The 144179-nt window shown below is 42.3% G+C and overlaps 2 protein-coding genes across 2 annotated transcripts; one reads left to right on the forward strand and one right to left on the reverse strand.

Moving 5' to 3' along the window:
* The first annotated feature begins 12947 nt into the window (after positions 1–12947).
* On the forward strand, positions 12948–64254 carry CDHR2 (cadherin related family member 2). The gene is made up of 32 exons (XM_081938355.1): positions 12948–12991; positions 21399–21463; positions 21941–22012; positions 22647–22786; positions 30320–30373; positions 30949–31038; positions 33530–33619; positions 35172–35297; positions 37813–37956; positions 42263–42338; positions 43376–43482; positions 43652–43882; positions 45535–45690; positions 46480–46647; positions 47223–47284; positions 47403–47646; positions 50189–50428; positions 50633–50702; positions 51744–52358; positions 52954–53025; positions 54818–54867; positions 55009–55160; positions 56180–56282; positions 56373–56461; positions 57797–57877; positions 58292–58369; positions 58933–58993; positions 59968–60092; positions 60346–60459; positions 61544–61624; positions 61924–61987; positions 63728–64254. Exons 2-32 carry the CDS (start codon positions 21418–21420, stop codon positions 63773–63775), a joined length of 3849 nt encoding a protein of 1282 aa, XP_081794481.1. The 5' UTR covers positions 12948–12991; positions 21399–21417; the 3' UTR covers positions 63776–64254.
* A 4615-nt stretch (positions 64255–68869) lies between these two features.
* Positions 68870–71744, reverse strand: GPRIN1 (G protein regulated inducer of neurite outgrowth 1). Its single transcript, XM_081937420.1, has one exon. The coding sequence runs from the start codon at positions 71698–71700 to the stop codon at positions 69931–69933; it is 1770 nt and encodes a 589-aa protein (XP_081793546.1). The 5' UTR covers positions 71701–71744; the 3' UTR covers positions 68870–69930.
* Positions 71745–144179: the final 72435 nt, after the last annotated feature.

The following is a 144179-nucleotide window of genomic DNA, read 5'->3' on the forward strand; positions in this document are numbered from 1 at the left end:
GTTCAACACTGGCTGTTCCAGCAGACTTCGGTTAAGCAGGAACCTCAGCTAATTTCAACTTCTGATTTTCTTTTGGTTCCCCAATGGACTTTACTTCCAGGAAAGAAGGTGCAATTGTGTGAGCTTGGGATGCTGCAAAGGGCAGAAATCCAGGACAGTTGCCAAATGCCTGGATGACAACCATGTGACTAAAGGAACACTGCAATGGTCAGAACCTCAAAAACTGGTCATAAGTGCCATTTATGCTAAGGTGACCAACCGTCCTCCTTTAGGGAGGACAGTCCTTCTTTTGTAAGTTCTGTCCTCCCTCGAAAAGTGTCCTCCTACATGTCCTCCTTTTCGATATTTGAAGACTAATCTGTTGCGCGTTATGTGATGTATTTGTATTTGACATGACAACTCGTCAAGACTCGGTATAGTGCGGTATAAGAAGTGATTATGAGACGCATGTGCTCCGCACGGGAGACCTTGAGAGAGAGCGCCACATGCAAGTGGCTTTGTTTACTTCTTACCGAAACACAACACGGCACATACGCACGCAGTAGACCCACGGCACGTCGGCAATTGAATGACTCACGGTAATTATTTCTTTCTCAGTGAATATTCAATTATACAGAGGTAAGTACAATTCACGTTTTATTAAACAGTTTTTAATGGTTTTTTTTTTTTACTTCATCGCCTCCCATCAGCTGCATTCCCAGTTCGTTCCTCACGTTCCTCATACTTTTTCCAAATGTGCCCACCAGGCTACCGAGCATTTCACCAGCCCTGGGCCCAGGGAAGGGGCGGCGGGGTGGCAGCAATTATTCGGGAGGACTTAGAGCCGAGGGAGTCTACTGTGCCACAGACGTCCGGGTGTGAATCCCTTGTTGTGAAATGGGGCCCTGGGAGACAGTTGGGCCTGCTGATAGTATACCTGGCTCCTCGCTATACATCAGCGGCCCTGCCCGAACTCCTCGAGCTGATCGCATCGGTGGCGGTTGAGACCCCCAAACTTTTAGTGATGGGGGATTTTAACCTGCCATCGATGGGAGAAGCATCAGAGGGGGTTCGGGAGTTCATGGCTTCCATGACAGCCATGGACCTGACTCAAATGATTCAGGGCCCGACACACGAGGGAGGACACACTCTGGACCTTGTTTTTGTCTCTGGCCAGTGGCTGAGTGATATGGGAGGAGGGGACTTAACCATCACTCCCCTGTCATGGTCAGATCACACTCCTTCGTCTTGACTTCCCTGGTGCTACCTCCTGCTGCGGGGAGGCGGAACCGGAAAGTACCAGATGGTTCCGCCCCAGGCGCCTGATGGAACCTGATAGGTTCCAGACGGAGCTTGGGCCACCTCCTGTAACCTTGACCCGCCCCCGGGTAGAGGACCTGGTGGTCGCGTGGAATAATGCGACTACCGGGGCCTTGAACCGGGTGGCGCCTTTGCGGCCTCTCCGGCGGCAACGATCCACCCTGGCCCCTTGGTTTACCGAGGAGCTAAGGGTGATGAAATGCCGCAAGAGACGTCTAGAGAGTCGTTGGAGATCCTCTCGCTCCGAATTTGATTGAACACAGGCACGAGCCCATTTAAGGACGTACCTTGTGGCATTGAGAGTGGCCAAACGCCAATATTGTGCCACTCTCATTGCATCCGCGGAGAACCGCCCTGCTGCCCTGTTTCGGGTGTCCCGCTCCCTCTTGTTTCAGAGGCCACGGGAGGCCCCTCTACAGGGCAGGGCAGAGGAATTTGGTAAATATCTGCAGGATAAAATCGCTCAAATCCGGAGGGATTGGGTCCCTGTCAGTGGTCCAATGGAGACGTCCATGGCGAGTCTTGAGGAATCGATCTGGGAGGAGTTTGACTTGGTTGCCATCGAGGATTTGGACAGAATGCGTGGACGACTGCGACCCACCACATGTTTATTGGACCCGTGCCCCTCCTGGCTTGTACTGGCATCCTGGGAGGTTACACGAGACTGGCTCCTGGGCCTAGTGAATGCTTCGTTGAGCGAGGGGTCTCTCCCGGCCGCCTTGAAAGAGGCGGTGGTGAGACCCTTGCTCAAGAAGCCTTCCCTGGACCCTTTGGAGCTGGCCAATTATCGTCCTGTCTCCAACCTTCCCTTTTTGGCGAAGGTTGTAGAGAGTGTGGTGGCCTACCAGTTTCCACGACATCTGGAGGAAAATGATTATCTAGACCCGCGCCAGTCCGGCTTCCGCCCCGGTCACAGCACGGAGACGGCCTTGGTCGCGTTGGTGGATGATCTCTGGAGGGCCAGAGATAGAGGTTGTTCCTCTATCCTGGTCTTATTAGACCTCTCGGCGGCTTTTGATACCATCGACCATGGTATCCTGCTGCGCCGGCTGGAGGGGTTGGGGGTCCGGGGCACTGTTTTGCGGTGGTTCGGCTCCTACCTTTCTGGCCGGACGCAGCGTGTGTTGGCAGGAGAAGAGAGGTCGACCCTACGCCCCCTTACTTGGGTACCACAGGGGTCGGTCCTCTCGCCACTCCTGTTCAACACATATATGAAGCCGCTGGGTGAGATCATCCGTGGTTTCGGGGTGGGATACCATCTGTACGCTGATGATACTCAGCTGTACTTTTCCACCCCGAACCACCCCAACGAGGCCATCGAAGTGATGTCCCGGTGTGTGGAAGCCGTACGGATCTGGATGGATGACAACCGACTCAAGCTCAAACCCTCCAAGACGGAGTGGCTGTGGGTACCAGCTCCCCGGTTCAGCCAATTAATTCCATCATTGGCCATTGGGGGCATTCAACTTGCCCCCGTGGAGCGGGCGCGCAATTTGGGCGTCCTCCTGGATGCCCGGCTGTCCATGGATGACCATGTGACAGCCGTGGCAAGGGGGGCGTTCCACCAGGTTCGCCTGGTGCGCCAATTGCGCCCCCTACTGGACCGGGACGCCTTACGCACAGTCACTCATGCGCTGGTGACGTCTCGCTTGGACTACTGTAACGCTCTCTACATGGGGCTTCCCTTGAAATGCACCCGGAGGCTACAGTTGGTCCAGAACGCAGCCGCGCGGGTAATTATGGGGAGTACTAGGTACTCCCATGTGACACCGTTCCTGCGCGAGCTGCACTGGCTTCCTGTGGTCTATCGGGTGCGTTTCAAGGTTTTGATAACAATCTTTAAAGCGCTCCATGGCTCAGGACCTAGTTACTTGCGGGATCGTATTCTGCCCCATACATCCCTGCGACCAATCCGCTCGCACAGAGAGGGCCTCCTCCAGGTGCCGTCCACTAGACAGTGTCGGGGGGCAGCGCCTAGGAGTAGAGCCTTCTCTGTGGCGGGCCCAGCCCTGTGGAATGACCTCCCTCCGGATATTAGGAATACCTCTGACCTCCGCTCCTTTCGTATTAAGCTTAAGACCCACCTATTCCAAGTAGCTGGCCTGGCTCAACTTTGATCTAACTATATCGCTCCTGATGGGTTTTTATTTGGGTATTTTAATTATATTTAATTATTTAGGGGTTTTTAAACACTGTATTCTAATTGTTTTTTATTCATTAGCCAACCTCCTCCTTGTACATGTCTCGGTATATGTCTCTGTTATATGTTTGTCTTGTCTACATATTTATTTCATATGTTTTATTGTACGCCGCCCCGAGTCCTTCAGGAGAGGGTGCGGCTAAGAAATAAATATTTTTTATTATTATTATTATTATTATTATTATTATTATTATTATTGAACAGATATTAAATCGTGTGTTGAATTTTTATCTAAAGAAATGCTAGACATTAAAATAGACGACAATTGTCTCTTTGAAGAAATTATAAGACTGAATGTATGTTTAAATTCTGAAAAATTAATACAATGGGAAAATCAACATGTTGAAATTGATAAAAGATGGGTGGATATTTTCAGCCATTTCAAAAATGAACATATTCCATGTGAACATTTATTTATACTTGTTCAATTTATGTTATGCTGCCCTGGAACTAATGCAGCAGTTGAAAGAGTTTTTTTTCAATTGCCAATGATTTTTCGACAAGTGAGAAATCGAGATTGAATGTTGATACTCTAGCTGCAGCATTTGCCGTAAAATTCAATATGAAGGATAATTCTTATTCAGATATTTCCAATATATTGTTAGAAGATGATACATTGACAAAAAATATTAATTCAATGGAAAAGTACTCATTTAAATAATAATTAACAGGCATGTAAGCCTAATTACAATATAAAATGTTGCAAATGTTTTTATTATGCATATATCATATTTTAGTGTATTATTGTTGCAATGAATAAAAAATTTCTTTTATTTACGATATATTTTTTCCAATTTATTTGTCCTCCTTTTCATTGTAAAAAAGTTGGTCACCTTATTTATGCAGCACTGTCACAAGTTTAAACCGGGGTGGGTTCCAGCTGCTGCTACTGCTGGTTTGCTAAGAGATGCGTTGCGCGCAGGTGTTTGATATGCACAATGAGTGCATGCGCAGTACCAGAAATTGCTTCTACACATGCACAGAAGCAAAAAACAAGATGGCCACCGTGAGAACCAGTTCGGTGGCGTGGCAGGCTGAGTTTCTACCTACTTGGCCGAACCGGTCTGAACTGGTAGGAACCCACCTCTGGTTTAAACAATCACTGAACAAATGGTTGTTAAATAAAGATCACCTGCACTTATTTTTTCATCATTTATAAGGGGCAATCATTGCACTCCATTTTCCTGGTCAAACAGTTTTCTTATTCTTTGAAATATTTAGTTTCAAATCTAATCAACATTTTCTGCAAATTATTTGGGTTCTCAATGACAAAACATTATCTACATTTAAGAGCACCTGCCCATGCATACTTCCAACAACAATGTATTTAACATCACTCTCTGCATTCATTGAAAAAATATATTAAATAATCATAGGAATATGGCATATTCTTTTTAAATGTTTTCTATGTGTTGGATCATTTGCAAAATATTTCATTTATTCTTGTGCACGTTTGACTTTCACCATAGGCTGTCCATCAAATTCAGCCTTCAACTTTATATTCACTCAAATGCTCCTTAATTCAATCCTATTCACTTACTCATACTCTTTAAATAAATAAAAAACATACAAAACTCATTTTTTCTAACATGTCTTATGACATTGAAGAGCAAAAATTTGGACTGCACACCACCTGCCTGATATGCACTGCATTGCACTTCCTTTTCACTTCTTGTACACTCTCCATCATATTCTGAGGAACTTAACAAAACTTCCCATGTAGTTTTTGTATTTACTGTTATCCTTTTTTCTCCTACTTAAGGGAATACTAATGACATTTTTTCAATCATCAGGCACAAATGGTAGTCTTTGCACATATGTGTGATATGATGCACCTTCTCTAAAAAAACACAACAAAACAAAAATATTTTAGCATTTTTCCAGTTGTAGTACACATGCAGCGAACATTTATACAGTATTTAATTCTACGTTTTCATCATTAAGATGCTAATATTCATTGTTTCTATTCCATTCCTTTCATTCATGTACAAGTATTTAAAACTCTCCTTCCAGGACTTTCTACCTTCAGTCACACCCCTTCCTACCTTCAATCACATCATTGCTTTTATCTTTCATTCCATTCACCCCAGGGGTGAAATCCAGCAGGTTCTGACAGGTTCTGGGGAACTGGTAGTGGAAATTTTGAGTAGTTCGGAGAACCAGCAAATACCACCTCTGACTGGCCTCAGAGTGGGGTGGGAATGGAGATTTTGCAAAATCCTTCCCCTGCCATGCCCATCAAGCCACGTCTACAGAACCGGTAGTAAAAAAATGAATTTCACCACTGATTCAACCTGTTGAGGGCTCCTTGTTTAGTCCAATTCACCCACTTTCAAAACAGTTTTTCACTTCATCACCTGATTTTTCACTCTCTCCAAGGGAATGGGCACTGCAGAAGGACAAATCCAAGAAAGTCACTTAATCAACCTCAGAGAAATAATGGGGAAAAAACATGGCCTTTGGCAGCCAGGCTGCTCTATAGAGGTGTACCTTGTTAATTATGTACCCTCATGGTTGCCTTTGGATCTCTCGGCTCCTCTGGAATTCTGGAGCTCTTTCACTCTTGTGAATGCTTTGGTCTCCTTTCTCATCCTTAAGAATACTTAAAAGGTGTCTTAAAAGCTATCCTCACCTTTCAAAGTTGAAAAAAATCTGCCTTTCCAGCTGAAAGAACACTGATTTAACACCCTTGGTAACTTGTCAGAGCAAACACAGGTGTTTCTTTTTTCTTTGCAGATTTTTAAAGAGCAGTCTTCCCAACTGTGCTGCAGCAAAGCTGTGCATGAAGTGTGCCAAAATAAATAAATGGTCAATCTTCCAAGCCTGAGTGATAACAGTGAGGGCAATTTCCTATTTCCAGCCAGCGAGCTATACCCCATCAAAGGTGAAGATGAAAGGTTCATCAGGAGGAAGAACAGTGAATAACTTTCCCATCTCACATTCTTTCCCACAATGAGAGAATAAGATGCAAAAACATCACAAAACAGCTAAGAGGGAAATAATAAAGATGCTATTCGTTCAGGTTGGCAATTGTGTCACATAAACTTAGCCATTATGACAAATGTCTTCTGGATGATGTTAGCTTCTGCCAACATTTTGTGGTCAGGGAAAAGAAGGGTTTAGGCCTACAATAGCTGGAAGATGGGAAGCTTTTCTTTCCCACTTGGATTAAGAAATGGAAGAAAATAGCCCTTTGGTATTTAAAACGAAACCAAAATATAAAAAAAACCTGTCTTATTAATTAATTACACTTAAGTGTCAAACTGGCTTTGCTCACTCCTCATCTTAAAGTAACTAGCAGGGCAGTCCAGTAGTCATGTCACTCAAAATCAGGCTTGTTTAATGGAGCTTCCACCTACATAAGCAGACAAAGCACTGCAGCTTAAAGCCCATTTTTACTTTTGCCATTATAAATTTAGCAGTTTGATTTCATGATGATTTACTTCTTCACTTTCTAAAACTTTTCAGCTTCCATGGTAAGGCCATGTTATATTCTGTTGTCTGTATTGTATTCTTCATTCTTGGGGCTTTGCAAAAGGAAACCCCGACTTCTAAGGAATCTTATTTGGGTTAATATGTGGCTAATAACATGCTAGAATATTAGTGATTAGAAGGTAGGAAGATACATTCACCAATCCTCTCATTTGCTCAGGCCTCCCTCAATTTATGCCTGAATGGAAACTGCACAATCTGCATTTGTTCCTGAAAGTAGGTCACTGGGGAAGCTTTGCTACCCTCCCCCCCACCGCACAACAGGACGAGACCCCGCCTGACAAATCCTCTTGCTTGTCAGTTACTTCAGTGTGTAGTCAAAAGCATAATAAGCCAGCAAATTGAAGAAATCTGCCTTGCCGCTTTGCTGGTGTTTCTGACCTTGGCAGGGCTCAGCGTTCAAGGCCGACGGGTGAGAAGCACCATGAGGCAGAAACACAGGAATCTGGCCTAAGGTAGTCATTTTCCCACAGAAAATTCCACAGCTAGGGATGTCACACTGACATCATTTGACCCGTGCTGTGACAAGAGAAACTGTTTGGGTGCTAGCTGTAGATGCTCTTACAAGGAAAACAGGAGTTATTGAAAGTCTTTTGCAACACAACTGTAGGAAAGGACAATGGAGATGGAGGAGGGAGAAAGAATATCAAAATGTTTAAAGGCCATCTTTAATTTCTACAGACATATTACAGAATTTAAATGAGGGCTTAAGAGCACAGTGGAGGAAGGGGAGACAGCAAGTGATTAAAGGCAGAATGTGCTGCCCCTGCAGAGAAGGCTACTATTTGGGATGGGTTAGTGGAGGGAGACCATTAATAGCAGTCAGAGAAAGGGGGCAGCTGCCAAAGGGCATGAGGAAAGCTACAGAGCCACAGTGGTCCAGTGGTTAGAGTGCAGTACTGCAGGCTACTTCGGGCAGTTCGAATCTCACCAAGCTCAAGGTTGACTCGGCCTTCCATCCTTCCGAGGTTAGTAAAATGAGGACCCAGATTGTTGGGGGCAATATGCTGACTCTGTAAACTGCTTAGAGAGGGCTGTAAAGCACTGTGAAGCGGTACATAATTTTAAATGCTATTGCTATAGAAAGGAGGACAAAAGGATGGGAAGACTTGAAAATAGAGTTGGTTTTGCCCATCAATCGCAACCTGCACTGCATTTCAGCTGGAAAGGCAACCCTGTGAAATATACTGCTCTTTAGGTGCTTATGGCTGAAATAACCACACAAGCCAGGGATTCATCAGCTGCTTGAGAGCTCATGCGCAATAAAAAGAAAGAAAGGGGAAGTGGGATGGGCAGAAAAAAGACTTGGTGACCCAGAGAAATTTGAGTCTGTGGAAGGCAGCCTTTTGTCATCCGTAATCTCCTGAAAGCTGCATCCCATGGCAGTGGTGAAGGTAGCAGGCAATAAAGGGGAGGTCAGAACCAAGACAGCATGAAGCTACATATTCTTTATATTTTGGAGCATCAGGTCTTCTTTCTGATACCCTCTTCTCTTTCTCTCCACACCCTCACACCAGGGAATGGGCAGACTGCAGTCCCTGGGGATCTGTACTGATTCCTTGCCATGGCCCTTGGAATTAGACTAACTGTGATCTTGCCTTCCAAAGTATTTTTCTGGAGGCTTCTCACTTAGGCTGGTGAAAAGTGCATGCACCTTCTCCTCCTCCTCTATTCCTTGAAAGTGGGACACCCTTTTGGATGATTCACCCCCTGCATTCACTGATCTTGGCAGATTTGTCATTCCCTCCTTCCCATTGAAAACAGGATGACGCAAAGCATCCAGCAAAGAAGATCCTCTAATGCAGTGGTTCCCAAAGTGGGCGGTACCGCCCTCTAGCAGGCGGTGGGATGACTTAGGGGGGTGCTAAGAGGCAAGGGAGGCAGCAGGGGGGCGCTAAGAGGCAGGGGGGATGGCAGGGGGGCGCTAAGAGGGCGAGGAAAAAAAGATCATGTATTGTGTTGGCTGCAGAGGGCATCGCCCCTAGGTTGGTAGCTTCCCCTTAGCTAATTCTCGGATGGAAAGGAGAAACTTGCCAAGCAGAAGATGGACTGTTTAAAGCCCATTGGCACAGGCAGAAGAACAAAATTACCCAAACAAACCTGGAAATAGTTGCGGCTTTCCCTTTAAGCAACATCACCACCCTCCCCTCCAATCACTGCCTTCCTTCCAGGAGAGGGGCACGTGCCGCTTCAATCGCCTGCCCCCCAACACCGCCGGTGTCTTAACCGACCGGCTTGGCTTGTGAAAAGGTTTTTTTTTTTAAACTGTTGGTGGGTGGGGAGATCGTGCACGGTGTTGTTAGGGGGGGGGAAGCCCACCAATTGAATTCTAGTTGAGCTTGCGAGAGAGCTCTTTGCCACTGGTTTAAAAAACGGTCACATATTTCGTGCCATCCTTTTCCTTTGCATGGAGACGCTGCTGGGTAATAGTAACTGGGGGGAGGGGGTGATGAGCAGAAGTGCTCCCTTTTGGTGGTGTGGATTTTGGTTAGGGAGTTTTGGATTAGCAGCAGGAGGGAGCTCGCATTGCAATCTTCTGTTCCTAGCCTTGGAAATACAGGTGTTTTTAAACTCACGGGAGCCTTCTTTGATATAGGTATAGTATACTATATGTATATACTACTATAGTATTGGTCAGGAGTCCCCAAACTTGGCAACTTTAAGACTTGTGGACTTCAACTCCCACAATTCTCCAGCCAGCATAGCTGGGAGTTGAAGTCCATCACTGTCTGGAGAATTCTGGGAGTTGAAGTCCACAAGTCTTAAAGTTGCCAAGTTTGGGGACCTCTGGTATAGGTTGTCCTGCTTGAGCAGGGGGCTGGACCAGAAGACCTCCAAGGTCCCTTCCAGCTCATTTATTCTAAGTTTATAAAAGCTCCACTCAATGCTGGTCGCGGGTGGATTTTCTTTTAGGATATGTGTTTAGTTTTTGAAATATTCTCATTCCCATCCTCTCTCCTTGCAGAATTACTGGTTTTGAATAGTTGGTTCGGTGAGCAGAAGTTTAGCCATTGAAACCATGTAAGCAATTAAAGGCAGAATGTTTGTGTTGTGCAAAATAATTGGCAATCTGAAGGAGATAAGATTAGATTGTATGCCTTTGTATGCGTGGATATGTGCACACATAAATTTTGCAGCAGGGTTAACAATGACCAGAGCACCTCTTGGTTAGCATAGCCAATAAGAAACTTGGCCATTAATATTAAGGCAAGTATGATCAATTATCTGTCCATGGTTGCTTAAAAAATGACACCAGAGTTTCTTGCCATTTTTGGATGGGGACTGGATGAAAACAGTAATACAAATCTTAAAATTGAGATTTTTTTTTTTAAAGGAGAAATAGATAGTACTTCAGTTTTGCTTAGATGTGTGATGTGAGTCAACCGTTTTTGATATTTAGACCACCAAATCTTAAAGACTATGCAGATGGTTTGGAAGGGGTTAGTAGCAAAACTAGATATTGTGGAAATTAATGAAACTGAAAATTACAATGATGTTATTGAAGGAATGTAACTATCCAGCTAAAGTTGTTTCTCTGACATTCTAAGACTTAGATGTCTGAGTGATATCAGGATCTTCTTTTGATGGAAATTCCAGATTGGGTGATAAATCCATTTTCAGATACTGAGGAAGATGGGGTAGTGGAGGAACAACTCATAGAACTGCAAAATGACATTGAGCTGAAGCCAAAGTTTAAGAAATCGTACCAAGAGTTTTGGTTACAGAAAGAAATTTCTGATCGCTATCCTGCACTATGGACAGTGGTTAAGAAGCTCTTTGTTGCATTCCCAACATCATATTTGGTGGAACGTGGCTTCAGTGTGGTCATCCAACTTCTCTTCAAACAAAGAAATCGACTCCAGACAGGGCCGGATTTAGATGAAAAGAGGCCCTAGGCTATTCCACTTATGGGGCCCTTTCACCTCCCATTTTTAAGTTTGTAAATTACATGAGAGATAATAAAATACATCATTACTGTGATATATATATCAATATATTAAATGAAACGTTGTAATTGGTACTAACCTTTATAAAAAATGTGGCACGGATAATAAATAAAAATAAAAGGCCCCTCTTGATCTTGAGGCCCTAGGCTGAAGCCTAGTTAGCCTATAGGAAAATCCGGCCCTGACTCCAGATTACTGAACGTGGTGATTTAAGACTCCTGCTAAGTGACTTAAAACCAGACATTGGGAAACTGGTATCACTACATCAAACCCATCCATCACATTAAGAATTTACTGAGTTTACTAAGTTACTAGTTACTAAGGTTCTTGATAAATGACTATCAGACTATGAACACCTGGTATCACTGGATTATGTTCAACAATTTTGTTGAATTAACATTAACTAAAAAGGTTTTTAAATTGGATTTTGAATAAATGTGCAATTAATTGTTGAGTTTTGAATTTTACTGTTACTATCTTCCTTCCATCATGCAAACCGCCCAGTCACATGACCCCCCCGCCATGCCCACCAAGCCACGCCCACAGAATCAGTAGTAAAAAAAAAATGAATTCCACCACTGGGTGGGGGGGCACTGAGGATCAGCTTGTAGCACCAAGGGGGCGGTGGACTGAAAAAAGTTTGGGAACCACTGCTCTAATGGCTGATCTGTCACTCAACAGAGGCAGGGCCCATAAAATGTAAACTGTGCCTGATATAGAAGTTGGCTGTGGTTCAGAAAAGCTTCTGGGTGATAGGAAAGGAAAGGGCCTAGTGAGAGTCATGCAAAACCGAGCTGATGGGGGCATGAAATAACATCTTTATTTTTCTGCTCCCACAGCTTAAGGAAAGGTGGATCATATATAGGTAGTCCATTACTTATGACCACAATTGAGCCAAACATTTACATTGTTAAGGAAGACAGTTGTTAAGTGATTTGTGACCCATTTTACAACCTTTTTTTGCCATAGTTGTTAAGCAAATCACTGTAGCTATTAAGTGAATCATGTGGTCGTTAAGTAAATCTAGCTTTCCCCATATACTTGTCAGAAGCCGGCTGGGAAGGTTATAAATCAGGGGTGTCCAAACTTGGCAACTTTAAGACTTGTGGACTTCAACTCCCAGAATCCCCCAGGGGAATTCTGGGAGTTGAAGTCCACAAGTCTTAAAGTTGCCAAGTTTTGACACCCCTGTTATTATTGTTGTTATTATTATTATTATTATTATTATTATTATTATTATTATTATTATTATTATTATTATTATTATTATTATTATTATTATTTCTTAGATTTTTAGACCGCCCCTCTCCCAGAAAGGGACTATAAATGATGATCACATGAACCCAGGACAGTTCAACTGTCATAAACACATACCAGTTGCCAAGTGCACGAATTTTTGTCACATGTTCACGCTACAACTGTCATACAACTGTCATAAATGTGAAAAACAAGCATAAGTCACTTTTTTCATTTCTAACTTCAAATGGTTACTAAACAAATAGTTGTAACTACATGTATACCCTTCTGATGGCACTTCTATATATCCTTTACTACAACTACTCAGGGCCAGAACCTGGACAGCTGTTAAGGAATGCGTAGTACGTAGTTGTCTAAAGTGCAGAGGTCTGTGAGTTCAATTCCAAGTAGAGGGTCTGAACCTCAAATAAGAGACCCAATAAAAGATGAAAACGAGCACTCAGTGTCTCCTGGTGGTCAGACTAACCGGAAAGGAGAACATAGGACATACACTGTGTAAAAATAGAGAAATCGCCACCACAGGAATAGGTGTGGAAGTCATGTAAAGCCTCAGGAGTTTCAAGCTTCCCTTCCCAATCATAAAGGACAATTTAAGGCATAAATAAGACTTCAGCACTGACGACAGTCTGAAAAGGAAGATTTTTCAAGGAAGGAGATTTGAACTCTTCTATCTGCTCTTTTCAGTTAATGATTGATGAGCTAATTTATAACAGGAGCCAAAGTCTGCATTAGGCATTCAGACCTCCATCACCTGCGACAGAAGTGAGCAATGCCCCAGGAGCCTGCATGATTCAAGGTAAGACTTGAGAGCTGTTGGTTATCCCTCAGAGCTGTCCCTGGAGAAAGCGGGACGAGAATGACACCAGGCAGCCCTACAGTACTACAACATGGGCCTTGGCTCCTCACCCCTCTAAGGAAAGTGCTCGCCATAAAGAGCAAGTGCTAAACTGGCAAAATCCTTCAGGGTCAATGGGATGGTATGCAATGTATGAGGGGTCTGTGGTGGTAGGCCTGCCTGAGTTACTGTAGGTCTTGTATGGATTCTTGCTTGCAAAAGAGCTGAGCTGCTTAAGGTGCACTTGTAACCTAAATGTATCGGCAGCAAGTATAGTAGCCATACAATCAATAGGGTTGCTTTATCAGGAAGATTAGAAACATATATTCCAATCAATTAATATTAGCATACAGTATTTTTTTTAATTTCTGATGCTGATTTAATCCAAAATATTTTTTTTTCAAAGTAAGCTCTCTGCATCATTTTAAAACCATATTTATCCTTAGTCGTAGAGATCCAAATCAGCCTTCCCTAATTCTGTGTCTCTTTTCCAACAGAATAGCTAATATTTCTATGGCTTAGATTATATTACCCAGCACAGGTGTAGAAGGTGCCAGGTTGTATCTCTCTTCTCCATCCCCACATCCCACCTTATAGCATTTGATCTTTATGTATTTTAATAATTATGTACTTGAAGGGAATTCACTTTGGGAAAATTCAGTATTTTCTAAACACAATAATTTGTTATGAAACAAAAAATATGATGGCTACCAGCTTAAGTGATTGTTTTAAAATACCGAAGCTTCTTTGTAGAAGATAAGCCTATGGACAAATGAAGCTGCCTTGATCTCAGGTAATTTATATCCGTGATCAATAAATGTTGAAGGTAAACAACAAGAAGTGACAATTATATCATCTCCCATTTATTCTTAGGGAAATTGATCCCATCTGAAAATAGTACTAGAGACCCTTAGCCTGTTCCAATGGCATTCTTACACCATTTGTTTTCTATTCCTATTTATATATTTCTATTATTGTTTTGATGCTTGGACTTGTTCTGATTCATTTGATTATTGTTTGATTTATGGTCCCTAGGCAAATTAACCCTTCAGTCTTCATATTACCTTCCTAGGAGCTAAACAATCCTTAAGTTTGTCTAAGTGTAGAGAAGGCGAAATAGCGAGCTCTGTTTCAGGAAAGACACAGGTCAGGGATGAAGTGTAGTTTCACAACAGAATTGTGGACTTCTTGGATCTGAAACTCTCCAGTTTCCCCAGGCTCTCTCCCACACTGTTGAGAATAAGGCAGATGGCCTTGGCAGAAATATGCAGGATCCTTTGCGTAGGCAAAAGGGGCTAAAGTGTTTTTAAAATTCAGAATAAGGTAACGTTTGGAAGCAACAGAGACTGATGCCTCCCTGATTCACTGAACTATAAGGAAGAGGAATTCCAGCACAATCAGACTCAGAACATTCTGTTATTTCAGATACTTTAGTTAAAACAGAATTTTAGTTTCCTTGTGGAATTGATTTCCTGTCTGGTCTACCTGGTGGGGCTGACACAAACTAGTAATCTGTTAATCTGTCATTCTAGTAGTTGTTACAGGTTTAAGACCTATTTTTGTGAATTTAGATTTCACCATTTCTTTCCAGGAAACAAATATGCAGGGAATAATTATAATATAGCATGTTAATTATTTTTTAAAAATCGAATTTCCTGTTCTGTTTGACTAAATATTTTGTAGTGTACATGACTCACTCTTTTGTTTCCATTTATTTATTGATTTCTCACTTTAGTATATTGTGAGAAAACTATTTTCCCATGACAGCTATTATAATTGACATTAAATTAACACTAACTTATTGTACCCAATCTCAAGCCACTATTTTTCCCAATCCATATTTGAAGTTTGCTTGCTTCTTTTTAACAACAAAATGTTAATTAAGAAGAATAAGAAATAGCATGCTGTTCAGGGTTTATAGAAAGATGAAGTGTAAAATAGTGTGTAGGATTGTTATTCTCGGTTGAGGAACTGTCTCACAGATTCTAAGAGGTGTACTTCTCCTTTGAATCTTTTACACCGTAAGTAAAATTTTGCACCTCCTCCCTTTTCGTTAGTTAGCCACATAAGGAACTAGCTTCCAGCATAGATCAGAGTTAGCATCTCCACCTATCAGCCACATCAGTCTTTTCTATGTGACTATAAATAAATGTCCATAATAGTTTTATAGCAGGCCAGAGTCCATGCCTAGCTGGGATATCGACCTTTTCCTCCTCCTGCCTAGGAGTTCCTAGGCTTGACAAGGGATGTAGATTCATCAACCGTTTGAAAAGATCCTATCGGTGCCAGCACCAAGGGTATGTGACCATACCAGTGGTGGGTTCCTAACCAGTTTACTACCAATTTGCTTGTGCTCGCGCACACACAACACCTCTGCACGTGCGCAGAAGCATCTGGGCAGGTGGGTGGAGCCTGCCGCCGCCGCCACTGCCAGTTCAGCTGAACCTGGAGCAACCCACCTCTAGACCATACCAGATCCTCTGTTTGTTTTGCTCCAGTTCTGCAAAATTGTATCTTTCAGTATGCAGGACAACAAAGCATTACTAGTTAATTTCTTTGGAATTGTGGGCTGACATGCGTGTCAAGGATAGCAAGATGCAAAAAGGTCTGAATTCCTGTCCCTTTTGTCCCTTATGTAGCAATGGCATTTCAACAAGTAGGTTTACTTAGCAAACTGTTCTGTGTTCTCCTCTCTTGTACCCAGCTATTAAAGATGCAGAAGCTCAATCAGTTTTTGCGCTAGGTTACCTTTCCCAAAGGCTGGATCAAGGAAGCATGAACTAATTCTGGGTACAATGACTCTGTGCTTGCATTTCATTCACAGTTTTGTTGGATGGCCTTGCAATCACTCTGAAGCTCCAGGATGATACCCAAATCCTTAAGGCTTTCCTTGAGAAATGGGAGGACCCAGGAGCTGAATGGCCGTTCAGGAACCTTCCAAGCTCCTTTACATTAATAAGAGTAACTGTTATCTCTAGTCTTCCTGGAAACCTAAGAAACCGGTAACCAATATTCCAGCACTGAGTTAAATTTTTGACTCCAAATTTCCACTGCTTCAGATGCATTTCATTAATGCTTTATTTTTCTAGAAGTTATTTCTTGAATATATTTCAACAAACAAAATTTCCTCTCTCTGTGTGCTGTTTTTATATTGAGTTTTTCCCTTTACCATCCCATTTCTTCTGGGTCTATGTGGATAAATTTGTAAATTAGTCTTGTTAGATATTTGCATAAACTGCTGTAGTCTCCACTCAGGTCCGCCACTAGGGCGGGAACAAGGGGTTGTTCTGATTGGACGGGAGGTCTGCCAGCTCCCTATAAAAGGGGAGCTGCACGACCCCATAGCAAGCTGGATCACTACTACATAATAAATAAAGAGCTGTTTGTCACTATCGTCTGAAGTCTGTTCTCTCGTTGCCCGAATCTAACATTGGCGACGAAGGTGGGATCGAGAGGCAGATAGGACGAGAATCTACCACCAGAATCTAAGGATCCGATCCAGCCCCGGAATTCGGCGGAAATTCCGGCAGCCATCTCAGCGTGGCAAATTCGAACGCAGGACAAGATGGCGATGCACGCTCCACCGACTCCATACAACCCAATCACCGAACATTGGGAATCCTACATGCTGAGATTCGAATGCTTCCTCGAGGCAAACGATCTCATGGGAGTACCGGACTCCCGGAAAAAGAATATGTTCCTGAGCTACTGCGGTCGAGAAGTCTTCGAAACGGCCAGGGATCTCTCGGAGTCAACCCCCATCCAGGCGGTAACATGGACGGCGCTACAGCAGACACTGCAGACTCATTTCGCGCCAAAACCTTCCCGCCACGTTCGCCGCCAGGAATTCAACATGCGGAACCAGAAGGCGGACGAATCCATCAATCAGTACGTTGCAGCACTTCGAAAGGCAGCAACGCATTGCGAGTTCAGGGACCTGGACGAGCAGATCCTAGCACGCCTCATATGCGGGTTAAAGGACATTTCGTTACAAAAACGGTTGTTGGCCAAATCCAATTTAAACCTGCAGATTGCGCTAGATGAGGCAAGAGCTTCGGAATCAGCGGACAGATCTACAGAAACGCTACAACGTGGGTACAACGCAACCCAGTCCAGAGCCAGACAAACCCGGGTGCATCACGAGGCCACCGATCAAGAAACAGAGGACAGCGAGTGCGAAGACAGCCATCGCATGCGCAGCAGCCACACAAAACCGGCACGAAAATTCGAATTCCGTTTGCCGCCCTGCGCAAGCTGCGGAGGGAATCATCCCCGGTCTACCTGCCGTTTCAGGAACGTTGTTTGCTCGCATTGCGACAAACTTGGGCACATTGCAAGGGTGTGTCGGAGCGAAGTCCCTGCCACACAATGGCAGCCACCAACGTATCGCCGACAGAAGCCCACCCCAGGGGCTTGGCGAAAAAACAAAGGGCGCCCAGAGAGAGACCCAAGGGAGTCAGCCGAGAGAGAGCATTCCCAGAGAGAACCACTGAGAACCTATCTCACAACGATAGGGCAAGTCCGCACAAAGCGGCCTAAAAAGCTGAAACTCACTGTCCTCCTGGAGGACTCCCCTTGCGAGCTTGAAGTCGACACGGGATCATCCCTGACGATCATCTCGTGGTCAGCAATGAAAAAGGCAATTCCGAGCCTAAAGAAGCGCCAACTACGAACACCAGACATCCTGCTTCGAGACTACCAGGGGAACAGGGTCCCCATCGTGGGTCAGGGCACGTTTCGAGTCCAGTTCAAAAACATCACAGCCCAGCTGCCCGTGACCGTCGCCAGCGCACCATTACAGAGCCTCCTGGGATTGGATTGGTTCGAAGCCCTGGGGCTAGAATTTACCGGAATCAACGCCGTGGGTAACAGCAGCGCTGAAGGGATTTTTAAGGAGTTCGAGGATGTGTTCAGCCCCGGCCTTGGTAAGTATGTGGGAAAGCCAATTTCATTCAATTTGGATCCAAATGTGGCGCCAATCCGGCTCAAACCTAGAAGAGTGCCTTTTGCGCTCCGTCCCAAAATTGATAAGGAAATCGATAAGCTTGTAGAGCAAGGGATCTTTGAACCGGTGGATCACGCTCGCTGGGAAACCCCAATCGTGACCCCTGTTAAGCCGGACAGGTCAGTCCGTATCTGCGCGGACTATAAATGCACAATTAATGTCGCCCTACAGCAAAGCGCATATCCTGTGCCCGTGGTTCAACACCTATTGCACTCGTTGGGGCCAGGCAAAATTTTTGCAAAATTAGACATGGCACAAGCGTATCAGCAGCTGCCAGTGGATAGCGCCATGGCGGAGGCCCAAACTATAGTGACGCACAGGGGTGCTTTTAAATGCAACCAGTTACCATTCGGTGTAAGGATCGCTCTGGGATTGTTCCAAAGCGTCATGGAACGGCTTTTGCAGGGCATACCAGGAGTCGTCCCTTATTTCGACGACATCTTGCTGTCGGCTGCAAACGAGGAGCAATTATTGAAACGTGTTAGGACTGTTTTGGCTAGAATTCGAGAAAAGGGTCTCCGCCTAAAAATGGAAAAATGCCAAATTAACGTGCCCAGCGTAGAATTCCTGGGTTACAGAATTGATGGTCTGGGAACACACCCGACATCGAAGAAAATTAAGGCCATCCAGGACACCCCCACACCACGAAATCAGACCGAGTTGCAGGCCTTCCTCGGACTTCTTAACTTCTACAGCGTCTTTCTCAGACAGAAAGCCATCGTCGCTGAGCCGTTACACCAACTTCTAGCCAAGAACGCGAAATGGACCTGGGGACGTTCCGAGGCGTCCGCCTTCGCCACAGTCAAGCGCCTGCTGACGACCGACTCTCTACTCATCCAGTACAGCCAAACCCTACCACTGGTATTGACCTGTGATGCATCACCCTTCGGCGTCGGCGCAGTACTCAGCCACAGAATGCCAGACGGGAACGAAGCCCCCATCGCGTTCTACTCAAGAACTTTGTCCTCGGCGGAACGCAACTACAGCCAACTGGACAGGGAAGCGTTAGCCGCTGTGGCTGGAGTCAAGCGTTTCCACGAATACCTCTACGGCCGCGATTTCGAACTTATCACGGACCACAAACCATTGCTGGGTCTACTGGCAGGAAACCGCCCCACACCGGTCTCCCTCTCCCCGCTCATGACCAGGTGGACTGTTTTCCTGGCTGCGTATTCCTACAAACTGGTACATCGACCGGGCTCCACATTGGGGCATGCAGACGCGCTCAGCCGCTGCCCGCTACTGGAACTGTTAACCGACCCCACTCCAGAAATACCAGTCCTTTTGATTGACTGTTTGGACACAGGGCCAGTTTCTTCTGTGGACGTTGCCAGGTTTTCGGCTAAGGACAACGTAATCAGACAAGTGCAAACTTGGGTATGGAGGGGGTGGCCCAAAGGGATTGTGGGACCCGAATTCAAACTGTTTTGGTCTAAGCGTGATGAACTGTCGGTTTTAAAAGGTTGTTTATTGTGGGGGGATCGAGTTGTTGTACCGTACAAACTGCGGAGAAATGTATTAGAGGCTTTGCATGTTGGGCATCCAGGGATCGTAAGGATGAAAGCATTAGCTAGGAGTTACGTTTGGTGGCCTAACATGGACAAAGAGATAGAGGAATGGGTAGCCACTTGCAATCCGTGCCAAGAGTCCAGACCAGCCCCCCCTGAAGCGCCCGCTATGGAGTGGGACAAACCGAAAGCACCCTGGTCGCGAATACACATAGATTTCGCAGGGCCAGTGCAAGGACAAAGGTTCTTAATAGTTGTGGACGCATACTCCAAATGATTAGAAGTAGTCCTGATGACATCGATCACGGCAGAGGCGGTCATCAAGGTACTACGGCGACTTTTCACCACGCACGGCTTGCCCGACCTCCTGGTCTCCGATAACGGGCCCCAGTTCACGGCCATGCAATTCGAAGCATACTTAGCAAGTCAGGGAATTCGGCATGCCCTCGTCGCGCCATTCCATCCGGCATCAAATGGACAGGCGGAAAGAATGGTGAGCTCTGCAAAAGAGGCCCTCGCTAGGATGGGCCCGGGTGATTGGCAAACACGGATCGATCATTATCTTTTAATCCAACACATTACCCCTAGTGCCACGACGGGAAGGAGCCCCGCTGAACTCCTCATGGGTCGCTGGTTAAGGTCTCACCTAGACCGACTACACCCAAATTACTCTGCCACATCGCCCCCAGATTCCACAAGCAAAATTCGGAACTTTAGCATAGGGGATTCAGTATACGCCCACAACTATGCAGGGGGGGACACTGTGGATTCTGGCAAAGGTAATAGGTATCACTGGTCCTCGCTCCTACTTGTTAGAATTGGAAGACGGCAGGAATTGGAAAAGACACATCGACCAACTCCGAGGTCGCCTAACGCACTCCAACCTACGATCATCGAATGAAGAACTCATCCCATCAGAAAGACAACCGATGCAACAACACGAAGCTCCCAGCACAGACGACTACGACACCGCAGAGCCTGGAGTGGAACCTGAGACCAACGAAAGAGCGGAGCAGCCTCCCAGCGAGGGGAACCTACCATCCCCAGCCAGGGCAACAGAACAAAAAGGACACTCCGATCTCACGCCCGCTCTGGCACAACCCAAACTTCGCAGATCCACCCGAGCAAGGCAGAAACCGGCATACTTACAGGACTTTGTCACTAACTGGAACACTCCATCTAAGAGGGGAGGGGTGTTAGATATTTGCATAAACTGCTGTAGTCTCCACTCAGGTCCGCCACTAGGGCGGGAACAAGGGGTTGTTCTGATTGGACTGGAGGTCTGCCAGCTCCCTATAAAAGGGGAGCTGCACGACCCCATAGCAAGCTGGATCACTACTACATAATAAATAAAGAGCTGTTTGTCACTATCGTCTGAAGTCTGTTCTCTCGTTGCCCGAATCTAACAAGTCTTCTCTCTTCGGCTTGCATAATATGCTCCTTATGTCATACATTTTTCCTGGTTATGTTGGGCAGTTTGATAAGAGAGCATATTGAAATTCTGTGATAAACATAGACTCCCAGCTCGTAATGCCATAAAATATTGTTTGAGATAGGAAGTTTTTGTTGCTAATGCAATTTAGCATCTATCTAGCCACTACACCCAGAGAACACATATATTTTATATAATACTTGAGAGGCATAATAAAACCATAAAACATGAATAGGAGTAAATCTACATAGCACACAATTGTTGCCTTTTCATTGTGATAAATTTTTTAAAGGAACACGATTTCTGCTTTCCAAAGACAACATTCTCAGCAACGAATGTGATCTTACAAACAACCAGGCCCTGCACAGGGTGAGCAGTTTTATTTTCAAGACAGTTAATCCTTCCTTTCTGTTGTATTTGCAGATCTCCTTGGCTCAGCAGGATGCTGTGGCTTTCATGGGTAATTTCCCCTCTATTTCTGACATTAGGTAAGATTTTCTGTAGAAAAATTCCTCCCACACCTCTATGCCTGTTCATGTCTGCTGAGACATTACTGAGGCTTGGCGTTGTATGGGAGAACATCCCCAAGTGAGAATTACAACCAGCACTACAATTGCTCATGGAGAAATATGGGATTTACATTGAAATAAACATACAATAAATCAGGAAAGCATCTTGGTATTCAACTTCTTTTGAAGAAAGTGAAGGGAGGTCGATGGAACTGTACATTTTCCACGGTCTTACTTGCTAAGACTAGACCATGATTGTTCTGGACCTCTGATTACAGGTAGCATTAAGTCCATTAGACTTAGTTCATAGAGTGTTGGGAAATATGAAGAACTATGGCAGGAGATATTATGAGGAAATTCAGATCAAGGAAGAATTAGAAGATTGGGTGGTATGAGCGGGTGGGGATTGTCTTTTGTTCATAAAATCATAATTTCAGCTGACTCTCTTTCATGCAGCATCCGCGAACCAAGCCCCAGTGTTCAACATGAACAGCAGTACCTTTATGTTGCCAGAGGACACACCTATAGGTTAGTGATGGAGAAAGCTTTGTTTGGAATGCAAAAAATGAAAGCCAGTATTTCTATATTTGTCAATAGTATTTTTCATAGCCTTCCTCGGCTAAGATCTATAAATGAGACAGTGACTCCCATCATGTCAGCCAGTGGTTGTGATGATGGAGAAGCTATAAGCCTATGCATACTGAGGACATGTTAAGAGGATTATGGTAAGAGGACATGGTAAGGGGCTTCCAAAGTCTATCCAGACCTGGGTACCCCAGGGGATGGGTGAAGTAATGAGAAGACTCTGTGATTATTAATATCCCTACATCTATTATTCATTATTTTGGTTCTTTTTTTATAGTTTTTAATATTTTAAAAAAATAGTTTAATGATAAAGGTTTTAACTATTGTTTTAGTTTTGCTGTACTCCACTTAGAGTCACTATTTTATGAGATGGCTGGCTATATTGCTTAAATAAATAAAATAAAATAGGAATCCAGAAACCATTCAGGTTTGTTTCAAAAGATGTGGCTTTAGCAAGATGACTGGAGTGTGTGTGAGTTTGTGAAGTCTGTGGTCATAAGGATTCTTTTAAAACTGGGTATCTCTCTGGTTCTTTCCTCCCACCTTAACTGCTTCTGGCCCTCATTTTTCGTTTCAGGGACCTTGGTTCTTCAGTTGGTGGCAAAGGATCCTGAAAATGATCCCTTATACTATAGCATTGAGGGTGAAAATGCTTACTACTTCTCACTTGATAGTAGAACAGGCAACGTGACACTGAAGCAACCTGTGGATTATGAGGTAAAGATATGACGGGACATAACTAGGGATGGGCAAAGTGTGATGGCAACTCTGGCAGCCCCCTGCTAAACAAGAGGTAGACCTCATCCAGTGACCACAATTGAGAGTGCCAACTCAGTCATTAAGTAAAATTATTGATAAATGAATTTGCGACTATTTAATATCTTACTTCAGCTTTCTTTTCCTTAATGGACCTGCAAGGATCATAAGTGAAAGGATTGGTCATAAAGTTACTTTTTTTATCACTGTCGTAATTGCAAACAAGTCGCAAAGTAAGGACTACTTGAATGGCAAATGTGGCTTTCTCAATCTTTCCGTTGTATCTGTGTAAATCAGAAACATGAGCGTTGTGTTAAAGATCTTGCATTATTTCTAGCATTGCTATGCTTTTTGTTATTGTTGTTGCTTCTTAACTATCCCTGTAATGTAATGCAAGGGTAGGAAAGACGTCACTGTTCTCATTAAATATATAGATCCGTAAGCACATAGGCAGGCAAACTGAATCTGCCATGGATGACATTTTAATAAACATATATATTCAGTGTGTAAAGCCCATTTTGATAACTGAATAAAGTAAGGGATGGTGAATGGGTGGACGTTGGCGTGTGAAAAGCTCCATGCCTTTAAAAAAAACCTACTTACTCTATTCCTCATATACAGTAGCAATTCCTCAGGAGATGCCATTGACAGGATCTCTTTAGCTGTCCCCTCAGAGGAAAGAAGGGACTTGGGGTGATTCTGCCATGACTGCAGAGAATGAATCAATCAATTTGTAAAAAGGAGATCAAAGGGGAACTAATAAGGGCAGAGGGACACTGAGATTGTGACAAGAGTGGATAGAGAAAAAAGGCTAATGTTCAGCATGTTAAGACTGGTATTTCCTATACTAAGATGTGGCTATATGCAAGTCATTTATTTTTAATATTTAAGTCTTTGTAAATAATGGAATGGTCATAATATATTACATATGTTTTATTGCATTGACATCTGCATTGAAAGAACACATTGTACCAAGATTTATAACATTGCAATAAAAGAATTAAAAGAAAAACAAATCTGAAGTATATGGACAAGACCTTTTTAGCTCTCCCAAAAGTTGGCCACAAATTAAGTGGAAGGCGAATATAGGTGTCCCAGGATAATGCTGCAGGTTCCAATCTGGGTCAGTTTATAGAAGTTGAAAACTACAGGATGGGAAACAAATAGGGTTTCCCACCCTGTAGCTCTCAAATCCTATAAACATATTTGCTTTCTTATTTTTAGGGACCCCTCTTTCGTTCTTCTCCTTGGTGTTGTGCTTCGTACTTCTGAATTTTCCACAACTGTACTTCAGGGGCTGCCACAAAGAAGAGGGAGTCAAGCTATTCTCCAAAGCACCTGAGGGCAGGACAAGAAGCAGTGGGTGGAAACTAATCAAGGAGAGAAGCAACCTAGAAGTAAGGAGAAACTTCCTGACAATTAGAACAATTAATCAGTGGAACAGCTTGCCTCCAGAAGTTGTGAATGTCCCAACACTGGAAGTCTTTAAGAAGATGTTGGATAGCCATTTGTCTGAAACGGTATAGGGTTTCCTGCCTAGGCAGGGGGTTGGACTAGAAGGCCTCCAAGGTCCCTTCCAACTCTCTTATTCTATTGGTAAATGTGCATTTGCTTTTAACTGCTCCTGAATTAGATATTAACTCATGTTAACCTGAAAGACTTCAATAGATCTGTCCTTCATGAATTTATCCAACCCCTTTAAAGCTATCAGAATTAATACCAGATAATGTAGGAATGAATTCCACAAATTAACTACAGTGTAATTTCTTTTGTTCTAAAATACATTCCATCCAGATGAGCCCTGATCCTAATGTTCTGAGAGGAGAGGAGAGAAAAATGTCCATTGTTTTTCTCCAGGCCATGCATGAAGTCACTTACTTTAATCATATCCAAGTCATCCTTTCTAAGCTAAAACGCTTCAAATGTTCTTTTTTTTTCTTGCAAGAAAAACATTCAGGCTCCCTGATCATTTCAGCTGCCCTTTTTGTAGCTCTGTTACTGTATATCCTTTTTCAAATTGTGCCAGTATTATATACAAGTATCCCATATATTTATTCGAGGAAATTATTCTCTTTGCAGTTTTTATTTACAACCCCTTTCTAATTATACCCAACATGGAATTTGTCCCTTTCACAACTGCCTTTGTTGAATTCTTGGTTGTGACCCTAAGAACATTTCCCTTGTTATTTTCAGACAGCTCAGATACCACCAGTGCATTTGTGTAATTAAGAGTTTGCTCCACTGTGCGCTTCTTTTGTCTCATTTAAATTAAAATGCATTGGATATTTGATTAATATTCATCTTTTTTTCTTGGATTACCATTGTAATTTGCTCAAAAGAGACATTAAAATGATCTGGCTTAAATTACTTATCTCCCACATGTGTCCTTCTTTCTTTTTCTTTTTTTAAAAAAAAGGTGTCTTCACCAGATCTTCTTTGAATAGGAAGTAATCAGATTGACCCAAAATCAATCAAGATCCAAAGTACTGGAAATTTAGACTGTTGGTTGTTGGTTGCTTTTTTGAATCCTTCTTCAATGATTGGTGGAGACTTGTTTTAGAAAAGAAGGAAAGATTGCCAAAAAAGAGAGAAAGGAATAGTAAATTATAAATGCCTTCAACTTGTTCAGAAATTAATACTTTACTAATAAAAGATGGCATTTCTATTGGCTTTTTGTCTACACTGTACTTTAAATTTTACTATGTCTTTATATTTTTCTAGTCTCAGTCTTCAATATATTTCTTTATTATTGATTTATTTATTTTATCTTAAGCCCTATATCTCCCTATGGCCACTCTCTGTAGAGATATATTCAGAATTCAAAGTATTTTTAATCAGTTGTTATCTTTGGTTCTGCTTTCCATTTCTTCTCTGTCAGAGTCTTGGCTGTTTCTTCGCTGCTTCTGCTTATGTATTCCCAGCTGGGCTTCTTGACTCTTTTTCTCTTACAAAACTTGACTCCAGCTGAGGAAACAGTAGAAGAACGTTTCCTTAGAGCCAGCTCTGATGGAAGGAAAAACCAGTTTGCACGCTCCAGTTTTCGTTTGTCTCTTTACTTTGACTCCTGGGCTTGGAGTTTGCCTATTCAGTCTATTCTTCTTCGTGAGGTCTATGGCTGCAGAGAGCTCCAGATAGACATCTTGTTCCCTCCTCCTCCTCCTCCTCCTTCTCCCCCACCTGTCCAATGAGGCTCTTTGATTGGCAGCTGGATCATCCTGATGCTGTGGTATGTGCGTTTGTGTGTGTCTGCTTTACAATCAGCTCTGTCCATCTGTTCTTCCACAATGCCACATTGGTTACTTGTCAGACCTTTGGCACTTTAAAGGACAAGTTACATCTTTGACATTTACATTCTCAATTAGATACCAGGGAGAAAACTGGTGTTCTATTTTTTTCCAGTAAACTAGATTTTATACCTTCTTTGATAACCAAAGCATTACTCCCTCCAGTGCCATATTGCCTCTTATCCTGCATCTTACTCAGACTCTTTAATTCATCCTTTTTAGATTGGATTGCTCTATGCATAGTACAATTATGACCAATTCACACCATAGTTATTTGGATTCTAAATCTTCTGGTAATCAGCTAAGTCTTGAGCAACCTGATTAAAAGAGATACCACTTTGTCCTGTTGGCACCAGGTATCTCAAGTCCTTAGTATATCAATGTGATCAGGAGCTCTGTGTGCCCGCTAAGCCAAAAACTCTTTTAGCTCTAGATGTCAAATGCTTTATTGCAATTTATCCATTGTTTTATCGTCTCATCTCACCTTTGCTGCAAACAACAGCTTCTCAGCATGCATTCCCAAAATATTTGCAAGCCGGAAGGCTTCAGATTAAAATTCTTTTCTTTTTTCTATAGTTTATATGCAGCAGTGACAACATTCATGCTTCCCTCTGTTCTACCAGGTTACTCTCAGTCTCACAATATTTAATTTCTCATCTGTAACCAGATGAATATCACCACCAGCATCTCCCTCAACTGCTGAACATCATCATCAACAACTCCCACACCCCACCTCCTTGTCCCATCCCAATCTGGGTCAGAGACTTTTAGCATAGACATCCAAGAAACATTATAGCACCTCACCTTTAGATATACTTGTCCTCTATACACTGCAGACCAGTGTTTGTAGTCTGGGCTGCTGTAACGTGTGGACACGCTGGCTGGGGAATTCTAGGAGTTAAAGTCCACCGATCTTAAAATTTCTAGTAGATTACAGTATCTTATACTGTATATAGTGTAAACTGGGAGCCGAGTGTCCTGCAGATGTTTTGGTCTTGTCTTTCACTGTTGTCCATGCCATTTTGAGATTTTGGAAGTTGTATCCCTGAATATTAATGAGGGTCCAGTTTATTTATCCCTACTGTACAAGTTTTCTTATTTACAGGAGGACCTGCAAACAAAGTAGAAATAACGCATTGGTAATTAGTTATTGGAGTTTGTACGCTTTCATTTGCCTACAAATCTGGACTGAAAGAAAACTACTGGCTTAAATAAATCAGGGCATAATTGATTTATTGGACCTGCTATAGCTGGAATCATCTGCAGAAAAGATGGAAAGGGAGTAACAGACTGTGGGTAGGGACATAAATGATTCATAAATGAGGCATCTCAGCTAATCTGTCCTTGGGGAAGAAGTATTAATAAGAGATATGGTCAGGTTCATTTATCATTTCAAGTTATAATGTACCGTAATTTGTATGTTCTGACCTAGTACTGCATGTGAATCCAACCTTACATTGCATAGGGAAGCAGATAGAACTTTGTCAGGATTACATCTGTGAGACCTCCTTTGGTCCATTGCTCCCTGTATTGTCCATGGTTCATGGAAGAGTAGAGAGTGTTAAAAAGAATCAAAGGATGTCTAGAGCCCTGCTGGGGGGAAATGGTCTATAAATCTGGTCAAATATGTATGACTTAGAACCACGATTAAGGCATAGCTTGTGACAATAAGAGCAGCAAAGTTTCAATGCTTCTTCATTCTTATTGTTCTATAGAACAATTAATCAGTGGAACAGCTTGCCTCCAGAAGTTGTGAATGCCCCAATACTGGAAGTCTTTAAGAAGATATTGGATAGCCGTCTGTCTGAAATGGTATAGGGTTTCCTGCCTAGGCAGGGGGTTCGACTAGAAGACCTCTAAGGTCCCTTCCAACTCTGATATTGTATTATTGCATCTGCAGAAGCCACCTGGCTGCCCTGCTTAAGATTACCCAGGCCCTTCTAGGAAAGGGGAGGGGACAGAAGCTTACCTTCAGGGCCACACAGAGTAATTTTCTATGTATCTGGCAGATAAATTTATTCAGGTCTATTCCCAGTTGGATGCCAAACATGGGGCAAGCCATGTGGAGATGCCCAGGGAGTGAACCTGTTCGGCTATCTGAAAAGAGTTTGACCCTATTGGACCTGAAAAAGTGAACATGGTCCTTCAGATTGTAAATGCCACAAGATACGAACTAGATCTATGCCCTCCTTGACTGGTCAAGAGTGTTTGGGAGAAGACATTTGGGGGGAATGTCTATGAAGATTCTCAATCATCCAGGTCATAGTTGCTCCACAGGTGCTTTTTATCAAGTGGCAACTGGACTTCCTTAATTTTTTTTCTTTGAAAACATTTTGCTTCTCATCCAAGAAGATTCTTCAGTTGTTATGCTAATCAAGTTGTAAGACATGAGTGCTGGTACTCCCCTTGCCCTAAATTTGTTGAAGGCAATCTTCTATTCACCCTAACAGAACTGAAGAAGGTTCTTGGATGAGAAGCAAAATGTTTTCAAAGAAAAACACCCAAGAAAGCCCAGTTGCCATTTGGAATAAAGCACCTTTGGGACATGACGTGTGGGTGAATCTGAGCAATAGTGAATTCATCCTTGAGGGAGGGGGCATTTCAGCTTTGTTTAAAGAGCAGCTGGTGCACTTGTCCACAAGAAACCATTGCTGAACCTTACCCTTCTGGACAACTTTCAACTAGTTCCCCACCTTTTCTTTTTAGGGAAGGTAGTTGAAACGTTGGTGTCACTACCACTCTATAACTTCAGAGGGTACTGAATGAAATGGATTATCTGGACTTCTTTCAATCACGTTTCAAGCCTGGATGTGGGACACAAACACCATTTTTTAAGATTATCTTTGGTGGGAGCAGGATGGGGATACTGCATCCATCTTTCTTCTTCTTGACCTCTCACTAGCTTCTGTTACCATTCACTCTTTCGATACAATATCCATTAGGGGTGAGGGCACAGCTTTGTGCTAGTCCATCTCCTTCCCCTGAGGCTGGTCCCTAGCAATGTTGATAGGAAGTGAGAGGTCTCTTTTTTTTGTCACAGGACTCCGGGCGCTTTCAACATCTACATGGATTCACTAAGTGGGGTCATCAGCCATTATGGAATGATGTATCACCAGTATGCTACCCAGTTATACATCTCCATCCTGGGTGAACTAAGTGATGCTATTGTGTGCATTCTTGAGGCCTGAGAAAACTTGAGGTTGTGTGGGTCTGAATGGGGAAACAACAGGATTCAGCTGAACCTTGGTAAAATTGAGTGGTTGTGGGTAGGGAGCTCCTCTGTATGGGCATTTAGCATCTTTAGCCTTGCATGGGGTTACACTGTCACAGACAGACCCTCTGCATAATCTGGGGATTCTCCTGGACTCACAACTCCTGCTTGAGGAGCAGGTGGCAGGCCTGGCTAGAAGGATCTTTGCTCAACTTTGTGTTGTGCACCCGTTACATCCTTTCCTGCATAGGGAGGCTCTTCGCTCAATTATTCATTCCCTGTTCATCTCTCATCTGGATCATTGCAATGCACTCTAAGTAGGGTACCACAGAAGACTATCCAGAAACTTCAGCTGATGAAGAATGTGGCTATGCCAACAATTTTGGGTGCCGAAGGATGGATATGTAACATCCAGGTTTTCATTAATACGGGTAGTGCTTGACCACAATTGAGCCCAACATTTCTATTGCTAAATGAGACATTTGTTAAGGGAACTTTGCCCCATTTTACAACCTTTCCTGCCACAGTTTTTAAGTGAATAACTGCAGTTCTTTAGTAACATGGTTATTAAATAAATCTTCCCCATTTACTTTGCTTGCCAGAAGCTTGCAAAAGGCGATCATGTGTCACTCAGACACTGCAGTTGTGTTCGATATGAGTCAGTTGCCAAACGTCTGAATTTTGATCAAGTGGTCATGGGGATGCTGCAATGGTTGTGTGTGCAAAATGGTCATGTCATTTTTTTTCAGTGCTGATGTAACTTTGAACAGTCACTAAATGAACTATTGTAAGTTGAGGACTACCCATATGTTGCATCTTTGATATGTTTTCTATGTTTGTTTATTTATTAAATTTTTATGCTGCCCATGTCACTCTAAAAAGCAATGATATGGACAGTAAATAAATACAACTTATTTATCCACCAGATTGAAACCAAAGTATGATCATCACGTTGGCATATCATTATTAAAGTACTTCTGCTTTGCACTTTATTTTCAGCAAACAAGTGCTATCCTGCTCAATGTGGAAGTGACAGACAAGATAAATCTACCAGTAAGTAAAGTGAGAAAGTGTTGGGAGAAAGACAAATCCGGAGGGATTAATTGGGTTTGAGCTACAGCAGGGGTCTCCAAGCTTTGCTGGTTGGGGAATTCTGGGAGTTGAATTCCGCCAGGCTTAAAGTTGCCAAGGTTGGAGACCCCTCAGCTAGAGCACAGTTTGAGTGAGTTACACGTTGACTAAAGCCACTGAGGTAAATTAAAATTAGTTATAGCATTGAGAAAAGCCTCCACACAACTTCGCTAGAGAACCAGATGCAAAACCAAATGGAACAGCTGCAAACATTTCTGTGGCTGCAGTTTTTCTTATTCATTAACTTGCTGAGCTGCAACTGCTATTGTTGATTACGATGACAGTAGTGATTACATTTTTATATGCTGACTACTGGAGTTTTGCCTTTTATTCTGTTGACTAGTAGAGTTTCAAGTGTTATGCTTTCGGGTCCAGGGTCTGATCTGCCTTGTATATGGCTTATCATATCTCTATAGCCCTTTTCTACTCATGAATGCTGAAGCCCTTCCATTTAGTCTCTTATATCATTCGTGTTTAACCTTCTTTTTTATCAACAGAACTCTAAAAGAATCACTATCATTATAAATGACCGGAATGACAACAAACCAATATTCCAGAATGAACCTTATTTGATAGACGTCCTTGAGGTATCTAATGTCCATGTTATTTTCTTCTCAAGTTTATTCTAGAAAGGTTATTTATGTGTGACTGTGTGTCCCATACAAATAATCCTCAAGTTACAATGGTAATTGGGACCAGAATATCCAATGCTAAGCAATGCAATCATAAAACATGACATTACCTGATCACATTGCTTAGTGGAGGCTATTCTGACAATCCCTGTTGCCATTGTTAACTGAAGCCCACTGGTCGTTAGGGGAGGATCCAGACTGACCCACTCGATCCAAGCTGTTCCCAGATTGGGCCCTCTCATCCTAATCCTTGGAAAAGTAAGGCCCTCCCTCCTCTACCTCCTCTTCAAGTCCCTCCACCCATCTATCTCTCCACTTCCCATCTCCCCCCTGCTGGCTTTGCACTTTGTGTGGCCTGCTGCTTTATCCAAATCACTTGGGGCTTTCCTGTGAGGTTTTGAAGCCTTCCAAAGCCATGCAAGAATTAGAAATGAAGATAGGGGAGATGGAAGAGTGGGATTAAGCATGGGGTTGCAAATGCAAGTGGGCTGCCAAATGTCAACATTTTGACTACATCACCAAGGGTGTGCTGTTGTAACTTTGTGGACCAGACATAACTACCATTCATTCAGCATCACCTTCATAACTTCTAAATCATCTCTGAACAAATGATTGTTAACTGAGAATTACAAACACACACACACAATTTTTTTTAAAGTAGACCTGTACAATGATTGACTAAAGTTAATCATGGAAACAATGGAGATCAGGGGTATTTATGTTTTGAAAATGAGTTCAGAGAAATGCTACAGAGCTCACCCCAAGCGTGAATACATGACTTTCCTGCCACTCATAGAAGCAGCATCTATTGTATTCAATTTCTGTGAGAACTAAAAAAAAGGGGGGATTAACCAGGGGTGAAATGCTACCGGTTCGGACCAGTTCACCCGAACCAGTAGTTAAAAAATGCCGCCGATATCGGGCGAATCGGTATTTCCGACGAAAGCAGGATTTCCTGCTTTCTAGCTAATCTAAATCGCATGGCACAGCTGATTTCCCCCCCCTCGCTGTTCGCTTACCTTTGCATGCACGCTCGGTAGCAAGCTCCACCCACCCGCCCGGATGTTATCACGTCCGTCTTTGATGCTCTGCGCATGCACAGAAGTTCCTGCGCATGCACAGATGTGGCACATGCAAGCGAAGTACGCACTCACATTTGCGAACAGGTAGCGAAGGTAAATAGATTTCACCCCTGGGATTAACCTATCACAACTGCAAGGACATTATACCATTTGGATACCTATATTTGAGAAACAACTTCTGTATCCAACTCTGTCCATTTCAGCCACACGATTTCATCCTTACTGGACTCCTTTCTAACATAGTACTGTATGTTACAAGCAAAGAGTGAATGAAGCTACTTTGGAATGGGAGTAAGAAAAATGCGGAAAAACTGCTGTTTTAAATAGAGATTTTAAGAACTTGTTGGATGAAACAAGTAATTTAAAATCAGCAGGAGATTTAAATGGGTATTTACAGTAGATTACTTAGATAATGATAGAGCCTAAACTGGCAATATGTTAAATCTGTGTCATTCAACATGATCTGTATATTTAAAACGGCTTAGACAGAAAGCTTCATTGCCATGTCAGTGGCAACTCTCCTCCCCCAGCCTAATTGCTATCAACATAATAGATTTTTGATATGATTGCAGCCAATTAAGGAAGGTTTAATTCTCTTTCCCCCATATATTGCAATCCCAATTGGTGCAAAATAATTTAATTGTTATTTAATTAAATAGTAATTAATTAAGCTATACATTATTTTGTGCACTGTAATTTAAACATAATGAATAATTAGACCATTTTCCTCTGACATTTTGATCTTGCCCCATTCCTTAGATGTTACCCTAAGTTTACTTCAACATATAGAATGGTAGCCTTTGCATGTTAGACTAACTAAACCTGAACGCTCTTCAGTAATGAAATCAAAGGATAGAGAAAGCCGCTTGTTTTCTCCAGCATCAGGGCTGGAATGAGAGACAGAATGAGATGTTAGCCCTCATGTAGTGCTTCTTATATCCCAGAGAAATAGTCCCACATTACCCAACCAAGGGTTTACCTTATTAGATAATTTTTAATACAACTATGATCGTTTCCAAAATAGTCCACAGCTAGTACTTTGGACCTTACAACACATCCTTCCTATTGATTAAAGCAGCCTGATTGCTTTAAAGCACTCAGTAATGGTGCCACTGTTTTAAGGACTGCACTAGTTAATGAAGCTCTTCAAGCAATGGTACCTTTTTTTGAGGTTCACTTTGTTTAATCAAAGCAGAAAAGTGTTGCCCTTCTGTGAGGGCAAGGCAATTGTTTAGAATCATTTTCAAAGCATGTGTGGTTCTGTTAAATGATTTGTATATTAGCGTTGGATGTTATATGTAGCTTCTGTTGCTCTTCTTTTAACTCCAACCTTTAAGTCTGCAAACCAATTAACTTTGTTCCAGAACACAATAATTGGTACCCAAATCTATGATGTTAGAGCTGTGGATATTGACAGTGAAAATGCTGGACGGGTATCCTATGGAATCATAGAGGTGAGTGGGACCCCACAGTCACAGTGAGGGAAGGATGCTGCACTCCGTATATATAGTGAATCCTGGCAGATGCCTTGTGAAGTACGAATCCTATTCAAGGTTCTCCCTTGCTGGCATGGTAATTCAAAACCTGGCCCTTTTGGGTAGGGTCATTTATACACCTATCTGTGTCTGGGCATTCAGCAACCCATTTCCATTGAGAAAAACTATCAAACTGTAGATCATATTGTAGCCAGTTTATAAGCTGAGTGCATATACTACTCCAATATCTGATTATTTTTTTCACATAAACAAAGCTGTACTTCAATGGTTACATTACCTAGAGATTGGTATCTGAATATAGATTTTTTAAAAAAATATTTGTATTTTACTGGTATTTTAAATCCAGATGAAATGTTAACATAGATTGCAAGTCCATGTGTGATAGGTCCTATGCCAAATAGGTAGGTAGGTAGGTAGTTATAAGTGAATGTCCTAATGCTGGCATTTTGAACATAATCTAAGTAACGTCTGTCCAATGTGCAGAAATAGATCCTTAGGATTGTGAATTTCCCCATTTAGTGCATTAATTTAATACATAAAGCCACTTGTAAGATATCTTTCTGAAAGTAAAAAGTGCACATTTCTCTTGGAGAAATACTTCTCAGAAGAATGTCTGTTTCTGAGAGTTCCAAGCAAAAAGTGTACTGTAGTCACAATTGCAGAAGATGCTTATATCCAGGCAATTTAAAGACATCAGGTTAGTTTACATAATTTACACAATCATATTGGAGAATTTTGGTTAAAATCTATCTCTGAATTTGCTTTAATAAAAATTGAATTCAAAAGACGTTACATACAGTACAAGAATTTCAAAAGTTAGTTGGAAATGAAAATGCATGAAGATATTTAAAAACTGTTACCTTTTACATTTGTAAATAGAATCTTGATGAGACATATCGCTAGTTCTCATCTTTCAACCACAATTGGGATCAGAATTTCAGTTGCCAGGCAAGGCAGTTGTTAAGTGAGTCCCATATGATTTTACACCATTTTTGCCATGGTTGTTAAGCAAATCATTGCAAGTGCTAAGTCAGGGGTGTCCAAACTTGACAACTTTAAGACTTGTGGACTTCAACTCCCAGAATTCCCCAACCAGCTCTGCTGGGAGTTGAAGTCCACAAGTCTTAAAGTTGCCAAGTTTGGACACCCCTGTGCTAAGTGAATCACACGGTCAATATGTGAATCCAGCTTTCCCTGTTTACTTTGCTTGTCGGAAGCCACCTGGGTAGGTGGAAATGGTAATCACATGACCCTGGGGCGCTGCAACCATTGTTACTAGATGTTGTACACATTGCTACATAAGCTGAGAATTCATCTGACCACTGGTGAAAGTTATTTTACCGGTTGAGTTTGTCTGTTATAAATAGATATACTTCCCCCACACCATCAACTAATTTATAATATCTTCAGGACTTCTCACAAAGTCACCCTTGAGGAATGTGCATTTTATTCAAGGCAAAGTTTTGTGTTTTGTTACTGTTCATGTTTCTACCATGTGATTCCTTTACAGGTCATTCCAAGCAGTGCAGAGAATCATCAGCTTTTTAACATTCTGCAAAATGGCACTGTGGTGTTGAATGGCTCACTCAGTTACAACAATAAGAGCACTTTCTATCGAATCAAGATTTTTGCTATGGTGAGGTTCAGGAAGATTCAGAAGCAGGGAAGGGGTAATAATCTCATTTATGTGAAGAAGAAAAACTAGGCGCTTATTGTCATGAATAAGGCACTGTGCCTAGTAGCTTTCAACTGGGTTCTTTGACAAGGATTTGTATTGGTGTTCCAACAGTTAGCCCGTGAGTGTGCTAAGACTGCAAATTCACACGTAGCATGGGGTTGTAGTCCCAACATTGTTGGTGAAAACTGGATAGGGGACTCCAGCATGAGTATTTATCTCTCCCTGGTACGTCTTGCGCAGGTTTATGGGGATGTGACTAACAGCAGGGCAAGAAGTAGATGGGATTATGTAGTATGTTTTGTTAAACATTCTGTTGAAAATTCAGGTCATAGATTAACCAAATCGGATTAGGACTCAGTGGAAAGGCCCTGTTGTAACTGAGGCTGTCCTTCCTCCTCCTTCTCCTTTGGATCTGCACCATGGCCCACTCACCAGTAACCAAGCAGGTGCCCAGGGTGCAGAATCCTGAGGAGCTTTTCACCAACTTGGAGCACATCGGGAAGGGCGCCTTCCTCCTTCAAAACATCAATACCTGAAAGCAGCAGTTCAGGGTTGTTGTTAAAATCATCAATCTTGAGGAAGCCAAGGATGTTATTGATTACATCAGGAGGAAATAATGGTTCTCAGCCATTGTGATAGTCCTTACGTTACAAAATATTGTGGTTTGAAAAGCACAAAGTTGTGAATAAGAATGGAATATTTAGGTAGGGGGGTTGGCTCTGGATTTGGTCTATGCTGGCCATTCGATGAATTCCAGATTTATAGGATGCTAAAGGAGATCTTGAAAAGTCTTCAATAACTTCAGAAAAAGTTTAGAAATGAGATGTACGTTGTAAATAACTATCTCTTTATCTGTACCTGCTTCAGTTTAAACTTTATTGCCATTTTGGGTTTTTTAAAAATCTCTTAAAACTATGCAAATTATTTCTTCTTTTGTCCCCCCACGCCCCCTCCAGCACCTTCCAGATAGATATTTATTGTTGTGTTACATTGACTCAGTTGATTAAAAATTTAGACCAATATATTTTTAGATATTAGATTGTGGAGGTTAGTTTGCTAGATTGTTTAGATATTGAAAAACCTCTATAACAATTATATTTGGAAAACTATGATTATCTGGAAGATGCTGCATTTTAATTCAACTACATGTTAAGTACAGTAATATCCTACACAGGATAAAGGTTTTAGAGTAATCCTGTTATTTTATAACATTATAGGTGTGTGTGTGTGTGTGTGTGTGTGTGTGTGTGTGTGTATGCTGGTCTTGTTGTATTCGGGTCTTTTCCCACGTAAGATTGAGATTGTCTTGGCAACATTTCGGCGAGGTCTCACTCGCCATCCTCAGGCTGGTGTTTTGGGCTTAAAGCATGGTTGGAGCTGCCATCTTTCTATAAATCTTGGTGGGTGGGTGTGGAGTGCTGGCGTTGTGTCAGTAAGTGGATTGATTGGCTGTGTGGTTGTATCATGATTGGTAGATTGGTGCTGATCGTTGCTGGCTGTGTGTCCATTGTTGTTTTGTGTTGTAACGGCCTGGTGGTGGGTGGGGCTCGTTTGTTGACTAGGGCTGGTTTCCAGATGTCTGGTAGGTGGGAGGTATCATCACATTTATTCATGTTGTGGGGGTGTTTCTCTATTTTGATAGCTTCCATAATTATTCTCTTGTTGAAGTGTTCTGTTTTGGAGATTAATTTGGTTCCTTCAAAATTAATTTCATGTCCTGTAGCTTTAAGGTGCTGGAAAAGGGAGGAAGTTTGTTTGGAGAAAAAAAGGGGAAGCAACAAAGAAGACAAATACATAAGCACTTTCACATAAGATCAATTAATTGTCCTTTCTAATTAAGTTACCTACCTGAATAGCCTTGTTAAGTAGGTCAGAGAAATAATATATTTCAATTCTTGATTTAGATTAGGGCTGTCAAATTCCTGGCCCGTGGGCCACATGCGTCATGCGCTGGCTACGCCCACGCCTGGTTTAGCGAACGGGAAAAATATCCCGATACATCACGTGATGCTGCCGTGACGACGTGCATTTGACACCCATGATCGAGATGATTCCAAGAGATGAATTGAGATGAACTCTTCCACATTTATATAAAGCTAGCAAAAGCCAACCTCCTATTTTTTTCTATAATGGTGCAATAAGATCAATTTCTAAGATCAGTGATTTAGATAGGCAATCAAAAAAACTGTTCAAAAATGCCTCCATCACCCTCAGTTCTAAGTTTACTATTCCGAACAATTGACCTATTTCAGTTAGGTGCAACACTATGAAAGAACAGCTTTAGATGTGGGTATTTATTCAGCAAAAAAACCCAGAATAGATGTTTTTCAAGGGTTTTTTTATGGACATGCAATCTCTCAGATACTCTAGGCATGTTTTTGGTTACATCAAAATATAAGGATTCATCACAGTGCTACCATAGATAGGTAAAATGTCAATTCAAATGACTAATGGTTGCTTCTGTGTATTCTAGGACAATGGAGGATTGTTGCATGGTTCTTTTATCTATCAGAACAATACGGCTTATGTATCTGTGACAGTTATTGATGTTCCAGATCTGGACCCAGAGTTTTTGGGAGAGCCATATGTGGCCTCGGTGTCAGAGAACTGCCCTCTGGTAAGAACTTTCTCACCTGTGTATGAAAAAAAATCTGGTTTTCAAATCTTAAAGCTTCAAAATTTCCTACTAAATCCATTTGGGGGCTACTATGGGGGCTACTATGGGGGCTTTAGCATAGTAAAATCACAGGATGGCATTGAATTTAAACATATAAACAGAGGCATAATATCAAAAGCCTACATCATTCGAAGATATTTCCTTCTAAAATTCCTCAGTAGGTAGCTCAGCAATTGCCATTGAGAAGATTCTGTCTTATCTTCTAGAGGTGAGGATATTTTTCCCCCTTCCAAAATCAGAAATCATTGGCAGGTGGATTCAGAAAGTGGTCCTTCCATTTAGGGCTAGGGAGTAATTTGTTTCTCCCCATTCGAGGAGACATCTTCAGTGCACTTTGGATAGTGCATAGTTGCAAGCACTTTACGTCATGCATAGCAGTGGGTTCCAGCAGTCACTACTGCCGGTTTGCTCGTGGGTGCAGAACATTACAAATTGCTCTGTGGAGGAGGAGCCAACGTCGCGACGATATGGAGGTGCGGTCTCGATGCTCCGAGACCACAGCCGATATTTTTGCCACTGGGTGGTCCAATAGGACCTAAACTGTCTCGCAGAGCTGGTGAACAGGAAGAATACATCTTGCTGATCTCAGGGACATTGCAAAGTCCCTGATGGATCCAAGAGAAGTTCTTCAAGCCGGCGACAAAAAATCCAGCCATTAGGCTGATGAAGTTGGGGCGGCTCCAAAACAGAAGGATATGGAAAGAGAAAGTGTTTCCAGCTGGTGAGGAATTTTTGCCATTTTAAAAGAGACTGCCTATAAAAAACGTAAAGTTAATTTAAATTTGAGAACAGAAGAAATAAGCGGCAGAATTAAGCTTTGAATGGTTTTGGACAGTGGATTATCTTACTTTTTAAATGCTATGTTCATGGATGGAATTTATGCAAGCCTTTTAAAACGAATGGATTAAGTTTTCTTCTTCTATTTTTTTTCTTTTATTATTATTCTTTGTAACCTATGGACTAAAATCCTACTTCTTCACTACTGTGGGTGTTTTTCCCCTTTTCTTCTCTAACTCATTCAAGAATTTGACTTTTGTTTAATTTGGAATATAAAAAAGATACAAGAGGAAACAAAGAAAATTGTTACAACAGAGGGAAAGAAGAACGCTGCTGCTCGAAGGCTGGAAGTTTGTGTATTGGAAACAAAACACTCTTACTTTCCTCACTGATTATTCTGGTTTGGCACTTCAAGGTCTCATCGTTTGTTTATAGAGAGTGATAAGAAGAAAAGCATAGAGATGTTCCTTTGAAGTATATTCTTAACCAGAGAAAAGTGAAAATAAGACCTTATTGTGAATTTATGCTTAATCTTGTAAAAACCTTCTAAGCCAGAGCAGCAGTGTTTGTCAGCTGGAGATAATGGCACAACTTCAATAGCAGAAAGAAATTTTAAGCCTGCAAAAGATATTGTTAGAAATTCTGAAATTATCAAATACATTTGAGAGAACGGAGAAGAAGTTGGAAAACCTAGAGCATCTAACAGTAAAATATGATGAAGAAGTTGGAGATGTTTATTAAGTGGAAAAAGTGGAGGTTAGAGTCCTAAAAACCAAAGAGGAAAATGACCATAAAGAAATTAAATCCACTGATATCTATGGTGATTGGTTTGTGTCTGGAAATGGAAAGAGTGGAACACTGAAAGAGGAATTAAATGGAGGGGAACTCTACCCCAGATGGCAAGATACAGAAGAAGAAAAAACAAAAGAATTTATGGATTTAAAGAGAGAAATTTTATTAGCATCATCATTGATAACGCCACTGACAATTAAAGATAAGATGATTAAGGAAACAGAAGAAGGGCATTGAAATTACATGAGAGACTTAATAAGCAATGAGTTGCTAAGAGGAGTCCATACAAATTTGATTAAGGAGATGATTAGAGGACTGATACCACAAATGGCAGAAGACATGAGACTGTTTTGCTACTGGAAAGATACAGGTTGATAGATGGAAGTGCATAATTTAAAACTAGTTAAACTTAGTGAAATTTAGTGACAATAGATATAGTTAAATAAATAACTGATAATGATAATAATGTATACAATGCATAGTGTTATGATAAGTAATAATTGGATATGAATATTGAATGGTACCCATGAAAGGAAGATTAGAAATCCTTTTGGATTATATATGAAGGTTAATAAAAAAAGAACTAAGTTAGATACAGTTAAGTCTTGATTATTAGGGGGAAGATGTTATGATACAGGATACAGTTAAATAAAGAAGGGATAATGATACAAAGGAAAATATATATGTATGGGTATAACATAAGGAAACTGGATGTAAATTGTAAACAGTGATTTGGTAAGGAGGATTAGAAATTTTTGTTACTAGATATTATGGATGTTTAGCTGGAACAGGCCATAAGGACTCAGTGTTATTGGAGGATTTTAGAAATAGCAAATGAAATGCCAGTATGTGGTTATGTTTTAAATCTTGATATATTTTATGATGAAGGACGTTTAAACAATTGTAGTCAAATGAAAATGGAGGCATGATGATGGTAATATGTATAAATATCTGATTTAAAATACTTGAGTTAATATGAATTATGATTGATGACTGTGGAAGAGATGCACGTAAGCCTTTTTGTAACCAACTGATACACTTTCTACAGTATGTAAAAAAAAGGAGGATTCTTTGTTATGTTTGTTTTGAAAATTAAAAATTGACTGGAGGGCAGAGATCGACCCCCAGGCGCGTCACTTGTGGGGTGCCCCAGGGGTCTGTTCTCTCACCCCTCCTGTTCAACATATATATGAAACTATTGCATGAAAACTATTGGAGTGCCAGTGGCATTAATCCAAATCTTATATAATGTACAGCTCATTTTGTGGTTGCTGAAGTTTTTAACCACCTTTACAGATAATTCATCAGAGCATGAATTACTATAGCCAGAATTTTATTCTCCAAGATTAATTGCAGATATCATATCACACGAAGATATACAAATACCCCAATCTTCTGTATATTGTGATCATCATCAGAGGATCCAATGTACATTGCTTTCCAATGACCACCATGTATCACTTTGTACTAAGCTGCAAAGTTCAGTATTATAGTATGACATCCTGACAAGAACAGCCTATGAGGAAGAGGAGGATTTTTAAACAAAAGAAAACTGGATATTGTGACATCACATCATTCTAAGATCTCACTTAAAAAAAGACCGACTGAAATTAATAATACCAGGTGGTGAAATCCAGTTCTGCATTTGTGAATCCTCATTTTGCCTCTTTTGTCCTTTCCCTTGAGGAAAAAAATGTTTTATGTGACAAATTCCTTGTGTCTAATCATGCTTGGCCAAACAAAGTATTCATCGTCTACCAGTCATTTGGTTCTAGTATTTTATTTTTATAATCCAAAGTGAACACACTGAATATATGCTTGATCTAATTCCCTTTCCTGCAAGCCAACCTGTTGACATCTTTAAGTTTTGAATGTCATCAATATTTGCTTCCAATATGAATCTAAATGAAAGCACATAGTATATGAATGAATTCATGCTGTCAAAATGTTTTTTTTAAAAAAACCAGTAGATTTTTGAATGCTTTTCCATTGCTTCTTGTCATAGACATGGAACAATTTTATTGTCACTTTGAATGTACACTAATCGGCATGCAGTAAAATGAAATTTCGTTGCGTACAGCTCTCAAAGAGTCACCACCTCCAATATACACTACATAAACATGACAAAATAAATAAAATGCAAAATTATGCATATACCCACATATGTTGTATGACACAGAGAAACAACACAGTCTAGTTTGGATACATGTACATGGTGAGAAAAATGAATCTTGTGCATTTACTAGACGGATGGCATAGGGAACAAAGCTGTTATAAAATCTGGAAGTCCTGCTAGAAATACTTCAAAACGTCCTCCCAGAGGGCAGCAACAGAAACTGATCGTGAAGTGGGTGTGTGGGGTCTCTAACAACGCTTTGAGCTATAAGCAAATAGTGCTTATAAGCAGTATCTTGAATAAATTGTCCCCTGGAGATCAAGAGAGAATTGTATTTTTAGACACCTGAAATTATCTTCCTGAACAGCAATTATTTATCTAGAAGGTGGATCATTTTATTTTCTTGTTGGAAGATTGTTTACCTTTTATTTCTTTTTTTATAAAGCTAGAATTGTGCACAGCTGCAAGGGCTGATGAATACATTGGCAAATCAGGTTCTTTCTTTATATACTGTGGGGATTCAAAATATGTCATATCTTATTCAGGCTTTCTTTTTTCTAGGATACTCCCATAATGACGGTATTGGCCATTGACAAGGACAAATATGTGAATGATAAAATCCTTTACAGTATCACCGGTGAGTAAAGAGTCTGGGGAAGAGGGATTTCAGGTGTGCAGACAGGATCAAGTTTACGATTCCTGTTGTCTACAACCATGAAATTAATTATGCATATGCCTCTAATTTTTAATTACTATATTGATACTTTATATCTACAAAATGCATAGCAGCACCCTTACGCTTAGGAAATCATAGCTGATGTTCGGTCCTTTCCTGACACATTATTTTATTCATTAAAGCAGAAAGCCTGGCTCCTATCACATTCTTCCCAAGTTGTCTTCTTGGCTTCCTTTGCATTATAACTTTTCCTACAGTCAGATACTGTATGTAATGTGTCTTCTATATATGTTGAACTTAAATTCTCACAATTTCTGAAGGCCACTCCACGGCTTATCCATGCAATGGGCAGTTCTAGAAATGGCCTCATCGCTTAATCTTGACTATGTTGGATGACTGCAGTCTTAAACTTTTCCTTGCCTCTCCATGCCAAGAGGTTGAGGAAGAGGGTGTCAGAGGACCTTCTTGAGGTCCTATAACACACCACGTGGCTAGAAAATTGTTCTTATGCAAAGGATGCTTTTTTTCAGGAGGCAACTGGCTAGTGAAGAATGGAAGGATTTATATTCCTTGCAAACAGCTAGTCATTTGTATCCTTTTAGAGAGTCATTGAAGCATTTAGAGGTTTATCTGTGTCCTCAGGGTCACCTTGGTTCCTGTAGTCTGCAATATTATTATTATTTTTGCAAATTACCAGCTGTCTTCAAGGAATATAAATGCTTCCATTCCCTGCTATCTTGTCAGAGCTGAAGAAGCTTCTTGGATGAGAAGTGAAACTTCTTCAAAGAAAAAACAAGAAAGTCCAGTTGCCTCCTGAAAAGAGCACCTTTGGGACAACCATAAACTGGGTGACTGAGAATCTCTACAGACACTTATACAAAAGCACACCCCTTTCCTAAGGTCCAAATTAAAAGCCAAACACAATGGCCATCCTTAGTGAAGGATTACCTCTTCCAACACTGCTGATAAGCTGCTTTTCTGATTATCTCCCTCTCTAGATGCCAGCAGCCTGTTTGCAGTGAACCAGTCCACAGGAGTCATCACTGTGAATAGTGACCTGGACCGAGAAGGCGTGCCAGGTGAAGAGGTGCAATTTCACATTGTTGTGAGTAGCAAAGCAGCCCTGGGAAATGGTTGCTCTATGCCCCCCTCTACCCCTACTTTTTGTCAAAGGCCTGTTAGTATACGAAAACCTTTTAGTCTACCAAAGCATCAAACTACTAAACTATAAGTAGACCTCCAAACTAAGCGATCTCTCTTGCTTCAATGGACAGGCTCGAGAAAAACACCTGAACATTTACCATCAAGTGGCACAAGTGACCTCCCAGGTGACCATCCATATCAACGATATCAACGATAACAAACCTCGGTTTTATTTATGCACGGCTCCTCCCTGCAACTTCACGGGCCCTACAGACGTCAATGTTTTAGGTCAGATCGAGGAGCATGCTTCTGCCAGAACACCTGTGGCCAACCTCAGCATTGTAGCCTATGATCCTGACAAGGTGAGCCTTTGGGGATTTTGGTGGCTTTTGATCTTCTATTTTTATCTTGCCTTCGCTTCAAATGCTCTAGGTGGGATTACAGGGTGGACTCCTATAGTGTAGTTTGTCTCCACAGCACCAGCCCCACAAAGTAGATTGGGCTGACAGCCGTCAACTGTCCCCTAGTCAGTGATTTTCCATGGCAAAGGGTGCAAACTCCCTGGGTCTTTCCAATCTTAGCCTAACATCTTAGCTGCTACGTAACAGTGGCTGGATTAGGCACCTTCATGTGGTCCCCCTGCAAAGCTAGAGTAAAAAAAAAAAAAGTCCGTTTAGAACAAGGTTGGATGTGATTGACCATCTGGCAAAACTAGCCTGCTGTTTCATTCACTGAAAACTAGGAGGGTGAATTTGGACTAAAGGCAGATTTAAATTCTTTTGACCAACTAGCACAGGGGTGTTGATTTCATTGAAGGCCGCATCAGGGTTGTGTTTTACCTCAAGGAGCCGGGGGTGGTCCTGACCAGGATGGGTGTGGCCAGCTCATTGTCACTCATGTCGGGGGTGCCCGTGGTGGCCCTGAGGGCTCTGCCAGCAAAAACGGACTCCTGAGCTCCATTCTCTGCTGCAACGGTCTCCTGCAACCCTCTGCCAGCCAAAACAGAGCTATCGAGGGCCACAACTGGCCCTCCTGAGCTCCGTATTCACTGGCGAGGCACCATGGGTTGGTCTTTTGCTGTTAACAGGATGGCCCTGTGGGCCAGATCTAAGCACCCTGCGGGCCTTGAGTTTGACATCCCTGAACTAGCACATAACAGAATTAGGCTAAGCAGCATTGGATCTCCTGAGTATTTGGATTGTAGACCACCATGAAATAACTGTGTTGTAGACTAAATTAGAAAGTTAAAAATTATTAAACCCTCTGAAGAAAGCAATGGCCGAATATTTCCATGCTTGGCCAGAAAGGCCTTCATGAAGACGTGTCGATGAAGTCACTAGGAGCTGAATTTGGCTGAAAGAAAACTTTGTATCTGAAAAATTCCTATAAGTGGAAAATGTGCCTGTCTGTTTGAGGCAGTGGAACCCACATATCTCTTTAATTCCTCTGAATTATGAACATATTTCATATCATCCCATTGAATTTGCCAATACAGTAGTATAATCCCACAAATGAGCTGGGAAGTGTTCATTGTTGTATTAGGCCTGTGTTAGCTGAAATCAAGTCACTCCAGGTAAATAGTAAGGCAATCAATCCTTGTTTTTGCCAGCGGTAACATCTCTTTTTTACCTGTCTTAAATATAATTACTGAATGCTCATCCGCATTCAGAACACAAGCTAAATGTTCAATTAATTACTTTGTCTCATTTGATCAAATATTTTAATGTGCTTTATTGTGACATTGAGAGGTAGATCAATGTCAGACCAAGATCATTCACCTTTTGCTTTTCTAGGAGATTGTCACAAAAATCTTGTTTCACAACTGAAATTTTGCAACTCCAGGAAAATTCAGGAGTGAATTCAGGCAAACAGAAGAAAAGAAAACCCACACACTGCTATCTGCTATTTTCCATTGTCAACAATCCAAATCAGCTGTCACTCTCCTGGCTGGTACTAATCAATTCTCCTGGTTGATACAGTTCTTTCAGAATGTCCTGTCTTTTCTCTTGAAAAGGGTGAAAATGGAACTTTCCAGCTGTTCCTGAGAGGTCCTGATGCACCAGCATTCTCAGTGTCACCCAGGCAGATTGTAAACGAAGGCACCGTTCAAGTGCTAGTGATAAATTCAAACCTTGTGGATTATGAAACTGCAACTAGTATGAGTGTGGAGGTGAGAAAAAGAGAAATCTGGGAAAGAGCCTTTGATCAAAATGTAATCAAAACCAATGTTTTAACATTCTTTCCTCTGAGCACTGAATTACTCCCTAGATAGCTTCACTGTAGGTGAGGTAAGTGGGGAATACTTGGTACATTTGCATCTGTACTCTGCAGATCTCAGGCTATGTGGAAAGTGGTTCTACTATGAATCGTGCAACCAAATAATCCCCCATCCAGCTGCTGCCAAGGATATGGTTACCCCTTCTTCAGAAATGTCAAGAATTTGTTTGTTTGTTTGTTTGTTATCTCGCTGTGGGGCTACTCTAGATAGCTTACAATAATAAATGTAGATCTGAACTTGGGCAATGGGAAGGAATGCTGAGCCGTTAAGCCGAGACTTAAGTCCTAAGAAAGAAGAAAGCATAAGAAAGGAACTCAAAACAATTCTGCTTTGATTCGGTTTGGTTTAAGATTGAGCGGAGAGAAAGCGATTGGCTTCTTCAGATTCTTCTATTCTTTTTGGTTACAATTCTATTCAGTTACACAGCATCTCTGTTGTTTCTTGATCTCAAAGGGGCTAACGGGGGCTAAACAATGTGCATGAGTTCTGATGGCCCTGCCTGTTTCTATCAGAGATGGTAAGATTCATCCTGAAGGAAATTTTCTTCTGATTATGAGTATCTACTATTTATTTATTTATTTAGTATTCATTCATTCAGTTTCTATGTCACCCATCTGACTGATACAGCGACTCTTATAAATGAGATGAGCTTAGTAATTTGATGCTTTTGTATGCTAACAGATTGTAGCAAATGATACCAGGAGGAAAGATGATTGCTGCTCTTCTGCCACGGTGACCATCCATCTTCTTGACATCAATGATCACAGGCCTGAATTCAGACAGACTGACTACAAGCTCTTTGTATTGGAAGAGAGCCCACCTGGTTCCATTGTAGCTTATAATATCACAGTAAGAAATCTCTACGCCTTTTGGAGCTCCTGGTGTTAAAGACGATGGAGATAGAAAGGCCTATTATCTCTATGACTTTATGGCTGTTTTGCATCCCTAGGATATTATGCTCCTTGTTTCTCCACAACCTGCACATTTCTTTAACCTTCCATTCAGTCATGTCCACTTCTCTGGAAAAAAATCTCTGCAGTTTTCTTGGCAAGGTTTTTCAGAAGTGGTTTGCTGTTGCCTCCTTATTAGGATGGAGAGAAAGTAACTAGCCCAAGGCCACTAAGCTGGTTTGTGACCTAAAACAAGACTAGAACTCACAGTCTCCTGGTTTCTAGACTGATGCCAACCCCTACACCACAATGACATACTGCACATACTGTAGATATATTTCAATTTTTCTTCTATAAATCTAGCAACAACTGATTTGACCTTAAGACCTGCTATTAATCCATTCAGACCAATTATAGTATTTATTAATATAAAGGAAATCTATTTATATCCCAATTCTATTCCTTCCTGAGATGCAGACTTCAAATCCTGATGAACCTATGATAAACAAATGGCTTCTTCTTCTTTTTTTGCAGGCCATTGATCCAGACAGTGGAAAGTTTGGAGAGATCACCTACCAATTACTGCCTAAGAGCATGTAAGTACATATAGTGCAATAATTAGCAGAGAGGAACAGAAAGAGTGTGTGGCAACGTTTTCTTGCTAAGTGAGTGTGATCACACAATTAAAGATATGCTTGTTTATCTGTTTTGCAGCCAATCAGATTTCACTGTGAATTCAATGAACGGTACAATATTTGTGGCCAATGGCAGTAAAATAAATTGGGGGATGCGCCCTGTCTATTATGCCACTTTGCAAGCAATGGATGGTGGTGGGCTGATTGGTTCTACCCAATTGGAGATCACAGTGATTGACATCAACAACAATCCTCCGGTTGTGATAGGTTCCTACAACTTCATGGTAATTGAGGGCAACAGCATCGAGCCCATCCAGATCCAGGTAAAGATAAAATGCCAGCTTCCTTTGTCTACTGAAACATTCTCCAAACTAATAGGCATTTTCAAGCAAAACAGAATGCAATAGTTTGCTTCTTAGAAGAAGTAATAATTCAACTGTAGATTATGAACATGCGAGTTTACCTTTGAAGCTGAGATTTTTTCACCAAATTGTGACTGCCCTCTTTCTTTCCAGTCCTACTTCAAAATTATGGAACATTGGAATGTGATATTCTGAGCGTTTGTGTTTTTTAAAGATGTCATTTTCAATCACTCTAGAATATAGACAGTAACTTCAGAATGCCACAATTATAGGTCATTTAACTTTGGGTTTAAAAGAAATAGTTCTTTCCGTGCAAATAAGAACCTATCGCACTCAAACCAGGGGTGGGATTGAAAATTTTTAGCGACTGGTTCTCTGCCCAGTTGCTGTGTGGGTGTAGCCATGATGGGCGTGGCCTACTTGGCCTCCTGCACCACATTGGGGGGGGGCATTTGCACCCTCCCCAGGTTCTGGAGGTATTCCTCAAGCTTCCAGGAGGGTGAAACTGTCCACCCCGGGTTCTGGAGGCCCTCCGGAGACCGGAAATGGGCCCGTTTCCAGATTCTCTGAACTTCTGGAAGGCCCATTTTTCGCCCTTCCAGAACCTCCGTACAGGCCCTGCACTTACCTGGTATCCAAAATGGGCCACATGGAGACTCCTGGGAGGGGCTGGTGGGTGGAACTACTGGTTTGGCGAACCAGATATAAAATTAACATCCAGTTCACCTGAACCAGTCCAAACCAGCTGAATCCCACCCCTGACTTAAACCATTTATATGCATAGGTTTAAAACAGGTGTGGGATATCTATTTATTTAAGGTATAGATTGACTTGTGGAATCCTTGGTGGATTTTACTCCTGGTTTATATACAGTATCTTGCCTTGCCAATTTGGTGGATTAGATATTCCAGTTCTTTGATTAGGGGTTGTTTTCTGCTTGTTTCTTTGTCTTGTGTTGGTCCTTCTGTGTTGGTTGGAAACGATGTGTTTTGTTCTTTTTGTTTCCCCCTTTGCTTTTTTATTGTCTGTTTTGAATGGTATGTAAAAATGGTTTATTTTTATGTATCTATTGATGGGTGATTTTTCTGAATGCAAGTCTCCAGAAACTCTTTAGAGGCTTTGGATATGGATTGGCCTAAAATGATTACGGTTTCCAAGTTAAAACTATGGTTGAATCTGTCTTGTGTTGTGAAATTAAGGAGTTGTCATTGTGTCTTCTGACTGCTAGTTAGTGTTTGTGGATGCACTCTGCTAGTCTTCTCCCTGTCCATCCTATATAGAGGCTGTTCCAGTCTTTGCATTGTACCTTGTAGATAACTCTTGGTTTTTGTCAAAGCATCTTCTGGATGCTTTGATTTAGTTAAGACATTTTGGAGACCTTTAGTTGTTTGTGGTTTTTGGAGACATCTTGTGGTTTGTGTGCTACAAGATGCCATGTAGTTGTAATAGTCTATTGGTTGTAGCTGGGATGTCTTTGATATAGAATGGTATTGTCCTTTTCATAATCTGTGCTGGTTGTGCCATAGTAGATTGAATGAACAGCCAGTTTTGGATAAAATTGCATGGGTATCCATGCATTACATTGACTTCGAACATACTGTACTTCATATTTTGTGGTGGTTGTTATTGCTAGTCCATGTATTATATGCCATACTCAAAATAAATAAATAACAATGTGGTTGTTAAAGAATATCCTGGATTGGGGGAGTCACACATCATGTTAAATCATGGCTTATTTAACCACAATTTACTTTATAAACCATAATTGGCTTGGTTCTCACAATATACCATGCCAAAAACAAACTCACAACATGGCTTAGTATGCTATGTGTGTTAGGTTTTGGCCTCTTCCAGGCCTGGATCTCCAGTCTAGTACTCTATGAGGTCTGTGAAGTAGTAAGTCATGAGTTCTGGTAAAAGGAGTTAAATTACCAGCTATTTCCACCTTGGTTCCTGAAATTGTCATAGCAACTATAAGTGATCTTGGTTGATCTAATAAAATATTAAGCAGAATCATACCTGATTAGTAGTTAGATGGTCTCCTTTAGAGAGACCACATGCTTACAGTTTAGACTGAGAAGTCTAAGACCAATAATATTCTCAAATCTATATAGACCTGCCATAGAAAAATGTGTGGACCTGCCATACAAGGTAAATATGGGATATTCATCTTCATTTTAGTATAAGTCAACTTTACCTAATCTGGTACTTTCTTGGCATGTTGCGTGCCTATTTTTGCTTCTTTGTTGGCTGTTCTAAATGACCAAATGCCTATAAAGGTGATCCAGACTGAAGAAGCTGCTTAGATAAGCAGCAAAAACATCACGCTCAAAAAAAAGAGGTCCAGTTGCCATGACTCAACTTCCAGACAACACTACCTGGATGACTGAGAATCTTCATCAACATATTATCCAGTTGAAGAAGTTTAATCTTATTTATAATATTGACTCGAACAACGAAGAGTAAAAAGTAAGACTAATCCCCCCCCCAATTCTTTTCCCAGGCCACTGATCAGGATAACCCAGAAACCAATAATAGCCGTTTGCATTTTGAAATTATGCCTGGCAATTTCAGCAACAACTTCACTATTAACCCAGAAACTGGAGAGCTCATCAGCAAAGGGCCCTTGGACCGGGAAGCTATTCCTGTGGAGCTCAACGGGAAGATAGTGGTGATAATACTTGTAGAAGACTTGGGAATCCCTCAGTTGAACACCACAGTCAATGTCACCATCACCGTGGAGGTAATCTTACTGCTCTTTGCCAGGAGTTTGAGCTCAGGTAGTTGGAGAAAGAGGTGGTGACAATGTAAAATTCTTGGTGGAGAAGGGGACATGGGTAAAATACATTTCCAGAAATGAAATTTGATTTTATTTTGCAGACAGGTAATTATGGTAGTGGGGTTTCAATTTTATGTGGCATAACAACATAAATACTTCTCGCCTTAGGACAAAAATGACAATGCACCCAGCTTCAGCAGTTCGAATTATGAGTTCTCTGTTTCTGAAGACTTGCGAGGTATGATTCATTGAATCTCTTTGTTCTGGACCCGGAAATGAAACTAGAAAATATCTTGTAGGGTAACCTGAAGCAAAAATAATAGCTACTGAGTTCTAAAAAAATCCAAAGTGAGGAGCTAAATAAACTACCTACAAAGCTCTAGTGTATCAGGTGACAGCAGTCTAGTTGAATGTTCTTTTCCCAAAACCACTACTATAGCACGACCAGAAGCTGGACATGATGCCAGAGGACTTTCTTGCTCTGGTTCCTAGATACCTATTATAGGAGCAAGCAATATATAGCTCTAAGGGTCAGCATTCATTGATTGCATTATCTTGATCGTTTGGGGAGAGGAAAATCTCCCAGGCCTTTCTAAACCAATCTTAGCCTTTCTTGAAGAGGAAGTTCTAGAGAGAATCAGATGATATTCTTCCAAAGTTTCCCCAAAGTTTTAATATATAATATTCTGCACAGATCTTAAGGGATAAGAGGATTAACAACGGTTCCTACTAATGCAAAACACAGGAGTTGGGCAACCTTTAACATAGGGCTGCAAAGTAGGCAGATGACATCCCATCACATATACGACTGGAGCTGAGGAGTAATCTTTAGCTTTTTCTTTACTTTTCAGCTTTGATTTGCTACATTGCAATTTTCATGCGTTGACAGACAAATGGCAGACAAGATTATTGTCACTTTTCTCAGTAATGGCCAAAGAGGCTAGGTGTGCTTTGTAAACCAAGTCAAGAGTTAAGCAAACCACAGGAGTTTGGCAACCTGTGCAAACCAAGTGATTGATGTGTTATGGCATCTTCGAGGCCAATCCAATAGGAGGCAGTTTAAACCACCAAAATAATGCATGAAAGAATTCTTGAGAACCAATAGTAGGAATGCTAAGTAATGCATGAAACTGGAGGTGGAGGGTAGCATTTGCTTGATTGGGGCATTGCCATTTACAAGGGAACTATAGACCTCTACTACATTGATCTGGGGTGTAGAAGGATGGTATACGTTTAACTCTGCAATTATTCTAATTTTCATATTCCAATTCTATCTCAGGTACCTTAGTGGGAGTTGTGGAAGCCAGAGATGCTGATCAAACACAAATTCACAACCGTATTTCATTCTACATTAATAGCAGCACAGGCTCAAACAACTTTCTGATTCGCTCCAGCGCCAAGGGATCTGGCTGGTATCAGGGCATGTTGTATTTAGACCCAGATATTGTTCTTGACTATGACCAAATGCAGGAGAAGTTCTTCAATCTCATTCTACGGGCTGAAAATTCAGACTTAGGGGAAACAGTAGAAGCCGCCATTGCCATGGTGAGGGTGTATGTGCTAGATGTCAACGATGAGTCCCCAACCATTGTACCATTTCCACCAGAAAATATTCACGTTACAGAGAATGAAAAACTACATAAGTTAGCAGCTGAGCTGGAGGCTACTGATAAGGACACCAACCACTCACTAGTATTCCAGGAGTTGGCTGTTGCATGTTTCAACAGTACAGGCAGTGTAGGGAATATATGTCAGCACTGGTTCCACCTGGTAGTCAATGGATCACTTTTTGTGAATAGTTTGGATATAGACCATGAACGGTGCACCCGAGTGGAAATCACACTGCGTGTTAAGGACGAGTTCACTGCCGTAGGAAATCCCTACAGTAGAAATGGTAAGGCAACTCCCTGTATGAACACTTGCTTTCACATTTTTTTATCCTGTGAGGTGTCCTCTATCTGTCCTACTTTTCCTTTCTACTAGATTTTTAAAAATTAATTCCACAGGAGTAATGTAATTGTTTATAATAACCATATTCACTTGAGCTGTCTTCATCAATACCTTCCATAATCCTCGCCTGCTGGCCTCCAGATGTACTAGCCATGTTATGTAGGGATAATGTTGGAGAAGGCTGTCGTGGGTGGCCTTGGTATGAATGAATGGAGGCCATTCATGACAAAATGTATCACAGACTTGTTTCTCTATCTCAAGGTATTGTCACTGTCGTATTTGTGTCTTAAAGTCTTAGAAAGGTAGCTGCAAAAAAGTATAACCACAGATTATCTGCTCCTAACAACTTCACAGTTGGAGGAGTATCAGCATTGACACTGTTATATAAATGAGGGGGCAACACCTGCTACTGGTGGGAAATGGGTCGAGTTCTACGTGAACAAGGTTATGGCTCCAATGTGCAGGCTCTAGGAAGACGTGCAGAGCTGTTTTTATATCAATGGCTAAAACTTGCCTATTTGTGCCTTTTTTTTTTGCAGAGACTCTGGTCATCTTAATTGGTGATGAAAATGACAACGCACCCCAGTTTTATCCTGTCGATGACACCTTTGGTAAGAGCAGAGATGTAGGACTGTTGCAACCATGGGATGTCTCACTGCCCCCCTAATAGAGAGATGGTAGCATGCTTTAAGGATTCCAAACCACCCCAACGAGGCTGTCGAAGTGATGTCCCGGTGTTTGGAGGCCGTCGGGGTCTGGATGGGGGACAACAGACTTAAACTCAACCCCTCCAAGACTGAGTGGCTGTGGCTACCGGCACCTCGGTTCAGCCAGCTGATCCCATCACTGGCCATAGGGGGCGAACAATTGCCCCCTGTGGAACGGGCGCGCAATTTGGGCGTCCTCCTTGATGCCCGGCTGTCAATGGAGGACCATGTGGCAGCCGTGGCAAGGGGGGCGTTCCACCAGGTTCACCTGGTGCGCCAATTGCGCCCCCTACTGGACCGGGATGCCCTACGCACGGTCACTCATGCGCTGGTGACATCCCGCCTGGATTATTGCAACGCTCTCTACATGGGGCTGCCCTTGGGACGCGCCCGGAGACTGCAGTTAGTTCAGAACGCAGCCGCGTGGGCTGTGATGGGGAGTACGAGGTACTCCCACGTAACACCTCTCCTGCGCGAGCTGCACTGGCTGCCTGTGGTTTTCCGGGTGCGTTTCAAGGTGCTGATTACCATCTTTAAAGCGCTCCATGGCACGGGACCTAGTTACTTGCGGGATCGCATCCTCCCACATACATCCCTGCGGCCAATACGCTCACACAGGGAGGGGCTTCTCCTGGTGCCGTCCACTAGGCAATGCCAGCGGGCGACACCGAGGAGTAGGGCCTTCTCTGTGATGGGCCCAACCCTCTGGAATGACCTCCCCCCCGACATTAGAACCACTTCTGACCTCCGCTCCTTCCGGCAAATACTGAAGACCCACCTGTTCCGACTGGCAGGCCTGGCATAATTCAACTGTCCCTCCTGGCAAATGTATTATATCTGGTTATTTTAGGGGTTTTTTAATTTACTGTATTTGTTTTTAGGGGTTTGAATTTATTTTATATCTGCTTTGTACAGTTCTTTTAACTACATTTTAACCTCCTCCATGTCAATTGTCAACTGTACATATTTAATTTAATTTTATTGTATCCTGTTATATTTTGTATGAACTGTACACCGCCCCGAGTCCCTCGCGGGAGAGGGGGCGGTCTAGAAGCATTAAATATTATTATTATTATTATTATTATTATTATTATTATTATTATTATTATTATTATTCCCTTAAGCCCCTTCAAGCAGACATTTGTGCTAGGCTTAGTCACAGGGGCATCCATCTCTATCCTACCTTATTACAGTTCTCATAAAACAGGGGTGTCAAACTCATGGCTTTACAGCATCATCATGTGACATAGCGCAACTTTTCCCCCCTTTGCTGAAACAGGCGTGGGCATGGTCAGCGCATCCGGCCTGCGGGCAGCGAGTTTGACAGCCCTGTCATAAAGCTTCTTTCATCACATCACTTCCTTCCATGTATACCAGGGGTGTCCAAACTTGGGAACTTTAAGGCTTCTGGACTTCAACTCCCAGAATTCTTGAAGTCCACAAGTCTTAAAGTTTCCAAGTTTGGACACCCCTGATGTATACATTCCTCTTTATGTTAGCCAGTCATGAGGGGAACATTTAGTTTTCTAGCTAGGGCAGAGGAATGCCATACTGACAGCCAGTGAATGGGTATTGATAGAGCACAGACAGCACAGCTCCATTATAATGTGATTTGGTAGTAAGCCTGATAGCAGAACAAGACCCATTGTCTTTTGCTGTTTGGGTTTACTGATCTGTATCTGGTGTTTCATTGCAGTAATAATCCCAGAAATCTCTCCGATAGACCTGTCTGTGGCTGTGGTCAAGGTAGGATTATGAATACCTATTTAGCTGCACAGATTTCCTGGTTGTTGTTTTTTTTAGAAACTAAACTGGATGCTCACACAAACTGTGTGACAGGATCTGATCATATTTCAAAGTCCATCAATATCGTTTCCCCCCTTCCAGGCCAAGGATGCCGATTCAGGTGAAAATGGTGTGATCACATTTAACATCTTCGAGGTAATTTTCATCCACGACGATGAATCTAAGCAGCCATTTCCCAATGTTTTCCAAGTGACAAAGACATTGGAGAAGGATGTCTCTGTGGGAAACATTCGGTAAGTGATGGGAGTTTTCTTCGCTTGAAAGCTTTAAAAATGCTGCCTTTTCGTTGTGGTCACATTACGCAACTGCAGGGCATGCATACTAACAACCCCACTCTTGACTTCCCTGTATTGATCAATAGGATATTGTGGATATTTGGATAGATATGTTTAATAGACTTCTAACCCAAGGGAATTTGCACAACAAGAAAGCATGGGGAAGAGCTGGCTTTTGCACCGATAGATTCCTGCAATGCTCTATTTCTACACACATTCTTTGAACATGTACATGAGGCTTATTGGGGATCTCTACTGGGGAGGGAGAAAGAGAGATTTGCTCTCTGGTACCTTTAGAAGCAGCAAAATATGAGCGGAACTTTGGATAATCACTTAGCTATTTAAGGTTCAATTTTTTCAGTGGGTTTGCTGATCCTGGGTTTCATAGAACAACTTCTATTTGGTGCTCTCCAGATGTAGTTGGATGACAGCTCCTAAGGGGAGATGATTAGGAGAGGCTGTCGAGCATGCTGAGTGACCATCTGGATATAGTTAGCAGAACACACTAAACCCAGATTAGAAAACTGCAATCACCATGTTCACATGGAATGCTTTTGCTCAAATAATGAGCCAGATTATGGTTTAGTAGTATAATGTAGTTCATACAACATAGATCACCATCAGCTGGGTTCTCACAACACACTGGAAAGCATTTTACACAATTTCATTTTACTCTTATCATGTTCTCAATAACAAACTTCTAAGTTATTGAAATGTTATCAGCAGGGTCTGTTGTGATGTGTATCTTTGGCAACATCACAGCTTTTTTTCTGATGCTACGATAAAGATCCCAATTTAGCAAATGCTTCATTTGGTTTTCTGCTGAACCATCCTGAGACTTGGAATAGAAGCATGAAAGCTACCAATGCAGAAATATTTCAAGAAGGAGGCGGGACTGGGCAGATCTACTTCAGGGGGGTGCAGAGTTTGCTCAAGAACAAACCTCTCTGATGCTGCAATGCCTTCTGTTCCTACAGAATAGCAGGAAACCTTAATAACATGTTGAAAGGCCGATATTGGGTGAAAGTGGAAGCCAAAGACAATGGAACTCAAGCCCTAAGCAATTTCACATCGCTGGATGTAGGTTTGTTGTCTCTCCTGACCAACTTCCATCGATAGAATTTTCATAATGTCCGATCTCTGAGAATGATCATTTCTCTCTTTCTGCAGATCTTCAGTGTGGCTAAGAGTTACCGTACAAAACTGAAATTTGATATCGGTTTAAAGGAAGTGCAGAAGAAGTCAGATGAAATCAAAAGGTATGGCAGCCTCTCCCCTCTCACTGTCTAAATATGGTGCTTCTGTCCATCTTGTTAGGCAGAACAAGGCAAAACACAATGTCACTTTACAAAATAAAGCAGAAAGAAAGCAGTGTGGTATGTGGGTGTGTACATGCACTCTTGTGGGCATTGACTCCATAACTGAAGGAGGTGCCATTTAACTTTGGCAAAGCCGTTCTTAAAACAAATGCTACATTCACATATCACGCCACCTCAGATTTGCTTAACTCTGGTTTACTAAAGGCATCACAATTTACTAAATTTCATCTAATGTGCTAAGCTAGAGAAATCACAATGGGGTGGGGTGGGGGTGCTCACACAACATGTTGAGCCAAAGTCAGACAAGGCACATTATGCTTTAGTGCACTGTGTGAAGAAGAGCACCCAAACATATGCAATAAAAGGAAATAGTTGCTGCTGGGATTATATCGATTTCAGGGATGTAAGATGTTAAAATATTTGACTAGGATAGAGTATCAGGCACTTGGTGCATTCAGGATTCTAGAGGTTTCTTGGTCAGAGTTAATGTCTTATGAATCTCTTGAGATGTTTTCTGAACAGAGCTGCTAAAGATGGTTGCCCCCCCCCACCCAAACATACATTCACAAGTCCCATGGCTCCATATTTAAAATGTGGTTTTGAATTATGGCTCTCTAATGATATGAGTGTCTCATACTTAATGGTGCAGGGTCAGGGGTGGGTTGCTATGGATTCGTCCAGGTTCAGGAGAACCCATAGCTAACATTATGGACGGTTCTGAGAACCTCCAAATCCCACCCCTGGCTGGCTGCCCCTCCCCTGCCCCTCCCCTCCCCTCCCTGTAGTCTCCACGCGGCTTATTTTGAATTCAAGGTAAGTGAAGGGCCCTCGTTGAGGCTCGGGGAGGAGGGAAAACGGGCCTCCCGGAAGTTCCAGAAGGCTGGAAATGGGCCCAGTTCCAGCTTCCGGAGGGCCTCCAGAGTCTGGGGAAGCAGTTTTCACACTCTCAAGAGGCTTGAGGAAAGCCTCCGGGCCTGGAGAAGTCGAAAACGCGCCCGCATCCCCGCCGTAGTGCAGAAGGCTGACTAGGCCACACCCACCATGGCCACGCCCACCCAGCAACCGGGCAGAGAACCCATTGCTGAAATTTTTGAAGCCTACCCCTGTGCAGGGTCGAGCATACACCAGAGAGAATTGGAATATTCAATGAAATGACACTAAGTAATGCTTATTTTACAATTTGTGACCATTGACTGGGTTTCCTGCAGTGCAATGTTAGGGGCTGTTTAGCATGGAACGCTGATGAGACCTGTGCCTTTTTTATGTCGCTTTCAGGATTCTGAGCAGTGCAACTGGAACAACAGTCTACATAACAGCAATCTATACAGACGATTCATCAACCTCCAAATCTGAAAGGTGACTTGAACAGAGGGAAGCTATGGTAATGAGGAACTAAACGAGGTTAAAAAGCATATAAAATGGCTGGTGAAGAAAGAGGAGACGCATGTTGAAATATTGGGGGTATATTTTGCTACAGCGACTAGAACTCAGTGGAATGTTATGGGGTTGGTAGAACATACGAAAATAGAAGGAGATTTTTGAGATTCCAGCATGAAGTTAGCATCTGGGTGAGCAGTGTAGCTAGACACTTTTTACAAATGATCAGGCTGCCTTTATAACACTGATTTCTTAGGATGCTTTTTTTTAAAGGGGATTGGAAAAGTAGCCATTCCTTTGAGGTAGCTCTTAGATTGGTCATGGCTCTAAGAAGGTCGTGCTGGTATTGTCCCTTCAGTCCATCTATCTTACATGCCTTTTTATCTTCTGTAGGGCTCTGGAGAATACTGCAGTGGATGCCTATTTTGTTTACAAGAATGGCACAGCTCTGAAAGATGATCAAGTGCTCGTGTAAGGGTCCCATTGCTCTCAATCTAATAGGGAAGGAACAGAGATCACATAAAAGTCCCATTTGGGTTGGCCCATTGAGCTGTTAGTGTGACAACACTGGAAAAGGAAGTGGTCAAATTAAAAAGAAAAGGTGGAGAGTTTTACATGATGCAAACCTTGTCCCTCACCCCACCCCCAATAATTTAAGCTAAGAATCACCCCACACCTTTTAAACCATCTTTTAGCCCTGGTGGTTCTCTTCCCATGAAATTTCAGCCTGGGCAAAACATCTAAATATATCAGTGTATATGGAGCTAATATGAAAGTCTGATGGAAAACAGAGGAAAAATAATGCAGAGGAAGGCTGAAATTGAGGAAGGACTTGCTGGTGGATAGTTCAGCATAATGACACACAGACACACAAAACCCACAGGATCTGCAGAGGCACTAAGTGAGAAGTTGGAAACAGACTTTTTGTTCATTTTTTTAAAACACAACTCATGCTTAACTATATTGTAGTTACAAATACCAAACAGCTCTTGGGAAACACGTCCTAATCATCCTCAAAATATGTTTTTTTTCAGGCTCATTCGAAGCAACCCGGAACAGTTGGAACAACTTCTCAAATTTGGCTTGTCGGTCATTGTGAGAGTTCTTATCTTTCTTATGTTTCCACATTCAGATGAGTTGAATTTGAAAACAAAACAGAAAAGTAGGAATGAAAGTAGCAAGATGTTTGACTAAGGAGGGCAATGATTTTGTGCCAGAAGTGAACAAAACAACTAAGAGAGAAGCCGGATAGGGGAAGCCAAAGTTTCATCTGGAGAAATAGACATCCAGCACAATGGGACATATGCAACTTCAGGCTACAGTTTTTGCATTCCCTTCTTATTAGCCACAGTGGGTGACAATGATGGAATTGTGATCCAAAAGGTTTGGAGGGCAGCTAGAAGTCCTGTCTACAAAAAGTCCTCCTCAAATCAAACTTGTCACCTAATGGCTCCTTGGGCCCATGGGTGCAATTTTCTTGATAACACTATGGAAGAAACCCTTTTCTGTGATTCCATCTCACCGCCCCCCCAACTTCCCAGCATAGACTTTAGCGTTAGCCTATGTAATACAGATCCGTCTTCCCCAAATTAGCTTTTTCCCGATGTTTAGACTATAGCTTTTATGATGCCCAACCCAGTGGTGGGTTCCGGACTCCGTTGCTACCGGTACGCTGTGCATGGTGCTGGGCGTCCAAGTCGGGCACGTGCACTGCGCATGCCACCACCCTGCGCACGCCACCACCCTGCGACATCCAGCTGCTCGGCGGAGGTCACGCAGGCCCTGCACATTGTGCACGCGTCCACAATTGGCCCGGTTACTTCAAAAACAGCTATGGAACACGGGCAAGTGGGCCAAACAAGCCAAGTACGGTGGCCGCTTCTCCCAGCTACTACCGGTACAGCTGTACTGGGCTGTACTGCCCAGAACCCACCACTGGCCCAACCAATATGATTCTGCTGACTGTAGACAATGTGAGGTGCAATTGGATATGGGGAGCATCAGGATGGGGAAAGCTAGAAGGGACTCTGTACCGAGTGAGCTATTAAAACACATTTGTATGTTCCCAGGGTCCCGGGGATGTGAAAGAACCTGGAAAAGAGATGGAGTTTTTTGGTATTATTATGGGGTTGGCAGCAGCTGTCTTCATCCTCCTCGTCCTCTTAACTGGGACAGTAATTGGCATGAGGAAAAGGTACAACTTCCCCATCAGTTCAATTTCCCAATGTTTTTTCCCCCCTTCGATTCCTGATCAGAATCTGGGTGAATTCAATGCATCCAGAATTTTCCTTATGGCTGCAAGCTCTAAACCAATATGCCCTACTATATTGGCTCCACATCTGTAAAAGCCAGTGCAGCAACTTCCCTCGGATGGTCTATTCTTCTACCATTAAGGATTCCCTTCAACCCACTTGCCAATTTGGTACAAACAAACTTTCCTTTTGCAGTTATACACGGAAGTTGAAGGCACTCAAAGCCTTGAAGGTGGCTTCACATTTCTCAGCCAATGGAGCACAGCAAGGACCTGCCATCCCTGGGACCAATAAATATAATACAGAAGGGTATGTAGGCACAGGGAATGGTTAGAGAGAAGCAGGTACAGCTTGTGACAGAAACCCTGAGTTGTGGAGGGATGCGTTTCTTGGTTGGGTTAGATTGGGTTGTGGTTTCTTGGTTGCCTGCATTTTTAATTTTTTGCAGGGTTTGTTATTAGTTTTATTCTGTTTTATTTTAATTTGCTACACAGAGTAAGTCATTGATATAGGTGGCCATATAAATTAGATTGAGAGAGAGAGGAGAGAGGGAGGGAGAGATGATAAATTGATGTAGATGGACGAAATGCAAATAAGAAGTTTTAAGTTCCCACCTCCTGAAAACCACCTAATCCTTTACATTGCCAATGTTCAATGATAAAACTCTGTCTGTTGGGCAGATCCTATGCTGAATTTGAATATGCTGAAAATTCCGGCATCTTCAAATGAACAAAAAGCTGAATGTGATTAAAATTGGAGACCTTAGAAATTATGGCAGGGTTGTACTGTTGAAGCACTATAGGAGCGCCCAAGAAAAATGTAAGATCATCTATCAGACTTTGGGAAATATGAAATCTCTCAGGCTTCAAACCAGTGGTGGGTTCCGACCAATTCGGCCGAACCGGTAGTGGTTTGGCAGCCTGGGTCACTTCAACTGGAGTGACCCAGACCTGCCACGCCCCTGAACCGGTTCTCCATGTGGCACCATAGGCACCACCATCTTGTTTTTGGCTTCTGTGCATGCACAGAACATTGTTATTATACTGTGCATGTGCGCACATCGTGTATCAAGCGTGCGCGCACAGGTCAACCCACAAGCAAACCGGCAGTAGTACCTGCCGGAACCCATCCCTGCTTCAAACCTGCTTTAGGAGGGCAAAATTAGGCTAGCAGTTGCTTGTTGCTTGGTTGGAAGGTAATCCAGATTGTGGGAAATTAAAGTTTTAGTACCTTTGCATGCCACCTTGGTAGTTTCAACTGATTGTGTACAGCTAGTGGCATACACAAAAATAGCTGGAGGGCATGTTTGCTGCCAAATGCTGTGTTATGGCATTCTCTGCTGGGCAAAGGACTGGATACGTAAGACATTCACACGTAAAACATTCTTCTGCAGGGCTAATCCTGTGCTTGGTTTCTCCTTGGATCCTTCTGTGAACCTTGGCTTTGATGAAAATGCCAGTTCTGAAGTGGCCAGGTAGTACGATGAATTTAATCTTTAATCAATCATCATCTATGCAAATACAGAATGTGATTATGCTGATGTGACTGCTTGACTCGAAGCTTTATCTTGTACAGTTCCTGAAATCTCTTTGAACCTCCCTCCCCACCCCATATTACTTTCTGTCATTGAGGTGTCGAATTCCCCACACGTGCTAAAAGTTAGAAACCACAGGGGCCTTCAGAACTAATGGAGGCAATAATGGGGTTATGGAGACTTGCAGCTAGAGATGGTAAAGAGTTCCTCGGACAGTCAAGCTGCTTTTTGTATTACAGCCTGAACTCTCTGGATGAAAACATGCTTGATGTTCCACACGACTTATTTCCTGCTAACCTGAAAGTAAGACACCCATCCCATTTTTTGCACGATGAATATTTTTGGGGTAGGGGATCCTTTGTTCCAAGTAAATATATTATTTGCTTTACTAACAATAAGTTAAACTCTTCTATCTATAAGGGATTTTTAAAAAAGTAATAAGAGATTTTCACATATGGAAAGTATTAACACCGAGTTGCATTATCTTTAGATTCCTGGGTGGTAGGTCAAACCCTGCTTTCCCCTTCTGCTTGATTTGTGATTAAAACATACAATGACAAATTGAAATTATCTGCTGTCCTGTCCTTTAATTTTGAAGGCCTTTTCTGTTTTGGGCAGAATCTCTGTCCTCTTAACTAAAACCTTAAGGACTGATAAGCTGGATTCACATGTTGTGGTTAAGTTATAGATCAATGAGCAAACTTTAGTGGCTTGGTTCATAACATATCCAGAGGTCGGCTTCAAAAATTGCAGCAACAGGTTCGCTGCCCAGTTGCTGGGAGGGCATGGCCATGAGGGCATGGCCTAGTTGACCTCCTGCACCATGGCAGGGGGGGGGAAGAGTGTTTTTCGCCCTCCCCAGGCTCCAGAGGCTTTCCTTGAGCCCCTGGGAGTGCAAAAATTGCTTCCCCTGGGCTCCGGAGGCTGGAAGCAGGCCTGTTTCCAGACTTCTGGAACCTCTGGTAGGCCTGTTTTCCCCCCTCCCTGAGCCTCCCGCAGGCACTGCCCTTACCTGGCATGATGAATGGGCCGCGTGGAGACTCCTGGGAGGGGCACAGTGGGAGGGGCCAGCCAGGGGTGGCATTTGGGAGTTTGCCGAACTGGGCAGACCTCTAGCTAGAGGATCGCCCGAACCTGTGCCAACCCCCAGCAGCCCACCCCTGATTACATATCATAAACAATAGTTTACAAATTACAACTTCTGGATTTCCGTAACTTACAAAGCCAGCCCTACTGGATCAAAGTTTGTGGGTTATCCCAATTTCATCATGAAGATGAAATTATCAGAAAGGATGCAGCTATATCTGTACACTCTCTGGTTCACCCCTCACTGATAACCTGATCTTCATGAAGAATTTGGGCTTGTGCTGCTCAGTTTTATATCACTGCTGTTGTTAGGCCTCCCCAGTCTCTACAAGGAATGGCATGAGAAGTAAGCCTGCCATATGTTCATACAATCACAGCCGTAGTCTACATTGTGCTTGGCTGTTTACAAGGATGCCAGATGGCCAAGTATGTATTTGAAAACAGTTGAAAGGCCCACATTCATCTGTGCTGTGTTCTAAAAGCATAGTGTTCTGGATCAACTCCTGATCAAAGAAAGTGCTTTTCACATACTTAACAACCTCCCCCAACTCGGAACCCTACAGCTGGGCTGGGAATACAAATCCCAGAATGTGTCACTAGCGTAGCCAATGCTAGGGATTCTGGGAGATGCACTCTCAGTCCATTTGGAGAGCACCATGTTGGAGACAGCAGTTTTGTGACACAACAGAAACAGCAGCTTCAACAATTGTATGTCCCCTTTTTCGGGTATAGATCTGCTGTTAGAAGTATCTTCCAGCTCCTATATGTAAGAATGTGAGCTGGTGGGTAGAAGAAAACGGTGTAGAGTGTGGCTATTTTAAAATAATAATAATAATATCCAGACTAATAAAGCCTAGGATATGGTATCCATATTGTGTGACAATCCAAAACTATCATTATCCAGCATTGGTAACCCACAGAAACAATAATTCTTAAATATGATTTTACTATTTTCAGCTGGACAAAGCAGATGCTCAGCAGGAAGCAATTGGGAAGAGCCCTTGAAAGCTGCTTTAGAAAGTCATAGGAAATACCAGCCACGGCAGCAAGGGAACTTTAAGTAGGCATCTGCAGACTCTGGAAACTCTTCCTTGAATACTACAGAAATATGATTGTGCCCATTTACGTCTGGCAACGCAATGTCCCGAGTGAATAGCAGCTGTGACCTGAAGATGCTGAAATGCTAATGAAATAAATTATAAAACATTGGGATATCGCCTTCTCTGTGGCCTGAATTAACTCAAGGGCTGCACCTTAAACTGTACCACATCTGCTCTAAACCAGAAGCAAAGATGAGATTGGACAAGATCATGGAACCGGAGAACTGGAAGAAGCTTCTTGGGCCATTAGGTCCAGCATCCTGTGGGCTTAGGAATCTAGCTGAAAGATACATACATGTGGCTACTCAGAAAATTGTTAGGTTATTCAGTAAAACAAAATGCTTCAATGGAGACAAGACAGAAAATAAAAGTTTAGTATGAAGATAGTGGTAACGATATGACTGAAAATATTGAACTTAGTTACTGGTCACTAAGAGTTCTGATCCTGCTTTAATGGGGTGTGACAGAATGACTTTAGGCCAGTGAAGCATGAGCTTGTCCATGTAGTCAGTTGAAGTCACAACCAACTTATGGACACTATTGGTCTCTGGGTAGACACCTTCATTATCCAGGGTCTCTCACCATTGCTGGAGAAGACCTAGGTCTCTTGCTACTTTATTACAAACATTGCAAAGGTGGTCAGATGGTGGTTTCCATGGAAAACTCAGATATCTTTAAAAATAATTGAGCACAATTGTTTTCTCTCCCCTCCCTTCTTAAAGGTTCTGTACAAAATAGTGATAATATCAAAACTTTTATTCTTGGGCAGAAATCTCGAAACCTTTATTATTAAAATGGAAATGAGCTAGAACTACACCAGCAAACACACCTTATTTTCTAACATGTACCGTTGTTTATACGTTCTTTCACTTTTTGGCTCTCTAACAATGATGCCACTAGAAAATAGAATAAGGCAATTTGTCTTTGGGCATCATAAGAGAACAAATATCTCTTAGGCTAGTATTTTAATTTTACTATAAGGAGAAAGGAAAATGCTTCTGGGTTTTTTTTTTTACCCTGGTATCAGTGTAGCTTGTAGGTGCAAGAAAAATGGAAATGTTCCATTTTTGGTGTCTGTATAAATTTGAAATGCCAGCCAACGTGGATTATCATGTGACACGTTTGCAATTTATGACTTGAACAGAGGGTAAGCTTGTAATTTGAAGAACTTATTTTTGAAAGTTGCAAAAATGATTGCTCTCCAGTCTTTCTTGAACCTGCCAAAGGTTCACATTTGAGAGCCTTTCAACACAATGTTCATTATTCTCAGCAAGGAGACTATTTAGAACTTCAACCCAATAAAGGGAAACCATCCCTTTTCCCCCCAACCCCTTGACAAACGCAAAGAAAGCTTTTTGAGCAGAAACCATTGATTGTTATCTTGGGTTTGTTTGGGTATTTTGGAGAAGATTTTATTATCCAACAGTTAGATTTACAAGTAGTACCGTAAAGATATAAAGAAAGGGCGGGGAAAAAGAAATCAAAAGGCAAAATTACTCTTTAACAATTCAGCATTGCTTGGTACTATAAATCCATATGGCACGTAAACACCATACTGAGAACAGCACACAAAGCGGGGCGTGGGAAGGTTCTCCAGGGGTTCTGTAGGTTTCCCCTCAATTCTGAGAAGGGAGCAGGGGCAAAGTCCATTGGCCAGAGCCTCAGCAGCACTTCCCATTCCAGGCATAGTGCGGCAGGTTTCGTAGATTTCACCACAAACGCTTGTATTTCCAGGGCTGGATGCCTCTTCCCCAGTTCTTCTCTTGCATGCCTGACTCTCAGATGAATGTGCTGGTGGGCCCTGGGCCCTCCTTGCTATGCCCTCTGACCTGCAAGGCAAGTGAAATCTCAAGACAACCTGGCTCTGCATCTGCAACTGGAAGGCTACTTGTGAACAACGAGCACTCTGGGAACCTAGGAATGCAGCTGGCTGAAGGGTTAAGCCCATCCTCCAGCAGGTCTCCCGAAAGGCCTGCTGAATGGGTGGAGGAGAGCTTGCCAGCCCGATACACTTGAGGTGTAGCTTTAGGCAGGCAGTGTTGTTGCTAAGTCAGTGCAGTAATTCCACATTTCCCTGTGCATCGAACCTAGTGCTAACGTTTGTACTTTAGGAGCTTAGACTTTTCCATCAGCCAGACGCCCTCCAAGAGCAACGCTGGCTGGAGATGACAGGCCATGTAGTCCAACGTCTCTGGAGAACACTGGGTTGGAGAAACCTGACATAGATTCTTTCTCTCTTGTGCAAGATAACAGGCAGCCAAACCATTCGTGTGCTTGCATTATTTACAAAGGTTTTGAAAGCTACTTAGAGATGAATAATGCTACCCCCTCCCACCCAATTCTGCAAATGAGTTAATCTTCATTGTCTGGAGAAAAGCCAACATTCAAAAAGCTTTTCCCAATCATCAGAAGGAAACACACCCTTGCACCATGGGAACAGCCTGATTTTTGAGGGTTTGGTGAAGAGATTTTTACACTCCAGCCAGGAGTTCAAGTAGGACTTATTAATCATGTAACACCAGAACAAATGGATATTTTTAGGTAGGTAGGTAGGGAAGGAAGGTGGGAGGGAGGGAGGGAAGGGAGGGAGGGGGAGCCAATCCATTCAGTCTTGAATACATGAATGGGTGCTGCATGTTGTCAATCAACTATTTGTAAAGATACAGAAAGTCTTTCCTTTGGGGACATACCCTCCATTATCTAAACTCAGAGTTCATCTCCATTTAGAATATAAGGGTCAATGTTCCTCTTTTTTCATGGTGGGACTTCCTGAAGAAGAAAATTCAGCAGAAGAATTTTGCTCACTTTTCATGATAAGCAACCTTGATCTGTTCAACTTTTCCCTTTTAACAACAGCTCAGTAGCACAATCCAGACAGGGGGGCAAAATCACAATAGTAAATGAAAATGTTATTTTCTGACAAAAGTTAGGATAGTATTCTTCTATTCAATTAAAAATAGATTTTTGGCACTATATTTCCCACTGGAAGCTCCTTTGAAACAATAGTTGATGTAGCTATCTAGAAAACTGCCATCAAAAAGAAAAAAATAAACAGGGTCTTCCCCACATTACCATCCTCATTTCCATTTATCAGTTATTTCTGTCAGACACAGCTCTGCTCAAATTATACTGTTTACGGGAAAAGTACAAAATCCCAAATCCCCAGTACAAATATTAGTCACAGAAGAAAAAATGAAGGAGATAAAAAAGAGGAACAGCAACATCAAGAAAAAAACAAGAATTTGGTCCAGAGTAAAGAACAATTTTTAAGCCCCCATTTCTGACACATATGAATAAAATATTTCAGCCCACACAAACCCTTTGAAAAAAAAAATCCAGAATATAACACTTGCCGATTTTCAGGTGGCAATGGACCTCTTTGTTCTATAGAGAAAAGAGTGTAGACTGCAAAGAGGCAAAGATACATATGTACATTCATTCATGTGCACACAAGATGCACATCAAGCCACCCATTTGCACACAAGACATGAATTCTTCCCAAGGATTAGTTTCTCAGGCAAATGAATTGGTTGGTGGTCTCAGGACCCTGGCGTGGGGTCTAAAACAACATCCATGGGCTTCAGCGATGCTTGCCAGCCAGTCATGCTGCAAGGGGTCCAAGCCCATATAGAGAACCCACCATTCAATTCAATATCTAGGCTATAAGATTTTGACTTGCAAAGAGGCACAGACCTTGGGCATGAGGAGGCAATTGATACTATGCAGACCAAGGACAATTAAATATTTTGTCTACATTTTTCTTTTGCCTTAGGAACAGCTCCGTTTCTTTTGAACGATCACTCTAAATCAGGCACGTCCAACCTTTTAGCTTGCCTGGACTGCATTGAATGAAGAGAATTGTCTTGGGCCGCATATAAAATATATAACATAGTTAATATATATAAATAACAAACTTCCTTTAGTTTTAGGGGCCGCATTAGTAGCTGAAGAGCAGAGTGGGCAAGTATTCAGCGTATAAATGTTTTTACTCGCAATTATTAGATTATTAGATACAATTTTTGGCTTGGCCTCAGTTCCTAATGGATGAGGATTGTGAAGAAAATAGATCTTCAGAGGTCTTAAAGTTGACATTCTGCATTGTATTGTGAAAACGTCCCAATCAGCTGTTCAGCTCTAAAGCTACTGTAACTTCATCGACGTTATCTCCAAAGACTTCAAGAGCTCGATCTTTCCAAGCTATATCAAAGAAGTAATACTTCACAAGCGCAGCCGTGCAAGATTGTTGTAGCAAAACAAAGGTCCTGTTTTGGATCTACAGGGTGAAACAGCACCACTGTCAGTAATTCAGGAAGTAAGGCTGCTGGGCTTTACCCCATCAATCATTTTTTTAAACATGGCATGTGAGAAAATACTCAGTTTGCATGGTGCTTACAACACTAAATAAACTTGTTCTGCTTAGCCTAAAAGCAGACTTAGGGACTGTCTCCTAAGCAGTCCTCTCCTTATCATGCTATCCTCATCGGAGGGTACAGAAACAAAAAGATTTCCAAAGGATTCAGAGAGCTTTACAGAGAGGAATTGCATTTGAGAAATACGTGCACACTTATGAAAGAAAATCACTGATGGCAAAGAAACTGGGACCAAGTCTTGTCAGAGAACTGATTCACTAAAAACTAAGTCTTGATTCTCTATGAAACCAAACACATTATTATTATTATTATTATTTTTAAGTGGCAAAGCCTTTCTCTGGCTTCCATGTCTAACTATCAAGAACTGCCTCTCCGGCTTTGAACTTGCCCAATTATTTACATTAGCAGAAGCCCTTCTCTCAGGCAGATGGGGGTGGGTGGGCTTCTACTGTAGGACTCCCAGAGAAAACCATAAACGGCAAAAAAACATTGTTTCTGTCAGTTTTTCAACAGTTTCCAAGCAGTAATGCTTAGAACTTGAGATTTGCATTTATGTGGCAAACCCAGATTTGGTTTCTTTTGATCAAATAAATTGCAAAATATTGGTGAGCATTCCACTCAATCTCCATTCTCTTTAGAAAAGCAGTTTCCCATCTAAGTTACTCCTTGGGAATGCCAGAAAGCATAACCATTAGCAGCTGTGGAAAGCATGTTTCTGATATACTAAAAGATGCACCGTGTGTGTTAAGTGGATTTATATATAACAGACAATGTTTAGTTGTGGCTCCTACTTTGCTGCATTCACTGACTATTATGGAATCAAATAATGGCATCCTCCGAGTTACAGGAGGAAGAATCCAGACAACTTCGCCTACTATTTTATTAATTACTACTGCCTTTTTCTTACCACTACCAAGAACCACCACCATCTACTAAGGAAGGAAATAAGAATTTCCGACAATAGCATTAGGAGACCTCCAACTGGAACAACCTACATGCACGTGGATCTACTTATCTGGGTGAACCAGTTGTTACTGTCCTTGGTCTTTCAGTGGTTTAGTAACAGGACCAAAAAAGATCCCGGAGTGGTTAAAACCACAGTGGTTGTTTTAAAACATGCTTCATTTAAATGGATAGCTTCTTCTGTTTGTGGATCCCAAACAGTTAAAGGTGGCCAACTCCATTCCCTTATATCTCAGATGACTTTGTTTCAGAGATCTCAGGGTGATCTATTGTGTGATTAATGACAAACGTGGGCTATCAGAGGGCTGTATCAGTTGGGCAGCAAAATCCCGAGGATGATCTCCATCCTATAGTAAATAGGTTGTTGAGAGCTTTGTATTTTGTCATTGTGGAGATTACACATACGGCATGAAAATTGCACTCGGGGTGTGAGCAGCGGGTATAAGCACTGCTCTCAGGAATGTGTAAGTCCTTCAGGTGTGTATGAAAACACCTATCGCTGGGCGGTGCTCAAAGCTCTCCAACCAAACTTATCAAGCTTATAATTCAGTACTTTGCCAACATTTTTAAAATATGCCACTTGAAGAGCAGTAGATAGAGGTGCCATAACATTACAGTTACAAAATATTAAAAAGGGATCATTCCCTCCCCCCCTTGCCTGAGAAACTACATAATATTTGCATTTTCCAGCTACAATAAAAACCCAAGAAAATGACAAGAACACATTTCACTCCACTGCTGGGCCTCCACGAGAGCAGCAGCGTGGCCGTCGTACATTCTGTAGAAGTGCCCTGAACACACTGGGCTGCCTCTTGATCTCACCCTTGTGTGGGGCAACCCTGATAGAACTGGAGCGGGTACTTTGGGGAGTCATCACCATCTGCCGACCATGTTCTTCAATCTGCTTCTCCAGATGCTTCTGTATGGCCATTCCCAGCACTTCAACCTCCATGGAGGCTCCATATACTTCCCATGTCATCCCCTTTTCATCCCAGCTGACCTCCCGTATTGGCTCTGATGTCTCTTCCTCTGCACCCTTAATGTGCACTTCAGGGTAGGACGACTGAGGGGATTTGGTTACCGGAGTCATAGGTCCCGTGGCCACTGATCTGGTCTCCACTGAGATGGACACTTGCATCTCCACATCCCTTTTCGTGGGTTTCTGCTCTGGGCCAGGACTTTTCAGAGAAGAAGTCCCTAAACCTCTCATATGAAATGGGAAAGCTGAAGAGCCATCAGGTGGATTAATAGGGCTGACAGCTACAGACACCAAAGATACCCGATTATCAACCTGGGTTCCAGCATCATGCTGGGGAGGTGTGACTTCCAATATGCAGGTTTGGGCAAGAAGTCCTACAGATGTCATCTCCTCATTGGTTGCATGATCCTCACTTGTAGCCTTGCTAATCATTTCCACTTTTTTTTCAGGAGCTTGGTCCTGACTTTTGCAGCTGGAGGTGGGTGGTTCCCTGTGCCCTGTTTTCTCTTCCATGGATTCAGCTGGGCTTGATTCTAATTCACCTGACGTGCCTTGATGTTTGACTTCGTAAGGAATGCTGGTGACAAGGACATCTGGCACTTTATAGGAGCTTCCAGGTGGGTGAGTTTCTGCCACAGGGACCCTTGTTTCCTCAGTATCACCCAGCGGATTCTTTGCTGCAACAGGCTTGGCTGACTTCTCTGATGTGGTTTCAGCTTTAGAAGGTTCCAGAATAGACTCCTTCACAGTCTCTGACCCAGGGACACTTCTGGAATCTTCTTTCCCATATTTCATAGCTTCGCGAACAACACTGCTGATGTGCGATTTATCTCCTTTAGAGGCAAGAGGCTGCCCTCGACTTGTGTTTTGCAGGCATGCAGGAAGTGTTGAACCCATCTTGGAATGAACTGTTTTTGTTTGGATACATTCCTCCTCAGCTTTACCTGTGGTGGGTTCAAAAAATGCAACATGTTTCAGGGAGGTTGGTGTACTGGATGAGTCTTTATTGGGTCCTTTGAGGCAGGGCTCTGCTGGGAGATGCCTACACGCTTCTCCGGCAACAGGGCTAACTTTCTTTCCCAGAGGGCTGCAGATGGTCGCTGTGCTATTTGAGATCTCCTCCATGCTCTCCTCCTGCTTACTGTTCTGTTTCCACTCGTGGCAAGCTGCTGCTTCTCCTTTTGCTTCTGGGGGAGTTCCTCCAACACCTGTGCTTTTCAGAAGGGGGAGCTCAGCAGCAGCAGCTAGATCTACAGAGGACTTTGGACCTACAGCTTGAGCCTTCTCTTTCTGGTTTGGGTTATCCACCATGGTGACTTTTTGGCTGCTGTCTTTGGTGCCAAGTTCATTTACACAGCAGTTCCTCATGGTGAAATCTCCGCTTGCACAGCTGACGTTTTGGAGGCAGCTGTTTTTTCTACAACCACAAGGTGAGCTGGTGGTGGGCTTGTGAGCATCTTCAGGAACAGCTTCTTGGTTCAGCAACTGCAGAGCCTCTGTCTCTTTAGCACTGCCCATCTCTAGGCAGGACCTCTGCCATGCTATTCTTTGTACCGCTCTTAGAAGGTTCTGAAAGGAGAGAGAGGGTGGAGAAGAAAAAAGACAATTATCTGAGGTAATCTCAAAGAAAAACGCAATGATCTTAAAGCTATCTGTCTTCTAGGTCAACGGCTCCTCTGCATTTTTTGGGAGGGTTTATGATGCTTGCTGCCTTAATAATCAATGCAGAATCTGAGAGTTGAAATAAGACTTGGTATTTTGCAGTCTCGGATTTCCTGCCACTGAATTCTAGTGTAGTATAGTAGTCCTCAACTTATGGCTGCAAGGGAGCATAGAATTTCTACCATAAGTCATGAGGCACCTATGTGACCAACCTGATTTTATTATCTTTTTTTGCAGAAGTTGCCAAATGAATGTAGTAGTCGTACAGCAAGTCAATGCATTTCTACAGTCATTGTTTGCTTGAAACTGGCTGCTGCTGGAATTCCTGAACTGGGTTGTAAGTAGCTTTTGGGTGGGAGGTCAGAACTTCAAATGGTCACTAAGTGAGGACTACCTGTAATTCCCCTTTTCCTTCCCATTCTATACTTTCATAATGGTCTGTTTGGGCATTTAGTTCTGTTCAAACAACATTGAATTTCTTATGCAAACACTGAAATCCGTAAAAATTGACTAAATTGTAGCCTTTTAATTTATAATCCAGTCCATGACTAATAATAATGTTGTACTCCTTTAAGTACACCATCTTCTTCATCTCACTAAACTTTAGGGGAAAAGTACAATAGATCAGTATTATTCCTACTTTAGGGATGGAAGACTGTGGCTGACAACCTTAAAACTACATAAGGAATTAACGGTAGAGGCAGAATCTTCAATTTTCAATTCAAACCCCATGAATACAGACTTTAAGCTATGGTTTACTGAAATTATAGAAATATTCCTGCATTTTGATAAACATCTGATAGTGGGTTACTCTTTTCATCCCAAACTGCTTTTTTCTGGATCTCTACAAGCTCTGGGATATCCTGGTAATCTCCCATTCCAAGAACTAACCAAGCCCAACCCTTCTTTGTTTTTATTTTTTCAGGTCATGCAAGTTTTCCTGAATGTTCTCAACTGCTGAAGTTATGGTACTATTAGAGGCTAGACAACTCTAGGATACATAGGAAGAGACAGATAATAGCTCAATGCTGATGTAAACACTCTTAATCGGAAGACCTGAGTCCAATCTTTGGCATTTTTGCTTACAAAGGATCAGATAGCAGACAATACAATGGTACATTGCTACTCACTGTTAATTGGCTCCAGGAGATGCAATAAGTACCAAAAATGATGAGTACCAAACAAATTTTTCCCCATAAGGAGTAATGGAGTGAGTCACAAGGCAGTCGACACAGAAGGTTTTATCTTGTGCATTGAGCACCAAACAGTACCAGGGCAAAATTTTCACATCAAAATCTATTGAGTAACCAAACTCAACGAGTTTCAGGGCAGTTGAGTTTCAAGCTACCACTGCATAAAGTAAAATCTGAAGCCAGGAAGTTGGGATTGACCTGATGGTGCATCGAGCGACTTCAGACATTCCCACAACGGCACCAACGGCCTATATACTTTTTTGCTCCTTTGTTTTTTTAAATACCTTTTGAGACATGCTTTATCTTTTTAATGTTGGGAGGTTGGAGCTTCCAAATCACCTCCTCCTATCCTATCCATTTTCCATGGTGCTTATTTTGAGTCCTATAAGGTCAAGGCCCCTGAATCTCTGCTCTGCAGAAGTTCAGCTTGAAACCCTTAACAAAGTGGGGGGGGGGCGTCACTCCATACGGTAGGGATGTTTTCCTTGTGAGAATCATTATCTCTGTGTCTTTCAATATGTCTGATAAAGCTACTGATTAATTTTATGCACATATGTCATTTTTTTTAATGAGTACTTACAACTTTCTATTTTTCTTTTAAAAAGAAAAACGTATTAAATAGTTGAACCCATCATTTTATGCACCCTTTTTTATATCTGAAATAATAATTATTTTTTTTCTGTACAGGACATATTGACATCTTTTAGGCATTTTTAATATGAAAGCAAAAAAGAGAAAGATGCCTGACTGGAGAACAACCTGGACATAATTGTAATGAAATGGTAAGATTACATATTTTGGTAGAAGTAAGCAAATGTTACCTGTGCCCTAAAAATGGGGAAACAATGAGCCAATCAATGACATATTTTTTTAAAAAAAAGTGTCAGGTGGCTCTTTTGACTACGGTAAATAAACTATTATTCTCATCAGGGCGGTGAATAATTCCAAAATGGTCTGGAAGAAGAACTTTGGTCCTCGTGTAACTGCAGAATTTCTTTGCCACTAATTAAACCCAGCCTCATTATGCCGAACTGTGCAGCTCATGCTAAATCCACCCCCACCCCCCTGCACCAAAGACATGACTCCTTTAATTAATAGCAGGCAGGTTTTACACTCAGGTATAGCCCAAAGCACTTCTCAAAGATTTCTGAAATGGGCACAGCCTTCCTTCTCATGCTGCAACTCATCACAATTCTCACAATGAAGAACACACAAACACACACACACACAACACACAGAGCGCCAAAATGGAACTGCCTTAGCAGTGCAACCATGATTGGGTATACTGGCTTTCAGAATACCAAACCTTAATGGGCAGCATCATAGGCCTTGCTTTACGTTATAAGTGCTGATGCAAGTCAAGCGAGCCCCCATCTCCTTTCTTTGAGTATCAAAGCATCTTTCGCAAGAGATTCTTGAAAGGAAAAGCAGGGAGGGAAATAGCACTCCGTTTCCCCTGAACTCTGTTTCCTTTTTCCTCCTTGCCACTTCTCCATTTCAAAACATTTCCTGAATAGCTTCCTTAACTCTGTTGGGCATTTCCAAAAATATGTTAGATCTGGAGATTGCAACAAACGTAGGAGAATGAGAAATAATATGGGAGGGGTGGAATTTTTTTTTTTTTGAAAACCACTGGTACAGAAGACCTTAAACAACCTTTATTTTGCCCTTTTCTCCGAGAGAACTGAGTTGATAAAAGAAAGTCCCTCCAGAAAATAACCTGCAATCTATCCATGAATATTTTGAATCCAGAAGGGGTAGCTAAATGCAATTATCTACAGGTTGTTCTAGGCTTGGCCTAAATGCTGTGACACAACAGAACCTAACCTCACACACGGATTCGTCTGAAGGAAAGATCTGCTTAGGATTCTCCAAGAGTTTCCTTTCTAGCCTTTTCAGCCGAACTAGCAGTTATCTATAGCCCAAAAATTTACAGCATCCCCAACTCAGTGAATAACCTGTCTTCCCTTTTCCTTTGTGAACACAAACATTTCCAGAGGAGGGATCTAGCACATTTGAAGCAAATGCCAGTCTTTTTTGTTTTTTAATTTAGCTGGGATGCTGTGTCGAGTTTATAGGGCTAAAATTGATGGCCGTTCAGCAGGACATCATACATTATCTGAGATAGTACATCTCCACCCCCCTCACATAAGAGAATATATGTACTATGATTAGAATAAATTCTTCCATGCCAGAAATGCATTGTGTCAAGAATCTATGCTATCCCTTCAGTGATAAAGGTCCAGTTTAAAATATTGTAGGTATACTGTCACATCTTTTTATTTTTTATTTATTTATTTTTCACATTTTCGAACTGCCCATCTCCCTCGAAGAGCCACTCTAGGAAGTGTATAATAAAATATTAAAATATATTTTCTCCTTTTAAAAAGATAGTACACAGAGTCAAAATTCTCCTGTGAGGACAAAAGCGCTTTCTGCCAAGATTTTAGGATGTGCACGTAAAATAATTTTGTTAACCAATTCCTAAACCAGACTTCCCCAATCTGAGGCCTTCAATATATGTTTTATTTGTTGGAGATTATGGTAATTTCCCTTCCATCCATTTTTATCAATGAATACAACAAGTAAACAATTTTTAAAAAAAAGTATGCGAAAACATTCCAACTTGGTTTGGACTATCGCAAGATATGGAAAAATGAACGGAGAACAAACCAAAGGCAGAAGCAGGCCCAATGGGTGCAAAATACAGAGATACAGATTTTGATTGGACACCAGAGGAAATTCTTAATAGTTAAGAACTGTTCAACAATGGAAGAGATTTCCTGGAAAGGGGATGGACTGTCCTTTGTTGGAGGTGTCACAATCTATTTGTCATGGATGCTGCAGTAATGGTTAGACTGAATTAGGAGATCTTTAAGTTCCCTTTCATCTCTTAACATTTTATGATTCTTATTGCTGGAATGACTTCATTTTAATAGCATGAATGGTGATATAATCCAGATAGATCTCATATTTATTTATTCACTTCATTTTTCATTCAATCTCTATAACCACCCATCTCAAATGACTCTGAGTGGCTTACAATTAATGTTGTACGCCGCCCTGAGTCCTTTGGAGAAGGCCGGCATATAAATCCAAACAAACAAACAAACAAACAAACATCCAAAATAAATATGCAGAGCAGTCAAGATAATTGACTCTTTTACATAATTTGAATTCTTATGCAAAGGAACTGCACAAATTCATTTAGTTTGCAATGCATTGTCCTAATAATCAGAAGATATGAACAAGGAGTTATGCATGATGTTGCAACTCTACTTCTTAACAACTGGAAATTTCAGTGAGCTCCCAGTTTCTGCAATATCACCAGAAACAACCCATTTCTTTCAAAACTATCCTTCCAGTGAAACTGAATTCTCAGTGTATTGAACCTTCCACCCAATATAAAATTTAATTTATGGACTAACTTAAGCAAGGAAGTACAATGTCAGATAGAAATCAAAGTAGGATGTGCAGATATTTTTCTCTGAAAGGTGCAGACACAGTAGATGTACAGCACAGTCTCTTCATTTCATGCTGCCAAAAACTTCTTTTTTCACTAGTTTGTTATTTTTACTTCATCTAGAAGCAACATGGCCTTTTGCGCAAGTTAGCATCCCCAATAGAAGGTAAATTTAAGACCCAAAGAAGCCAGCTATCATAGTCTGAACAAGAGTTTCTGTGTGAAAGCAATTCTGCATTCTCTGGCAGCTTGGACAGTTCAATATCACCCTCTGACCTCTCACCTTAAACAATTTTTCAACTTTCTAAACCTGCATAAGTGCAGCGCAACAAATGACCCTACATTTGAACTGCCGCTTAGGCTGGGCTCATTCTTCTAAAGAAAAAACAACGATAACAAATAACATACTGCAGGTCCTGGACTGAGGTGACATCTATATACTTTTAAGATTCCTTACAGAGATGAATCTCTTTAGTGTGCCAAGAGCTCAGCAAGCAAGCAAACAAGCAAGCAAGCGGCATTAGCTTTGTCTAGGGACACAGGCCATCTCAGTGCAGTGAGTCAAATAAGAAAGAAAGGAACCATGGTAGCTTGAGGGAATTGTCCAAGATTTCAATTTTATTTTATTTTATTTTATTTTATTAAATTTATAGACCGCCCCCTCTCCCCAAAGGGACTCGGGGCGGTGTACAGACCACAGTAAAAACAATATACAAAAATTGAATATTTTTAGAAACCCATAAAAACAGTAAATAATAGGCTGTACAGTATAGTTAAAAATTAAAACAACCTAAAAAAACCTACCCCTAAAAATTTAAAAAACAGGCTAGAGGGACACAAAACTACAGTTAGGCCAGGCCAGCTAAGTTGAACAGGTGGGTCTTGAGTTTCTTACGGAAGGAGCGGAGATCAGTAGTTATTCTAATATCGGGGGCGAGGTCATTCCAGAGGGTCGGGCCCATCACAGAGAAGGCTGTGCAATAGATAAAGTTGAGTGGAAAGGAAACAGATATGCAAGGAAAAAAATGGGCAAAAATTTAAGGAAAGAGGAATGCATTGCCTGTCGTCCCCTCTGCCTTAGTGAAAAAGTTTGCTGTCCCCAAATAGAACCAGAGCAGCAGACTGACTGGTGTAACAATGCCAAATCAGAGTAACTCCACATTTCCTCAAACAATCAATCAATCAAACAATCAATCCTCTTCCCCACCTTTTTCTTTCTTGGGCTTGGAACGATGCTTCCATCCTCCATCCCTTCTCCAAATGTGTATGTGGAGGCTGAAGCTTGTGCAGTCGAAGACTTTACTCTGGGGGGGCTGTAGTAGAAAGGCTCAGCTGGAGCTTTTCATTGCATTTCATTACATCTCCCAAGTCAGCAATCTCACAAGAACTAAATGCATCCGGCAAGACCCGGGTAAAATGTCGATGCTTTGAACCAGCAATCTATGACCAGGCCAATAAGGGGAAAGTCATTGGCAAGGTGAGCCCTGTCAGGGATTTGGTAATGTGCGTGCCGGAGTGGGTTCTGCCCGGCTTTACTGCTGGTTTGCGCACGCGTGCTGCATGCGCACTACACGCGCATGCACAGTTCCATTAAAATTGTTGTGCGCATGTGCAGAACTAAAAAACAAGATGGCAGCGGCAGCGGAACCGGTTCGGGGGCGTAGCAGGCCTAGGTCGCTGCTGGTTCTTGTTTGCGAGGCAGACAAGACTCAGTAAAACTGGCAAAGGGAATTGGGGCTGAAATTCCCCCAAAAGTAATGCTTGGATAGTGACTGCCCCGTCCCAGGATCATTCGCAATTATGACAACAATGAAGAAGCAACTTTGTGGTGAGTCCTAGCATTTATGTTCTTCTTAGGTCTCCAAATAAAGCAAAGGCAACTGAAGTAAGATTTGTAACCACAGTTGCAGTTTCACTTAGCAGTGTTGTTTAACGACCAAATTGCTGGTCCCAATTGTGGTGACTAAAAGGGGACTAACCTGTAGTCTAGTCTGTTTCAAAAAGTCATCCAGTTCTAACATGAACCCAATGAGGTTGTTTAATTTCTGACTTAAACTCACAGATTATTTCAGAACAGAATTAAAACACCCTTTCTCTACTTTTATGCAAAGGTGCTCTAGAGCAGGCGTGTCCAACTGAAGGCCCTCGGGCCAGATCTGGCCCTCGTGGTGCTTAGATCTAGCCCGCAGGGCCGCCCTGGAAACAGTGAAGGACTGGCCCGCAGTGCCTCCATTTTTGCTGGCAGAGTGTTGCAGGAGTCCATTCTCACTAGCAGAGCTCTTGGCCACCATAGGCACCCCTGACATGAGTGACATCAAGCTGGCCAGGCCCACCCCAGCCATGCCCACTCCACCCCTCCAGAGGTCAAACCCAACCCTGATGCAGCCTTCAATGAAATCGAGTTTGACACCCCTGCTCTAGAGTAATTTACAATAAAAAAACAAAGTTCCTCCTGGCTTCTCCTTCTTCAGAGCCTGATGAAGTGAGGCAACCACTGGAAAATAGTTAACAGACACTGATCTCTCAGCAACGCTATGAAGAAATGAAACAAAATGTTTAAAAGTTATGATATTTATGTAATTACGTCTAAATTACATCAAAGTAACCAAAAATCTTTACAATTCCCAAGGCACGTTACACCTTTTGAGCACCCCTAATGTTTGGAATTTGAAAGCTGAAAGTTTTGACATGCCCTACTATGACACGGCCCTACTTTTCATCTCTCCCTCGGATGTTGGGCTGCTTCATGAAGGTGACTATTGCTGAATGTTTTCACAATTACCTATTGGAAAGATCCCTTCCGGGGCAGGGATGGGAAAACCTGCTCCAAGCTGAATCTGTCCTGTTAGACCTCTGAAACTGGCTCATGCAGGGGAAGGCTGGGTTCAGGCAAAGTATAGTGCTATAGTGGAGCTGCTATTCTGAATGCCCTGAGGTGAAACTGCGTCTATGTAAGTGAGAAAGACGTACATACGAGACAAATATGTGCCTGTTGTAACCATCACTTCAGTGCAACGTCAGAACTGATGCTTCCTACTTTTGCTAGTAACATGTCACTGTAAGCATGAATTTCTTGTTTCTTGCCAAGAGGTAGTTTTTGCTCTTGGCCTGAAAAAAGTCTAACTGGGCAACATTCAAAAAGTAGCAATATCAGAACAATTCCGAGACAACCCGTTCCTAGTTAGGCTTAGAAATAGCCAAAAGTCCTACTGGCATAATCCAGCCCATGTTTATTCAGAAGTAAGTGCCACTGAGTTCAATACACTCTGTTGAGCTTATTGGTATCTTTTTTTTTTTAAATACTAGCAAGGAAAACATGAAAACAGGGTTTCTGGAATTCTTTCTAACCCCCTGTACTGCAGCGGCTGTATGTTTTGGTCTACATGCTCTGGGAAGGATAGGGAGGGCTGCACCCGAGGTGGGCTGCTGCCGGTAGTGGAATTCAGACCTGGGTTGCAGAACCGGCAGCGGCCCAGGCCTGCCACACCCCCGAACCGTTCCCCGCTGCTGTTTGGCTGACGCCATTTTGGATTTTGGTGACTGCACGTGCACAGTTCCCTGTAAATTGTTCTGCGCATTCAGAAGAAGCGCAAGCGCGCGCACAAGTTGTGAGCCAGCAGTAACGCCGGCAGCAACCCACACCTGGGCTGCACGCTTTGCTCTCTGGATCATGGGAGCAAGAGGGAGAGGGGAAGGGACTCAGAATGAAGCAGTCCAAAACTTTCTGAGCCACCACCCAAATGCAAGGGTTTTTCTTCTTACAGCCCCGTTTTTAACACAATATTCCTTTTGCAAGCTGAGTGGATTTGATCCCATTCTGTCAGTATGCAAATCAAAAGAACCCCGAACCCCTTTGCATAATTCTGATGGCTGGTAAGAATATCCCATGTTTCAGCTCTTCCTAGGCAAACATTGGTCCAACAGCAACTTCACCTGGATGCACGTCAGATATAGCCTGCCTGGCTAGAGAATTATGGGAGCTAGCATTCCCATACCCAAGTCCAGCATTCTGAAGGATACACAGGTTGGGTAATGTTGACCTAAGCAAATAAGGAGATGCCGTTTACAATCTGAGCAAAGTGTAAATTCATTTCTGCCCATCTGCAATTAAATCTGCTTCGATAAACTGAAGCCACAAGATCACAACAAGAGAGAATTCGTAAGCAGTGGGTTTTCAGGCAGAATGCAACTTGTCCCCCAATAGCCGAGGGGCAGTTCAATTAGCTTTGCCAGCATCATTTGGGAACCACCTACCAGGGAATCAACAGCCACGTACCTCTTCTATTTAGGTAGCAATTGGGGCAGAGCTGGATGCTGCTTCCCTTGAAGGGAAACCCAGCAAGGTTGCAGAGATCAAAGAGGTTCTCTATGACGATAAAAATGTCACAAAGCCTGAGATCTCAGCCAGCAGCAACATTGGCAGAATGAGTTCAAAACAGAACAACAATGTCATTTTCATCCCCAGCATTATTTAAAGATGCCAAATAAGACCTGTATGCCCTGCCCTATTTATACATGTGTATCATATTGATTACAACTAATGTCAGTATGAAATTGCGATTTCATTTTAGAAGGTAGCTTTCAATGAATAGTCTTTATCAGGGTGTTAGGCAGACAGACAGATAATAGAGAGAGAGAGAGAGAGACAGACAGACAGACAGACAGACAGATGAGTGGTATCATTTATCATTAAAAAAAAAGAAAAAAATGGGGGCCCTGCTAGAAATGCCAAGCTCTTTGTGTATCTATAAACCCAACTGAAGTCTCAAATTGCAATTCATATCTTGCCTCCCCCCCCCCACCCGCAGCATTTTAAGAGACTACTAACCTACATTTTCAGAGCTATAAAAATGAAGCCCTCACTGTCCCTAAATCAGCATGAACATGCAATCTGTGAACCTATAAAGGAGAATACTTGCAACTCACGACTGAAGTGAAGAGTTGTTGGTGTTCCTTGAGCTTGGCTGTATTCTTGCAGATGTTTCATTACAGTGCACTGATGATATTATCTAATTTGGGTAATAAAACCTCTGCAAGAAAACAAGCTCATAGAGCACCAAGGACTCCTACTCTATGAACCTCTTAAGAAGCTAACTGGTGATGGTGATAAACCATCATTTACTAATACAGCAGCAAAGTAAAGCTCTGAAGAACTGCTGTATTTTTTCCAGAGTGGGTTTGCAGGATGGGCTCCTCTCCTCTGACTCCAGTTTCAATCCAGTCTGGCCAGCATAGAGACTGAAAAAAGCTTGACTCCTGAAAGAAAATCCATTACTGGACCCTCCTCAAACCAGCGCGGCTTCCTGCCTTCCAGGGACCCTACCTCCTCCTTTTCGTAAGTTCCCCGTTGGTGTCTGTGGTTTTCCAGCTGCCTGGGGCTTGATTTTTTCGAATTTGGGAGGCTCCGTGACACTAAAGTAATCATAGCTTATATACATTGCCAAGCCAAGCCTAAGGTTACATCCCTAACATTCTCCCCTCTTGGGTTGTCAATGTATTTACACACAACTTCACATTCTCAATCCATAAACATCACAACATTGTTTATGTTTTTCTTTAACACACAATACAGTACATAATGTAGGTTCAAGATACAATTCATAATGCATCCCTTATCAAACATATAACCTTTTATATCAACATCATCTAACTCATCGGGGTTTACATAATTTCCATCCATAATGGTTTACATAATTCCCATTCACTCCAATCTTGTCAAGTACTCCCAAATCCTGCAATGACTTAAACTCACTGTTCATTGCGGCTTGCCCTACTTTTTTATCCTCAGTTGGATACGTTGTCAGTTCATTGTATGCAGCAGGTACCTTATCCATCTTATATGCAACAGATGCCTGATGCCTACACACAAAGTATAGCTAAACAGTAGCAAATCACAATACCTCAAAATACACCCATCAATGTCTAACAAAACAGAGATCTAACAGCCATTCTGGCTCCCTCTTATAGCTGCTTGAGGTAACAAACCAATTACATCTCTTAAGCATTTAAAGTAACAGTAAAATAATCATAGCTTATTTACATTGCCAAGCCAAGCCTAGGGTTACATCCCTAACAAGATCCATCCAGGCCAACCCTGGCACCTATCCCCAGCCATAGACAGGTGCCAATGGGATCCAGCTGGGATTCCTTAGATAACGAGGACCTGCCTGTGGGTCTTCAGAACCTCATTGAAAGAGCCATTGCTTCTGGTGTGGCTGCAGGCATGCAGCGCCAGGTGCCTTGTTCTGCTCCTCAGGGTGAGGTCATGGTCCCAGCTCTTCATCATCCCAGCCACGGGGTCCTTCCCAGCCAGTCTGTCCCCCTGGGTCCCCTTCCTTGGCAAATGAGGGGTCCATCCTGGGGGACAAGGCGCAGCGTGACCCAGATCTCTCTGAGGATGAGGAGGACCTGGAGCCTGAATTCCCCGCCTTGACGGGATTGTTCTCTCCTACCTTGTTCCGGTTCCTGCTACGCAAAGCGCGTGCCACTGCTCAGCTGGGGAGGGGGACAAGGCGGCAAAGGAAGGGGAACCAGCAAGGAAGCTCCAGGCACGGTCTATTCCAAGGAGATCCCTATTTAAGGAGGAGATCCCTGCACCTGACTTTTTTCTGGAAGTAGTTAAGAGGCAGTGGGAGACACCTGGGGCCTTTCCCACCCCAGGCACCAATGACAGACGGTTCTATAACATCGAACCAGATTTCTCCCAAGCATTGCAGATTGTGGATCCACCGGTGGTGGCCTTGGCTGCCCCAGCCTCGCTGCTACCCAAGGATGGGACAGACAACCTGAAGGCAGAGGACAGGAAGGCGGAGATGATCCTCAGGAAGATCTTCCAGTCGTCGGCTTGGGCCATTAAGGCGGTGGCCTCTGCCTCATTTTTCAACCGTACAGCCATCCTTTCGATGGAGCAGATTCAGGCGCGCATTCCACCGGAGGACGTCCGTCTACACCAGGATATCAACAAGTTAGTGGCAGTCGCTCAGTTCTCAGCTGACACATTCTTAAACGCCATGAAGTTTGCTTCCAGGGCTATGGCATCATCCGTTGTGTCGCCTCCTGTGGCTCTGTGGCTGGCAGGCGGACAACAAGGTGAAGTGGCAACTAATGACAGCGGCCTACACGGGGGGTTCCCTCTTTGGGACTTCCCTTGACTCCATCCTGGTGGAGGATAAGAACAAGAAGAAGGCGCTTCTAACATTGACCAAGAAGGCGGAGCAGAGGACCACGCCCTATTATCGCAGGTCAGCACAGCGACCACAGGAACAGGACACCCACCAGAGGAGGTACCCGGCGGGCAGGGCAAATAGGCCATCCGACAGGGGATTCAATTGGGACAGATTCCGCTTCCAGCCTCAGGGCATATGGCCCATTCGAGGGGGGGTCGCTCCTTCCGCCGGGGCTAGCAGGTCGTCCGCAACCCCACCCATTGGCGGCTGCCTAGCTTTGTTCGCAGACGCCTGGGTGGAGATATCCATGGATGCCTGGGTCTTCAGTACAGTGACCGATGGTCTCCGCCTGGAATTCCTTTCCCTTCCCCCCAATTATTTCCGGGTGTTCCCCCCAGCCAAGAACGTTGACAAGCGCCAGAAGATGTGGCAGGCCATCCAGCACCTGCTCGACATTGCGGCCATAGAGAGAGTCCCTGCGGCCCAGGCGGGCAAGGGGTTCTATTCAAACCTGTTCTTAGTGCCAAAATCATTGGGGATGGAGAGCCATTTTAGACCTAAAGGTCCTAAACCAATTCTTAGTATATAGACGTTTTAAAATGGCATCCCTCAAGTCCATCTTGGCAGGGATTCGGGAGGGGCACTACATGGCATCTATTGATCTCACGGAGGCTTACTTACACATCCCCATCCTCCCCGAGCATAGACATTTTCTACGCTTCTTCTACTTAGGGCTTCACTACCAGTACAGCGCTCTACCGTTTGGGTTGGCTTCGGCCCCCAGGACCTTTACCAAGGTGTTAGCGGTAGCGGCTGCCCATCTGAGGGAGATTCCTATCAGGCTCTTTTGCTACCTGGATGACATCCTCGTCCAGGCAGCGTCTCCTGCTCAGACTAGGTCAGATCTTCAGCAGGTCATTGACACCCTCCAAGGCTTAGGGTTCTCGATTAAGTTCGAGAAGAGTACTCTCTCCCCATCCACCTGAATCCTACAACTGGGGGCGGTGATTGATTCCTGGGTAGGTCGAGTGTTTCTTTCCCTGGATCGCAGGTCCAGCTTGTTGAAGTTAATTAACCAGATCCGGAAGGATCGTTGTGTCCCTGTAGCCCTTCTTTCCAGTTTGCTGGGAAAGTTCATCTCATGCATCGAAGTGGTCTTGTGGGCGCGACTACATGCCAGGACGCTCCAATGGAGGTTGCTGCCATACCAGAGGGCCAATTCCAGTAACTCGACACTCAAGGTACTAGCAACGCCACAGGTGCTGATGTCTCTCAAGTGGTGGATGTCCCCGGCACTGCTCAAGGGCTGCGAATTCAGGGAACAAGAGCGCCTCACATTGACAACGGACACCAGCCTGTTCGCGGGCGACCCTAGGCTCCCAGCTTGCACAGGGCCGGTGGTCAAAGAACGACCTTCAACACAACATAAATTGGCTGGAGCTCTGGGCAGTCCATCTTGCTGTACGACAGTTCCAACCTCAGTAGAAGGTCATCACGTCCTCGTCTTAACAGACAACGTTGCAGCAAAGGCGCACATCAATCGACAGGGGGGCACACGATCCAGAACGTTGCACACCTAGGCGATGTCGCTGGGATACTGGGAGGAAAACACCTGCGCTCCATCCGAGCGGAACACATCATTGGCAGTCATCAGGCGGACTGGCTGACCTGGGAGATGGTAGACAACCGAGAGTGGGGTCTGTCCAAGGAGCTCTTCCAAAGGATCTGCCAGAGATTCGAGAGACCGGTGGTGGACCTGTTCGTCACTCCGTCCAATGCTCAGCTGCCGCAGTTCTTCTCTCGGTTCCCAGCTCGGGGAATGGAGGGGGTCAACACCCTTCGCTCCAAGTGGCCGGTTGGGCTGCTGTATGCTTCCCCCCCACCTCTCCTTCCCGGGGTCATCCAGAAGGTAGTCAGAGAGCAAGCCGAAGTTTGTTTGTTTGTTTGTTTATTTGGATTTATATGCCGCCCTTCTCCAAAAGGACTCAGGGCGGCATACAACATTAAAAAAAACACACATCCCAAAAGTTAAAAAAAAAATGTAAATACACATCCAAAAAAAACAAACCGAATTTAAAAGACAATACATTTAAAATAAGTTAAAATTAACAGGCCAGGCCGGCTTGCTGGAAAAGCCAACTTTTTAGGGTGCGTCGGAAGGACCGGAGGTCAGGGATTATGCGAAGCTCCGGGGGCAGCTCATTCCAGAGGGGGCAGCTCATTCCACTAGGAAGTAATCCTAGTGCCCCCCCTACTGGCCCAGGAGGGCCTGGTTCGCAGACCTGCTGAGTCTGTTGGCAGGGAGACCGTGGGGGATTCCCTGGGGGGAGGTGGGATTGCTACAGGGGAAGTTGGTCCATCCAGATCCACAGTGGCTCCAACTGGACGTGTGGAGATTGAGCGGGAGTGCCTGAGAGGCGCCCTCCTATCCCAAAAAGTGATCAGAATCATCGAGGCCTCCCACAGACAGTCAACCAACAGGATTTACGATTCCACCTGGGTGACGTTTGTTTCCTGGTGCCAGGCCTCCCATGTAACACCTTCCAGGGCCACGGTCCCTCATGTCTTGGAATTCCTCCAGGAGGGTCTGGACAAGGGCCTGTCCCTAGCCACGTTTAGGAGACAGTTAGTGGCACTGGCCACAGTGCTCCCTGGGGAGGGACCCACTCCGCTACCCCGTTAAGAGGCTCCTCAAGGGGGCGGCCTACCTTCGTCCACCGCCAGTCCACAGATTTCCTACATGGCACTTTCCCACGGTGCTACGGGCCCTTATGGCCGAGCCTTTTGAACTGCTCTGGACGGTCAGCCGGAAGCTACTCACTTGTAAGGTTGTGTTCCTGGTGGCTATCATCTCAGCTAGGCGAGTCTCAGAGCTGGGGGCTCTCTCCTCCAGGGAGGATCTATGCACGTTTCACAACAACAGAGTAGTGCTACGCCTGGACCTGGCATTTCTGCCCGATAAACACGGTGTTCTGCCGGGCCCAAGAGGTGGTTCTCCTGGACTTCTGCCCAGGCCCGGCCAGGGAGCGTGAGCACAGGTGGCACCGCCTAGATGTAAGAAGGGCCTTACGGATCTACCTAAGGCGGACGGCGGAGTTCCGTAGATCTGAGGCTCTGTTTGTATCGTTCCAATCCTCGTCGCTAGGAAAGAGGGTTTCCCTGTCCACCATTAGCCGATGGATCCATCTGGCCATAGCCCTCACCTACGAGGCACAAAACTTGCCGGTTCCGGCCGGCATCACGACCCATTCCACTAGGAGCGCGGCCACCTTGGTGGTCTGGGCCTCTCAGGCCCCTATAGAAGACATCTGCAGGGCAGCAACATGGGCCTCCCCATCGCCCTTCATCCGGCACTACAGGCTGGATGCCTTCGCATCTTCTGATGCGGCGTTTGGCCGCAGGGTCCTGCAGCAGGTCTTGTCGGATCAGTGAGGGCCCACCCTATGGGATGGAACTTAGGTATGTCCCATCACTGGAGCATTCTGCAAACCCACTCTGGAAAATGACAGTTGGTCTTACCTGAACTGTTATTTTAAGAGATGTTTGCAGGATGGGCCAGTTCCCACCCTAGGTTAGATAAACAGTATTGAGGGTGGAGGTGTCTCCTTTGTGACTTGTTTTCAGGAACTCGGAAGTGCATACTGCATTGAAACTGGAGTCAGAGGAGAGGAGCCCAGAGGTGTGACTTCAGATTCAACGCAGTCTTGAGGCCAATTGGCTATGACAATACCATCACTGGCCCATCCTGCAAACACCTCTTAAAATAACAGTTCAGGTAAGACCAAGTGTCATTTCAGAGTATAAGACGCACCTTCCCCCCCACGCCAAAAGAGCATGGAAATATTGGTGTGTCTTATACACCAAATACAGCTATTTTGGGCATCCCAAAGCCCCACTCTGCATCCCATTTTTGGAAAAAATGAGTGGAAAATGGGCCATTTTTTGCAAAAACAGGGACAATTGTGCCCTCCCTCAGCCCCCAGCAGCACTCTGCAGGCTTCAGCAGGGCTGGAGGAAGGCAAAAATGCCCCCGTTTCTGTGAAAAATGGCCCAATTTTCACAAAAATGGGGACGTTTTTGCCTTACCCCAGCCCTGCTGAAGCCTGCAAAGTGCTCCTGGGAGCCAGGAGGACAAAAACTTTTTTTTCTTACTTACCTTTTTGAAATCTTGGTGCGTCTTATACACCAGTGTGTCTTATAGTCTGAAAAATACGGTATTTTCTTTTTCTTGTCAATATGGAAATGAAGGAGAATGGCAAGGAATGATAGAGAAAGGGATCTCTTGCTACCTGCCCACTTGCCTGCTTGGAATTCCTTAGGAGGAGGAGGAGCTTCTGGAGGAAAGCCGGTCGGCCGCTAGAGCTCCGTGTTCTGCGGGGCGCTTTCCGGGGAACTAGGAGTGCTGCTGGTCCCCTTTTCCAGCATGGGGGCCGGGTCCCCCAGTAAACAGCTACCCTGGTTTCTTTTATGACCCGAATGGGTCCTCCAGGGTAGCTGGGTGTCTGGAAAAAGCATGAGGAACGTGAGGAACGAACTGAAAATGCAGCCGATGGGAGGAGGCGCCCAGAGAAGCCGCAGAGAGGCCGTCTGCGTTTGGAGCCGATTGAAGGAGAGGCAGACGGCCTCGAAATGGCGGATGGAGTGTGAGGAGGCGCGCCGATACCAGCGATGCCGAATTTGGACTTCAGGTTGGAGGCTGGTGACCTAGGACCATCTGGGACCGTGGATTGAGGTGGCGAAGGCTGGAAGCGCCGGACGCCAAATCCCTCGGCTTGCAGCTTGCTGTGAGAGATAGCTGTGGGAGCTATGGGAGGTTTGAAAAGGTTTAAAAACCATGTTGGCCGAATTTGCGAGGATTGGAGACCGGCCGGGACCTTTGAGGCCGGCAAAGACTGGATGGATAGGCCAAGAAGGAAGCTGGAGGCCAATGGGAGGCTGGTGGGAGTGGCGTTGGGGCCTGGAATGGTGGTTTGGGGGCCAAATTCGCAGTTGCAGGCCAAGGCAGGCTTAAAAGCCTAGGACCTGGTAGGAATAGGACTACGACTATGATTCAGGAGGCTGCATAGAGACTGGGGGGGGAGCTTTGTTGGTGGATTGCCAGGAGGCCCTTGTCATCGTGCACTTGACTGCACCCCACCTACCCCCCCTGCTATTTATTAACAACTGCCCCGGATTCCATCTGCGTGAGCCCTAGAGGACTTCTTCCTACCCTATATGATTCACTGCTGATTGACCATCTGCCCCCTGCCTATTCCAACTACAGTCCAACTACCCCTTGCCATTTGCCACCTACCACCCACCGCCCCCACCTCTTGATTGTCATCTAACCAACCTATTACCATCACCCCCCCCATCTAAGTCTAATGACTGGACTATTCTGTTTTGCTGCAATCATGCTCTTCAAATTTTTACTGGATTATGACATCTTCAGCAGAGACCCTAAGCCCCGACGATGAACTCTTTTAACACTTTATGTATTTAAGGTCAGACCTGATCCTACTGCGAGAGTCCCCCCTCTCGCAGGTGTGGCCCTCCGCCCTTTCGAGGGCCCACCTTGATGACGGATTTATTAATCCCGAGAGGTCGAGGAAGCGGAGACTCAGGGGGTTTTTAGTCAGTTGTTTTTTTAAAATTTGTAGGGGTGGGGTCTCAGGGGTTGTGGGGCGGGTGGGTCAGATCAGGAGCGATGTGAGAGCCGGGCCCCCAGGTGTGGTCGCGAGCAGAAGGGGCGGAAGGGAGGAGGAAAGGGAGGACACCATTCCTATACAGGGCTCTTTAATTCCAACGGTCGCAGGGAGGGGCAGATACGAGGACAGTTTAAGAACTTACAGTCGGTTGGGAGACCGTGGTTGCTGGTTACACCCGGTCGCTTGTACCAACCCCCGCGTTCTAGGTGGTCAAGAGTTACAGACCCAAGGCCTGAGGCTGTTGTTATGCAATGCGAGGTCCGTTGTTAACAAGGCCCCCCTCATTCACGATCTAATTTTAGAGGGGGAGCCGGACCTCGAGGGAATAACGGAGACCTGGTTGGGCCACGAGGGAGGTCTTCCCCTCGTGGAAATGTGCCCACCAGGCTACCGAGCATTTCACCAGCCCCGGGCCCAGGGAAGGGGCGGCGGGGTGGCAGCAATTATTCGGGAGGACTTAGAGCCGAGGGAGTCTACTGTGCCACAGACGTCCGGATGTGAATCCCTTGTTGTGAAATGGGGGCCTGGGAGACAGTTGGGCCTGCTGATAGTATACCTGGCTCCTCGCTATACATCAGCGGCCCTGCCCGAACTCCTCAAGCTGATCGCATCGGTGGCGGTTGAGACCCCCAAACTTTTAGTGATGGGGGATTTTAACCTGCCATCGATGGGAGAAGCATCAGAGGGGGTTCGGGAGTTCATGGCTTCCATGACAGCCATGGACCTGACTCAAATGATTCAGGGCCCAACACACGAGGGAGGACACACTCTGGACCTTGTTTTTGTCTTTGGCCAGTGGTTGAGTGATCTGGGAGGAGGGGACTTAACCATCACTCCCCTGTCATGGTCAGATCACTCACTCCTTCGTCTTGACTTCCCTGGTGCTACCTCCCGCTGCGGGGAGGCGGAACCGGAAAGTTCTAGATGGTTCCGCCCCAGGCGCCTGATGGAACCTGATAGGTTCCACACGGAGCTTGGGCCACCTCCTGTAACCTTGACCCGCCCCCGGGTAGAGGACCTGGTGGTTGCGTGGAATAATGCAACTACCGGGGCCTTGAACCGGGTGGCGCCTTTGCGGCCTCTCCGGCGGCAACGATCCACCCTAGCCCCTTGGTTTACCGAGGAGCTAAGGGTGATGAAATGCCGCAAGAGACGTCTAGAGAGTCGTTGGAGATCCTCTCGCTCCGAATTTGATCGAATACAGGCACGAGCCCATTTAAGGACGTACCTTGTGGCATTGAGAGCGGCCAAACGCCAATATTGTGCCACTCTCATTGCATCCGCGGAGAACTGCCCTGCCGCCCTGTTTCGGGTGTCCCGCTCCCTCTTGTTTCAGAGGCCGCGGGAGGCCCCCCTACAGGGCAGGGCAGAGGAATTTGGTAAATATCTGCAGGATAAAATCGCTCAAATCCGGAGAGATTGGGTTCCTGTCAGTGGTCCAATGGAGACGCCCATGGCGAGTCTTGAGGAATCGATCTGGGAGGAGTTTGACTTGGTTGCCATCGAGGATTTGGACAGATTGCGTGGACGACTGCGACCCACCACATGTTTATTGGACCCGTGCCCCTCCTGGCTTGTACTGGCATCCTGGGAGGTTACACGAGACTGGCTCCTGGGCCTAGTGAATGCTTCGCTGAGCGAGGGGTCTCTCCCGGCCGCCTTGAAAGAGGCGGTGGTGAGACCCTTGCTCAAGAAGCCTTCCCTGGACCCTTTGGAGCTGGCCAATTATCGTCCTGTCTCCAACCTTCCCTTTCTGGCGAAGGTTGTAGAGAGTGTGGTGGCCTACCAGTTTCCACGACATCTGGAGGAAAATGATTATCTAGACCCGCGCCAGTCCGGCTTCCGCCCCGGTCACAGCACGGAGACGGCCTTGGTCACGTTGGTGGATGATCTCTGGAGGGCCAGAGATAGAGGTTGTTCCTCTATCCTGGTCCTATTAGACCTCTCGGCGGCTTTTGATACCATCGATCATGGTATCCTGGTGCGCCGGCTGGAGGGGTTGGGGGTCCGGGGCACCGTTTTGCAGTGGTTCGGCTCCTACCTTTCTGACCGGACGCAGCGTGTGTTGGCAGGAGAAGAGAGGTCGACCCTACGCCCCCTTACTTGTGGGGTGCCACAGGGATCGGTCCTCTCGCCACTCCTGTTCAACACATATATGAAGCCGCTGGGTGAGATCATCCGTGGTTTCAGGGTGGGATACCATCTGTACACTGATGATACTCAGCTGTACTTTTCCACCCCGAACCACCCCAACGAGGCCATCGAAGTGATGTCCCGGTGTGTGGAAGCCGTACGGATCTGGATGGATGACAACCGACTCAAGCTCAACCCCTCCAAGAAGGAGTGGCTGTGGGTACCAGCTCCCCGGTTCAGCCAATTAATTCCATCATTGGCCATTGGGGGCATTCAACTTGCCCCCGTGGAGCGGGCGCGCAATTTGGGCGTCCTCCTGGATGCCCGGCTGTCCATGGATGACCATGTGACAGCCGTGGCAAGGGGGGCGTTCCACCAGGTTCGCCTGGTGCGCCAATTGCGCCCCCTACTGGACCGGGACGCCTTACGCACAGTCACTCATGCGCTGGTGACGTCTCGCTTGGACTACTGTAACGCTCTCTACATGGGGCTTCCCTTGAAATGCACCCGGAGGCTACAGTTGGTCCAGAACGCAGCCGCGCGGGTAATTATGGGGAGTACTAGGTACTCCCATGTGACACCGTTCCTGCGCGAGCTGCACTGGCTTCCTGTGGTCTATCGGGTGCGTTTCAAGGTTTTGATAACTATCTTTAAAGCGCTCCATGGCTCAGGACCTAGTTACTTGCGGGATCGTATTCTGCCCCATACATCCCTGCGACCAATTCGCTCGCACAGAGAGGGCCTCCTCCAGGTGCCGTCCACTAGACAGTGTCGCGGGGCAGCGCCTAGGAGTAGAGCCTTCTCTGTGGCGGGCCCAGCCCTGTGGAATGACCTCCCTCCGGATATTAGGAATACCTCTGACCTCCGCTCCTTCCGTATTAAGCTTAAGACCCACCTATTCCAAGCAGCTGGCCTGGCTCAACTTTGATCTAACCATATCGCTCCTGATGGGTTTTTAACTGGGTATTTTAATTATATTTAATTATCTAGGGGTTTTTAAATACTGTATTTTAATTGTTTTTATTTATCAGCCGACCTCCTCCTTGTGTGTGTCTCGGTATATGTCTCTGTTATATGTTTGTTTTGTCCACATATTTATTTCATATGTTTCATTGTACGCCGCCCCGAGTCCTTCGGGAGAGGGTGCGGCTAAGAAATAAATATATTATTATTATTATTATTATTATTATTATCTCCTAGGAAGAACAAGTGAATTGTTAAATGGAAAGATGCTTACACAGAAATCAATCCAACTTACTTTGGCTAGGCTTACTCACAGCTGGAGGTAACTACAGTTCTAAGCTCAGCTACCTAGGCTTGTCAAATAAGAAGTAATCCTACCAAAGATAATCACTAAGGTTTTTAAAACAAAAGTTATAAGAGATCAGAAAGAGTTGATCCTTATCCTATTAAAATAAATCAAATAATCAATACGGGCGAACAATATCATTAATCTAAAAACCATAACAAACCATTTTATTTTTATTCAATTCCCTCCCCGCCTCCCTTGATAGCCTACTGAATTTCCAACAGCCTCACCAAGAGCCTGGGAGGTAGGCAAGCTATAAACTTGCTGAATATCACCAGATGGGAGGTAAATCAGAATCACACCTTAAATCTTCCCAATACTAAGCTAACACTATCTAAACCAGGAATGTCAAACTCATGTTGCCACGTGATGTATTGTGATCCCCCCCTTTGCTAATATGGGCGTGGGTGTGGCCAGTGCGTGATGCATCTGGCCCATGAGCCGCAAATTTGACAGCCCTGATCTAAACAGCCCTAATCCACCTACAGACAACCTATAGTTATAACATGCAGACAAAGACAAACGTTTTGTGGTGCTCCCCCCAGTGATATGGGCAAAATGTCCTTGCTGGTAAACTGGCACCACAATGACCATTTTAAAAGGTAAACAGCTATTAATATGTGGCATTCTTGGAATAATGGATCATAGTCAAAGAGCAGGTGTTTCGTTGATAGTATCTGTTGGGTCAGTTGAACAATGTGTTAAACAGCCCTAGTTTCCAATTATGCCAGTTCATTTTAAAATGACCCAGCATTCATCTATTGCTTACTCTAAAGCCCAAGTAGCAAAGGCAACATTCATACAACTAGCAACTTTATGAATGGTGGTTTCTTAGAAGTAAAGAACTGGAGAAAGAATTCTGATGTGGATCTGATACCCTGGCAGAACAAGGTTTATATTTTTTAAACTTCCATTTTATGCCTTACTTAAATTTTCTCTTGAGACTTGCTACTAAAAGTTAACAGAAAATATCCCCACCTTGAGCATCCAGTGCTCTACACCATTTTCCCCCTTTCTGTCTTGTGTCAGCATTCTTTAAGATACCTCAAAAAACAGGACAAGTTACTATCAGGGTAGCATGAAGTTTGGGGAAAGAGAAACGACTCATATCCATTTGTCTTAGCACAGATAAATAATCAGGATATACAGCAAAGAAAGGCAGGATCAGCTGGACTGTATAATGGTGGGTTATACCAACATTACAGAGCATTAAATTCATACTTGCCTGGAGATCACTTCCGGTTCCCGTAGGCGACGGACGTCTTGTCCGCTGCTCGTCTTCTCGGTGGGCTCCGTTCAGGAGCACAGGGGACCTTGGAGGGGTCTCCTGCCGCAGGGCGGCTTGCCGGAACCCCCCAGACTCGGCGGCAGCCTGTGGGGGTGTTTCCAGCTTCGCCCCAGGAGCCAGGGAGCGAAAAAGGGGGCATGTTTGCCCCTTCACCGAATGGGCTCCGGGAGAAATGAGTCAAGCAGAGGAAGAGTAGCCGAAATGTTGGTGGTGGAGGATCCTTCCTAATCTCCTTAACTATCGTTAATGGATAAGCAGCAGACTATTGTAAGTTCGTGTTCAATCTATTTAAACCGAAGATTAGAGGGGGTGTTTTTCTTCTTTTTACCCCCCCCCCCTCAGACAAAGCGGCATTCAAACTATCTCTCTCCACATTGGAATGGAGAGAGAACAAAGGCTGACTTGCCACTTGAATTAACTATGTGAGAAAGATCGAAATCACAGTTGCAAGAGGGGATTGCTGAGCTGTTTCCTTAAAGAATGGAGACTTTTGTTCTTCTCCCTGCGAAAGGAGGAGTCAAGATGGCTTCCCCCCTTCTTTGTTTTTGTACTTATAAATGAACTCTGTCTTTTGAAACTACCTTTGGAAAAAAAAATCTCTGGTATTGTCTTAAAACCTCCCCTGAAGGTGCTGTGGACCTCTCCTATTGCGTGGTCTTTCTGGATATTGATTATTTGACTTTCCCCTTTTTGGTGTATCTCCATGCCTTGGAATAGTGAAGGAGAACTAACTTCTCACTTTCGGATTTGCCTGCCACCTTGGATCGGCCAGGCTGCGCGCTCCGCTGACACCATTTTCTTTGTAAAAGACTTATCATTTCTGAATTCAGACAAATGGGACCTAAAAAGCCACCAACGGGCAAGTCATTCTCGGCTCCTGCCTCGGCAACCTCCAGTCCAAGCATGCAGCAGACTAAAATTACTTCATTGTTACAAAAAGAAGGGGCTGGAGAGAGCTCAAAAGAATTATCTGTCAACCAAATGTTCCAGGAAATTATGAGGGGTCAAAATGAGCTGAAGAAGGAGGTGGCAGATCTCAAAGACGAACTCAGAGGGGTACAACATCATATTACAGAAAATAAACAGAGAATTGTGGTCTTGGAGGAGGGGGCGGCTGGGCTGGATAGGGAGGTTAAGGCAGTCTGGAAGGGAAATTTAGAACTGGATAGTTTTATGGCAAAAATAGAACTTGAAAGAATGTCCTTTTTTCTCAGATTCCAGAACCTACCAGAAACAGAGAATGAAAATCTTAAAGATATCATGAGTACAATCTTAGCAGAATATATCAAGACAAATAAAGAACAGTTGTGGTGGGATATGGATCTGGTCCATAGGATCAATTCAGCATATGCTAGAACCCATAACGTTCCAAGGGAGGTACATGTTAAATTTCTTAGGAGGACCACAAGGGATGAGGTGCTAGGGGCCCAAAGGGAAGGACCATTAAAATACCAAGATAAAGAAATTACCATTCTTAAGCAAATTCTGAAAAAAATTAGGGAAAGAAGGAGGAAGTATTCATCCTTATCAAAGAAATTATACAATAAAGGAGTTTGGTTCAGATGGTTATTGCCAGAAGGAATGCTGATTTTCTGGGAGGGAAACAGAATTAGAATTAACACAGTGGAAGAGGCTGAAGCCTTCCCTAAAAAACATTTTTCTCTCCTAGAGGATGAAAATAAGGGAGGTGGTGAAAAATGCAGCAATGTATAAGATGTGGGGGAGGGGGGCGTGGCTCCATCTGGAGACAGGGAGGAGGGAGCAATATCGAAAAGGCTCAGATCACAAAAATAAATGTATTTGAAATATTATTGTAATTGTTGATATACTAGAAAGTGACAAAGAACGAGATGATTAAACACATGATTGATATAATGTAAGAATTCTGTTTATGCTTATCTTTTATACGTTGTTTTCAAATTGAAAAAACTGTGAGATTTGGAGGGATTTCTACCACTAGCACGGGAGCTGCCAAAATTTTCTATGTACCTTTGTACCCTTTCCCCATAAATGTTTTTAAAAACCAATAAAATCTTTAATATGAAAAAAAATTCATACTTGCCTCATTATTGAACACAGAAAAAAAGTAAAACTAAATATTTAACGATATCATTTTCAAATACGACTAAAATGCTTTCAGCCAACTGTACTTCTGGACAATGCCGATACAAATAGCCCTAGAGTTATGATATAACAGAGCTGACCCATCATGTTTGTAATTCACGACAGTCATAAATAGGGTCATCCACGTGACTGACCTGATTTTATGATCTTTTTCTGCAGCAGGCATTAAGTGAATGCCATGGTCTTTAAGCAAACCAATGGTTCCCTATGGGCTGGTTGTTCCAAAAAACAGACGTAAATGCCAGTTTTAGGCAAATCTGTTGTAAAACTCAACCACATGAATGTTGGAGGCTGCAAACGGCTGTAAATGTTGCCGAGCCCTTGAAGCACAATCACATGATCCCAGAGAATGGGGGTGAGTGTTGGGACTTCGAATCTGGGTTATAAATACTCAAGGGAGGTCTGTCGTAACTTCAAACAATCACTAAGAGACCAGCTGTAAGTCAAGGATTAGCTGTAACATAGAAAATGTCCAAATGGTTCAAGTAGTATAAATGTGGTTTGAATATCATTTAGGATCCACTTCCCTGTGTATTATTCTGCCTCTGTTATGTCAGGCTAACAACAAAGCCCCCTAATTTGTGGCTTGGTATGTGCTGTGCAAACACCACTGTCTTTTCTGGGCATCTCCCAGAGGCAGCAATCCCAGCCTAGCTAAATAAAACAAAGCCCTGCTCTGATTGAAACCTAACAAAGAGCCTGGCAATGCTTCTCATTATCCCTGCAAGGAGAATCAGATGCAGGAAACAAAAATGTCAGGAACAGTTTGTAAAGAGAAAGCCTTAATGTGGCCGATAGGTATCAGCTTCTTCTCTCTTTCAAAATATTCGAACAATTAAAAAAAAATTAGAAGCATTATTTTCTTGTATGTAATGATCTAAATCCGATTTCCAGTGGTTAGTAATGCTGTCTTATGCACGCTATCCTGAGAGGAAATCTTACTGAATTCAATTCAGAAAACTGCATTGAAGATCAGGTATGAAGCACCACCACCACCAGATGGCCAGAAAGGAAAGTTTTACAAAAGTCACTTCTACTTTTCAACGCAGGCTACAGCTATGCAGAGATTGTAGGAGGGGAGTACCAATCGCCCATGAACTTTGTGAGCTTGTTCTGCTACGTATCTTGTTCCGATTCAAATAGTACAATTCGCAACTTTTGGGGGAAAAAATGTATAACATTTGCACCTCTTCACAACACAATCCCATTTTCCTCCCTTAGCTTGTTGGGTGAATAAACAGAGAGAGCCAAGCAAATCCAGCAAGTGAGAGGCGGAGGAAGAAGCAGAAAATCTAGGTGGGGAAGAGACTGCTGGCAGATGGCTAACTGCTGCTAATGACACCCTGTGGAACTTTTTGCCCATTGTATGTGACTGGAGCATTGCATGGTGAGGCAGCTACAAGGAACTTCTAAGGAAAACAGTCCTCCAGAGAGCAAACTCAATGAATAAGCAAGCAGGGAAAGCAAGCAAGCAAGAATATGGTAAGGAAATTCATGAGAGGAGTTAAAGAGGAAAACACAATTTGTTTGTGGTACGTAGAGGAACAAAGCGATGGGAAACGGCTTTAATGAGTTCCTGAGGATGTTCCATTCATGCTTTCAACTCTGAAGAGAATAACTTGTCTACCTGCTACAAGTTTAAGCCGACAGCCCTAGAAAATAAAATGAAGGGTGTTAAGCTAGGCACACACACACACACACACACACACACACAGAGAGAGAGAGAGAGAGAGAGAGAGAGAGAGAGAGAAATTGATACACGGTAGTTATCACTGAGTATACCTCACTTCTTTCCAGCATTGAAGATGTTACCTAGTTGGGTAATGAAATGTCTGCACGAAAACAACCAAGCTCAGAGAGCATCAAGGACCCCACAGTTTAACCTGAGCTACACATATTATCCTCTATTGGTACAGCCAACTTATCAGAAAACACCTGGGGAGGGACAACAGTACCAAGTAGCCTTCCAGAAGACGAGGCAAAAGCCAAGTGGACAGGATAGTGAGATGGAGAAATGTGACACAAAGACTCAGGCCTGCCAAGGGGAGCTCCTCTACATTGAAACTTCAGTATAGATCTCTTAGCCTTCCTATGTTTTTCAAACTTTGGATATACAGCAGCTGCCATTAAGTCAAGGAAAAGGGGGAAGACTTTACAGAGATGGCCCCCAACCTTTTGGGCACCAAGGACTGGTTTCGTGGAGAGATGAGGCATGTTTTCGTGTGCTGCCTGCATTCCGCAGATTGGGTTTCACTTGTTTGCACGGCCTGGTTTCTGGCATGCCAAGGATAGGTGCCAGTCCACGGACCAAGGACTGGGGACCCCTGCTGTACAGCCTCTACAAATGGAAGAATTTCTGCCTCTGCCCTGAGGAAATGAAGCAACACCGATGGGATCACCACATTCAGGATTGCTGAGACTGTGATGCAACATCTAGAAGGAATAATTCTCACACCTCCAACTAAAAATATGTATCTTCTATATAGACAAATCTTTCATCATAATAAAATAATATTGATGAGAGAGACACACATGAGACAGGAAACAAAAATTTATAAGGGAAGAAGGAAACAAAACCACGCTACCTTTCCTGGATATCCACATTAGTAGAAGAAATGATGGCAAATCTGAGACCTAGTTCATAAAAAAAAAACCTCAAACTAACCAAGTGCCTCACTATCAATAGCAAGAGAAGTTTTCTGAAAATTATTTAAACACACTGCAGTAACCTGCAGTGTCAAAAGCTTCCAATAACCTGGAATGCTAAAAAGAGAAAGCAAACCATCTTTCTATCTAACAGATACCCATGCTTTATCAAAAAGTTCCTGGCTACATGAATGACCGCAAAATTAATACAATATATGAAAAGGATAAGGCTCCTCTACAGTATATCAAAAGCATCTCCAAGACAACCGACAGACTACTACAACCACTTGCGATCACAGTAGAACACAAACCCACAAAATCCCTCCAAATTACTTGAAGCAAATATTGAGCAAAGGTTCAGTAACCAAAGGAAACAAAAGCAGGAGTCATCTACAACAGGGGTCCCCAATCCCTGGTTCGTGGACTCGCACTATGGCTATGGCATGCCAAAAACCGTGATGCACAAACAAGCAAAGTCCCATCCATGGGATGCAGCAGTGGTGAAATTTGTTTTGTTTTTACTACCGGTTCTGTGGGCATGGCTTGGTGGCGGTGGCAGGGGAAGCATATTGCAAAATCTCCATTCCCACCCCGCTCCTGGGGGAAAGATACTTCAAAATTTCAATGCCCACCCCATTCAGGGGCCCGCCAAAGGTGGTATATTTGCCAGTTCTCCAAACTACTCAAAATTTCCGCTACCGGTTCTCCAGAACCTATCAGAACCTGCTGAATTTCACTCCTGGGATGCAGGCAGCATGAGAAACCACAGAAAAACCTCTCTCTCCACGGAGCAGGTCCCTGGTGCCCAAAAAGTTGGGGGCCACTGAACTACAACATACAGTTAATGCTGTATAATATAAAGTCTGTAGCAGATACTGCAGGCAAATAGAACACTGACAGGTCACTTATCCACAAATGACTACTGGCAGTCAAAAGGCCTGATGAGAACTCCTTAATATCACAGCGCTTGGACGTATTCAAATCAAATCCTAAAATGCTACAGAATTCATGGATGGGTTAAAGGTTTCCCCTGTACAGTTGAGTCCAAGTAACGAGAGCTCACACCGACGTGTAGCTGAACTCAGGCTGACAAATCCAGTGTCTTTAACTGCTGAGCCATCGCACCCCTTTTCCTGGATACTTAACCTTCTCTGAAGAAATCTCTTTCTGGGAAAATGTTCTGGTTGACAGAAAAAAATGATAAGTGGAGGCTGCTTACTAAAAGCAGCCAGAAAAAAATTAACAATTGAGAATTCCCACTAATATAGAATGGAGAAAGTATTTTAGTTCTGGAAGAATGTAAGGTTATTTGGCAATAATTTACCCAGAACTTTATTCTTTAACCTGTCTGATGTAACAAAAAATGGGCTTAAAGAAAGAGCTAAAGGTGCTTTTTTTCAAGGGGCAACTGGCTTTCTTGTTCCCCACCATCCAGTCAGAGCTGAAAAAGCTTCTTGGATGAGAAGCAAAACGTCTTCAAAAGAAAAAGAAGAAAGTTCAATTGCCTCCTTTGGGACAATCAAGACTTGGATGACTGAGAATCTCCATTGACGCTTAAAGAAAGAGATAGCAGAGAATATAACTGAAAATCAGGCTATTTTGAAAATTGACTTAAAATCAACAGGGTACAAGAATGATATTGACAAAGATGTTACACAGTACCTACAAATGAAACTGCCTGATTTTTTATTAATTAAAATGGATATATAAATAATAAATTAAAAGAGTGACTTGGATTTTAAGTCAGAAAAGGGACTTGGTCAATTTTATCACTGGATTTAGAAAAAAAAAACCACAGGTATGTTTTACCTATGAGGGAAATGCTGAGAAAAGGAAAACAGAAGAAATCAGCTTTCAGGACATTATCTAAAAGGAATAATCAAGACTTTTAAAACAAATATTTTAAAAAGTTTGCTTATTCAACAAAGGTTAAACTGCATATGATCCTCTTTTTTGTAACAGCTTTTAATGGTTTTTTTCTTGACTAGAGCTGAATGATAATGCTTTGAAGGTATGTTTATAGTTAAGATGTGGGAAGAAGAGGATTTTGTTGTATTTTGGTATTAAAACTGACAGGAAATGAAGAGAAGATGGTAAGAGATTGATTTGTGGGGACATCATTTGAAGAGATTAGATTTTTTTAAAATCATTTGCTATTTCTAGTAGATCTTAACGGATTTTTTCTTGATTAAGTTTGAATAAGGTTTTAAATAATGTTTATAGATTGGCGGATTTTTTAAAATCTATGTTTATTTGTTTGTATAAATGCAAAAATGGTGATGTAGATAATTCTCTGCCAGGTTATTAAGTATATGATTTGTGAGTATTTTAAAAAGAAATGCATTGCTTAACAGGAACAGCATGACTTTATCAAAACTAAGTCGTGTCAAATCAACTTGATCTCTTCTTTTATAGAGTGACAAATTTAATTGTCCAAGGGAATATTGTCGATAATGTATACACACCCATCTTTTATCTGACCAGGCCGCAGTTGTAATTGAGGTATGCCGGCAGCAGTCAGAAGGAAAGCACTGTGCCTGATAGCAAACTACGAATTAGTTAAACTGACAACTGATTCTCTTTATCCATGAAATAAAACCTTTAGGGCACCCAGTGTCTTCCTTTCCAGCTATTATTTTAAAGAGGACGGCGGTAGATCTGGCTGTTAAATCACCTCTGGTCTATCCCTTGAGAGTAGTAGATGAAACCAGGCCAATCAGACTAAAGTGTTTCCTCCTGAATGATTTTATCTGTAGCTAAAAGGTATTCATAGTATGATTTAAATAATTTACAAGTTTTTCAAACATATACAAATATAAACAGACAGATCTCCCTAGAACAACAACAACAAAAATGAAGACAACTAAGGGATGTGTGTGTGTGTGTGTGTGTGTGTGTGTGTACACACACACACACTAAATATATCTCTGTGCCAAGCTGAGAACAGGTGCAAATCAACTGCTGCTCCCTGTGGCACATGCAATTCCTTTCTCATTACTTATATTTGTCTATGATTCTTTGGGCAGTCACCAGTGTACGCTTTCAATGCTCAGCTGCTCACACACAGAGAACTATGAACAATGATTCAATGCTTATAGCAAACAGGTTGCTGCCTTCATGACCAGAAGCTACCATCTAGGTAATCTGCTCAGAAGCTTTCATTTATCACACTGCATGTTTATCCTTGCAAGTATCTGTTGAATGACAGAAAACAGCAAGCTGCAGCTTCTAGGAGTAGCAAATGGTTGAGCTTTCACTAAAGCTACATCAACACCAGCCATTAGCAGTTGGCTTCAGTAGAAAACCTGAACCATGACTATGCGAATCAACTCCAAGGCAAAAGCCACAGTAGATCTAGAATCAGGCCAAAGGCAGATATTGCAGTCTGGAACCTCTTGATGGTTTGAATTTCAACCACTTGAGGATGTAGTAAGCTCGGCCACAGATAGGAAATCCTTGAGGTTGTTCACAACTTTTAGAAAGTACTACATTGCCTAGCCTTAAATTAGGGTATAAAAGGAAATATCATTCAAGGGCTCTAACAAATTATGCATTATTATTTGTTGTCAGCCACTCCTCTTCTCCCACATTTGTTTGCTTCAACTAGCCTAAAGCTTCCTATCTATTTGATGCCACAATAATAGACTTTTTATTAAGGCTATGTCAAGATCAGGACCAAAGTGAAAAAGATTATTTGCAGCATATGGATGTCTCATCTGTTGGCACGTTCATAAATAAAATGTGCTTTTTCTTGGGCTTGCATAGCAACAATCACACATGTCTATGATTTCTTTTTAATAAGTAATTGCTGGCAAGCATGACATCTGAATTACATTTTTTTCTCTTTTGAATTGTTACATAGCTCAAATTTTGGTCATTTATTAGAATTGAAGCCAATGAATTCTTTTGACTGCTTTCTGACATTAAAGCTGCTGGTACATTTTCTACCCTCCAGAATTTAAACTCGGTGTCTTTTCTTCCCATCCTTTCTACTGCTTAATAGAAGCCCTTCTTTATTCTATGTATGGTCAATGGAAGGTTCTCAGAATTCCTGGCCTGGGAAATTCCAGCTCCCCAAGCAGCTCTCAACTCAGCTCTCCTGAGTTGTTGCTGAACAAAAGACACTAGAAACATGGAGACTGCTCGGAAAGATGGTTTAATGATGGACAGGACCACATGGGTTTTGGGGGGGGGGGGGGAGGAGCGAGAGGGAGATTGAGTGATTGATTTATACTCTCTCTTGGGCCCTGCCTTAGAGCTTCCTGTTCCTGTGTAAGAGCAGGTATCCTGATTGGTTGTCAGACACCCATGGGGCCATGGAGGGGTAATTTTGTAGATTGTCTTGACTCCCAGGCTTGGTTGAATCTTACTGGGTAATGATGTAATGAAGAGGGTTTGAGGCAATTCCTGTTATGGCTGAGGGCTAATCCTACCTTTGTTGGAACTTGGGTGTGGGTATTTGCTTATGAATAGACCTAGACATCTCTTTATCTCTTAAGCACTGACAGCTATGTGGGCTATTGAGGAGTGTGGGCTATTAAGAGTGAATCTGCTTTCTGCCTAAAAAACATGTTTCTCCATTTCTCATCCAGGGAAATATAATATTGTGCCTTTTAATATTTCCTAGAATATTTCATTATTCTAGGAGAGGGGTGGGTGCTAACTTCCTACAATCCCTTATAATTGGTTAGACTGGCCAAGACTGCTCAGAGTTGTAGATCAGTCACACTGTTAGGGTCACAGCCCACTCCTTATTATTTGTTCCGAGAGTTCAACCTCTCATCACATCAAGACTAATGAAATCTGTAGTCATAACAAAAAAAGTTCTTTAGGAAAATAATAAGAGAAACCTAAACTCAAACAAACAAAAAAAAAAACCTAACTGGGGAAACCCCAAATGAGACCTAAATGTTAACCATAGGAGCAGAATGCAGGATACTGGTGAAAGGAGAATGGAAACGCTTCAGAATTGTGGTGGTAGGAAATTAAGTGGAATATTCCAGCGTAAAATGAAAATACAGATTATAACCCTGAAGAGGAAACATATTGCAAGTTACAGGGATCTAATCTAATAATCAAGAACAAGGTTTCTCTGCAAAGTTTGCACATTTCGTTAAGAAACAGGCCCAGCCGCACATCTGATATTAAAGTCTGACTTCAAGGAAGGTTTGAACTTCAGCCAAGCAATGTTGTGCATGTGTTTCCTTCTGAAACGATGCCTGCTGGGAGGGTTCCCTTAGCAAGCCAGCTGCACAGGCCACAAAAAAGTCATTTGCTACCATTAACCCACAGTCTCGCCTCCATTCTCATCCAGTCCCAGTGAAGCTGCTTTGCTTAACGGCACATCTGCAGCAATTAAAAGATGCCTTGTGTTATTTAGCTGTAACCATTCCACGGGAGAAATAGAATGGCTAAAAGCAAAAGCACTTACTGCACAAGTTTAATTTCAAATTTTACTTGTTGCACGAAAACCTCAAGGGGAGTAGAAGAAGGTTTATATGAGGTTGCTTCATCCCAAAGGAAGGTACAGTAATGGTTTAGTGCTGTATTGTTTTGAGTGGGCCAAGCTGGCTTGGAATTCTTAAACTTATTTATTACATTTTTACATTGCCCATCACACCTAAGTGACTCTAGGTGGTTTACAATAACATACGTTCCCAGCGCATGTACAGGGCATCCTTTTAGGGTGGAATGGTCTATGCTTATTGGCATCAACTTTTCAGAACCCCAAAGAGCAGTTTTCCTTATCTTGTGGTTCTGGGGACTGAACCTGATATTTCTTTGCAGACAAAAGATATGGTTTTCCTTTTAGCTACTTTGGCTTCAATTCTCCATCTACAACAGAGCATTTTTCAAGATTTTACTGAACAATTTCCAGCATCCCTCATACTACCACCATTGGCAACCCTATCAGGTTAATTCAGTATTATTTGTAGAACCATTGGTTCTTTTCTCCTTGATCTACGGTAATAATCATAATCAGCTAATCATGTTTATTTCCTAAGGAATTCTAAGATAAAAAACCCACAAATAAAATATATACTGTGCCCTCTTTCTGAACTGACAGCACCCACTATGGAATCCTTAATTCTGTAGCCTTTTATTATTTCAAACCTGTAGATTCACATTCAGATTTCGTATCCACGTTTCATAAGCAACCTCTCTTCTTTCATGTGCCTTGTTTACCCACATGCACACACAGGCAAACCAAAGATCCCCAAAGCCCCAAATGGTCAGTCAGAAAAGCAAAATCTGGCTAGCGAAAGGAATTCAGTGAAGCGAACAGTCACGTCAAATCCCTGCCAGGCGGATGTCAGACCAAGAGCTAAGAAGCCAGACAGACAATCGCTTACTCGTGCGCGGACCTGGGAAGGCAAGCGGGGCTTGGGAGCAAAGCCGTCGCCGCGTGGGGCTTTTCACGATGGCTTGTGCGGCATGAAGGCAAACATGATTCACTGGGCAGTGGAAAGAGGGCGAAGAGCACGGCGGGGCGGTGGTGGAATGATCGGCAGGGATCATCAGTCGCCTCGGAAACCGAACTGGCGACCCGGAGGGAAATCGATGAATGGAACCCACACCACCGAAGAAGCGACAAAAATATACTCCTTTGATCCAGGCAGCCTATCGGCAGGGCGTGCACAAATGTATTATCAAACTACCTATGTGTGTGTACACCCAACGAGGGCAGTCTCTCACACAGATGGGGAAGAAAACCTAACGTAATGTATCCAGCCCACGCGAATTATTTTAACCGCGGTGGGGCGCGGGCAAAACACGCGGACACAGTGAATTAAAAACATCAGTCTAAATACGCGTCTCCCTACCCCGAGGTAACTCGCGTTTCAACACGCGTCCTTAGCGCGTACAATGGGCAACGGAACCAATACAAATCCCACTCCCCCCCCCCCACACATGACCGTAAGTAGACGATCGGGCTGCCGCGCATATCCAACTGTTTTAACGGGAGGGGGTCTTCGACCAATCCGATTACGCTCCTGTCAGCCGCGCACAGGGAGCTTCTAACACCCAACAGCGGAGAGAATCCACACGTTCCCCGATCGGACCGATGATGTCCACGCCATATTCCGGACCACTTTCTCGAGATAACCTGTAGGAGTGAGGATCGGGAGCAAGGATCCTCGATTTCCCCCTCTCCCCTCCTCCCTGCCCCGAAGGGTGGCTGGACTGGTCTCCGAACAAAGCCACCTCAGCTACAAATCGCACGTGTGTTCCTTCCACTACAGCCGCCTCTACCCCCTCTCCCCCCCACCCCGGCGAGCAGAGCGCATTAGGCGCTTCCAAGTCCATCGCGCACCTGCTTGGGACCCGGAGGAAGCTTCTCCTCTCCCGGGTGTCAATCAGGCGTGGCGTCGACCCTCCGTCCCCTCGGAGCGGAGAGATTGTGTTTTGGGGTTTTTGTTTTACTTGCCGGAATCTCGAGCTGACCCAGGTGCGGCAGGATGGCTCTTCTTGCCCCGCACTACCGTTCCAGGCGCTGCTGGCGATGAGAGTGTGAGGCTGGGAGCATGCGTGGAAGAGCCAGGCATTTGGTTTCTGGGAGGGAAGGGAAGGAAAGCGAGAGGGAGGGAGGGAGCGGGAGAGACAGCTCAGGCACTTGAAGATGGAGATGCATTACCCCCCCGCATGAGGAGGAGCAGGAGGACAGTCTGATTCCTTCTGCATATATCCTCAGGAGGCTAAGACAACGGGTGAATTTTCCCCAAGCCCCTCTCTACTTAAGCTATCAGCGCCATTAGCCCAATAAAGCAGGCCTTGAAAATGGATTTCCCTTCACCCCTCCTTTTCTCCCGAGTCTCTGAGGAAAAAACATGGATTTGCAGATGGAAGAAGGGGAGATCTTCCAGTCATCAGAAGGCAACTCTGTCCTTTGTGACAAAATAAAATGCACAAGGCTTTCTTTTTTTAAAAAAAAAATGTGAGTCTTCGGTCTGAAGTCGTTCCTGCTCTGGGAGTAAAGGCCAGTCAAAGGAGCAGGAGGGCCCTAAAGGAGCAGAAGAGCAAAGCCAGGTCAATGTGTTTGGAAACGAGCGAAGTGATGCACGCTGCAAGAGACTGCGAGAGCATTCTCGTCGCCATGGACTCTGAGAAAGCAGGAATGTCAGCTGGATCCCAAGGCTGAACAACTTGTTTTGCCAAAGAAGTGGCTTAGAATGTTACTGAAAAATTTAAAAAGGTTCCGTGGCTTGGTTTCAGTATAAGTGAGGGTTTTTTCCTCTCTCTTCCCATTTTGTTTTTCTTGTAAGTGGAGTTCTATGAACACTGTTAGTTTTTCAGGAAGGCATAATAAAAATGATTGACAATGATATTTTGGATAATTTAGAGAAGAAGAAAGTAACTACCCTTCCTGGACATCCTGATCAGCAGAGACTACAATGGCAAACTAGAAATGCAAGTCTATAGAAAAACCACCCATACTGACCAGGTGCTCCACTACTAAAGCAACAATCCAACCTCCCACAAGAGAAGCCCAAACGTACTGCAGCAACCCGGAACAGCAGAAAAAAGAAAATAAAGCATCTATGCAACATATTCCAACAAAATGGATATCCACGCAACTTTATCAAAAAGTCCCTGACCACTCAACCCAATACAGCACAACTACACAAACCTAAAAAAGAATTATACTGCCATACATCAAGAATATCTCAGAAACCACCAACAGAATCACATAAATCAACTAAAGCGCTTCAAAACATCCTATGCAGACCAAAAGACCCAACAACCCCAGAAGAAAAAAACAGGAGTCATCTACAACATATAATGTCAGGATTGCAATAATCACTATGTAGGACAAACAGGCAGAAGAACACTGGCAGAATGTATCCACAAACAGCAACTAGCAGTCAGATGAAAATTCTTTAATTTCACAACATATAGACAGATTTAATCGTAGTTTCAATTGGGAAAATGTGACCATGCTAATCCAAGCCAAGTCCAAAAACACAAGGGAATTTCTAGAAGGCTGGCACTCTGACAAAACAGCCATCAGTAGACACATAGACATTAGCAACATCTATAGACTATGCAAAAGAGACAATCACCCAGCCCCAAAAGAAACAAAAAGATCCCAGCACTTCTCCACTAGCAATCACATCCAGAGCAGCACAAATTAACTCCAAGGTTAACATTAGATCAACAGTCAAGTAAACAATATCCCAATAAAGAAACTTCCAAAGAAGCAAACAGCCCTATCAAATAATCAAATAATCACCCCCACCAACACAGAGAGGCAAGCCACTAAAATATAAACTCACAGCAAACAGCACTCCTTACTAGCACTGATGATACTACCTAGTATGGGTAATGAAATGTCTGCAAGAAAAGAAGTTCAAAGAGCACCAAGCACCCCTGATGAAAATCTATTCAATCTACTTTTAAAAAAAACAATAAATAATTTAGTTCCTAAGCTTCATTTCCTGAAGGAAGATAAGAGGACCTTATTTTTTATTCTGGTCAAGGGGTTGAGCTAAATGATCCTGTCTACGTCTAACATACGATTCTGTGATTCTTTCCAGCCTTGCCATTCTATGGTCCGCATGGCTGTTGTAATAGAAATATTGAGGAGGGGCAGCTATGTGGTCAATTCTAAGAATTGAAAGAAAGGTTAGGGATTGCACAATAAATATCCTCATAAACAATCCAGTTTTTTTATAACTAGCTAATAAATCAATTAATGATTTATCCTAATCTCAATCCTATGATGTCCTTCCTGACTAATTTAGCGGAGCTCGGATCCCTCAATATGTTTGTGATGGCAACATCCAGCACTCAATAATGGAACACTTCAGATCCACAGGAGATTTTAACTTTGACATCAAGGTGAGAATCCTTGAGGAAAGGAATCAGTCTTTGTGACTGCTTTTATTGGGAAATTCTCAGCAAGAAGCTACTAGAAGATTAAATTGTTTTAAATTTAAACTGTTTTGAATTATTAATTTAACTTGTATGCTTCCTGACTTTCAACAGCTCTGGGCAGCTACAACAATCAAACAAAGAAATTACAACCAAACCAATAAAAATAAAAGATAAGACAGATGCAGTAAAGTGAGGGGGGTCAGTGATTGTTTTTAGTATTTCTTTTTTTTCTTTTTTCTTTTAAAGATGGTGTGCATTTATTTTAGAAAATGACAAACAGTGAAGATGTCTCTGTCTCTATCTATCTATCATCTGTCTGTCTGTCTGTCTGTCTGTCTGCCTGCCTGCCTGCCTGCCTACCTACCTACCTACCTACCTACCTACCTACCTATTTATCATTATTTTGTGTACTGCACTGTACATTAGTTTGTGGTAATTTACACTGGGTAACATTTAAAGATAACTTTTTCATTTGGAACTGTCTTTTTATAGTCATTCCCTACTAATCACAATGAAGTTCCTATCACACAGATTCTAGAGATGGATCATTCTCTACTCAAAATAAATTTCTCATGCCTTGTAAAAAATAGTAATTGACACATGTGAGTCTGGAAAACTATTTCTATTTTTTTTTTTAAACAAAGTTTTATTGGTTTTTTTAAAATTTACAAGGAAAAGGGTAGTGGAAAGGTATACAAATTTTGGCAGTTGCAAAGTGTGGTAGGCGCCCCCTCCCTCCAAACTCATAGTATACATCTGAGTATAAGTCATTAATACATAGTCATATATAATCAGCATATTAATTCTATTGGTACTTTCAATCAATTTAATACATAGTAATATATAGTCCACATGTTAATTCCATCATTACTTTCGGTCAGTTTATGTCAAAGAGATTTTCTTATTCATTTTTGTGATCTGAGCTTTCGTGGTATTGCCCCATCTCCCCCCGCCGGCAGAGCTCTGGCCCCTCCCGTGTCCTGCATATCCGTTGTAGGATCTTCTGTTTTTTCTAGGTGTATTTTGTTTTTTTCCATAAAGGCCTGCGCCTCTATGGGTGTATTAATTCTAATTCTTGTCTCCTCCCAGAATATTAACATACCTTCAGGCATCAACCATCTAAACCACACCCCCTTCTGGTATAATTTATTTGCCAATTGCGAATAATTTTTCCTTTTTTCCCTAACTTTCTTGGGGATCTGCTTCAAGATAGTTATTTCCCTATCATGGTATGTCAGGGCTTGCCCCCTTTGTACACCCAGAATTTCGTCTCTTGTGCTTTTTCTAAGGAATTTAATATGTACCTCCCTGGGTACATTGTGTGTTCTGGCATAGGCTGAATTCACTCTATAAAACTATTTCTATTTTTTACAGTTGTACTTTTTATTAGTTTATAATATGAAATACAAAAAACACAAAAACAAATAATAGGATAAATAGGAGAGGGAAAAAGGAAAAAGAAAAGGCGTTGACTTCCAACTCCCTTTGGTGTTTTGTTCAGTAGAATAAGATAGTAATATCGAACCTCAACTTTTTATTTTTACATAGTAGTATAAATTAGCCATTTCTATAACAACAAATCTATCTAATAGACGAAACCTAAAGTCAGAGTTTCATTTTTTTCCCACCTCAAGCACAAAGTCCAGAAGTGGTTTCCAAGTAGAAACAAAAGTAAATATGTTTTTTTTTCTTTCTAAAGCTCTGAGACTGTTATTCCACAACCAATGGCATTGGTCTTTATCCAAAGAACCAGCTGGGATTCCCAACCCTCAGCCCGTAGACTAGCACTGGTCCACAGCATGCCAGAAACCAGGCTGTGCAAACAAGTGAAGCCCCATCCGTGGGATGCAGGCAGCATGCAAAACCAAGCGCCCACAGAAAAACCTCTCTCCATGGGACCAGTCCCTGGAGCCCAAAAGGTTGGGGGCCACTGCAGTAGAGGATGCTTATTTGACGACAGAATGGATAAATTCAGTGTTTTTGAATGGCTAAACAGCCTAACCTACATCATATAAATACTTATGCTAGAAAATCCTCAGATGATATTGAGTTAAAGGTGTTTGCTCTGGAGCAACATGAGAGATTTATCATCAACATCAAAAAATGATTACTGAAACTAAGGGTGGGTGATTACTTTTACCACTGGCATTTTACATATTGGATTATTTTTGCTTATGTAATAAACAAGCATCAAAAAGTGGTGCATTTGTTTATTCAAGTTTCATTTTATAAATCAATCAGACTTATTACTTATTTATTTATAGAAATAATCTTTATAATAATGTATAAATATATCAGCATTTATATATTAATAAACCAATAATATAAATTAAAATTATAGCCTCTTGCAACCATACAAAGACTCTTTGCAGCACCCATGAAAAACCAACAGTAATAGATATGAAAAATATAAAAACCTAGTGCACACTTAAAAATGCACAACAAAAATGGAAAAGGCAGAGGGAATGGTCTTGAAAGACAGGAGGAAGAGCTATTCCAAAAGGAACAAACAGGTAAAAGAGATCTGAACCCAGGCCAAGAATGTAAAGGTGAGTAATTTTCTCAGATAATACCCTCCCTAGTTCACATGAAGATAAAAGGGAGCACAATTCTGTAATTCTTTGTGGGAATGGCCTTGAAGGATGCTTGGAAGAGATGCTGTCTAGATGATATCAGATGAGGAGGAATCTGCAGATGCTTAATGGTCTGAGGAAGAAACTTGGGAAGGGCCTGTCCTAATTGATCTGGCTATTAAAAGTGATGGTGGGAGATATGTACTTTCAGACTTCCAAGATTCTATTACTATAGCTTCACAATAAAATTGTGCTAGAATTAGCTCAACTGTTCATGTCTCCTGACTGGTTTACCTGGACACAGACTTGCAAGAGTGTATTAATGTAATTTCATAATAAAAAATAATACTGACTTGCATGGCATTGGAAGACCTTATCTGGTCTTCCACGAAGGGCTGGCACATAGTGTTGTATTCCAGATGGTATTTGATATCAGCCTCCAAATGCCCCCCAGAAAAGCTTCACTACACAACACACACACACACACACACACACACACACACACACACACACACACAATTTCCCAGAATCGGCTGCTTCTCTTATGATAACTTTCAATGGCAAAAAATATTCAGTAATTCAGAGAACACAAAAGGAGGCACAAACCAAGTTTTCTTTATACCACTTTCCCGGGGAGTTGTGGATCTAAAAAAGCAGTAAACCTATTCTTAATGTGTGTAATAATTAAAATTGAAATAAATGAATTGTTATTGATTTTTTTTTTAAATCAGATGTGCAGAATCCCCTTTGCTGCCAAGTAACCAGAATATAGAACACAAGCTCTGCCTAGTGCTCTCATTACCAGCTGATTTAGGACTAATTCAAAATTCTGATTTTGACCTTTAAAATCCTGCATACATGTTTAGCAGCCAGATTATCTGAAGGACCATCTTGGTCTGTATGAAGCCTCTATATTTCTGAGATATCTTCCTGAGGAATATTTTTTTTTCTGATCCAGATTTAAGAACTTTGCCTTTATTACGTAAAACTCTTCAAGAAAGAAATGTTGGGCCGTGGAGATTAAACAAGTGTTTGTTTTTATAACAATGTCAATAATATTGATTTAAGACTAAATATACTTTAGCCTTCAAACTCCATTTTTTTCCCAGTAGGAAAAAAATTCCAATGAAAAGCCAAGAACCACTGTTCAGTAGCAAAACTGGGATACTAATCTACACTTCGAATAGCGATCCTTTATGATTTTCCCCCTTCAATTTCTCCTCCCAACATTCATTAGTATTTGCCATCCTCTGCCCTGCTTAGATTAGTAATATTATCTTGGAAAAATAAAATCCACAAAGTGCAAATCCACCCACGCTCTGAATCTACAATTGATGCCACCCACTCTGCCAATTCCATTAGAGAACCAACATGTTTTGTAGCCATAAAGATAGAGAGAAAGAGAGAAAGAGACCGGGTTCTTTGAAAGGAGAGGAGGCAGATGTAGCAGCCATTGTGTTTCGTTCTGTACGTGTCCACCTCCCATTTCTTTCATGACCCTCTTTTTGTGCGAAACAAAAAGGAGCCTCTTCTAGAAGAACTGTCAATGAGGAGAACATGCAGGATTCATTTTAATGGCAGCTGCGTGCACCGGGGAAGGAAAGCCCTCCCCCATGGACCAGTGGAAGTGCTGCCTCGGCTTCCTAGCTCAAACATCATCTAGCAGCATCTATAAAGTCACAGTGATAAAGCAACTACTTAACATGTCTGCGGCACAATCTCATTCTCTCCGGTCCCTCATTCTTCAGACTCTCTCTGCCTTAGCTCAACAGGCAGTATGTAGTAGCAAGTCAGCCCTGTCCTTGCCTGCATTTCTGCAGAGTTACTTTGGCTTTAAGGCAAGAGAATGGATTCAAGATCAGAGCAAACTGTTATATCTTATGGTTTGGGAATAGCTGCTAAAAGGGTAAACATGAGTTTGATCTTTAGTCAGCAATGATTATTGTCAGATATAAACCGTTGTCCTATCAAAAGGTCCACCATCTCTCAATTTAATTAGCTTACATTTGAGGCTTCCCTTGACAGATATTTCAATTGTGATATTGTGCTGGAATAGAAGAAAGATGCAATAGAATCCAGGCAAGTAAAACTTCAACAAGCTTCAACAAGCTCCTTGAAGTGTGAAAAATAAACGGATGTTTCCTTGTAGTCACAGACCCGGGTTCATTGCAGCAAAGTAACTTTTTTCATCTCTTAGCTGTACTTTTGGAGAAATGATTCTCCTACTTTCTTTGAAGCCAGTTTCAGTTGGTATTAATTGTGGAATGGTGGTGGTATGTAATAATCTTGTCGAGCCGCCCCTTCCTCCCTCCCTGCAATCACATGATGGTGATTTGCAATTTATTTTACCAGTTTCTGGAGGATTTTTGGCAGTTTCCAACAAAAGCTGCCCATTTGGGAGAATAGGTTTGCACTTATCATTGCAGGAATAACTCCATGATCCAGCTGTTAAAAATTATATTTTATTTTGGAGAGAATGTTTATTATTTCTTTTTGTTGTTTAACTTTTTAAATTGAAAGTCACCCAGCATCACTGGGAGTCAGGTGGCCTATTAACTACACTATATAAACAAACAAATATAAAATAATCTAAGAATGGGACAAGGTAGAATGGTGTGGGAAGCCCACTCCCCACCCCCCGAATGAAATGTTTTGAGAAATATTTTAAAAGTCAGGATAAAATATTTTCCCTAAAAGAGAAATACAAAATCTTAAGGGGGACAGAAACTCAGAGCTTCGGTGCTCATTGAGAATGACTGGGCCAGTCTTTCTACAAAACAAAAGACCTTGAACTCCAGGGTGATGGGATTAAGACATGATCCTCCAGGCCATAATAGGATTATCTAGCAGCAGAGCGAACCACATTGCAAAATCACCCGGGGACATTGCAACACCCTCCAGGCTTCAACCAAACTTCTCAGACAACCTACAGGATTGTTATGACCCCTACAACAGCAATAGAATACATGTTCTTGCACAGGAACAGGAAGCTCAAGAGCAAGGTCCAAGAGAAGGTATAAATAACCCTCATTCTCAACTCGATGTGATCAGCTGCACCAGGACCATGTGCTTGGTGGTCCTGTTCATCATTAAACTCTCTTTCCAATCAATCTCCATGTTTCCAGTGTCTTTTTCCCGGCTTGGAACTGAATCAGATGGATATTTCTTCCAACAATGGGACAAAGTAGAATGATTCACTTAGGACAGCCATCTTCTTAGGATGTGGGACTATAACTCCCAGAATTCTGTCTATTCACTTTGGCCTCTGATGACAGAAGTTACTGCAAAGTCTTGTGGTTGAATCACATTTTCTACTTTTTACCAGCCTCTCTTGCCTTTTGAATTGAATATAGTTATCACTGAGACGCCGCCCTGAGTCCTTTTGGAGAAGGGCGGCATATAAATACAAACAAACAAACAAACAAACATAAATGTCTGGTCAGATCTAACTCATTCCATTTTCCTGGAAACTCCATCCCATTCTGTTATAATCACTACCTGGTTTCCTAGAGTTTAATATTCTGTGCCTAACTGTATTCTTAGTCCTTCTGTGCTAATTTGGGGGTACAATTTTTTCCCAAGTATTATTGTGGATACTTGAGAGTCAGGAAGCATGGAGCTTTAATTAGTATGGCTCATCAGCCAGATGTTTAGAATGGATTTGGCATTTTTATCCACCTAACAAGTCCTTCATAAGGAATGGGGATAATCAGATGTTGTTTGATAGTGTTAAAGGTATTGTGACAGGATGTAAACTGTAAATTGCCACCTTTTGCAATTGATTTATGGTGATTTTGTCAATGCCAATTCAAATGGTACTCCAGTTTCTTTGAGATTGCACCCAAGGTGCCTATTATCATAGGTACTATATTTGCTTTTTTATGCCACAGTCATTGTACTTCTATTTGCAGGTCTTTGTATTTTGTAATTTTCTCCAGTTCTTTCTCTTCGCTTCTGCTATTTGCCAGTACTGCCGTGTCCATTATCCAAACTTTTTTGTCTTTCTTATCAACAATTGTTAAGTCTTTGGTGTGATGTGGCAGATCATGTCTGTTTGAATTCTATAGTCCCAGAGCACTCTAGCTTCTTCATATTCTATTACTTAGTTTATTTGTGATCTCACCAGTACTGCTTGCAGGCAAATGGTATTTCTTGCAGATATTCCAGTAGACCATTGTTGCTACTTTGGCATGCTATTGTTTGAGGTCAATCTGTGCAATCTTCTTGCAGCCACTAATTAGGTGGAAATTAGCTGTTTCTTCAGCTTCTTTGCAGAAGCTGCCATTTGCTTTCTGTGCTGTCTTTTCAATTCTGACTTTGCATACATTTGTTCTTAAGGTTTGGTTTTGTGCAGCCAGAATTAGCCCCTCTGTCTCTTTCTTCAATTTTCTTCCTCTTAGCCCTTGCCAGGTCTGCTTTGCCTGCTATTTTGTTTAATATACTGCCCATGTAATATTTTGTATTGCCATGCCTCCATTTTGTTCTTCATTTGGTCTTTCTTGTAGGCCAGCTTGGTCTCTCCAATTCTCAGTAAGCCTTCCTGGTACACTGGATTCAGACATCTTCTTCACTGTCTTCAAATCCTCTTTTTTCTTCTTCAACTGTCAGGTGTACTTGCGACATTCCACACCCACATGTTTCCTTGGGTAGGTAGAGTCTGGTCAACATTGTTGCTTGGATGAAAGGCATGATTCATTGTCATTATTCTTCTTCTCTCCCTATCCAGGACTTTCAGTTCTCTTTGAGTCAAGTCCTCTATTCCAGCAGTGTATGGAATGACTAGAATTGCCTGGGTGTTAAATGCCTTGATGACATTTCCTCCATTGAGTTTAGACTTCAAGATCTTTACTCTTATGATGTATTCAATGCTAACCTTCTTCTTGACTTCAGTGTGCTTGGTGTTGTCAGTTTGAAGGATGCCCAGATGTTGTAGTGATAGTCTTTATCCAGATCTTGATGCTTTTTACATAAGGCATCCTTAGGATATATGGCATCGATTCCTGTATTTTTTTACAGTTTGATGATGAATGTGTCATATTTGTCCAGTCCAAACTCCTTTGCAATATCTTGACTGAAGATATGGACAAAGTTGAGAAGAGATTCTATTGCAGATGGTGTTTTTCCATTAACTTCAGATTGTAAAGGAGGTGTGATAGCTTGGCAGACATTTTTGATATTTCATAGCCGTGGCCTGAGTTGCTCAGTATTGTTGACAGTGGAATCAGTGCAGTGACAAACAGTAGTGATGATAGTCTCCTTCAAAACTTCCTCTCTTAATACTAACCTGATATTGACCAGCAGCTGCATCTTCCATTGTACCATTGATCTTTGCACAAACTTATTATGTTTTTCTTACTCCATTATTTCCGGGCACTGATTTATTCAATCATTATTCAACAGGATAGTTGAATATCTTCTTATAATCAATCCAAGCTAGTTCAAATTGGTCTTTCTTCCCTCTGGAAGATGATTCCAGAATCATCTTGTCAGTAAGGAGCTGATTCTTTGTGCCTCTGCTGTTTGGGCAGTTTCCCAAATACTTAGGTGGAAAAAGCTTGTTTTTAACTAGAGGCTGTTGAACTGCATCAGCTACCGCACCAGTTAGCAATGGGAAAGTTGTTGGTAAACAGATAATTGGCCTGTAGCTGCCTAGTGCTGTCCCTTTTGTTGGATTTTTCATTAACCTTCCATGCCATTTTCTCCATCATTTTGGCTGTTACTACAAGTTCTTGCAGTTTCTCTTTTCTAGCTTCTTTATCCAAGCTGTGTTCTTGTTGAATTACTTTGAATTGCCCCAAAGCCAGACCAAGTATTTTTCTTTTCTTCTTTTACTACGATTATGAAACTCCAGAACTAGTTGATCCTTAATATTTCTCTAAGAAAAGTTCTCTTGGCCCTATTTTAGTTTTCCAGAAGACATCCTGCTTACCACACTAATGCAAACACAACTTAGTCACTGTTTTTACACTCACGGTTGCCACCTCTGTATGTATAAATAGTTTCCCCTACATACTTCAGAGTATTTCCCATCTATAGTCCTTAATCACACACATGGAAGTGACAAGTAGCAATAGTCAATCTCAAAAGCGGTAATGTGAGAAAGTTTTCTGGCACTACCTGGACAAGTTCATGCTGTTTTCTTGGCAAGTCTTTTGGAAGCAGTTTCCTTCTTCAGAGAAACTGACTGGACCAAGATCTGGCTTCTTGCCTAAGACAGGACTAGAAATCACTATCTTCTGCTTTCTAGTGTGGCGTTTTGAACCACCATATCAAACTGGCTCTTTTCATTAATTCTAACCCCTTTTGGGGGGGTTGTCTTCAAGAGTGTTTTTGATTCCTGGCGACTGCTTGGACTAGTTCATGCACTTTTCTTGGCAAGGTTTTTTGAAGTGATTTCCCCTTGTTTCCTTCCTAGGGCAGAGAGAGAGAGAGAGAGAGAGAGAGAGAGAGAGAGAGAGAGGGAGGGAGGGAGGGAGGGAGGGAGGGAGGGAGGGAGGGAGAAGTCTGGCTCCAGATCAGACAGCTGACTTTATGCCCAAGACAAGACTAGAAGTCCTGGTCTCCTGGTTTTTCACCTGTTGCTTCAACCACTACATCAAACTGGTTCTCAGTCACTATTAATTCCTATGAATTGAAATGGACAGATCTCATTGATTGAAAATGATGACCTTGCTATGAAGCATGGAAATGAAGGCCTTCATTCCTGAAGGCTGATTGGTGTTGTTAAGAATCACAACTGGGGTCAGAGCCAGATTGAACCCATAGGACACAATTTGCTGTGAATCCAGCTTGCACTGAAAGGAATGTAAGGCTATTAAAAGACTCCCATTTTATTCCCAGGGGGCTGGCTGAAGTGAAATTGTCAGTGCATTATACCCTGCTTTATTTAGAGAAAGGGAAAATGCCATTTGGTTTCTGTACCGGATCTCAAACGTTTTGAGCTAGCCCTAGTCTCTCAAGATCACACATCTAATTTTCTCATAATTTGAAGATGCATTCAAATAGATCATAAGATAACTGAGCAAGGTAATTGTGTATAATCTCTGTTGTACATAGCTCCAGTAATTAGTGTGCCAATCAGAGTTATACTAAAATTAAGAGCCCATATTTGGGTCAAGATCAGATACTGCAACATAAAGAAACCATATCACAGAATGTTATGTGATGTAATGGTGATATTATACTTCAAAAAGAAAAAGGAAATTAGCTTAGGCAAGGTGCTTGAAATAGAAGACCATTACTTTGACTCTCTTAGTGAAATGAATAAATTATGCTATAGAAATAAATTAGTAGTGATGTTCAGGTTCTGAATTGTACTGATATAAAATGGCATCCATGCTAGAAGAAAGCCATTATTTCTAGCTTACAACACCTTCCACTAAAATGCTATCATATTTAATTATATTTCTTGGCAGAATTCAATGCCATCATTGCCATAGAATACAATAGTATGATAACATGGCTATAGGAACCAGCACTGTCTATTCATTGAGAAAATTACAGAATCAGAAAGCATTGGGTCATGTTCACAACTGGCTATGCTAGCAATGAATTGAGATCCAACACATCTTAGGTTTGACTTCCATACTGCCACCCCTCGCCACAGGGAAGCGGAACCAATTAGATGGTTCTGCCCCAGGCGCCTGATGGACCCTGAAAGGTTCCTGATGGAGCTTGGGACTTTTCCTGAATCCCTTGCTCGCAGTTCGACCGAAGCCCTAGCGGAAGGACCAGGTTGTGCCTTTGCGGCCTTGGACCAGGTTGTGCCTTTGCGGCCTCTGACCCAGTGCTGATCCTGGGTAGCTCCCTGGTTTACTGAGGAGCTCCGGGAGATGAAACACTGGAAAAGACGCCTGGCTACAGGGCAGGAAATTGCAGCTCAAGGGTACCCCCCAAGGTCCCAGGAAGTTCCCATAGCTGGACCTGGAACCGACGATGGGATAGGGTACCCCCTGCATACCCCGAGAAGGAAAATCACCTCCCCGAAGTTCTCCTCAAACGCGACAAGACACCATCTTGGGCATGCGCAGTAGGTTTTGGTCGGCAGAGGCACCACAGGCCAATCCTTTGATATTTCAAGGCTGGCCCAGTGGGCAGGAGGCAGAGTGCTGTAGGAGGCAGAGGCACCCTGCGGCCCGTTTTGGCCGGCAGAGTGCTGCAGCAGGAGGCACCCTTGTGACCTGTTTTTGGCCTCCACGGCCTCCTGCAGCATTCTGCCAGGCAAAAATGGACGCTCTGCCGGTCGAAAACCAGGTTTTGATCAGTTTCACAATTAATCCCTGGATACATCTTTGCTGTTATAACTGCTTGCATGTTCTGTTATTTCAGATTGAATTTGACTGTAAAATGTGTCAACTTCTTTTTCTTATGCATGAAGATTTGGGGCAAAAATCTTTGTTGTTCTCACTAAAATGATAATCTGTCTCCAAAGCTTTCCTATATTACTGCTTTCCAGCTTTAGCTAGGCAGCCGGAATGACCACACTTTGGGTGATGCTTATTTGGCACACTTCTTCCTCATTCCTGCTACAATGAAGCAGCATAGTGGGATGAGGAGTGTTGTTTAGTATAACAGCAAACAAAAATTACAAGAAGAGGGCAAATGAGATATTACTTTGAGTACTTAAAGAAAGTGAGTATGTTGGTGTGTTCTGGCACTTGGAAGAGACTAATGCTGGCTGGGTGCCCTATAATTTGCTTGATGCCACCTGTGTGTTGTGCGGTGACTCATATGTGAATCACATCCCAGTTGCTAATTCATACCATCAAAATAACTGTTTCTTTCTGGGTAGGAGGAAAAGAGACCAGTAAGCATAGCAAGAGGGAGAAACCAGGATGGCCTTCCCTTGAATAATATGCTCAGGACAAAAATGGCCTAATGTCACTTTACACATCCATCTTCACCCCATCCTCCATATTCTCCCTAAGCCTTCAGAGTCATTCCTGCAATAGCATAAGATTGTAGTGACAGTGGTTGTTGAGGGAATGGGAGAACAGACCTGCATTTTCTTCTACTCAACCAATGACAGAATGCAGAAATTGGTGACTGGCCAGCACACCTGCCTCTAGTGCCTCTGTCCTTGCCTTAACGTTAAGGGAGAAAAGCAGCCAATTTGGCTGGCAAAGTAGCTTAATCATGCAGGCAAGGATCTCCTTTCTCTTATGTTGTTCATCAGTGTTTTGACCAGCTGATTAATCGGAGGTTGCAAAAAAAAAGTTGACCATTGTTCTCTGCCCTCCTTACATATAAAGAGTACAAAATACCCCCTTTTCATCAGTGGCCACTGTGTGAAAAAAGAGTCAAAGCTGCTATACTTAGTATGACTGTGGAGGACGGGGGAATGGAGCCTGGTCACTTGGAAGAAAGGGACTCAGGAATGTTACCTACCACAAGGTAGACTGGTAGGTAACCCAACCTGGAGAGCAAAACAGGAAGAGGTTTGCTGTGGGAAGCCCCCCCTCACAGAAGCCCACTCCCCACCTCACAGAAGCCCCACATTTATTTTTTATTGACAAGATTACTTGATTGCTCCGTTTAAAAGGGAAAGTGGTACTATAAGATGCAAACAATAGTATGATATTTATACATACATTAATAGTTAATTATTGTTATAGAGACAAAAAGATACTGTGTATAAAAGGAATTGTGTTCCTAGGAATATAGTCACAGGAAAGATACAGTAAATTCTTCTTTGCACAAGGCCCCAGAAGCTACTGGTTGTACTTTTCTAGATTTCCTTTTAGGATGCAAGGTATGTTCCTATTTCATTACCCCAACGTTTTTCCCATTCTCATATATTGTTATAAAGTTATTTCTCCTTTGACTGTAATCATGGTACCTTATTGATTTTAAATTCTTTACAACTGCTCTTGCAATTTGATAGTGGTTCTATAAGGTTGGATGAACCGTGTAGCAGAGTATATAATTATACTCTGCTACACGGTTATTATACTAGAGCAATATATTGCTACCTATTTTATATAGATTACCATCTTTATTCTCCTTAACCCCTACTTCAGCAGATTGGAAGATGTCTAATGAAAAGCTGGTGAGGTAAACATCACCAGCTTTTCGTGAGTATGGCCTCTTTTTTGAAGGCATTATTTACCTTTTCAGAGATCGAGTTTGCATTTATAATGCCCTCTAAACAAAGTTAAGCTGACTGGGGGAATGCTGGAATTTGGTGTTAATGCTGAAACCTGCTGCTTTTCCTCTAGGAATGGTCTAGAAGACTTTTTCTGCCCTTTTGTTACAGAGGTTGTTGGGTCAGTGCTCCTTGTCAGCAAAGATTACAACTGAATACATCGTAATGGTCCCTTTGGCAATTCTCTTCACCAGAGAGAACCTGACTGTTCCATAGCATTGCTTAAAAGACAGTGATGTTTATTCATTAACCCATATGTCTGTTTGGTCTTGTTGGACTCGCTCATTATGTTTTCCAGATCTTATTTTAAAAAATCCAGAAAGTGTAATTAGTTTCAGTAGCACCTCATGATATGCAATTTAAATTCCTGATGAAGGTACTATCAACCATTTCACTTGGCCCTATTAGTTTTTCTTTCCTTCTTTCTTTCTTTCTTTCTTTCTCTTTCTTTCTTTCTTTCTTTTTCTTTCTCTCTCCCTCCCTCCTTCTCTTCAGGTTACAAAGTCATAAAATGCAATATAAAATAACTAGAGCTTTAAAAATATTAAAAACATTAAGCAGTAACATTAAAATGTTAGTAGAAGATTCCACTTACATTTTCCATTTTTATCCTTTTTTGGGGGGTTAATTTTAAGTGGGATCTTCTCCTAATCCACAAACCACGTCGTGTGTAGGACATCTTCATCAAGGCCCTAAGCTATTTGGCAGAACCAGGTTTTCAGAGCCTTTTGAAAGGCTAAAAGAGTAACAGCAGATGTCAACTTGATGGTCAAGGTGTTCCATAGGGCAAGAGGCACAGCAAAAAAAAAAATTCCTTCTGAAGCTACCAACTGAAATTCCTTGTCCAACAGTATCCAGGCATGCCTCTTCTGCTAAAGGGAATGGTTGGGATGAGACTGTTGCTCAGGTGACATGGAGCCATGCTGATAACTAAGCCATGCTATAACTATTAGTGATAATTAATACCTTGAAATAAACTACCAACCAATGCAGTTAATGCAGCAGGGGTGTTATATGGGTCACTCTAGAGGCCCTTTGGACTGTCTGCTGTTGTGCTCTGTGCCAGTTGTAGCTTCCAAATACACTTCAAGGGTAGCCCCATGTAGGACACATTGCAGTGGCCCAAATGCAAGATGATTAAGCGCAAGTGACTGAGTGCACAACACGAACATTTGCAAAGGCTCTTTTAACCACAGCTGCCATCTGCTCTTCAAACAGGAGTCACGAGCCTAGGAAACCCCCCAGGTTGTGCAGAGTCTGTCTAGGATAGTACAATCCTTTCCAGAACTCAAGATATTGAATTCCAGGATCCCAAAGCTCCATATGCCCAGAGCCACTTTATGTTACCAGGTGGTCAGCTGAAACTTGCTATTCACCATTCGGATCTCACACACACACACACGGCTTTTCATCATCTGGGATGAAGATACAAAGTTGCTGATACCTCACCCCATTGTGTTGAATGATCTCATCCAGTGGCTTCATGTAGATATTAAAAAGCAGCAGGGAAAGTACTGAACCCTGCGGCACACCACAAAAGAGCATCCATGGACTGCATCTCTCACTCCCTATCAACGCTGATTGAGATCAGCCTTGGACAAAGGAGCCAAGGCAGCACAAAACTGCACTGCTCAGCTCCACAGCCCACAGCCAGCCCAAAAGAATATCATGTTCGATGGTATCGAAGGCTAATGAAAGGTCAAGAAGAACAAGGATCCCACTCTCACCAGAGATCATGGACAAGTGTGACCAATGCTGTTTCCATCCCATAATCAAGCCTGAAACCGGAGTGGAAGGGCTCCAACAATCCATTTCGTCCAGGACCCCCCGAAGATTCCATGCAACCATCTTTTCCACTTCCCTTTTTCCAAAAGGGAGGCAGGAATCTGGATGAAATGTGTCCATGTGGCTGGGAACTAAGGAAGGTGTTTCCGTTAACTGGAAGAAAGGAAGATAGATGGGGAGGAAAAAAGGGGGAGACGACTTCCGGCGGCCGAAGGCAACGGACACGTGCGTCCACCTTCTCGCTGCTTTGGTGGGCTCCCCTGAATCCTAGGGGGAGCACAGGGTGCCTTGGAGTGGCGCCCTGCCGTGGGGCGGCTTGCTGGGACCCCCTGGAATGGCGGCGGCTGCGGGGGGGTCTCCAGCTTTGCCCCAGGAGCCGTGGAGCATAGGGAGCATGCGGCACGCTTCGCCAAGCGCAGCCAGGAAGGAAACGATTAATTTCAATGCAACAGCTGAAGCGTGGTGAGGTGGGGGCTCTCCCCGGGTCTTTTACAGTTTAATACCTTATTGACTGACTTGCAGTTTCTTCTTGGACTTTGTTCCAACCAGTGGAGGAGTTAAAATTGGAGGGGGGAGGGAATTTCCACCCCCCCTCAGAAAAGCGGCGCTTGGAAAATCTCTCCCTTGCAAGGGAGAGAGAGAACGTTTTTTTAAAAAAAAGTTTAAAATACTTTCACTTCCCTTAATTAATGGGGAAAAAGAACTTTTTTTTTCTCTTTTGACTATAACTGTGAGAGAAAGGATGGCTGAACTGATTCTTCTCTAAACTATGCATGGGAACTTTGACTTTGTTGTTTCCTGACCCCCAGTGCTGGCTGGCTCTTTCTTCTTTGTCTTTGTGCATGAGACTCCTCCTTTGAAAAACTTTGTTGCCTTGAATTAATTTCCACCCCAGAGACCTCCAGGAGCCTCTTCAAACAAGTTTTTTCCCTGGATTTGGAATATTTTGATCCACCCATCTGCTCTGGTCTTGAACTAAACAACTTATTCTCCTTTGGATCTGCCTGTTTGGTGGTCTTTACCGGCTGTACTTTCCCACGGACACCGTTCCCTGTATAGAAAAATAACTATCTCTGAGCTTCATGATGGGTCCTAAAAAATTACCACCTGGAAAGGCCTCATCGGCCCCGACATCTTCTACGTCCAGCCCCATTGCCCACCAGTCACAACTGGGATCTTTTCTAAAACCTAAAGCCCCTGAAGAGAGTTTAAAGGACTTGTCTACTCAGCAGATGCTTCAGGTCCTCTTAAAGAGACAGGATGAAATGAAAAAACAATTGCAGGACTTAAATGACCAGCTCAGAGAGACACAACAAAAAACTACACAGAATGAGCAGAGGATAGGTGTACTGGAGGAGGGTGCGGTTGGGATGAGGAACGACCTGGAGGCAATCCAAAGGGGGAATGCAGAATTTGAGAATCATGTGATAAAAACGCAATTTGAAAGGATGTCTTTTTTTCTTAGGTTTCAAAATTTACCAGAAGTTGAAAATGAAGATCTTAAAGAGATCATGACCACAATGTTAGCAGAATACATAACAGAGATAAGCAACAGCTTGGGTGGGATATTGACCTGATTTATAGGATTAACTCAGCCTATGCAAGAACACATAATGTTCCAAGGGAAGTTCATGTTAAATTTCTTAGAAAAACCACAAGAGATGAGGTTCTAGGAGCTCAAAGGGCAGGACCATTAAAATATAAGGATAAAGAAATAACCATTCTTAAGCAGATCCCAAAGAACGTAAGAGATAAGAGAAGGAAATATACCTTCTTAGCAAAAAAATTATATAACGGGGTTTGGTTTAGGTGGTTGTTACCAGAAGGCATGTTGATTTTTTGGGAGGGCAGTAGAATCAGAATTAACACAGTTGCGGAAGCAGAGGCTTTCATGAAAAAACATACTGCTCTCTTAGGTGACGTGGGGGATGTTACACAAGAAACAAAGCAGGGAGGGGCTGAGGCCCTGCCAGTGGACGGGGGGGGGGGGGAGGATGCGACTACAAGAAGACTCAGATCACAAAAGTGAATTGAAACACTATTTCAAATGTTGTTACAATGTATTTTTAAGGAAGTGACAAAAGTAAAACGATTGAAACATACTGACGATTTTGTGTTAAACCTAAAACTGCTAATATCTATGTAAATGTTCATAGTTTTTTATTTTTCCTTTTTGTAAAAGTTGCGAGACCCGGGGGGGCTTCTCCCCCCCCCCGCACGATGTAGCTGTCAAAATGTTCCATAACCTCTTACCCTTTTTCCCTTGTAAAACTTTTAAAATCAATAAAAAAAAATTTTTTTTAAAGGGAGGAAAAAAGGGTTTCAAAGGGGTCCATTTTTTAAAGCAACAATAACAGTCCTTCATGTTCTTAAGAGTCCAGATCAGAGATGGAGGAATACCACCAGGGAATTTTTGCAAGATACTTTTCCCGGGTTTCTGGTTTTAACTAGCATTTTCATCATCCTGAAGAAATCTCTAGATGGGGTTTGAGAATAAGATTAGTAATGGTGGAAAAAAATGGAAATGAAAAGGAGACCTTGTTCCCCCAGCCTAGCTAATGCATTTGCTTTATTGATTTAGTAAGGCTTGCCATTTTTTTTGTTTTCATGATTGCATTTTTTTGTGAGGGAGATCTAGACTTGCTGTATCAATACACCATGACTATTCTCAGTGTCACTCTGATCTCCAGGGAAACTAATTGCTTGGCTCATTCAATGAATGCGAGAGAGCCTCTTCATCAGAGCGATGAGGCTCACTCCTTTCTGCCGTATCTAAAAGGAAAGAAAATACTGACTGGGGTCTTTTTTAGGGCTGTGGCTTTTTTCTGGTAATTTTTTTGTAGGGGCACACAAAGAGGATATTGACTAGTTCTACCAGCAGGAACTGGTTGAGTATCATCTGCTATGTTAACTGCTCTGAAAGCTCCTGTAGTAATGGGGAAGGAAGGAAGGAAGGAAGGAAGGAAGGAAGGAAGGAAGGAAGGAAGGAAGGAAGGTGGAATTGCCATAGGAAAGAAAAAAATACTTACAAAAAAACCCTTCACCTCTTTTGTTGCTTGTGGATACATCAATAGGGAGGAGAATGGATTAGGGAAAGTGGAGCTAGATGGAGGCAAAAAAAGTGAGAGAAAATACTCCCAATAGATATAATAAGACTTTTGCTGTAAAAGGTCTAAGAGGAAGCACTGCTGCAGACATAGTAAATCCTCCCTCACTCCCTGTGAGCCTCGGGAGAATGACTGTGTTATTCCAGACTTAACTAATGTAGGAAGTTAGCACCCACCCCTCTCCTAGAAAAATGAAATATTTTAGGAAATATTAAAAAGGCAGAATATTATAGTTCCCTGGATGAGAAAAGGAGAAACATGTTTTAAAGACAAAGCAGCTTCCTACAGCTCCCTGCCTCCCACCTTCAGGTCCAGGGTGATGGGATTAAGACATGGCCCTCAGGAAATGATAAGATTAGCCCTCTACCCATCTCACCACATTACATCAGCCAGCCAGACTCAACCAAGCCTGAGAGACAGACAGCCTACAAAGTTAGCTAAGACCCCTGCCCCTTGGGAGTCTGACCACCAATCAGAATACATTTCTTACACAAGAACAGGAAGCTCTAAGATGGAGCCCAGGAGAGGGTATACATCTCTCTCTCTCTCTCTCTCTCTCTCTCTCTCTCTCTCTCTCTCTCTCTCTCTCTCTCTCTCTCTCTCACCCATGTCCTTTTCCCCCCCGCAGGACCTCAAACCATGTGGTCTTGTCCACCATCAATAAACCTTTCCAAGCAACTTCCATGAATCCAGTGTTTTTCCCCCACTTGGAACTGAACCCAGATGGACATTTCTTCCAACAATTTGGCACCCAAAGATGGGACTCCAACCACTACAGGTCTAAGCGGAGCTCACTTAACTAATAGCAAAGTACCACAAATATAATAGGGTCCAGTTCCTACCTCAAATAACTTTAGTTGCAATAGGAACATGGCATTCTCCATGATCCATAGCTGATAGATAAATTACATGGTAGAAATGTATTACCAATTGAGTAGTTGGGTGATGAAAAAAAATTAAGAGATGAAAAGGATGGTTACTTTTGAACTGAATTAAACATCTAAACTAGAATCCAAATGTGTAGGACTGTCATAGCTAGGCTAGTGTGACTCTTGCACATTGGAGCCTATACTTATGAGCTCACAAGCTTTGTACACATGTGACAGAAATTTGATTTGACTTCTCTAATTCAAACATTTTTTCTCTCTCTTTCTGCTTATCAATATACTGATAATTTATCTGGCCGACAAACCAGCTTCTGAAAGATAAGTTAAAGATGGGAATTATATTTGAAGGATATGCATATTTCATATAAGGTTTTCAAAATCTGGTGAGTTAATATGAATTGTCATTTAAACTGGTTTTAGGATATTTCATAGTTGCTTTGATGGCTCTATGGATAGAATAATAACCTAAAACTAGAAAGAAACTTATTCTTCTCATTTTCAAACAATAAAGACTTACAATTGTTAAAGATGTATTGAAAGAAATGTCCTTCTGGGTTCAGCTCCAAGTGGGGAAAAAGACACTGTAGACATGGAGGCTGCTTGGAAAGATGGTTTATTGGTGGACGGGACCACAGGGCTTGAGTCCTGAACAGAAAAGGTGATCACATGCTTCAATGTTGGTGGAGAAGAAGAGAAAGGGAGGAAGAGAAGCTGAGTCCCTGGTTTTATGCCCTCTCTGGCCTTTGATCTTGATCTTGTATTCTGATTGGTTGTCAGACTCCCATGGGCCCATGCAGGGGCAACTCTCTAGGCTGCGTTTTGAATCCAGGTTTGGTTGAGTTCTCAGATGCCATGTGGTGAGTTGGGTAAAGGGCCAATATTATCATGCCTTAATCCCATCCCCCTGGAGCTGAAGAAAATTCTTTATTATGTAAAAGGCCTTCTATGCTTGGCCTTCTTAATGGCCCATTGGCAAAGTGGGTGGAGGCAGGAAGCTACAGGGAGCTATTCTCAATTTAAAACATGTTTCTTCCTTTCAGAGGGCTGGGTGATAACTTTCCACAGATGGTTAGGGTTAGAATGAAGGTTGGGATATAAATGCTTATCCTGCATGGGGGAGATAGGCTGGGATAGGCTCTAGGATAGGCTGACGTTACACAATCACAGAGAAACAAAGGGAGATCTGAACAGTTTGCTTGACAGAGCTAGTGATTGCTTCCAAGGATATGCCAGACTTGAGCAAATCATCAACTCTGAGAAGCTCCGGTATCTCCTAGCTGAGTGTTCTGTTACAGTGTCTTTCACAATTCCCCCCTCCCCCCCCCACACACCCACGCTCCCCCTTCTATGCAGATTATAAGGGGGCCCTATATGAGGAGGGGAGGAGGGAGGTGCAATGCTTCCAGAGCCTGGTGAATCTGCCTCAGCCAATCAGCATCGATTGTGCACCTGGTTGCCAAGCAACACAGAAGATGCAAAGACAGAAAATGCTCCTACCAGTAAACAGTGAGGAAGGAAGGCTGGGATGTGGAGAGGGAGGAGAGATAAGAGAGCTAAATATAGAAATAGAATAAAAATAAAGTTTATTAAATGCCACACTACTCTAATGCTTTAAAAGCCAAGGTAGGTTATAGGTGACAAGAAGCACTAATTTGTTCAGGAGAGATATATGTGGGAATATTAAAGTGGAAGCTGTCATGTAAGCAGCAGCTTAACAGTTTTCACAAAGCTGAATCTTTTACTTTCTCCTGCTCTCAATGGGCCATAGCTTTTGGAATTAGATCATGTGTAAAGACATGTATCTTGCTATACGTTTGTAAGCAAGTATGGTGTTTACGCTTAATAAAGTTCAATTTTTAGCTTCCAAAAAATGGCCACTCTCTCAAATTATCTATTACCGTCCCAACCAGATAAAATCTGTCTCCTCTAATAAGGCTGAAGTCAGTTACCTATTCCCCCATTCCTAGTTCCTTATTCATATGAAAATTTGAAAATCCATAATCGTAAAGTTTATACAATGACAAAACTTACAATTAAGTGTCCTGCCTTTGAAATTATGATACTCTGCCCTTCAAAAGAAACAGTAATCCCTTTTTTATGACCCCTCTAATCCTTTAATTTGGGGTAAAGTCAGGACGACTGGATGGAATTGAGCGTTTACTGGAAGGATGCCCTTCCTGATGCCAGGCAGAGTTCAAGGGAAATATTTTATTAAAGCAATAACAAAAATAAAATTTATTTTAATTGCAAACTGCCTGTAAACTCTGGACATCTTAGTATTAAAAAAATTAAAAAGAAAATAAAAGAAAAAGAATACAAATGACTGAGCCCCAAACCAGAGAGATTCAGACATCATCGTAACACAAGGCCTGGGAAGAACCGGGGCTTTAAAAAATTATAGAAATTCAAATGGACAGGGACAACACCTCTCATCCCCCTCCCCGTCTACACCAATTGAAAGCAACAATGGAGAAAGGAAACTTTCCCCAAAACAGTGCCTCTACTCCCACCTCCAAAATCAATTCAAGGTTGGCTGACAGTATGGAAAGCTGTTAAGCAATCAAGGATTTGCCTGAAATGATAGGGGTTCCTGCCTAAGCAGGGGGTCAGACTAGAAAACCTTCAAGGTCTCTTCCAACTCTGTTCTATTTATGTTAAGGAGTACCAAGACAGACACCCCATCTCCATCCTGGCTCCATAACAGTTATCAACAAGCACAACTACTGCTGTCTCTATACCAGACCCTGTCTGAAATCTGACTGAAATACATTTGGATAATCTGTTTCTTCCAGAGTCCTCTGAAGCGGAAACTTGACTGCCCTCTCCACCAACTTCCCTTGAAATGGAAAGTTGGAGACTTAATGGAAATTAACAAGGATTGCTGGATCAAACAACAGTTTCTCGAGGGCAGGACTGAGTAGACTATGATCTTCTTCAAAGCTGAGGGCAAACTACAGCTTTCTTCTTTACTCCCTTCCACAGAAAAGAGACATCATACAGAACCAACTGTAGACCTGGTAACCTTAACATACTGGATGGACCTATATTTTACAAATAGGTAGTCAAATTCACAGACTGGAGAATCTTGTCCGGTCCCTCAGGAGTCACATAGTCAAAGAATGCTCCAAATTACCTCACAAGGCTGTGCCTTGGGCACCTAATCTCGACCTGTTCAGTCAGGGTCTGACTGAATCTAAGCAACTTTATCTACCAAATAGTGAGAATATTCCGTCCAGTGACCAGCAGGAATTTCTGTAATCCCTCCCTCCCTCCCTCCCAGTTATGGGGAGTTATAGGAGTGCCAAGTGGCTATTGGCAGACACAATAGAAGCAAAGAAATACTGTAATTTTGCTGCCTTGTCACCATGATGTAAGCCCTAATTTAAAAAACTGAACTGAACAGAATTCCAATTTCCTATTCAGTGCAGGTCAACACTAAAAGACTACCACTACCACACTTAATGCATAGCTGTCTAGCTTCTCCATAAATCCCTCCAAGCAAAGGATGGTCTTTAGCCACCCATAGGGGCAGTGTAAGGACGTGGTGATTCAGTGGCTAAGACACTGAGCTTGTCAATCAGGTCGGCAGTTCAGCGGTTTGAATCACTAGCACCATGTAATGGAGTGAGCTCCTGTTACTTGTCTCAGCTTCTGCCAACCTAGCAGTCCTAAAGCACATAAAAATGCAAGTAGTAAAAGGGACCACTTTGGTCACAGTGCTCCGTGCGCCTTTGGCATTTAGTCATGCTGGCCACATGACCATGGAGATGTCTTCAGACAGCGCTGGCTCTTCGGCTTAGAAACAGAGATGAGCATTGCTCCTAGAGCTGGAAATGACTAGCATGCATGTGGGGGGGGGGGGGGGGAACCTTTTCCTTTACTTTTACCTTAGGGGCAGTTTATTCCACAATCCAATTTCTGTAATAAGAAAACAAAAGCAAGAAACAGCATATTTATTTCCAGCAACAAGGGTGAAATAGAGAAAAGAAAGAGAAATTTGCTACTAGTTCCTCTATTGTGTATCACATTTACTGTTCTTACATTGTGTGAGACTTTATCTTGCTAATTCTTAAGTTTCCTCCCTACTAACAAATGGATCTTAGCAACAAGACAATGATGCCATCTCCTTCCTTCCGTAACTTTCATAGCCAGCATCAGAAGCCATGGAGTGATGCCAAAAATCCACATCTTTCCACAAGATGGCTGAGTCTCAAGATTATAACCTTTGCTGTTATGATGCTAGAACTGGCAACAGCAAAGAAGATGATTTTGTCATTATGACCTAACAAAGACTACACTAAAACTACCTAAAAATCTCCTTCAGCTTAGTTCTCCTTAAATCACAGCTGTGCACATTCATTACATTTCAATTAGCTTGATATTCCCTTCAACAAGAAAATATTAGGATCAATCATATGATCCTTGTAGAGACTAAAAAAAATTACTTATAATTCCATGCTCAAGCTTCTGTGATGCTAAATATCGGAACTGAAAGGGAGGTGGTACATATACTAACAATATAACCAGTGAACAAGAGCACAGTATCACATGTATAAAAGAATGTTATTAAGATAAATACAATTTGGCCAATAATCATTTTCTTTTGATTGTAGAATGAATTATTGTAGAGTACTAGATGAACAAATCAACAAGCAAAGGACTGATGCACTTGTATGTTCATTTCTGGGAGAAATAAATTCCCAGTGACAGAAAACATTGGTTTTTAGGATGCTCATAGCAACTATATAATTTAAGAATTTGCATAGTTGCTTCATTAGGAATGATATAAAAGAAGTCTGTTATTGTTAATATTTCTTAGAGAAATATTAAGGACCTAGGCTCTTTTGCTAAATGTAGGTTTTCTGAAGATATGGCTTCTCGATATCAAATAAAATGATAAAATTTCATTTTCATTTTATAATTGCATTTGAGAGCTAGAATGGGCTGGAGAGGAAGTGTCCAGATCAATAAATATTACATATTGCAATATGTCCCATAACAGATGTCATGCGATTATGATATTGGGGGGGGGGGTGTCAGACAATTGTAATATGTCTCTTAACAGCTATTGGCATCCACTTTCAAAAATATTTTGAGAAGTCCATGAAAGAACTTAACATAGTGCAGCTAAAGTAAATACTCTAGAATTAATGCATAGATTTTATCCTTCAGAGATGACTTATGGGGAAATTATTATTAGAACCTTTCCCAAAGAGTCTTGAATTATCAATTACTGGACAAGTTGCCTAGGCATTTGAAGTATCACATTTTAAACAATATTCTATATTATTGCATTATAATCCAAGGACATCAGATTGCCTAGTAGCGATTTAGCACAATCTTTTCACTTAACATTGCTACTTTCTTGCATTAAACATAAGTTTTGGAAATCTGCTACAAATCCAAGATATAAAGAAGTCATGTGATAAAAACTAGAACTACATCATCAAAACAGGACTGCTGGAATCCATTAAGACTGTCCCTATATTTCCAAAAAGAAAAGAGAGATGCCTTGGAGTGTATGTATGTATGTTTGGTGAATAATGCTAAGAGATAACTTCACATTGCACATTATAAAGGGCATTCTCATTAGACATAACCTATTTACTTATAGGTGTAACACAGACTACTGTCAGATGAGAAGCAAAAGTTGGAATCTCAATTCCATGGAGTACATTTTCACATGGAAGAAATTCAAAATAAAGATTGGTACATAGCCAATGGGTTGGCACATACTTTAATCTAGAGCTGGCTTCAGCTCCCAGTTCTTTTGCTTTTTGCTCTTAATTGCTGCAAATGAGATGTTACTGGAAAAAAGCTAGCACATTATATATCTGCTAACTATATAGTTGATGGGGACTATAGGCACGAAACCACCTTTAGTGTACATTATTCACTATTTAGAATATAATAGCATATAATGTAAACAAACTGCTTGAATTCATAACTCAAGTTTATGCAATGAGACAACACTGCTGTCTCATTCCAACATTTCAAGTTACAGTGTGTACACGTTAATATTTATTTCCATAGAAACACCCGACCTCCACCTAAGTTTATTTGTATTCCTATTTGGATTTGGCTTGTAATCAGTTCCTTCAAATGGTGTTTTCTAAATAGCTCAACTAGACTGCTGTTTACAAATTGGGTTGGGAGGATGCAGTTTTTGATGACAAGGAAAAATTTAGTTTTCCAATAGTCAACAAGTGCAAGAAATCAAATAGTGTCTGGTTGTCATCTTACTAATTGGAGCAATGATTACATGATAAACCATTCCAAATTCATTGTTCTTCAGTTTCTCTCCTGGCCATTTAAGCGCTACTCAAAAAGTGTTCAACAAAACTCATTTGAGTTGGGATCAGAGAGCAACAGTTGCCTCCATCCTACGGTCTCCATGACAACTATGTGTTACACAACATGGTGGTGAAATAGTAAACTGTCACATACCTCCTGGAGTTGCAAATAGCATCAGATGAGAGATGGGGGTAAGGATGGGGATAAAGTTCTCAACCCATCATCTTCATCATCCCTGCAGGGAAGTACATCCATTGTATAGTTAATGGCAATGAAGAATATAGAGGCATAAGGAGAAACTGTTATAAAGAAGAAACCAACCTTTTTAAACCCTTCTACAAATTAAGAAACCTGTGAAATGTGACGCCATTTCAAAATTAATTTTGAATGAGTGTTCAGGTAAACTTGAGCAGCTTCCAATCCCAAATATTTTGATCTGTGCAAGCATACATTCATTGAAAGCAAACCTTGAAGCATGTGAAGCGCATGCTTTTCTGGACAGTGGTCATCTTGGTTTTTTGTGATTGACCCCCAACTGACCATGGTTAAATGGTAAAAATTATGAAGTAACAAGCTAATCACACGTACAATCCAGAGGAGGAAAGCTGAACTGCCTGCATTCATTATCAGCTGCTTTCCTATTTGTCTTTTGCTCTAACTGCTCATGCCAGCAATTTGTGCAACTGCAGACCAAATGATGGGATGTGTATATTCTTCTTGAGAGTAAGGAAAATGAAGATGGAAATTAGATTAGGTGTTTTCCTCCTGATTTCCAGATAGAGAAAGACAGGGAGAGAGGGAGGGAGGGAGGGAGGGAAAGAGAAGAATATTTAATCATGTAAGTACTTCCTCACCTATAGACTGATATAATCTAGAACAAACAAGCTTACTCTACTTTGGTACTGCTGTTGAAGTATTGCTTTTTAGTAATTAGCTGGGAATTAAATCTAATCAGAAGCTCCCCAAATAAATAAAACTGTTCAATAATACCACTATTTAACAATGTTTTGTTTTTTTTTGGTTTGGTCACAATCTTTCTCTCATTGTTTACTCAGAAATAAACATCTTTCAGGAAACTCTTGGCTCGCCTGACAAATATCTCTCATATGCCTTTATGATGTCAGTCCCTATATCTGGAGGCCAAGGGATTGCGATTATGGATTCTTTCACATTTGTTTCTTTTCCACTTTTTCCCTAGTCAAATAATCTCTCTTTGAAGCACACTCTTTTGACCCAGCCAAAACCCTAATAGTAATTTTCTGTACTGAGGTGTTATCCTTCAGTATCCTATGAGGCAAAGCAGCTTTAATTGAAGGTGTTTTTCCTCACTGAACCAGCATGGGGCCTATTTTAGCAGCTGGTGCATCCTCCTTTCCAGGGAACAGACGTTAGATTGGCAGGATAACAATAGGAGAAAGGGATGAGTAAGATGTTACTGATTGCCTGGAAACGCATGCTCCCGAAGTCTGTGTCAAAGAAGGCTGTAGTTTAGGCAGAATTGCATCCCCCACCCCACCTCAAGCTCTCTCCGTTCACACACCCTGAAAGAAGTAGGGAAACATATGCCCCCACTCCCACCCCCTCATAGTTTGCAGATATATGCCCAGGATCACACACAGTGCAACGGTTGTGCAGATCTTGTCCATATGTCTTGTTCTAATTTACTCACAACTGCTGGGGTTCCAACCCCAAACATTCAAACATAGCAATGAAATCCAAAGGTAAAAAAAGTCATTGAGCTGTGTAAAAATGTTCTCTGTCTCCCCCCCCCCTCACACACACACGTAGAAAGTCAGCACGCACACACCCTCTAGAAAATGAAATATTTTGGGGAATATTAAAAAGGCAGGATAGAATATTTCCCCAAAAGGAGAAATGGGGAAAAATCTTAAGGGAGGCAGAAACCAGCCACACTCTCCTTGCTCCATGCAGAAACTGAGGAGGCCAGCTTTTAGAAATGCCGATTTGGTAATCCATTCAGAAAAACTGGGTCAGACAGAAACTTCAGATAAGCAATTAGGCAAGACAAAATTAGCTCAGACAAACACCTAGGATTTGCATTTCCCCTCTTGACTATGGAGCCAGCCATGACCCCTACATGACACCATAGAAATAAAAAGGTATAAAAACCTACCCTATTCTCAACTCCGTTTTGTAGCTGTCCCAGGACCGCACACTGTGTGTGTGTTGGTTCTGTTCACCAATAAACAGACTCTTTCTTTCCAGTCTCCATTTCATTCCCAGCTTGGGACTGGACTTGGATATTTCTTCCAACACAAAGATGTAAAAAAGCGTAGCTGATTCAATACAGTTTTATCTTGCTGCTTTGTATTGTAATTTCGACTCTTATTATCAACTCTTTATTTTATGATTTCTGAACTGAGGTTGATAGTTGTTAGGTATTGGGAGTCCTTATGTGATAACAGCATTCAAATTTGGCAAGATAAGCTAATTTCCACAAGGCAGAGAATAGTCAAAGCAGACTGGCTCAGTAGGAAGTATCATTCCGCATCTTCCACAATTAAATTTAATGGATAGCATTGTGCCACATGCTTAACATTCGTCCACTGTTTGATTGAGCCCTACTTTCATTGCATTTCATGTTCATTCTATGTGGTTTTGATTTTGATGTAAGCTATTTTGGGTCTGCTTTGTGGAGAAAGAAAAACTGTTTCCTTTTGAAATTCTCCTCTGTTCTGCATGAGACCAGGAAAGATCTACATTCTACAGCTATTTAAAGGATAGCAAGCACACTGTTGATGGAGTGCCTTGAGAGACTTCTCTGACATTATCTTTGGTATCTTTTCAGTGCCATGTGGAAATATTTTTATTTGTATAAGTCTTTCATCTGTTGCTATTATGCTCTATCTTATTAGTTCTTGGTTATGTATGTGTGTGTATATATATGTGTGTGTGTGTGTGTGTGTGTGTGTGTGTGTGCAACACTGTATATGTACATACAGACAAACTTGTTTCTATTCATGCTTTGAATTGAAAGGTATTTATAATACCTTCTTTTGTTACTGTGGTTCAAATAGCTCAGTGGTCTCCAACCTTTCCAGCTCTGTGGACTGGCAGAGAAGGGGGCAAGAGGGGGGGGAGATGATGGTAGGATGAACCATTTGTCCCATACTAAAATGCTGAGTGTCTCTCTTATATGTATGATATAAGAAAGGAAAGCCAGAGAAAAGCATGTTGGTTTATGTTTCATCCGGAAGTAACTTTCCTGTTACTGAATGATGCCCTGATAGTCTTCAACGGAATGTTTTACTGTAGAGCTTTTAATACCTAAGGTTGTTGTTGGGCTGTGGATACTGGAACAGGCTGATGATTTTACAATGTTATATACTCATCTATGCTTTTATAATTTTATGTAGAGCATTATAAATCCCAGTGAATACTTGATGCCATCTTCTTTTTCTTCTCAATTGAGCCTTCAACCTCGGTGTTCTCACATCGAAATACTGACTAGTTTAATCATGTCAGCTTTTCAAACTTGATCCTTGTTTTTAGACATTGCTTCCTAGTACAGGCTTTAACCATTAAGTATAGAAAAATGGAAAAAGGGATAGCAATAGCACTTAGACTTATATACCACTTCACCGTGCTTTACAGGCCTCTCTAAGCTGTTTAAAGAGTCACATATTGCCCCCAACAATCTGGGTCCTCATTTTACCCACCTCGGAAAGATGGAAGGCTGAGTCAACCTTGATCCTGGTGAGATTCGATCTGCCAAACTGCTGGCAGCCGGTGATCAACGGAAGAGCCTGTAGTACTGCACTCTATCCACTGTGCCACGGCAGCTTTGGATACATAACTAAGGCAGAAAATTAGCAGATAGACAAATATGGAAAGTTTGTCAGAGAAGCTAAGGCTCAGAGTAAAATAAGACTTGTCACAAATGTCAAAAATAATGAAAAAAGTTTCTTTCAACATAGAAAAACCACAAAAACATTGAAAGAAAAATTGGTCCACTAGTGGGAGATGATTGCAAAGAAACGTTTGGCAGTAGGAAGAAAATAGAGCTACTTAATTCTTTCTTTTCTTTGTCTTCCTACAAAAAGAGGAAATGGTTGAACTACTCAATATCAGTCACTGCAAGAGGACTATTGGAGTCCTAGTGGACAATAGCTTTAATATGAGCCAGCAGTGTGTTGCAGCCACCAAAAAAAGCCAATGCAATATTAAGCTGCATTAACAGAGGGATAGAATCAAGATCACATGAAGTGTTACTACCACTTTATAAGGCCTTGTAAGACCACACTTGGGATACTGCATCCAATTTTGATCACTACAATATAAAAAAGATATTGGAACGAATGTAGAGAAAAGCAACAAGAATGATTAGAGGGCTAGAGGCTAACATAGATGAAGAATGCTTGCAGAAATTGAGTATGTCTAGTTTAGTGAAAAGAAGGCCTAGGGCAGGGGTGGCGAACAAGTTCGACAAAAAGAGCCAAAATTTTAAACTGTGAGAGTCAGAGAGCCACACCACGCAGTGACCTGCCAAAACAGACAAACACTCACACAAAAGCATATAATTTTAACAATAATATATTAAACACATAATATAACATGCTCAGTCAGGTGTTTTTTGTTATAAATTTTTATAAACCCATTAGAGCTGCTGTATAACTTTTAAATCCATAAATAAGTGGAATCTCTGTCCACCTAACAACCTACAAGATTACTTGATGACCACAACCAGGAATGCCACACTTGCAGTCATTAAACAAAGCAGTCACATATCTCGCTTAATGACTGCTTTGCTCAGTGACGAGATTGTGATTGTAAATCGAGTACAACCTATACATGGGTAAAGCCTGGTCCTAATATTATCTTCCTTTAACCTAATATATGTATTATAATATATATATGAGTTTGGATTATCTTTGATATCTATTACAATTACAGGCTGTGAGAAAAACACTCGTAGAATTTTGGGAAATATACTAACCATGGAAATTCAATTAAATGTTTTCTCCTATTTAAAACTCTGCTGCTCCTGAACCCAGAGCTTCAATATGCAACCATTATTATTAATTTGAGCAATCATTAGAACCTCACCTGCAGCAACTGTGCTAGACTTTGAAGCATTATTTTTTTGGTTTATCTCAACAGCAGAGGGCGCTGTTGAGATAAACCTGGAAGTACGGTCGACGCGACGACCAGCTCAGAGCTGGTGGAGTGCAGGCAAGCGTCGACCGTACTTCCGGGTTTAGCGCGCGATCCGAGCCACAGTATACTAAATAATGGTAAGAGGCAAAGAGCCTCTTTATTTTGGCTGCGAGCCGCATGCGGCTCGCGAGCCGCGTGTTCGCCACCCCTGGCCTAGGGTGACATGATAGCAGTGTTCCAATATTTGAGGGGCTGCCGCAAAGAAGAGGGAGTCAACTTATTTTCCAAAGCACCAGAAGGAAAGATCAGAAGCAATGGTTTGAAATCCTAACGGTGCTTTTTCAAGAGGCAACTGACCTTTCTGTTTTTTTCTTTGAAGACATTTCGCTTCTCATCCAAAAAGCTTCTTCAGCTCTGATTGGATGGTGGGGAATGGAAGGATTTATACTCCTTGCAGACAGCTCAAGGAGTGTCTAGGAGTATAAATCCTTCCATTTCCCACCATCCAGTCATAGCTGAAGAAGCGTCTTGGATGAGAAGCAAAATGTCTCGAAGACATCAAAGAAAAACCAGAAAGTCCAGTTGCCTCTTGAAAAAGCACCTTTGGGACAACCATGCCCTGGATGATTGAGAATCTCCATAGACAATGGTTGGAAACTAACCAAGGAGAGAAACAACCTAGAACAGACCTTTTAGACACTGAGTGCCCAAACTGCACATGTGTGCATGCCCAAACTGAAAGGTACATGCTTGAACGTGCACATGTGTGAACATGCATGGACATGCACAAATGTGCGCATGCACAGACATGCACGCATGCGCAGCAGAGCTCCAAAGATCAGCTAGCTGGCAAAAGGCGGGGCATCCCAACACCGGCAGTGCAGCAAGAGGTAAGATTTGAGTTTCTAAGATCGTGAGTTTCTGTTTTGTCGTTTACAGGGAAACAGAAGCTTATGAAAAAAATGCCACCGAGATCTGACCTGGGGCGACGGCACGTGTGCCAGCAGTGAGGGCTCTGCATGCCACCTCTGGGATGTGTGCCATAGGTTCGCCATAACGGACCTAGAACTAAGAAGAAATTTCCCTACACTGGGGACAATAAACGAGTGGCACAGCTTGCCTTCAGACGTTGTGGGGGCTTCATCACTGGAGGCTTTTAAAAAGAGACTGGACAGCCACTTGTCTGAAATGGTATCGTGTGTCCTGCTTGAGCAGGGGATTGGACTGGAAAACCTTCAAGGTCCCTTTCAACTCTGTTATTCTGTATGGAAGCCAGTACAGATAAGAAATATATAACAGAAAATTATAGTTATAGTACAGTGTGGAGGTGCTGCATTGAAAGGAAAAACTGACATCTGAAGTTATTTTTTTTAGGGGTGTGTATGTTTGTTTGTGTTTCCTAGCATTTTAAATCAAGCACATGGGGCTTGGCAATTGTGTATACTATTGCTACCTAGAGGAGTGGAGGCAGCATTTATTTTTCAGAAAAACTGTTCTTCTAAAGGGCTACAAACCCTTCCTTTCATTATGTGTAAACGGCAGATTGCCGTTTGCTGAAAGGAAAAACATTCAATTTTGACATTGGTAGAAATAATGTTTGCTTATGTTGTCCAATCAATCAATCATCTTTATTCTTTCAATAACCAGCAGTATTTAAAAGAATAAAACAAACAAAATCAGAGTGAAGGAAACAAATATAATAATATACTAAGACATAAGCCCAAACATGATTTGTGAAGTTCTAAGAAAATTTCCTTGCTACGGAGAGTTGTGATCTCCCTCAGGCAAACAGTCCAAGACACATTCATTTTCTAGAAAGTACTTTCTGCATCTGGAACACATGAGAGGAAAGCTTTTAAAAAGAGAGATAAGAAATAAACAGGAATTGGAAGAGATCACGGCAAAAGTGACTTATGGAATGCATATACCAGGCCCCATTTTCTTAGTGTTGGTGTGGGGATCTTTCTCTTGTAGAAAGGCATAAAGCTATCTGAAGTTATGTTTCTCCACCCCTTATTTTCACAGATGGCTGCTTACTTTATCTGCAAGAATGCTGTGCCAATTCATGCAGCCAGCCATGCAGAAAGGCCAAGCTTTAAAACAGATGTGATGCTGACAGATGGCAAAGTCTTGACTTCAAGAAGGAGGAATGGCTGAACGAAAGAAGGATACCATAATTTTGTACATACACACATGTGCGTGCATATGTGTGTGCATGTTTCCAATTACCAGAAGAATACGTATTTATTTCTTCTTATAATTAATGACAAGCAAGCTAAAATTAAGTTTTGCCATTAAGAGTGTATATGAGAGAGAAATAAACACCTCCACTATATTCCTTAGTCCTTTGATTTCCTGACTCTATCCATACCAGCATTACTTTAACTGTTTAAATCAACTGTTCTATGTCACTTTATGTTGCTCTATGAGAAGATGGATGGTTCCTAAATACATTAGAAAGCACCAGATGATATTAGGCACTTCTAAGGATGCTATAAGCTTGCAAAAACACTGAACCCTTAATCTGATCTAGTCTCTTATCAAACCAAATAAATAAGATGTTATGGATTCCTCAGGCTGTAATTACTTTGATATCATCACCTGAACGAAGTTGTGGCTTCTTAACTAGAGATTATTCATAGATAACAAAGATACATACAGTAGATGCCCAGAATACTTTTCCCTTTCAAGAAAAGTGGTGTTATAGAGAACACAGAAAATTAGTAAGGAATAGTAAACAAAAGAAATGAAAAGCAGATAAAGGCAAAAGAAGAAACTATTACCATGAGTAGCAATTTACACCAGTATCAATCTCCATACTTTTTTTAATCCTTGCAATCTATTCTTGTTTCTGCTGTACCCATACTTGCTTCATAGGTTATCTTTCATTCTTTAACATTCTCACCCATCTTTTTGAGGATCTCACTAACACCATTCAAACCACACTTTCTCCATTTTATTTTTCTTCTCAATCTAGTCATTCATTCATTCATTCTTCCTTCTTATATTTGTTTTGTTATTCAATTTTCATCCATTCTCTTTACTTGACCAAATCACTTCAATGTACTGGTCATTTTTATATGCAACCTACCTTCATTCAGCATCCATTTATTTCTGAGTATTTTTTCTTATTTTACCCATGCATATATCTTAAGTATCCCATTCACATTCCATTCAATAAATGTTTATATTTCTCTTGATATATCCAATTCTCACAAACTGGCCAGAAGCATTTTTTGACATGGTATGTTTACTTTTTTTTAAACTAACATTTATTTATTCCTTTCAATAGTCATGCCATGCACTATCTTTCTGCTAGCATTTATATATCCTAAACATTCTCCATCCATTTCCCCATCTTTGATAAACATTCTACCATACATTCACCTGCTTCCTTTAGTTTTTGATCATTTATATATAACTTAAAACTATTCATTTTATTTCTCCTATCAAACACAATACCTTGGTTTTGTTAACACCAATTATAAATATTTATTATATTAACACCCATTACAAATAATTTGGTTTCACTGTCAATAGCACATCAACTACACATAAAACTTTATATTCATCCATGTCCCCTTTTAACATCCCTCTACCTCTTCATCTACCATAAATATATCTTACACTTTTATCCATAAATGCATAAAAACACCAAGAGGGATACTACATACTGTATTCTTTTCTTACTCTATCCATAATGCCAAAACATTTGCTAAGCATTTCACTTATTCTCACACAAGCTTTACTTCAATCATATGTCATCTTCATAAGATTGGCTGAGCATAAACCATGATTTGGGGGAAAATGATCAAATTTACACAAGTTACTAAACAAAAAACTGAAGCCAAATACAGTAAGACACATTTTGGCTCAGCACCCTATGACAATAAGGACAGTGTCAGTCAACATAGCAGCACATAAGGACATAGAAAAATTCCATACTCAAATTAGATTCTTTTTAATTTAGCCAACTTATTCCATTCAGTCTTACACAAAATTCCCTAGTTTTTCTGCCTTTTGTTAAAGCACCAGAATGTTTTGACTGCATATCCTGCCTCTGGCTCTTTTTATTTTCATCTGTTTTTTTAAAGTCCTGACTACATCAACCTTTTGATCCTTAATTGCCAGAATATGTATAGTTTGTTCCAGAAAAATGGGTCTAGGATCTGGCAAAAAAAAAAATCATCTCTGCACAGAAGACAATAAAAGAATACATCTAAAAGTGTGATTATTTTGTAATCCCTTTATAATAATCTGATAGGAAGAGCCTTACTGAGAATTAATCACATGAACCTTAAAATATAGCACATTAGTGGAGTTCCCATTCTGTTCAAGTTTGTCACCAGTCCTATGAAGACTATTTTATTCACTCGAGAAGCAATTACTGCTTTCCAAACTCTGACAAAGAATTCTCTGAACAATGACAATTCCAGCACACTTTGATTTATTTCCTAAAGACAATACATTTTGGAATAAATAGCAAACATTGCATCTTAATGGATATTTCTAATTAAAGAGAAAGTATTGATCTTGTTGGTGAACACATGTTAAAAGCAAAATACATATAATTGGTTTCTCTCCTGACTTCTGGGAAATTTGAGTATGGATATAGCCAAGCAAATAATTAGGCAATAGTTTGATAATTTTAACACTATAAAACGTCAACATCTGCCTATGCTATGCTACGTTCTTGGGAAGGACTCGATAGGTGGATAAAAATGCTAAATCCAGTCTGAATAACAGGTTGACTGTGCAACGAACCATAATAATAATCTTTCCTTCTTGGGTTGTGTGGTTGCCAGTTATTCTACTTCTCACAGTTTTCTTCATCATACTGATATCAGGCCACAGATGTTTGCAAAACACTAAGAGAAAGACAAGCTGTGCAACCAATAGACTATAAATGATGAAGTCTTTGTTGAGAACAGAATGCCTTGCAGAGCGGGTGCATTGTCTAACAAACAAAGCTTGCATTAATACTGCTGAAAGCTGCTCATCCATCAAGAAATCAGTGGACATAAACACCCACCATAAGTACTGCAGTTACAAATGGGAAAAAGTGCTTTATCCATCTACTTGGAAGGTCAGATATTGCCAATGGCTGCTTTAATGCTTATTTATCTGAATAAACATAACAAGAAATTAGTTTAGTGTTCAAATTTGAAATTAGTACATACAATTTAGTTTTGCATTTTTTTTTTACTTCAGGAGGCAATGCAAATCTTACTTTTCAAATATTTTGTATGTAGCTGATGAACATTAGGTGACCTATTTTCATTTTTATAATAGTTTTGTAATATTAAAAATATAATTTTCATGGGTTGTTTTATGCTGTTATTTATTTATTCTAAGTCTTCTGAATAGATGATATAAAATTGATTTTAATAAATAAAATTAAACTAGCAGTTTTATTATATGACATGCCACTGAAATAATATATAAAGTCATATTTTTAAAAAACAAAACAAAACTACAGTAATGAACATAGGTAATTCTTCACAATCAGAATGTGAAGAAAGTAAATATTTTTTCAATTAAT

The sequence above is a fragment of the Natrix helvetica genome, assembly GCF_964273705.1.
Source record: "Natrix helvetica genome assembly, chromosome: 1".
Lineage (NCBI taxonomy): Eukaryota > Metazoa > Chordata > Lepidosauria > Squamata > Natricidae > Natrix > Natrix helvetica.

Coding starts and splice junctions, on each gene's coding strand:
- GPRIN1 (XM_081937420.1), bottom strand. CDS start 71,700: ATGGGCAGTGCTAAAGAGACAGAGGCTCTGCAGTTGCTGAACCAAGAA.
- CDHR2 (XM_081938355.1), top strand. CDS start 21,418: ATGCTGTGGCTTTCATGGGTAATTTCCCCTCTATTTCTGACATTAG. Junction 22,013..22,646: donor GCCAGAGGACACACCTATAG/GTTAGTGATGGA, acceptor TTTTCGTTTCAG/GGACCTTGGTTCTTCAGTTG. Junction 52,359..52,953: donor AAATCCCTACAGTAGAAATG/GTAAGGCAACTC, acceptor TTTTTTTTGCAG/AGACTCTGGTCATCTTAATT.